At 37.0% G+C, this 118,807-nt stretch overlaps 1 protein-coding gene across 1 annotated transcript; it reads right to left on the bottom strand.

Annotated features, from left to right (window-relative positions):
- Positions 1-24,015: 24,015 nt before the first annotated feature.
- CD2AP (CD2 associated protein) lies at positions 24,016-108,531 on the bottom strand. The gene is made up of 18 exons (XM_065912128.1): positions 108,394-108,531; positions 78,664-78,824; positions 65,186-65,339; positions 59,206-59,306; positions 57,728-57,848; positions 54,543-54,733; positions 51,952-52,030; positions 51,464-51,558; positions 50,956-51,060; positions 49,498-49,534; positions 48,311-48,373; positions 42,781-42,952; positions 42,267-42,409; positions 35,322-35,434; positions 34,536-34,637; positions 33,256-33,425; positions 31,474-31,537; positions 24,016-27,002 (listed from the first exon to the last, which is right to left on the bottom strand). Exons 1-18 carry the CDS (start codon positions 108,395-108,397, stop codon positions 26,961-26,963), a joined length of 1,917 nt encoding a protein of 638 aa, XP_065768200.1. The 5' UTR covers positions 108,398-108,531; the 3' UTR covers positions 24,016-26,960.
- Positions 108,532-118,807: the final 10,276 nt, after the last annotated feature.

The following is a 118,807-nucleotide window of genomic DNA, read 5'->3' as shown; positions in this document are numbered from 1 at the left end:
ATGATTTCTTAGCATCTAGAACCATGTTGGACACATGATAAGAACATAGAAAACTCCATAACAAAGAGGAAAGGAAGAGGGGAGAGAAGGGAGATCGGAAGAACTGAGGATTTGCATCAGAGTCCATGCTCTATAGATATAAATTTTAATAACTTCAATATTTTTTATCCCTGAGTAAGATATTCTTTGAGTGGTGTTGACTGTTTGCTTTTAGATGGAAGGAGAAGATTTGGATGTCAACAAAGGCCAGGAGCTTTTGCAATGGTTGATACTGACTATTTGACCATTATTTGGTGAAAAAGAAATAGTCTCTATCCCAACCATGCATAATTCTATAGAAAACAATGCCATTATTTTAAAGACTAGGCAAATGGCATTTTAAAATCAAGTTTGCTGCATGGAAATAATTGCCTAGCTGAAATTCCACAGAAATCTAATGATTATTTAAAATATTTTGCACTGCCTGTTTCAGACCATCATTAACAGTTTTCTGAAAGTCCTATAGTGTTTTATTCTCCTTTAGTTAAAAAGAATTTTTTTAATTGAACTGTAGTTGGTTTACAATATTGTGTTAGTTTGAGATGTACAGCAAATTGAGTCAATTAAACACACACACACACACACACACACACACATATATATATATATATTCTTCTTTCAAATTATTTTCCTATTTAAGTTGCTACATAGTAGTTCCTTGTGCTATCCAACAGGTTCCTGTTGGTTATCCATTTTAAATTCAACAGTATGTACATGTCAATCCAAACTCCTTAAATATCCCTTCCCCCCACAACCCCTGCTTCCTCCTATATTTGTTCTCTAAGTCTGTGAGTCTATTGTTTTATAAACAAGTTCATTTGTAGCATTTTTTTTTTAGATTCCACATTAGTGATATCATACTATATCTGCCTTTCCCTGTCTGAGTCACTAAAAGTGGTATATTTTAATCTGGACTTAAGGAAAATCCTTTTTCTTCCAGATTTGTTGACATTTAGTCAAAGTCATGAGATCTTCCTCTAGTTCCGTGCAAGCAGAAAACTTAAATGTAACAGTATAGTGGCAAAACAGTAACAGGAATCCAATCTTTGACTACCCTCTCCTCCACCCAGCTTCCTTCCTTCCCCATTTTCATGCAAAAAGTCAAGGTTTCTGATGATCCAGACCTGCTTTCCCAGGCTTGCTCCACACTTTTCTGAAAGGCAGGGGTAGCTGGAGTGGGATGCTTCCCTCTCAAACAGATGTTTAAAAATGTCAGTTCCAGGGACTTCCCTGGTGGTCCAGTGGCTAAGACTCCACACTCGCGATGCTTGGGTCCCAGTTTTGATCCCTGGTCGGGGAGCTAGATCCCACCTGATGCAACTGAAGGTCCTGAGTGCTACAACAAAGGCCTGGCTCAGCCAAATTAATTAATTAATTTAAACAAGTGTTTATTCCATGCAGCTCAAGCCAAAAAAAATTTGTTAAAGACATTTATTTCAGAAAAGACTTATCTCTCCAGAATGTACAATATGAGAAAAGTCACTTCATGAGATTCTCACCAAAAAAAATTTCATGAAGCAATCACCTCAGCTCTGAAATTTCACACAGTGAAACATGCCAAATACAAAGTGCTGGAATGCTCTTTATTAAGAAACTGCTCCCCTTTCCTTTATCAAAAAAAAATCAACAAAACCAAAAAACTCCGCAACATGAATGATTACAATAGCTAGATCTGTACAGATGACATTTCAACGTAGAATGTTTTCTCATTCTCTGTTGACCACTTTCTAAATATGAAAAAAGTGTTTGTGATGTTCATTTATGTATTTTCTCAACAAACATAGAATGAACTTCCCGTCTTCAAGCAGCGCCCTAACAGAAATTAAACAATGGTGTCCTAAATAGAAATTAAACAATGACAGCAAGGATGACTACTTTCCGTGTCCCCTCAACAGCTTGGGAAGTCGCAGTCTAATGGCACTCTTGAAGCACCACCCATTGGGTGGCAACTTGGCTGGGGTTTGCTCCCTGGAGATCTCCGGACCCTTGAAGTCAAAGCAAGACAAGTAGACATGACAGAAAGTGTCCCCAAGTTCCAGATTCCACAAAGCAATTCCCAAATTTGTTAGCAATTCAATTCTGAAATATTTCTTCCTATTTTTATGTCAAATTCCTCCATCCCCAAATCCATAGGTTGAGTGGTAAAGGCAAAACAGGCAGAAAGAAAACATATGGGCTGCACACTGCATGTGTTTTGTGTATGGCTCCATCGGAAACAAACATTTGTTTAATTTAAACACGCTCACCCACACAAGTCAGAGACCAGAGCGGTTCTATAGAGTGATTTGAGGGGGGAAAATTCTACAACTTTAACCCTTAAATCTTGACTAGGAAAAAAGAAAATATTGGAATAGCAATCATGGCAAACACAAACAAGAGTCAAGAAAACTCCAGACATATTTTGATCAGACACCCAGGAGTATTTCAATCACCAGCCTGGTCAGCTGAGTCTGTGGCTCCTACTTGCATAATGAGGTTTCGACGTGAATTGCTGAGGCTTCTAGTGAGATCCACAAAACACTATGTAAGTTCCCAGACAGACTGTGGGAATAGACTTCAGATGATCTCAGGGGTGGAAGATTCCATAGCGTCTATCCTGTAGACATAGTACTCTTTCACCCCTAGTCAATGACCAATCCCTCCTCCTGCCTAAATGCAGACACTATGAAAGGCAAGAGATTGGTAAAACAAATAGACACTGCCTATTACTATGTGCCTGACACTATATTTACATTCACTCTTTGCGTAGTTCTAAGTAACTGAGTGATTGCCACAATTTTTTTTTTTAATTAAAGGGATAAAAGTTGACCCTGGCTAACTTCAAAGTTACTAAGTGGCATAGCTAAGATTTAAACCTAGATCTGCAATTTTTTTCAGTATGTCACATGTCTTTTCTGATATAAGAAAGAGCTGATCTTTGTATGGAGTTAATTCCTTCAGAACATTTCACATATTGACTTTCACCTTGACCTCATAAAATTTTATGCAGTAAACAAAAGTTACCATTTTCCCTTTTTTATCAAAAAGGATATTGTCCAGATATCAGGAGGCTTTTCCAAGATCATACCCCAAGTTACTGGAACCAGATTCTTTTGACTCTTGATCAAGGTCTTTTTAAACTACATCGATCTGTCCCTGTCCTCCTTCCTGTCCTCATTGGAGATGTAAAAGAACTGATCACTGTCTCTCTCAGTAAAAAAAATTATATACAAAGATATAGTTAGGAAGACAGATGGAAACAGTGATGTCAGAGATAGATAGATGATAGATAGAGAGATCTAGGTTTAAATAATCTTTTAGAAATATACAACCTAAGTAGAATTGCCTTCAGAACTCCTTCAGTCTTCATCCTGAGTCATGTCCATGCTGTGCCCAGATGCTCAGGGTCTCATTTTGACTCCAATCTAAAATCTCTGTCCTTGAACAAAGCTCCTTCCTTACTCTGAAGCAAACTTTGCCACATCAATGACCTCCTTTCTTGGGTCTTAGCCATTTGGAATTCTTCTGACTGCCAAGAAGGAACTAATCAGATTGGTTGACTACCAATAATGTGAAAGTGAATATTAATGGTTTGTGATTTGAACATCCCAGGTAAGTGTACATTCTAACAGGAATTTCCTAGAGGCAACCTCTCCAAATTTGGCCACCTAACATGAAGAACTGACTCATTGGAAAAGACCCTGATGTTGGGAAAGATTGAAGGCAGGAGGAAAAGGGGATGACAGAGGATGAGATGGTTGGATGGCATCACCAACTCAATGGACATGAGTTTGAGCAAGTTCCAGGCGTTGGTGATGGATAGGGAAGCCTGGAGTGCTGCAGTCCATGGGGTCGCAAAGAGTCAGACACAACTGAGCGAATGAACTGAACTAAACCTCTCCAACAGTAGGAAGTAAAGGCACTGACCCTGGTCAATGGGCCAAATTCTTGGGCGCAAGGATGACCCTCTATGATCCCAACCATACCCACAGAACTATCTCCTCTGATATGTTTATGTAAGTCCTCTGTGTTCTCCAGATGCCCAGTTTTTTAAACCTTCCATCAACTTCACTGGTTCCCCTGAGCCTTGGCAAGCTTCACTAACATGCTTTTGAATTGGATGTTTTTCTCTTTATGCATGCAGATTTTAAGCCATGATGAGCAATGAATTACTCATACCTGAAAGGTAAACAGCAAACGGGCAGGAACATGGGTTGATGGCGTCTCTGCAGGCACTTGGTAAAGTTGTACCCCAAGAACCACATGCCTCATGAGTCACCACAAAATCAGAGAGAGAATTTACTCTGACAGAGGCAGCCGAGATAAATTCAAGAGATCATAAACGTATACAAAATTTGGAAAGAAAGGCTAAGTAACTAGGTAAACCCAAACTATTGTGGCATTGAAGCACTTCTGGGATGCCATCACAAAGAAGTAACTTGAAGTACAGAAAAAAGCATGACTATGTAAGTTTGCTGATCACACTTGCATAACATATAGTAGGTGGCGCAAGTGGTAAAGAATCCGGCTGCCAATGCAGGAGACACAAGAGACCAGGGTCCCGTCCCTGGGTTGGGAGGATCCCCTGGAGTAAGAAGAGGCAACCCACTTCAGTATTCTTGCCTGGAAAATTCCATGGACAGAGGAGCCCAGCAGGCCACAGTCCCTGGGGTCACAAAGTCAGACACGACTGAGCGACTGCACACATAACTGTCAAATAATAATACAGTGCATAGTAAATTCTGATAAATCTAGATAAAGGAATATTACACAAATATTAAAACCATTTATGAAGAGCTTTGATAATATATTAGTATGAGGTAGCAGTGTTTTATATATATATATATACATACATAATTTTATAATAGCAAAGGGAACACCAGTCAATAGGATGCAACAGTCTCATGGGTTATCTTTGTGAACTTTAGCTCCATCTTATTTGACATTTGGTATTCTCTCATTTATATTATATATATGAAAATAACTGTTCACAACTCATACATATGGAAATCATGAATATTTTCTAATATAAATAGAGGAAAATGTCTCCAAATAGATCTTCAGAAATTAAAATATATATACATGGAGGGGCTTCCCTGGTAGCTCAGTGGTGAAGAATCCACCAGCCAATGCAGGAGACACGAGCTCGCTCCCTGATCTGGGAAGATGCCACATGCTGCAGAGCGACTAAGCCTGCGCGCCACAGCTATTGCACCTGTGCTCTCTACCGGGGGAGCTGCAACTACTGAGCCCATGAGCCACAACTACTGATGTCCTCTCGCCCTGGAATCGGCACTCCTCAACAAGAGAAACCATCACAGTGAGAAGCATGAGCACTGCGACAGAGAGTAGCCCTCACAGCAATGAAGATCCAGCACAGCCAAAAATTAAATTTAAAAAATTAAATTATTTTTTAAAATAGTGAGGAGTTTAAACAAACAAACAAACAAAAAAAAAAACAACTACCCAATATGGAAACAAGGCATCACCTAGCTCCTAAACCTGAAACAACAAGTCTGCCCTGTTCAGTTCTGAGTTTCAGAAAAGAGTCACTACTCCTCCTGGGGTCCCTTAGGTGTCACTTTCTTCCTTGTACTCTGCCTTTTCTCTATATTCACTTAGGTCTTGCTAGCATGTATCTTCTCAAACTTCTGTAATGAAGATCTTTGAGCGGTGAATCCTCTTAATCTTTCCTTCCTGAAGATTCCTGGGGTGAGGACTGGTCTACCCAGCTTGGGTCAGCTGCCTTCCCCTAATCCAATCAGCTGTGGCCAGGCCCATCTTTCAGCTCCATGTGCAGTAAACATGGGAGACGTAGGCAGTTTCTAGAAAAGTGTGGGTGGGGTGAGGGTTTATCTAGGCAAAATGATTAATAATGTAATAATAATAATAATAGGTGTCCAATGCATTCCTCCAACAGAAATGCAAATTGAGTCCTAAACTGCTGCATCTGAGAATATCTGTTGATAAGCCAAAGTCATTATTTCCTATTTTAGCTCTGTTTCAAATTACGTCATTGTTTTCAAAACACTCACTCTCTTCTAGAAAAGCTGAAAGAGACAGCAGCCCACACCAGTAATTTTCAGCTTTACACATTAGAATTCCCAGAAAAGTTTTATTTATTTATTTTTAATTGCCAATGTCTGGATCCTACCCCAGAATCACTGAATCAGAATTTCTGACAGTAAGGCTCAAACACTAATATTTTTCCCCAAACTTTTTATTTTGAATAATCTCATTACTACTGAAAAGTTGAAAGAATAGTACAGTGAAAACCTACATATCCTTCACCTAGATTGCACTAATTTTTAACATTTAGTGATGAGTGGGTTTTTTTTTAAACTCCCCAGCTGATGTTCGTGTGATGGGATTGAGAACACCCCTAACTGCAAAACAAAAAAGAGCACAAAATGAAGTAGATACACCAAGAAAGACAAAGATTAAAAATGGTGTCCTGGCAACACTCAAGATCCTGTATTTCATGCCTTGGTTTCTATGAGCCACCTTAGTATCATCATCATAAAATCACCTTCGGGCCTTAAAGTAGCATGACTTAGGAGTTTGTTTATTGCCATCGAAAGAGTCAGGAATAATATTCAGAGGCAATAAAATTCTATAACTTCATCCCTAAATTAGCAACAACAACAGAGGGTTTATTGACTTGAAAGATCAAGATTACAATAAGAGGAATATATTTTTTTCTTACCAACCCAAGAATTGAACCAGGGTCTCCTGCATGGTAGGTAGATTCTTTTACCTTTGGAGCCCCCAGGGAAGACCTTTTAAAAACCAGAAGCTGTGTATTCCCAAGAGAATGCGATGGGATTAAAGATAATTAGACCACAGGCTATGGTTTTGTGGAAGCAACAACCACTAAAGTAGCCAGTTGGTGAATTAAGTCAAGCCTTGCACAAGCCAGGCTCCATCTGAAAGAGGAGGTGTGGGGAGGAGAAGAGGGAGGGGAATGGTGTGTCCCCGAGGTGACAAGTGTTGTGTCATATCACTGATGTGGTTTAGAATCACCAAAACCCGATAATACAAGGTAGACTGAATCTAAGTTAGTTCTATTATTCTTTTCAGCCATATTTAGAAATATGATTGTCTATGGATACTACATTCCATTATTGGCTGGACCCAGGCAAACCACTTCTACTCCCAACCCATGTGCCTCTGCACCCATGTCCAATTTTAGAAAGATTAAGCAGCCACCAGGCTTGGAACTGTCCCCTGATCACCTCATATTTGAATGAAAGCCTTGGTTTCTGTTTACAAAATATCATTTATTTTGCAAAAAGACAATGATGCCATAACTCTATATCATGCAAATACTGTTGGAAAGGGGTTTGGGTTTTTATGATCTTAAGATAGCTCTAAAGACAGAAAATAGTTTTTGCTGTCTTTTAAGTTTTGCAGGGTTTTTTTTTGTCTTTTTTGAATTTGTTACAATATTACTTCTGTATGTTTTGGTGTTTTGGCCTCAGGCATGTGGGATCTTAGTTCCCTGACCAAGGATAACCTTCACCCCCTGTATTGGAAGGCAAAGTTTTAACCACTGGATCACCAGGGAAGTCCCAACTTTACAGTTTTTAAAGCTAAATATTTGCCCAGAAATGTACCTGAAATCATTCCTGTGAGCTACAAATAAACTGATTTTTCCAAACTGTAAAAATATGAATGAATTTTCTAGGAGAAAATTTAATAAACCCAAATAATGTGAGGCCCAGTCAAGCCTCATTCTTTAATAGGCAAGTTTACTTTAGAGGGGAAAACTCATTTTGTCAAAATTCAAAGGGAAAAAAGTTTCTAAGCAGAACTAAACTTTCAAAATTCACACTCAACAAATACAAAGAATCCTTCAGAAAAAAGAAAGACTCAAATTAAGCACCAATTTCAACAATATTTTAAGGAAGAACATGAAAAGCAATAGACATGGAGATGTTTGGATAGCTACCACCTCTCCTTGACCCGCCATGCAAAGAACAACACAAGTCAAGAGAAATGTACGCAAACTTTGTATTCCTCCTGAGAAAGTCTGATCTCAGGAAAACAGTGTTCAGGATCAGGAATTCTTAATGCCATAGGTGAGTCGTTAGAAGTGCAGAATTTTTGTGTGTGAGGGTGTAAAAAGATTCCTCTGTATTCAAGGAGACTTTAAGGCTAGTGATGACTTGATAATAAGCCAAAATTATAGACAAAACATTACAACGTGTGCTGAGGGAAAATCATGATTTTTAAAAAGTTGGTTAGCTTCTGCATCTGTACTTAATCACTGTCAAGTCATCAAAGAAAAATTTTTTGAAGATTCTAGTTTCCTGTACTCTATTTGCATGGAATCAGAGAAGCAGAGAGTAATAAACAAAAACAAAAATATTTTCCTACCAGATTAGTGCTCTTATTGAATTCTGCCAAGTGCCCCTAGGTTACCAAATTCCTTTTTAAGACTAACTCCCTGTATTCATTATTAATGAAAGCCCACACTACACAGCCTCATTGGCTACTCATCCCTGAAATTCTCCAAAGGAAGGCCTTGGACTGAGAAAGTCATGGGGCTACTCACTGTGGCTAGCCAACGACACTGGCGAATTTGTCACTGGCAAATTCGACCTACTCCCGGCAGCAGGAGACGCAGGTGTCAATGACTTCCCTTTGCCATATCTCACAGCAAACCAGCAAGCTGGGCTCCTGTATCTCTGAGCAGTCAATTTAGCCCCAAATGGAGGCGCCCCTGGCTGAGGCCGTCAGGCTGGACTCTGCCTGACACAGGCAGCCAGCCCCAGATGCCCTGCAGCCTGACAGGCAAGTCCTGCTTGGGAGTAGCCTCTGCCGTGGGAGGGGCAGCGTGCCGGAGAGTGGATGAGTCACACACTAGGTGAGCACATGCAGACTCACAAAAGGCCAAGGCTTCTCTTTCTGGCAAAGGATCCACAACTCTAGAGATGGCTCAAGATTCGTGGTACTTGGCCACAGCTACTAACATCCTCAGGCATCTGTCTAAGCCTGAAAATGGGACACGGGAAGCACAAGTGTCTGTGCTTGGAGCTCTGTCTTTGGCTGGCTTTCTGGTTGCGGAGATTATGGTTGTTTGGTTCTCTAATTGTCTCTGGATGTCCCTAGTTCAGGTACACGGTGACACTGCCATTCCCAACCTCGTTGTAGTTGGATGGGGTCATGCAAGTTGTTCTGCCATGGAGAGGAGCAATTCAAAATAGTAGCCACTCCGTCCTGACTTCCTGAGTAACAAGTATGGGGACCTGCTCAGCTGTGATGGGCATGAGCAAAATCGACGATTATTTTTAGTTGCTAAAATTTGTGGGTTATTTGTTACTTCAGCATAACTTACCTTCTACTGATAGATACAAGGACCAAGGCTCTTGGAAGATGACATGGACAGTTATACATCATTTTAACTTTGAAACCCTCACAAATCTTTTCCAAATTTTTAGCATTCATGGACTTTCTAGCCCTCGCAAGTCCGTGTTTCAAAAACCACACTCACATTTATCAGCTGTGGCATTTTTCAAACCCTGGATTAAAGGGTTCTTGTAACACAGAAAGAGGCCCTCACTTTTAATTCCAGAGATCCCTCATCCTCATTTTGTTTCCTGGATCTTCTTTTGCTCTGGATCTTCTAGGGAAAGAAAACTGAGAATCCCCTTTGGGGCTGAAATTTACTCAAGTTCCACCAGCAGATGGAAAAATTCAATATTCTCACTGTATATGTACCATACACCCAAGCGTCCCCTATATTAGTGGATATATGTAAATTATGTTAATTTCACTGCTGACCTCTCAGAGCTCACCATCTTGTTGGGAAAAAAAGAAACATAGATGTGAGACTTCTCTGGTCATCCAGTGACTAAGAATCCATTTGCCAATGCAGGGGACAGGGTTTTCAATCCCTCGTTGGGGAACTAGATCCCACATACCTTGGAGCAACTAAGACTGTTGCTTAGTTACTACTAAGCCCAAGTCCCCTAGAGCTGTGCTCCATGACAAGAGAAGCCACTGCAATGAGAAGCCAGCGTATCGCAACTAGAGAGAAGCACCTGCTCGCCACAACCAGAGAAAGCAAGTAAGCACAGCAACTAAGACCCAGCACAGCTAATCAATCAATCAATAAGAGAAACATAAACGTGGAAAATGAGTAAGACCAAAGCAAGGATGGGTTGACGAAGGCTGGTCCAGGGCCGCTTGATGCAGCCTGCAGGCTTGGAAGGGCACCTCCAGTTTATAGTGATGGCAAAGTTGTGGCAACAGGAGAAACTGAGGCTCATAGCTCATATGCTGGGTTAACTTTTCTTGAGTATCTACTAGAGACACAGAATATAAAAGATACAGGTGTTCTTGAGGATCATCCAAGCCCAACCTCACACTGCCCACAGGAGAAAACCAGTTCATTTATTTTTACCAGAGACTCTCATCTTTGGAAAAGGCACGTCTTGGCCTAAGTTATATAAAGCAGAGCTCGGCAGCAGGGCTTCAATCTCATCACCAGTTTCTCCCTGACTCACACATGGCGCACTGGTTGAAGCTTTTCATCCTGTTGTTCCAAGTCTCCAAAACTCCAAACCCACTGTCTGTTTCTTGAGGAAGTCTCTTCCACAGTTTGAAGTGAAACTGGGTGCCCTCCTTTTGCATACAATTACCTTATCACGACTTTTGTAATGTTGGGATCGGAATCGTCCCATCTGAAATCATCTTTACAAGGGTGGCGACCTAACCTGTCTTGTTCGTTTTGTTCTTGCTTACAAACTGGGTCACATTCCTTTTCCTTTCCATTGGCCTCTTCTGCCACCTGAAAGGCCTCCACCCATCTCCACCCATAGCTTCACCTGGTGACTCATTCCTGTCCTCAAGTGTCTACTCAGCTTTTGGACCATCCAACACCAATTAACCTGGCCCAGGTCCCCCTCTGCACCACCGAGATATGTGGTACACAAGATTGGCACCACTTTATCATTTAGGTTTCAGCTCAAATGTCATTTCAGAGAGGCATCCTCTGATTTGGTAGCCATTATTTACCTAGCCAAGGTCATTCTGTCTTCTTTCTTGCCAAAAAATCTAGACTTGGTGACTCATCATTATTTTGAACCAGTGGTGACAATACAAATCCTCTTACTGATCACTGAATTAGATGTCGATGGATGGCCATTTGTATTCAATGAGGTTTATTGGGAAGTCTGCTGGGGGATAAGGGAACTTCTAGGAAGGCTTTCTCCTGATAAAATGAGGGAGCTACACTAGGGGGAATAATTTTATCTTGCCCCTTTTTATCTATCCTTTTCTCCCTTCTGGCTTTGGCAGCTGTAAGAGGATGTAACATCTGCAGCTATAGCAGTCGTCTTGCAGCTGCAAGGAAAATGTCAATATGTTGAAGATGGGGAAACAGAAAGATTGAAAAAGTCTTGGTCCTTAACGATACCACTAACTTACTGAACCCACCCTGGGATCGATAACTTCTGGACTTTTTTGATAAATAATTAGTGCTCCTAGGATTGATGTGATCATAAAATTTTCTATTATATGTAGTCAGAGTAGCTTGACTGATAACTCTAGTACCCTCTCCAAAGTAGCGCCCTAGTCATTGTCTATGATATTCCATGTATTTTCTTCATACATAGCACCAGTGCAAATTATCACACCTATTGAAATATTATTGGTTGGTTTTCTTCCCCCACTAGAAATTAAACACCATGGAGGCACGAACCTGTCCAATTTTATCACGGCTGTATTTTCAACACATAGAACACGGGCTGGTGTCTTGAAGGAGCTCGATAAATGTGTGTTACACAAGTGATTGGATGAATAAACACCTCTGGTGATATCTCTTTGATACTTAACTATCTCTTATGGCAGACTGTGAGCTCCATTAGATCAGAGACCTAGATTTTAATTACTTTTATCCCCCACCCCCAAACTAACAGACTGCTTGGCATACAGTAGTAGGTAATTAATAAATATTTGAAGGATGGAGACATATGCTCTCTGGACCCTTCCTTCAATAACCATGCCTCCATTTAGGACACAGCTCTTGAGAATCTCATATTGGACACCTTGGTGAAGAAATTCCGAATTGTCATCTCAGGACAGTTTAGCTTATAGGAGAATTTTATGAGAGTCTTAACCTGGCAAAAGACCCTTGAGACTGGCCTCCTAGACTGAACTTCTGATGAACCTTCCAGTAATCAAGAGCTGATCCCCTCAGAAGACAGTGCTTACGGTCACATTGCAATTATATTATTCCCCGAGTGGACTCAAATAGGTCTCATTGTGACTGACAACTATTGTCTTGTTTTTGAAACCCTGAACATCTGCGTACAAGCAGCTGAACCTGGCAGGAACAAAATTACCATATTTCACTGACTCTAAGATGCTATTGATTGAAAGATGCGGTTATTTTATGGATAGCTCAGAAGCAACACAGGTAACTAAACTCTGAATCAGTGCCAGGAAACCATGGAACAATACCAGAGGGTATTTCAATTTCAGAAGTGCATCTTAGAATTGGTCAAATACAAAATGTATTTATCACTTTAAGGTAAAGTAGGCAGAATTCCACAGCCCCTCCATAGGTTGATCAATTTTTCTATGATTCCTCCTGAAACAATGATATATATTTGTTCTCTTCAAACCATGGAGGTAACTTCCCCCCAGTCCTGGCGTCCCAACCTCATCTCACATTTTTACAGAGAAAATAAAACCAGGAGATGAGACTCCATCCGCCTCTCACCTGCAAACCCACAAGCCCACCCTCACACACCCCCAGCTGCTCTTCCTTCCCTCCTGTCATGTTAGAGGAAGCCTGTCTCCCTGTCAACACTTGACTCTTCCCAGGAGCTCTTTCCTGCCTCTTCAGCTCTTCTCCAGGGTGACCTTCTGTTAGATTTCCTATTTCCTGCCTCATCAAGCTCTCCCTCTGTGATGGATCATCCCATTAACCTTCACATATAACAAGTCTCTTCTTTCCTGAAAAAACAAAACCTAGTTTCCCGTTCTCCTACTTACTCCGCGCCACCACTTCCTTCTTAGCCAAGCTTCTCCTGAAAACTTTCCACAATGACTGTGTCTCCTTCCTCACACTCAGGCCTCCTTCAGGCCACTGCAGCCGGCCATACACAGGCCACCAGTTCTTGCCCTCCACCTTCGTGAACCTACGTGTTAACTCTCTGCTCTCTTCTTGCTTTCTCTCTTGCTGCTGCTGCTGCTGCTAAGTCGCTTCAGTCGTGTCTGACTCTGTGCGACCCCATAGACGGCAGCCCACCAGGCTCCCCGGTCCCTGGGATTCTCCAGGCAAGAACACTGGAGTGGGTTGCCATTGCCTTCTCGAATGCATGAAAGTGAAAAGTGAAAGTGAAGTCACTCAGTCGTGTCCGACTCTCCACAACCCCATGAACTGCAGACTCCTCCGTCCATGGGATTTTCCAGGCAAGAGTACTGGAGTGGGTTGCCATTGCCTTCTCCTGCTTGCTCTCTTGGTAGCTCTCAACTCAGGGGACCACTTCTCCCTTGATAGAAACACCATTCTTTTTTTCTTCTTTGTTTTTTAGTTTTAAAATTTTGAAAGTATGTTAACGCATTTACGAGAGACTTGGAAAATACAGAACAAATTTACATATAGTTCTACTCTATTTTATGCTTTTTTAACTGAAGATTTTTAGTTGGAGTTTCAATATCAAACTCTCAAAAACCAATAGAATGAATATCAAAAAAGTAGAAGAATATGGTCGACCTGAACAGTATCATGAACCAATTCAACAAAATTAAGATTTACACAACTTTCACACAACAGTAGGATACAAATTCTATTCAAGTTCCCATAGACGGTAAGCTAGGAGACACTGGAAAATATCCAGGGACATAAAACAAGGTGCAAAAATTTCATGATCTAAAGGTATTGAAATCATATAGGGTCTGTTCTCTTATCACTGTAGAATTGGTTAGAAATCAGTATCAAAAGATATTTGAAAATAAGCCACGTATTTTTAAGTGCAATGAAACACCATTATTTTTGTTTTGTAGCTGATTTTTTATTTTATTTTATTTGAGTATAGTTGACATAATATTGTGTTAGCTTCTGGAGCACAGCAAAGTGATTCAGTTATTCAATTCTTTGACCATTCTCTCCAAATAAGTCCCTTCATCCTTCCACCTACCAGTCCTTAATCTTAAATTGTTGCACCTTTCTTCTTTCTCTTGGTTCATTTATTCCACTGTATAATTATCTGCATGCATGCTTGCTGTGTGCTCAGCTGTAAAAGGTTCTTCGTGACCCCATAGACTATAGCCTGCCAGGTTCCTCTGTCCGTGGAATTTTCCAGGCATGAATACCAGTCTAGGTAGCCATTTCCTACTCCAGGGCATCTTCCCGACTCAGGGGTTGAACTCACATCTCTTGCATCTCCTGGATTGGCAGGCGGATTCTTTACCTGCATCACCTAGGAAGTCACATAATTATCTACATATTTATTTATTTGGAAGTTGTCTGTCTTTCCCTCCTCCTCCAGGAAAACAAGAGCTGGGCTCACACAGTAAGTGTGTGGTTGTGAATACATTTGATAGCCACGGTTACTTCAACCATCCTTGAAAGTACAGGGCTTCACATTCATATCAATCCCTGGTCACCGTCTTCTCCCTTCTGGGGGTGGAAGGGGAGGGAAGAAGGAAGGGGGATAAGAGTTGTCACAGGACTGATACTTGAAGTAAAGCTTCTGAGATTTTTGAATTTTTCAAAATGAAAACAATTCAAGCATTACTAGATCAAGATAGAAATCTTGATAACTAATCCATGAAATGTAAATTGGTATGGAAAAGTGGCCTCATTTCTGACACGTTACAATAAAACTTTTGTTCCATAGCTTAGAACAACATTTCACTTTTGACAACTGCTCAAAACACCGCTAGAAAAATCCATTGATCAAGCAACTCTAAGTCCATTACACGTTTTATACATAGTAAAGAGTATACCACCGTGACGGCCTTCATAAGTTTCAAAAGGAAGAAGTCAGGGGAGACTATGGAAAGGGTTGTTAGGTCTTTAAAAACACTGGGGAACTGGTAGGGACTGGGCAGAGTTTGTGTCCGATGGTTTGGCTAGGTGTTTAAGACCAAGGTCTTTGGCAAGTCTCAAAGAGCAAGAGGTCACTACTGATAATAAGCTCTTTTACATAATCCAGAGCTTATCTTCCAGGAATTAACATTTCCTGGAGAGCAAGGTCTCAATGTATTTTTGCATGTTTTCTGAGTTATTTCACACTGGGACAGGAAAGAATTCTCAGTTCCAGTATTGTTTAACACCGGAAAATACACTGAATTCTCAGCCATCGTGAAATCTTACTTGTAAATTTCTAAAACCCACCCTCCCCGTTTTCACTTACAAGCCCTCTTCTTTGCCCACCCCTCATCTTTCCTCAACTCCATTATCTAAGTAGTCAATATTCTCATTTCCAATCTTAATCACTAAGTGGGCTTTTAGGCTCAAATTTGACTGGCAGGCGACCTTGTTATCTTGCTCTTCCAGCGTTATTCTCTGTCCCAGAGTTAGCCAGCTGGCTGACTCTAAGAGTCTCAGTACTGTAACAGACTGTGATGTTGAATGTCTCCCAGGGGCAAAGAGTTTCCTTTTCATTGTATTCATCTATTTATCTCAAGCCACTTCCCTGCTTTCTTTTTTGAAGGACTGCTCTTTTCAGCTGTGTTCCGGTCTTTGACGAAAATAACTAATAAACAATCTATAATAGGAATAGAAAAGAATTTTATTTGAACCAAACTGAAGACTATAGTCCAGGAGACAGATTCAAGAAGCACTTGAATTGTGTCCCACTTGAATTGTGTTCCAAAAAAGGTGGGGATGGGGAGAGGAGGTATACATAGACAAAAACCCCTCAAAGTTATATAAATAGTTTGTCAAGAATTAGGATTGGAGCCAGCTAGGTGCTTAAGTAAGGGTTGTTGGTGTCCGGAATGGTTGCATAGTTTCAAGAGAAGACCTTGATACCATGAGGATCCCCTGGGAACTCTATTGGTAGAGAATCTGCCTGCAATGCAGGAGACCCGGTTTGATTCCTGGGTTGGGAAGATCCACTGGGGAAGGGAAAGGCTACCCACTCCAGTATTCTGACCTGGAGAATTCCATGGACTGTATAGTCCATGAGGTGGTAAAGAGTCAGACACGACTGAGCGATTTTCACTTTCACTTCACCTTGAGACCACAAGTTTGCAGCTGACAGCTGCTAGCAGACATTGTTTTGAGAATAGCTTGTGGTGTCCTTGAGTCTGATACAGTTCAGAAGATTTAAGTTCTCGGTGATGCAGGAATGTGTCTGAAATCATATGCACAATGGCCATGCGGCTCCATTTTGCCTGAACCAGTTAGTCCATTTTGATTTTTCAATGTATTCTCTTCTTGACTGGTTAAAGTTGATGTACGATGCGTGTCTGACAGGCCGTGTGACAGGCTGTTCTACTTAAAATACAAGTCAAATCATGGCTGAGCCAGAATGACTTCCCCATACCTCAATATGTGAACATTTCTTTCATCACGTGTGGCTTAATATTTACTGGTCACTCCAATTCCATTTCACTTCCAGATGCAGACCCCAGCACCCTTATTCAGTGGGATGCTATTGTTCTGCTGGGGTCCTGTGGGTTTTGGTCTCAGGTGAAAACATCTAAACACACCTACTTCCCTGCTTTACAGGAGTTGGTGACCTTGCAGGTGGACACCCTTGACTGTGGAAGTCTTCTCCAAGCTTAGACAACAGTAACACTCTAAAGAGGAGAAGCCACCATCTGTTCATGTACGTAGCACCAAGGACAGGAAAGGATAACACTAAATACACATTAGAACAGCTCTTAAAATTCAAGTTCTTAATTTTTTTGTTAAAAAAAAATAGATCCAAAGATGTGATGACATCTACTCAAGTTCCTTGAGATGGAGAATGCAAACCCAGATTAGAATCCAAATTTCAACTCCTATCTCTTTGTTCAAGAGCAGGGTGACAAGGAAGAGCTAGGGAGGAACTACTCAGTAGTGAATAAAAACACTCAAATGCAACCTCTTCTTTGCCCTTTGCATTGCCTGTAGATACTTGCTGGCAAAACTTTATTTTACAAGAAAAAGAAGACAGTTCTTACTAAATTTTGTGCTATAGAAGCCCTCAGAGGGCTGTTTTTCTCATTCTCTGGGACCTTTGTTTCCATTAAGAATCATAATCACTAGTTCTTACTTGCTCAAAATAAGCCCTGAGCATTTCGCAGCTGATACCAGCCCATGTGGAAGGCTTTGCTTCTCCCCAAAGTGCACTGTGGGGCTTCTGCGCTGGAGGCTCAGTGGTAAGGAATCCACTTGCCAATTCGGAAGACGCAGGTTCGATCCCTGGGTGGGTAAGATCCCCTAGAGGAAGAAATGGAAACCCACTCCAGTATTCTTGCCTGGAAAATCCCATGGACAGAGGAACCTGGCGGGCTACAGTCTGTGGGATCACAAAGAGTTGGACACTACTGAGCTCACACACACACACACACACACACAAAGTGTACACACAAAAGTGCACTGCAGAGAGCCCACCGTTGTGTGACTGGTTGGTGGGAAGAGCTGTGTGATCTCCAATTCCCTCCTCCTACAATGCATGTCCCACAGCTTCAAGTCCCTCAGATGGTCGTATTCTTTCTGAAGTAGCATGGCTCTCTGCTTTTGTGACCCTGTAGCCATGTCGTCAATCACAAGATGGACATTTTAACCCCCATGTGGAGAGAAAAGTCATTTTTTGCTTAGAATTCGAACAGAGTCTGGATTTGTCTTTTCAGGCACGGTTATGGCACCAAGGACTCCCCACTGACCACCTGCTCTAGTGTCAGACCCCAACTCTATGTGAATTGTACAAGGCCCTTGCGGAGAAGACAGGTGGCAAAATGAGAGAGATTTATGAAGCCCACTGCATAAGCTCACTATTGTGTGAGCTTGTTATTGACGCAAGTGACATGGAAGGATTTGATCCGGTTGATACAGGTACACACTGCAGGGGAAAAAATGGAGAAATGGAGCAGTTGCCAGAGAACTGAGGGCAGGAAATGGCAAATCAGCTTTGAGGAAGGGCTGAGAACACTGCAGCCACCTGGGGTCAAAGGAACGACCAACAGACCAGATGGTTTTGTTGCTGCTGTTGGGATGTGATTATTCTGAGAGCAGTATATGTAAGTATGAAGCACTCAGGGCCCTTTTCCTTGCTCTTCTCTGAGTAAATGATCACAGGGAAAGTATTTCTTTTTTATTGAGAATTTTTGATTAGTTTCGGGTGTACAACATAGTTATTCAGTATTTTTATAGATTATACTCCACCTAAAGTTATAAAATATAGGCTATATGCCCTATGCTGTACCATAGCTCATAGCTATGTACCTCATAGCTCTTAAATTTCTTTTAAACTTATTTTTAAAATTTATTTATTTTAATTGAAGGATAATTGCTTTACAATATTGTGTTGGTTTCTGCCACGTGTCAACATGAATCAGCCAAATGCATACGTACATCCCCTCCTTCTTTATGTTTCTAAATATTTATTTACTTATCTACTTACTGCATCGGGTCTTAGTCATGGCATGTGGGATTTTTTTGTTGCAGCACCCAGACTCAGTTGCTCTGTGGCATGTGGGATCTTAATTGAACCCACATCCCCTGCATTGCAAAGCAAATTCTTAACCACTGGACCACCAGGGAAGTCCCAAGAGAAAGGCTTTAAACTGTAGCAATGATTGTTTTTTTCTCTAGATCCCTTTTGAATCAGGGAAGTGACAAGGTTTGAGCGACCTGCCAAGTTCACATGGCTACTACTTTTTAGAGCCAGTTTTCAAAGCCAGATCGATAGGATTCCAAAGCCTCAACTCTTTGCAGTTGTCTGTCATGTGGAACTCGGCAAGGAGGAGGGCAGGCTAGGAGACTGTAGTGGCTGTTTTCCTGTTCCGGGGTAATTCAGTTAGTTGGAGAAGTCTGTGATATTTACAGCTTCTAGCTGTTTTTGTGATTTTAAGCAAGGCGCCCTTGAGAAGCTGAGCTTTATTTGATTGCCATCTAGTGGTCATTTAATCTCTGTTGGGAAGCTAAGCACTGTAGTTTTTGTTTTCCACATCTTTGCTGAAAAGCCATGAAAATCATTTAAGTTTACAAAAATGTATATCTAGAAACAAAGAATATTCCCCCAAATCTTAACTTACGTGAGACCATGTTACACAGAGAAATCTAAACTAGGAATATGAGATCACTAAATATTAACTTTGTAAGCTATTTTATCTAACTCTCTTACTGATAGGAAAATTGGATACTCAAGAGAAATATAAAAGGTTACAAAGAATATTCTTCACAGGTTATGTAGAGCGAGCATATAATCAAGAGCACAGGCTTCAAAATTAGCTGGCCTAGTTTTCTATCCTTCTATGCCTTGGCCAAGTTGCTTAACCTCTCTGAGCCTGTTTCCTCAGATGTAAAAGTGTAAGAGAAAACAACCTCATATGTGAAAGTGTAACAGAAGAGGTGGCAAGAATGCACAGAAGAGCTATACAAAAAAGATCTTAATAACCTGGATAACCATGATGGTGTGATCACTCACCTAGAGCCAGACATCCTAGAGTACAAAGTCAACTAGGCCTTAGGAAACAACACTACGAACAAGGCTAGTGGAGGTGATGGAATTCCAGCTGAGCTATTTAAAATCCTAAAAAATGATGCTGTTAAAGTGCCACACTCAATATGCCAGCAAATTTGGAAAACTCAGCAGTGGCCACACAACTGGAAAAGGTCACTTTTCATTCCAATCCCAAAGGACAATGCCAAAGAACGTTCAAACTACTACACAGTTGCACTCATTTCACAAGCTAGCTAAGTAATGCTCAAAACCTCTCAAGCTACGTTTCAATAGTATGTGAACCGAGAACTTCCAGATGTACAAGCTGGATTTAGAAAAAGCAGAGGAACTGAAGATTAAACTGTCAACATCCGCTGGATCATAGAAAAAGCAAGAGAATTCCAGAAAAACATCTGCTTCACTGACTATGCTAAAGCCTTTGACTATGTGGATCACAACAAACTGTGGTAAATTCTTAAAGAAATGAGAATACCAGGCCACCTTACCTGCCTCGTGAGAAACCTGTATGCAGGTCAAGAAGCAACAGTTAGAAGCGGACGTGGAACAAGAGATCGGTTTCAAATTGGGAAAGGAGTATTTCAAGGCTGTATATTGTCACCCTGCTTATTTAACTTATATGCAGAGTACATCATGTGAAATGCCGGGCTGGATGAAGAAGCATAAACTGGAATCAAGATTGCCAGAAGTCACCACCCTAATGGCAGAAAGCAAAGGGGAACTAAAGAGCCTCTTGATGAAGGTGAAAGAGAAGAGTGAAAAAGCTGGATTAAAACCCAACATTCAAAAAACTAAGATCATGGCATCTGATCACATCACTTCATAGCAAATAAAGGTGGAAAAGTGGAAGTAGTGACAGACTTTCTTTTCTTGGACTCCAAAATCACTGCAGATAGTGACTGAAGCTGTGAAATTAAAAGACGCTATCTCCTTGGAACAAAAGCTTTGACAAACCTAGACAGCATATTAAAAAGCAGAGACATTATTTTGCTGACAAAGATTCATATAGTCGAAGCTATGATTTTTCCATATCACATCCAGCTACGTATGGATGTGAAAGTTGGACTATGAAGAAGGCTGAGCACTGAATTGATGTTGGAGAAGACTCCTTGGACTGCAAGATCAAACCAGTCAATCCTAAAGGAAATCAACCCTGAATATTCATTGGAAGGACTGATGCTGAAGCTGAACCTCCAATACTTTGGCCACCTGATGCAGAGAGCTGACTCATTGAAAAAGACCCTGATGCTGGGAAAGAGTGAAGGCAGAAGGGGACGACAGAGAAAGAGATGGTTCGATGGAATCGCTGGACTCAATGGACATAAGTGTGAGCAAACTCCAGGGGATGTCTGGTGTGTTGCAGTCCATGGGGTTGGAGAGTAAAAAACCCCTCTAGCTCTAACCTTTGAACTCTAATGTTGCCTGTGCTTAATCATGTTGGCTTTGCACCTTCTGTAACAGAATATTGCCTATGGCCTGAATATACAGGATAGCCTATTCTCAAGGGTCTGACCTTTATACTTTTCCATTAAAAATTGCAGAACAGAGAATAACACTTGTCTCAGAGGTTTATAGGTTGATTGCTCACCTTTGAATCGGCCCGATTAGCACAGAGAAGAGCAGCAGGAGATAACTGTACTTTTATACAATACGTTTTCTAAAACACTCCATCATCAAACATGTTCTTTTCTGGGGGCCCCTCGGTTTCCTGCCTTCAGTTAGTAGGGATTACAGCAGTTGGCTTCTTTTTCAGTTTCACACTCACTGCCATTTGGCAATAGAGGATTCACATCTAAGATGATCTGATGGACATGTCTTTATTTTGTTCCAAATCTCAAAGCACTTGGGAGATATTTTTACTATAAAATTGTTGTGGTTGTTTATTTGGGAAGGATGTTTTTGCTTTAAGTCTCTTTCAATCTATCAAGTCGATTTTTCATTCATTTATTGTTTTTGGTCGGTTTCAAGGGAGAGGGTAAGAGTGAAATGTTATTATTCTATCATGTCAGAAAGTATCTGCATCCTGTTAACATTTAGCAATATTTCTAAAAATACACATGAAATATTAACGTTATTTCCCTTATTAAAGAACTAAGTTACTCAGTGCACTTAAAATAGTTTTACTTTTCCTAACAGTATTCACACAATTTTCTAGGAATTGACATATAGCTATTAAAAACCACTTATAAGCTGATAGGAAAGAACACCACCCAACAGCTGCAAAATGAAAAACCACAACACCTGTGATAAAAAAATTATTGGCTCTATACAAAAAATACTGATATTTCTAAATTTATTTTCCTTTTATGTAAGCATATTCACAATAAAGCTGTAAGTGGTAAAAATAAAAACAATAATTGTTAGGGTTCAGAAAAAACTTTCCACACTCCACCACCACCTAGTCTCTTAAACCTTGAGCAGCAAATAAAGTTGAACAGACCCATGAGTTAAGCTGCTGTCAGCTTTTACTTCCTAAAATGGGGCTAAATTTGAAAACTTTTCCTTCAGACAACCATCTGCACAGGTGTTAGACAATGTAAATGTCCTTTCAAATATTGAAACTCTATCATCCAAAATCTTACCATCATTTGCACCTGCAAGGCTTAATTTACCCCATGTTTATAAAGCCCAACAAAAAGCAAAAATTATCAAACTAAAAATTTTAAAATGACCTGCTACACTTATTTTCCATATTGCTTCATAGTAGTGTCTTCGTCCTTTTCTGACTCAGACTTTCCGGATTTCCACGAAGTCTGGAGCTGCCTATGTGCTCAGCAAGAGTAAGTGGGCATCACGTCTTCTGGACAGTAGGGCTGCCTACCTGTGGGTTTGCTGTGTGCACTTCCAGTGACCTGCAGTCAACTGCAGTCCAAAAACCATGAAAATTTCCAAAAATAATTCATAACCTTTAAAGTGCACGTTGTTCGGAATAGCATGACAAACCCTGCACCATCCTGGTCTGGACATTAGTCACTTAGGAGACACAGGGATGCAGTGTTTACATTAACTAACTCTTTGCTTTATTTAATAATGCCCCCAGAGCGTAAGAGTAGTGATGCTGGCAATTTAGAAATGACAAACAGTGCTTCCTTTAAGCGAAATGATGACAGCTCTTGAGAACAAGAAAAAAAAAAAAAATCATCTGCTGCTGCTGCTAAGATCTATGGCAAAAAAAAAGAATCTTCTATCCGCAAAACTGTGAAGAAAACAAATTCCTGCTAGTTTTGCTGTTCCACTTCAAGCTGAAAAAGTTAGGCCCAGTCACGATATGTGGTTAAGTTCTTAGTTAAAATGAAAAAGGCATTATATTTGTAAAATATCTTGAGAGAGAAACCATACTCATGTAACTTCCATTAGAGTATATTATTGTAACTGTTCCATTACTAGTTGTTAATCTCTTAACTGTGCCTCATTTATAAACTAAATTTTACCACAAGTGCGTGTGTATAGGAGAAAACATGACATAATATAAGGTTCAATATTGTTTGTGGCTCTAGGCTTCCTCTGGGGGTCTTAGAATATACCTGCTGTGGATAAGGACACATGACTGTATTTTCTCTTATTTACCAGAACATCCAGTTGTGAGTTCAGAAACCCAAAAAGTTCAAGTTTATACTTAAGCAACCAAGCAATGTATGGGTAGTTGAGGCTTGGGAAAACTGTACTCAGTTTTAAAATCCTCCTGTATGCTATTCTCATATCTTTATACTCTACTTTGCTCTTTCAAATCAGCTTTTTCCAGATGACAGTAAATGCAACTGTGGAGAGCTTCCATGCTCAGACTAGCTCTTTGTTTCAAATGTTTAAAAATCTCAATCTCTGAGTCAATAAGAGACTTCAATTTGGGCAAAGCACTCTCAGATCCATTTTGGATAGAAGACAAATGAAAGGAACATTTACTCCAAAGAAAGGGACGCTGCATTCAAAAACAAGGGGAGAGGATGTACTGTGCCTTTTTCATCTGCCTAATTCACATCATCTCCATCACTGCAAGATGTTTTTGAGAAGAGCAAATTAACCTCTCCCATTTTAAAAATTCTACCCCATGGCAAAGACTCCATAAGGTACTTCATATAAATCATTTCAAATTCTCCCAGTACTATGAGGTAGGAATTATCTCACAGTTCCAACTGGAATAAAAGACTCAAAAAGGTTTAAGAAACATCATACAAGTCTAGAACTTTTAATGCCTTTATATCTTCCTGTTTGCACTGTTGTATTTGGATTGCAAAGAGCTGGACACAACTGAGCGACTAAAACTGTTTTAAAACTCAAAGTAATATAAAATAATCTTCGTCATACTCTACAGGGCATAAGCTGAAGTTAATGAAAAAATAATCAACAAAGACCGACACAACTGGCAATACTATTCTTTATTTTCTTTTTGAAGGAGAAGCATGCTTTTTACAGCACCTGTAAACAAGTCAGTGAAGTATACTGTTCTGTGTTTCCCCATAAATATATATTATTATTTTTTTTTTGGAATGTTAGAATACCACAACACCAACTGCATCACACAATAGTTACTGAAGGCAAGTTAGGCTATAACAAGGGTAAAATTTTATGGCTAAAAATATTCATAGCAGCAACTTTTAAAAAGATGATTTTATTAAATCAAGTCATTGCACTTGGTCATTTTATTGCTACAGCAATACAAGGCTATTACATTTTAACACTTCTCATTGCTGATTTGAACTGATTGTCTCATTCTGTTCATACATCTCAAGTTTAAATGCAAGCATAAAATGTTTACCAATACATCCAGAGAGCACTTGGGTTGTTGTTGTTTTTTCTGTGATCACAGTAAGAAGCATAAAAAGAGAATCCTCTGTTACACCAGGCCCATTCTCTCTTCCTATCTTCAGACTTAGATTTTATAGAGAGGTAACAGCTTTATAGTATGACCGAAGCCTAGTGGTCGCATACACACACACACAGTACATCTAATATTAAAATATAATTTTGAAAATTAGTAATATGATGTGTTTCAAAGAATAGCAAACCTGAACAACACATTCACTAACAGTCTGGCAATGACAGACGCCAAGCAGTTCACCTCTGCTCTGTCATTTATACTCACTCATTATTAAAAAAAAGAGAAAAAGATTTGTCCCCAAGTAAAAGCTATTATTATTACACGGCATCTTGTGATGTGAACTTTACAGGAATTAATAAAATTCCTATATCAAGAGCAAATACTGGTGAATTGCTAGATTAAAGTAATTGTTTTTCCCTTTGAATCTGTTGGGTTTTCTTTACTATTTAGTCAAGGGCAGGAAAACAGATATGGTACTTAATTACTTTTCAATTCTAACTGAGGCGAACCAACACTTTAAATTTAAATGTCTTTCTGCACTCATGACCATCTTGATCTTATGCACTGGTGAGAAAATAACCAACAAAAACTTTAAGAAGAGCCCTCAAATCCTCTGGAAACTTCCCCTGCCCTATTATTAGGGTGGGGAGGAGTCCCTTCATAAGACTTTACAGTCGTCAAACTGAAGGATGATCTCCAGAATACTCTGTTTTTATTTCTACCTAAGGACCTTCATATTAAAAGAAAATTAGATACAATTTATTTAAGAAGAAGGAAATCATTCATTTGACAAGTCATTTAAAAACATTAGACGAGGAATAAACAATTTTGTTCAGTAGTGACCTCATCAGAAGAGCCTAAGGACTTTAAAAAGTTAAAATGTACTCACTCAATACACAATCAGATTTCCCCCAAAGCACTAAAGTTGTGGATCTAACATCAAGTAATTATGTATTGGAGTTTCTATTATTTTCTATTTCATTTTTCTTTTATTGGAGACATGACAAAATTTCATTAACACAAGATTTCAGTATTTTAAGACTAAAACCTAAAGGAAAAATATTGGTTTGGGGGTTTGAACAATATAAAATAGAAGCATGATAGATGGTACTTAAAATCTGAAAGTCACTTGCTATACCAAAGCTTAAAGTCTAATCATTTTGCAAAAAAAAAAAATCAAATTTTTACTTTTAATATAAACTCACATATGTTGAGACATTTTATCTGTAGACAACATTTTAAAATGCTCAAGTGTTCATAAGTGACTCTGAAGAATCTGGTCTTCATCCATTTTGTGAAAATGCATTTTGAAAATGGCCAACTATATTTGGTTTTAAATAAGCTTTATGATCTACTAGACACTCTTTTTAAAGTTGGTACCTAAATGATAGCCCAAAACATCTCCACCAGTTAGCTTAGTCTAGTAGGTAAATTACACAATGCAAAACCTGAGTATATACATAATTATAGCGTGTCAAAGTATGAAACTGCACACTGAGGTTCTGAAAGTTCTGGAGTTTTGTTTTCTACATTTCGGTTATTAAAAATCAGAGGCAGGGGCATGAGGAATTAAATCACAAGATCATGAAATGAGTTAATATTTGAGCCCGTAAAATAAAAGAGAAGTACAGCAATAAGGCTGGTGTTTGCATATTATATGTGCTGTTGCTTATAGGCACAAGTTAAGGGTTAAACTGACATTTTTAGTTCCTTAGACCTCATATGAGCTTAGAATTTACAGCTCATATTTTCCCCAATCTATTTAACAATCTGATACATTTTAACTAAATTCCTTTTATGAATCCTATAGTGCAAGCAATATAAAATATTCCCAAAGTTGAAGAAGTTATTTTGATTATTTCATTAGTTATTACCATATGCATGGGTGAGTAATCTGGTTTGTAGCTAGGAAACTCCTGTTTCATCACCCAGAGTACAAACAGCACTGCAAACAAACAGGCACAACAGTGTAATCCTGGGTTAAGAAGCTAAACATAAAAAATATATATATACAAAGTTTATATCCCTTGTGTTTTATGGGAAAAGTAGTGGCTACAGTTACTATAAAGCTAAACTGTCCCTCTCAAATGACATATTTTACAGATTATTTGAAAAGATACCACCATATTTATAGCATAGATCTCTTTAAAAATAATACTACAATTTTGATAAAAAAAGAAACTATTGTGAACTTTCTTTCCTTTTTATACAGATTCAGTAGTATTTTCAAGCAAACTAAACAACAAAGTTTGCAATCCCAGCACATAAGAAATAAGGCCTCTTTTTTTTTTGTATTGGCAAAACAAAATATATAAAAAAATTCACCCTCCCACCTACAACTTTTCTATAGATATAATATACTATATTCATATAGTATATGAGTTCACATACTCATATTCTTTATCACAACATCAGCATTTGTCATTTCAGTTGAAGTTCATAGTGTTGCTTCTGAATCCCTGGAACATCGAGAACACTGGGTGCACGTCACCTCAGGAAGACAGGAATGCTTTTTTCAGCTTCTCTATTTCCACCTAAAATACAAGACATAAATTGAGCAACAGATAAAAATCTTTAGTAAGGTGTGTTTATTTTATCCTAAGTTGAGAAGATCTGATCATAATTTCAAGCCTCCAGATTTTGGTTTCCAATCTAAAATCCAATTTCCAATGGTGTGATAAATACTTAAAAGGTTTAACAGAAGAAAATGTCACAATGCAAGTTCCTTAGTGGTAGGTGACAACAACAAAAGAAGTATCTACAGCTGCTTTTGTAGAGAATAAGGTTAAAAAATTTGAGTATTTGAAGATCTCTAAGAAAATCTTTAGCCCTGCAAAGAACAAGAGCATCCTTGAAACCAAATTAAGAAATATACTCATACCTGTAATTACACAAAGTGGGCAATACAGAATTCCCCCCTCCCCAAAAAGCAGTACCAGTTTAGTTCTCTGTTTTTCGTTTACTGCTTAGATCATATTAGTAAATCACTTAACCTCACTTGGTCTCAACTTCCTCAACTGTAAACAAGTATGTTCTAGATTAAGTTGCCTTTGAAGCCCAGGAATATATATAAAATTCAGTCAATGGGTTATAAATATTTCCACCATTAGGTAGAAGACATTCTTCACTTAACAGAAATTCATGATTTAAGACACTGAGGAAAAAAGTTAGAAAATTTCACAAAATTTTCACAATAACTCTAGGGTTGTTTTTAATTTTGACATAATAGAAATAATGAAGTTGAGGCGAAAAGAGATTAAATACCACACTTGTGATTCTGTGTAGAACTTGTACTGGTAAAGTCTAAGGTTTTAAAAGCCACAGTTTTTGTACTCTCTTCCCAATTATATCCCCTTCATGGATCACAGCCTTGTGGAGAAGGGACTTGTATAACTCAATGAAGCTATGAGCCAGGCCACGCAGGGCCACCCAGGACAGATAGGTCACAGTGGAGATATTTTGATCATCTTTGACCATTCACTGCATGTAGAAACATTTAGGGCTTACCTTCTCCTTATAACATCATCTCTCTCTACCATCATCCCTTTCCTCGATAAGGCATACAAATAATGCATGTTATGGATAACTTCTGACAAATAGTTCATTACTAAATGATGAGCATTTTGCAACTTTCAGAAAGCGTAATTTCAGTAAGATCACCATCTCCTAAAGGATCCTAACCATTCAAGAAGAGTTTGCTTATTCCAGGATATTTCCTGGTATTATTCTTTGACTAAGACGATTATTAGCTAAACATGTTAGCAACATTGGATTGAGACAAAATACCCTCAATCTTCAGCCAGAGTTTCTCTTTTAGCATGTTTAAGTTCATCGTTCATCACTAGTTTTTTGTATGACTCCGCAGTATAATTTAATACTATTTGATGTTAATGTTAGGGCTTCCCTGGTAGCTCAGTGGTAAAGAATCTGCCTATCTATGCAGGAGATGTGGGTTCAATCCTTGGGTCTGGAAGAACCCCTGGAGAAGGAAATGGCAACCCACTCCAGTATTCTTGCCTGGGAAATCCCACCAAGAGAGGAGCCTGCCAGGCTACAGTCCATGGGGTCACAAAAGAATCGGACATAACTTGGCAACTGAACAACAACAACAAATGTTAATTAATGCTATAGTAACTCAAAGTATTATTTTTAATTTGGAGGAAAATATAGTTTCTCCTTTAAAACTATGATCCTAAAACTCTATTGCCTTTATTAAGTATACTTTTGCAAATACAAGGGTCAAATTTTTCCCATTAAAAAAAAATTTATAACACGGGTCAGTAAGAAGCTAAATAACAGCCGATTTTCCTGGGAAACAAAAATTAGATGAAATTCTTCAAAATAAGAAACAAATAATTCATTTGACTTCTCATAATTTTTATGACAAATTAAATCATATATACAAATTTAGCATTATTAGTTCCTCTTTCTAACATTTCCACATATTAATATTGCTATGTATAAAAATATAAGGAACAAAAGTCAAGAAACATTCAAAAAATTTTTTTCAATGTCTACCATGCTTTACACTGGGAATTTAACATACATTTAGAAGATAATATGTATCTCTTACCATTTATTAGTGTGACAAAAATTTGTCAGCAATCTAATATGTATACAGCACTGTACTAAAAAGCTATGGGCAAAGATGAAACAAAAAAAGATCCCACCTCCAATAGTACAGAAGTGGGCAAAATAAGTATATAACATAAACAGCAATAAGATAGAAAATTATTACTTATTCATCTCCTATAAAACTAAACATGAACTTGAAATAAGAAAAACTGTTTTTAATCAGAAGACTGGTGGCCAACTCAATGAATGTCATTGTTTGAGCAGGGCCTTGAGAATCTATAGAACTTGGGCATGAGAAGATGAGACAAAAGGGAAACCCATCCATACAGTAGGAGCAAAAGTTCAGACCAGGGACCTTCCTGGTAGTCCAGTGGTTAAGACTCTGCATTTCCACTGCACAGAAGTGAGGGTTCACTCCCTGGTCAGGGAACTAAGATCCCACACACCGCACAGCATGGCCAAAAATAACAATAATAATCCAGGCAAATCCTGTAAGGGACAATGGGGGATAAGAGGGAAGTGAGAAAGAGAAGCCAGGATTGGGACATAAAAGTCTTCATATACCAAGTCAATAAGCTTGAACTTCATTCAGCAAGTAATAGGAAGTTCTCAAAAACACCAAGTGAGGACAGCCAAGATAAGAATGAGAGAAACAAACTGAATGGAAGATGAGAGCATGAGAAATGGACAGAAAGAGCGGGGATGGAGAAAAAGGTTCGGGAGGAAAGCCAGGAGACCTGAAAAGTGAGTGGTATTAGAAAAGACAGGAATCCCACGTCTGCATGACTAGAAGGGAAACAAACTTTCAACACAAACAGAAAATCAGAATCTGAATAGAAGGTATTAACGGGTAACGGACATGCTAAGTGGAACATTCAGGAAGACGACTAGCTGGAAACACAAGAGAGAAGCTGGGAAAAGAACTTGACTTCAGTGGAAGATGCATCACAGCTAATGACCGTCTCCTGGGCACAGGTGAGCACCATGGATACACGGAGAGGAGGGCTGAGGACAGCACTGCAGGAGCACCTCACTTAGGTGAGGAGGGATGAGAAGTCGGACAGAAGAATGCAGGGTCACAGAAACCAGAACACACTTTGAAAAGGAGAAACGTGAAGTGCTGGAGAAACTGAAGAGACATAGGAGTTGTCATTAGAAAGCCAAAATGCAAGGGTTGAGGACTGAATTAAAAGTGAAGAATCCGTGACTGCAAATCTATGCTTTTCTTGTGCTTTTGCTGGTCTTGGAACAAATGAATCACGAGTGAAAAGAGAAAACTACAGATCAAGAGGGTAGCAAGACCTAAAGGGGGGCTTTTTATTTTTGAATAAAGAGGAAAATTGAGTATTTTCAGGCAAAGAAAGCAGAGTACCAATAAAGGGTACCTGTCAGATAAAAAGAATAAAAATGGAGTTTTGATAATCTGCCAAATACCTTCACGTATATATCTCAACAAGTAAAGCTAAACCAGGTAAGTGACTTCCTCATTCAAGCTGTGAAACTTAATACCTAAGAGCAAAGGTTCTGGAGTCTGACTGCTTCTGTTAAAAAATGTTAGCTCCACTGCTGACTTAATCATTCTAAACCCTAGTTTCCTCACTCTTAAAATAGGAACAATGATGCTTACAAGTTATTATGTGTCCAATGAGACAATGTTCAGGAAGTGCTAAGTCTGACATATGCACAGTTCTGAACTGAAAGTCACAAGGCTACGTCAGAAAAGGAGCTCAAGTTTTTTTTAACACGTTCCATGTTTGCTGTTCCACAGTGAGAACAAAAAGAAACAGGGTAAATAAGAAGGTAAGGTAAAATAGGGAGGAGTATGCAAGACTTAAATACAAACTGGGAAGAGCCTCTTAAGAAAAGGAGGAAACACCTGTTATGCAGAAAAAAAAAACTCAAACACAAAAAAACACAAATGAAGACAGAAGTCAGTGAGGATGGGAAAAAAGGAAGATAAATAAGTGAAACTGTCAGTCATCAGCAGAGTGAAGATGATGATACATTAGCTGTAAAGTAAAATTAATTCAGTGAGAAATCGAATTCATCAAATCTAAAGCCATTTCATTGCCATTACCACTACCCCTGCCCCCAAGCAAAAAAAGGAAAAACAAGTTTAACTGTGAAGAAAACTACAGGTCAAGAGAGAAACAGTGCAAAAGATCTAGAACTAGACACTTTTAAGAGACAAGAACGATGTCTGCTTTATTCAGGCCGACAAGAGTGAACACTCAAAAACATTTGCAGAATGAATGAATGGAATGCGGCAGGGAGTCAGCAAGAGATTAATTAAATGGTGACCCATGGTAGGGAGTGTCCAACCAAAGCAGGATAGCATAATTTGTGGTGGAACCAATCGCCCAGTTGGGTTGGAAGAAACATGTCTAGTTTATGCTGACTACAATCTCAATGCTGGAAGAGATGAATTACCTCTAGATTACTTCTCATTTCCTTCTCTTCTTCCAAATCTTTTCGTAGTTTATCCAGTTCTTTCCTAAAAACAAAGTTATTTATTGCTGTTAAGTCTTTCGATTAATAAATGTATTTGAGTAAGGCAAACAAATCTGTTGGCTGATATCCCAGAACATAAGAAAAATTTTGCAAAGGAAACAACCATGTTGATTAGAAAAACCTCAAATTCTCTAGATGAAACAATTCAAAGTGACAGTTAAAAACACAGCAAAAGGAGGGAAAACTTGAGAGAACAAATTATTAAGTGAATACAGGTAATTTTCCATATTCAGTTATCATCCATTTCCAAGACAGGACACACAGCTCAAATAAGGTGGTAAAATGAACGTCAAAATATGTGACGGGGCAAAACAAATTATAGTTTTTAATATAATAAACCTGAACTTAACATACATCTTTTTCTTTTTTAAACTTAACTTAAATATTACATTAAAATCCAAAATTCAAACCAATAACAAAAAGCTTCAGCCAGCAATTCCTCTCCTATAACTCATGTTTTCATTTTTCTAGGCTTTTGTCTTTTTATGAAGTCATTTTTCCTTCGATTTCATTTTCCAAGAGGAATTCAAGACTTTTAAAATAGTCTTTGGAAAGACTTTTAAAAGATCTGATATATACACTTTAAACTATAGGTCATTAGTATTTTTATTCATTCTACAGCTTATTTAAGAGCATCCACAGGCAATCTGTACATGTATTTCTTAGTTCTTAACAGCACACTTGGCATAACAAATGTAAGATGGCCCAACCTATTTATTTTATAAATACCCAACTCAACCCTAGCAAAAAGTGATCCAAGTCCTCTGAGAAGAAAACCAAATATACATGCAGACACATCCCAGATCCAAAATAAGATGAATCTTATTTGCTAATACTTTTAAGACTAATTAACCCCTGTGTTTGACATTTCTAGCCTCAAATTATATTTTTCAGGTTTAGCTATACTATAACATGTACTACTACTTCACTTCTTTTTATGGCTGCAGTCAGGTATCCCACTGAATGGCTGGACCACACACTGTTTCCTCATTCATCAACTGATGGACATTTAGGCTGTTTGCACTTTTTGGCTATTATGAATAACACTACATATGATTTTTGTACAAGTTTTTGTTTGAACACTTGTCTTCAATTCTCTTGGACAGCATTATACCTTGGAGAGGAATTGCTGGATCATATGGGAACATGACAGTTAACTTTCTGAGTAACTGGCAGGCTGTTTTCCAGAGTGGCTGTACCATTTTACATGCCCACTCGCAATGCATGAGGATTCCAATTTCCCACATCCTTGCAAACGCTTGTTATCACTCATAGTTTTTATTAGGCCATCTGAGTGGGCATGAAATGGTATCTCACTGTGGCTGTGATGTGTGTGTGCCGATGGCCAGTGGTGCTGAACATCTTGTCGTGTGCCCAGTGGCCACTTTTCTGTAATTAAACTGCTGGAACCTAGTCTAATCGAGCTACTCTTCCTGTTTCCACTGGTTTGCCTTTTTCATAATCAGGCTAGGTTTTCTTATTCAAGCTTTACAATTCTTAATTGGAATAACTAGAATTAGTAACTGAGTTTCTAATTATTCTGTTTTCTAATTCAAGCTTTTTGCCAAGAGGAGAGAGACACTATTAAATTTCTTTGAAAACAAACTTGCTCACACTAGAAACTTCTTTACCTGATATAATTTGGAAGGACTCTTTACACATGTGTTAAGTAGTACTCAAAAGAACACAAGGGCTACTTACCCATGGTCCTTTTTCAGTGCTTCCACAACACACAGCAATTCAACAATCTGAGCTTTAAGTTCATCCAAGGAATTTTCTGCTTCTACCTTAGCTTTGATTTCTAATGGAGTTAGAAAAGTAGCTGTATTTGGTTTAGAAGTACTTGAAGGTGTTGGAAGGTGCACAGGCGGCTGAAAACATAATAAACAGAAAATTTTTATTTTATCTGTATTTCTATTTAATAAGTTCAAAAGATTTTTTTTTTTACCACAAGGAGATAAATAACTGAAGTAATACTTCCAAGATAAATGATAAACTTGAAAATCCAAAAAAAAGCAGCCTGATGTTCACAACTGGAAAAAAACCACTAAATGACCAAAGAATAAGCCTGTAATTACTAAGGGTTTTTCTGAGAAATGTCAAAGGTTTCATTTAAGAAAAAAATCCATCAGATTTATCTTATGGTTGCCGAGTGGAGCATCTAGAAGCAAGAATATAAAGGCATTATTAAGGTACTACTTTGATCCTTCATATTAAACAGTTACTGTTTAGAATATCCAAAGAGCACAAAAGAAAAGCAACTACAAAGAATGCAAAAAAAAAAAAAAAAAAAAAAAAAAATGCAGTAAGCCCAAAGAGGCATTAAAATGAATCCATGGCCTGATACCCTTTTCCTATTTCACTTAGGTAACACCAGGTATTGATAAAATTTCGACAGACTGCTGTCAGCTGAGAGAATCAGATTAAGTGTTATCTGATAATCTGAATGGCAGTCAGATGCCCTGCAATGAATGTGAGGAACAGGAATAATCTTCTCAAACAAAAGATGTGTGCCAGTTGTTGTAATACTTTAAATTAAGTGGCAATGGTCTAGAAAGGGCCCTCAATACCATGTAACAGATGGAAGAATCCAAGTTATTCTACCATTCATTCCCGTGTGCATTCAGTGTTTATTATGATGTCAAGCTCACTATGTTGTAAGGAGTAAAGAACTGTTGGCTTCTGCCCAACAGGGCATGTTTTAATGGGAAATGAAACATATGTATAGATCTATGCCTTAAAAATTATGAAACATGTAGCATTTGTGCTACTCATTTAAAATAATGTAACCCTCCTAAAATGAGATCTACAGAGAATAATGCAACTTCAATTTAACAGTAATCATTTTATTTAGTTTTAGTAGGCATTATTTCTTGGCTTAAGAAATAATCCTTCCTGACAGACACTTTTAAACCCCATAATTCTGATGTTCACAAAGAACGCTACAAATTATACAAGTCTTGTGCCACAATGCAGCTCACCTTTGGAGAGTAGCAAGAATCCCTCTTGTGTTCAGGTGGCTTTAGGTTGGCACTGTCATCTTCTTTCGGTAACTTCAAGGTTTTTTCTGGGCTGTGAGTTGGCTAAAGGATTTTTTTTTTTTAATCAAGAAACAGAAAACACCAAAGAAAGAAAAGGTAGTAGGCATCTGGATAATAAAGTAAGCAACTTTTATCACTGTTTTCAGCAGCTACTGTTCCAGGTATCCCGTTGTTGTTAAGAGGATGTGACATAATTTCATGCTGAATAACATAGTTGCATAACGTAAGCATGGAAAAACAGCTTCTCTATTAACAACAAAAATTTTCTCTACTTACGTTAACTTAAAGAATGCTTAAGAGGGAATACATTAACACTTAAAGTACTACTAGTATCCCAGGCGATGTACAGAAAGAATAAAAAGAAGTTATAGGGGGTGGGGAATGCTCTCATTTTTTCCTGAAGTGAACATGTACCACGCAATTCTAATGACTGCTGTCGGACAAGTAGATTACACAGGTCCCCTGTCTCCTTTCGACACTGCTCTATGGTTATGGTCTTAGGACAACTCCATTTCTGATTCTGTAATCTTCCATTCCACATTCTGTGGAAATGAACAGGTCTCTTTCCCCGTATTTCTTAAAATATAACCCTTGGCCACTTACATATAGCTGTCTTTCTGATTTGTTAAACTTCAGTGGAACTATAAATTCCCTCTCTTTCTTATCTTCAGAAGGACTCTGGATTTGCTAAGTGGTCTGTGCTTCACAACAGTAAATGTAACTCACAGAATGTCCACCATTGAAGCGGCCAGGCAGTCTTCTTCCAGGCATCTTCGGTCTATTTGCAGTGAGATGTAGTAAGTTTTCTGAGGAAGCTATGTCATCAAAATTTACAAGATCTGGAGAATAAAAGTAAACATATCTATTAAGAGATAACGGCACATTTTAAAAATGTAAAAAAGAATGCCTCTGTATTTTCAACAAACTATAAAATCAGAAAAAGTACCACTAAGACTCACAAGTTGACCTGTGCTTTTCATATGCATTTGGAAAAGGACACTCACCCTCAAACACAAACATCCTCTTTACCTGATACATTTTATATATCAACAATATAAAGTTCATGTCTTCAATAGAGACTTAGACCTCAACAAAGTTCTTATTGAAAGGTATAAATCTGTACCATAAGCTGTGTGTGTGTTAGTTGCTCAGTCATGTCCGACTCTTTGTGATCCTGTGGACTGTAGCCTGGCAGGCTCCTCAGTCCACGGAATTTTCCAGGCAAGAATACTGAAGTGGATTGCCATTTCCTACTCCAGGGGATCTTCCTGACCCAAGGATTGAATCCAGGTCTCCCTGCATTGCCAGCAGATTCTTTACGGTCTGAGCCACCAGGGAAGCCAGTAGTATGAAAAAGCCAGTCTTCCTAAGTTCTTACTCAGAAAAAAAAATCTACTTCAACTCAGAATTAATTACAACATATCAAAAAATTAACTCATGGAATGTGTATTAAAGTTCAAGTAATATCCTAATATCAAAATTTTAAAAACTCAATTTTATCTGAAACCCTGCTGCTTTCCAACTACATTTCTTAAGGTAAAGATAAAGTGTAATTTAATATCTTTTTACACTTATGTGTACAGTATATTGTAGCTGGGCCTCGACCTGTTTATACTTCACTGCACTTCTGTTCAGATAGTATCCATGTGTAGGAATCAGACAACAGTCATAAATCTGAGGCAGATTCAGATAGCAAGGGAAGATGCTACATACATCATCCATGTACTTTCCCATCACCAAAGGCTGGTTGACCTTTCATTCAGTATCTTGAGTTTGACAAATTTAGGTTAATTTGCAATTCTGAAACAATGGTATATAATACCTTCCCTTTTGCTAGATGGTCCAGAAAACCTTGCTGAAGGAGCTGATCTTTAATTTTGAATCCCAGATATCTATAAGTGGTATAAGAACCCTAAGGTTAATTCCAGACATTTCCACTATTATTAAAATGTCTCTCTGGCCCAGATTCCAAACAAAGAATATTAATCGCAGCCAATATGCCATCACTCATTTCAGCAGCAGGCATCTTTTGCCTTGTCTTCCAAGTATGGAATCATTCTTCATGATGCCACTGCCTGGAAGTTTAAAATGCTTCCTGTCAAATATTTAGATGTACAAAGTCAGAGAACTGTTATTTCTTAAAAGAGGTCCAAAGATAGTTATTATTATTGCCCTTAAAACTTAATCAATTTTCATATTCTAAATAATTTAGAGAATTTTTTTTAAAGGGATGGAAGACACAGAGGTAAAACAGGAAGAGGTTACTACTACTTGGCAATATGCATTCTATAACAACTGTAAGTATTTATTGACCTCTGTTAATTCTTTTCCATCTTCATGTTCTGGGGTTGCTTTATGTGTTCTATCTTGGATCTAGTCACTAGGCTAATATATCACAACAGGCAATCTAATATGCTTGGTTTGATTTCTGTCTTTAATTGTTCAGTAAGTGTCCATAAATAATTATAATATACACCAAAGCAAAATAAGAAACACAGTGGCTTTAATGGAAAATGCATTATATAATGTGAGAGATCTTGAGTTTAAATATATAGCTAAATATCTCATTTGTTAATTACTGCATAAACGAAGGAAACAGTATTTTAAAAGGTGTTAAAAATATGCTATAGTTTGAAAGGTTAGAAATTGCTTTTTAAACTGATAAATACATATTGACAACCTACAAAAAAATCTTGAAAAGCACAATCCAGTAATTTTTGCCTATGGAGATTATTTTCAAATGCATATTTAAGCAACATGCAAAAAGAAAAAGAAATAAAAACACAAGATGAAGATAAATGAAATTAAAAAGGTAAATGAAAGTAGGATTTACAAAATTATATATCATGCTCATGTAAAATGCCTTCTATATGGTCCAATTTTGGGCCACAACACCAAGACAAGTAATTTTACTATTCTAATACTCTCTCAGGTCCTCCATTTAAGTCACTGGGTTAGTAAAATGAAATAGTGCACATTTCTGACTCATGATATGTTTGAATGCTTTTAATTTTATTTAAGAGTGGTATCAGTGAATCTATATTTTACACATGGCATAAAAGGCATGACAGTCACTTAACTCCTGCCATCACATGGCCCCTCTGCCTGCCATATACACTTTTACACATTGCCAAAGACACTGAATTTTTTTAAAATCAAAATGAAATATAAAATTTGGGAAGAAAATAAACTGACTTTCATGATCGTCAATTAAAAAAAAACTTTTATCAAAAGAATATTTTAAACTAACTAATCAAGAAAAAATTTCCAATATGAATTTTATTTTATTTTAAAATGGAAAACCAAAAGGGTTAGAATAGACAGACAAACATGTACACTTTAGTAAAATCACAAAGAAAACTCAATGTGCACCACCTATTTATACTGAGTATATTATTTTGATTTCTTTTATAAATTGTCATCTTACCAAAATGGAGAAAGGTAGGATAATTTCCTGACACGTAAGAAGGGAAACATGGCAAACAGGCTAGGAAACAAAATCTGGAAAGAAAGGTCAAGGGTAGGAGAGTGTCTAGGAAAAGACTAAACCAAAAAATTATTTTACAAAGCAGGAAAAAGGAACAGTCGTAAATGAACAGAACCACTTCATGTTTAGCAGATACTGCAGCTTATCTAAACTTACATTAAGATGTGTACTAGGTTTTAGATTTATTCTTTTGTGTTTCATAAGGAAAAACTATGATTAGTACTAATTTCAACATACATTAAACTAGAAAGAAGCCTTTTTAAAAGTCACTCACTTAACACCACAACAATTTCTAAAAGGATGTTTTAGTACTAAAACTAGAGGTCAGAGTAAATAAATCAACACATTAACAACTCATTGACATAATTGCAACTGAAATTAAACCACCTCTTGTCAAGTTTTAGTCCTCAGCACATGACAGCAGTTACAATAAGACAGGTAGTCTCAATTCTGGTGTAATAGGGAAAAAAAGCCGAGTATTATTTTTAAATCTCTCACCATAAAAATACAACTCAACGTAACACTTAAAATCGCCCACATAAACTAACGAAAATTCAATTGTGCCTTACGTGATACTCTCTATAATGATATTATCAAGGAAATTATTATTAGAAAATAAAAATTTGTAATTACTGCCCTTATTTCCCAGGTAGATTCTACATTTTGGGATACAGTGTTTTCTTTTTGGTTTGAATCCTAGCTTAGATGCAAGTTCACTTTTTAAAGCGTCTACCGCTCAACAGGCAGACATCATATTAGAAAAATCTCACCATAAGTTGAATAAATGTTGAGAAATTAATTTAAACAAAATAGATCAATTATTAAATAGAACTGAAGCGAAAGAACACCATTCTACTTAACAATGATGACTTTCAGATCAAATAATGTATGTATTTCTAATATTTCTTTTAATGCAAGAAGAATTTATCACAGAAAGATAATCAAACAGAATAAAATACTACACTCTAAGAATACTTCATCAATTGTCCTTTCTCAATGAAATAGCTGTTTCCACTAAATTTTCTATTTGGAAGTTTAAAATATTTATAAACCAATTATACTTTCTGGAAAACTTATTATTTTAGAAATATTTAGACTATGTGAACTTTATAATTAACCTGTAGTAGCAATAAGGTTATCCTAAACCAATTTTTGATGAAGTGTTGGAAAAAGAGAGGAAAAAAAAATTAAAACATGCTTTGACAGCTCTGCAATGTACAGTGCTACCTTTTTCATATGAGAATATTTATGAAGAAATTTTTTAACAAACTGAAACAAATTAAGTATTCTAGGAATGTTTTTCTTATGTGAACAAAAGTCAGACTCAATATTTATACACATGAATATATATGTTTATATATGGCTTTATATATAAGGAAATCAAATTGGAGAGTAGGGAAAAGAATTTACATCCTTAACAGACAAGAGTAGATACATCAGAGATATAAGGGATCATTTGATTGTTAGATAAGTGAGAAAACTGAGAAACATGCCAATTACCTACCAACTAGTAATTTAAAACCCACATTTTTTAACAGCAAATTCTACTATATCATTTCACCTCAAATTATTATTTTACAAAACAATTAAATTCTAAGGAGACTTTCATGTATGTTTCAGACTTTCTGGAACTTATGTTAAAGGGCTAGTTTCGTGTCATTTAAAAACTTAAAACTTCACACTGAGCCATGTATGTAAATTAAACCACATCTCAAGGCAAGGCCAAACGTGAGGCTGTATCTGGTAAAGAGCACAGTTCTGTTTTTCTTTAAGGTGCCAGCATCTCGAAGAAGAGGTAAAACAGTACCAGGTACATTTTATACTACAAGTACTAAGAACATGATATTTTAATTTAAATTAAAAAAAGGAAATAAGAAGCCTCTGATCTGAGGCTTGAAACATAAGCCACTTGCTGTCAGCAGCAATGCCTTTTACCTTAGCATACTACTTGTGCCCAAAACACTACTGCAAATACACACCTGCTCAGTAAATATTTGCTACTTAAAATGAACTCAATTTCCAAAGTTTATATTTTCTGAACTTCACAGTGCGATACACCAAAGGCAATGTGATAGTGGAAGATACAAAGACTGCAGCTTGGAAGTTAACTGTTTTTTGACCATTTATAAGTCTTAGCACCTCTAAATTACTTATTCATTTCAACAAAAAAGCTAACTAGAAATCAGAACATTTGAAACCCTGTTCCACAAAGCCTCTAATTTTTAATGAAGAATAAATAATGGTTATGGATATAAGACAAGAAATGGGACCAAAAAACAAAGGAAAAAAATAGAACTTTTCAACCACCAGTAGTCACACATGTCAAGGAAATAAAGCTTGGTATACTCATATACAGATAAGGTATAGGGGGAAAAGTGAAAAATTTGTTTTAATTCACATAAAATTTTTTTGGTAATTTCGAAGACTGAGGAAATGAAATAGAGCAAATGTTAAAGAATGATACAAAGTAACAAAAAATACAGGCAGGGGGGAAAAAAGCTCTAAATATTACACTTTCAGCTACCAAGTCAAAGTGAAATCACTCAGTCGTGTCCGACTCTGTGACCCCATGGCCTGTAACCTGAACCAGGCTTCTTCATCCACGGGATTCTCCAGGCAAGAATACTGGAGTGGGTTGCCATTTCAGCTACCAAAGAGACTTTTTATTAAAATCCAGAACTTCTGTGATAAAAGACTGCAGAAAATGGTGGAAATTCAAAAGATAATAACAATGGATTTTTGATATCCAGAGTTTGTGTTTAATTTTTTCTTTACTACTGAACCCATATTTCTAGCTACATTTAAAATCAAACAGAAAATAGTAAGAACTAATAGAATTAGATTTTTTACTACTAACTTCAATTTTTAAAAAATTAAAGGATTTCTTAAAAAACACAAAGATGATTTTTGTTTTTATTTAACTACCAATAAATAAGAATAATTTTTTACCAAAAACATACTGAATATATTTGAGTGAATGTCTCTAAAATACAATCAACATCTCAATCTCCAGAAATTATTTATAAATATGACTTCATCCAGATCAGGTAGGATCTAAATATATGATGAAAGATCTATAAAACATTCCAATTAAAAAACTATAGGAGGCTATGCTGAAGTCAGAGCTTTTTTACCTCCAAATTAAAGAGAAGGAAGAAAAATACAATCACCTTAAAAATAAGAAAGGAAGCACATTTTATAATACAGTGATAAAAAAATTTTAGTGTAACTGGCCTCAAGTTCAAATGTAAAGAAATGTTAACCTGAAGCTAAAAAATACATTAAGACATTAAAAAAAAAAAAAAAATTAAAGGAAATACCAGAGAACTTTAAGGGGATTTAAAGAATTCTCTTCTGGTTTATGTGATCTTGAACATTTGCTGTAACTGTAACTTACTTTGTTTAGATGCAAAATAGGGAGAAATGGCATCTGCCTCTTAAAGTCAGTGTTAACATAAGAATATATATGAGAAAATGTGTCTAAAATGTTAAAAAAAACCAAAGAACAAATGCAAACTGCTACAAAACAACCATTACCACAAAGTAATGACTGTGTAATGCTTTTTAACAGTGAGACCTTTATCTAGACTTTATCTAGACTTCTCTGATGCAAAAAGAAAAAGGAAAATGACCTCTCAGTATTTCATTTTATAACTGAGACGTATAAAAGACCAGGAGACAAAGAGGATTAATAGGCTTAAAAATGAGTCCTAAAACTGAAGGAATAATATTTAGCTAAAGAAGTAAATCTTGCTATATAGAGAGATAGAGTCATGAAAAGTCTATTTTTCAGAACTGGAAACAACAGTATTTGCAGATTTCAGTGGGAAAAGAAAAATATTCTTCTTAAATATAATCTAGCATGGCACTGAAAGTCTAGTTCATTCATATCTGCCCAAGTTAGGTGGTATGGTCATTCCACTATGAAGCGATAGAATGATAAACGGCTGATCTTTTAATATCCATCTCAGTTCTCTGACCAGTGAGAAAGCTTATGTGAACCATAAATATTTTGTCCATTTATATTCTTTGAGTTTCATTTTCTATTTTGGCTTGAAAGATTTTAAACCAATTTTAATTAATTTCTACTATGTCCACACACAAATCTTATTTTCAGTGGTTTCTGAAAACTGTATTTGCACTTTTTTATTTTTTATGCACCATCTTTCCACATGTTAACTTACCTGTTTCTTTAGAGCTTCTAACTGTAAATGAATCTAGGTCTACTGATTTTGGTCTAAGTGGTAACTGTTCAGAATCTAGCTTTGGTTTTGACACTGGCTCAGTTTCAGATTTTGATGAACTGGTAGAAACATCTCCATTAATCCTGAAATGAGAAGAATCAAACACATGCAAAAGTCATTTGTATCTGAAGCATGACCATCTTTTAACATTGTGATTTAATAGTGCAATACTGATTTTTCTTTTTCATCTATAAAACTATTTCCATAAACATAAACCTCTACCCTAAGACCAATCATAATAAAATTAGAAATATAAATAAAACAGTTTAACATAAGTGTATCTGCCTAGAGTGAACATTAAGATTAATAACATTTACGCAGATTACAGTCTATAAGAAAAAGATGAAAAGCAAGGACTTTAAAAATAACTTTGGGATTTAAAAAGACAGTAGAACCAAAATTATGTCAAAAGCAAGTAAATCAATAAACTAATTTAAAGTTAGATAAAACCTACTTGGTTACAGGAGGTGGTGGAGGAACCGGTTTTTCAGGTCGTTTTGGGTACAACGCTCCAGATCTCAATAAATTATTGGCTTTGGTAGGTGGCACAGGCTTCTTGGGTGGGACTTGTGGAGCAGCTGGTTTAGAAGGTTTCTGTTCCAACGTTGATTTTTCATCTGATTTTTCTATTATTTAAAAATATTTAGAAAGTTACTAACAATCAGAACTATTTTTAAAGCTGTCAGACTAGAAAGGTGTGAAACAAAAAGAAGACACTATTCGTGTATGTGTACACTGTTTTATCTGTTTTAAAGTTATAATATAACTTTAAACTATTTATGAAGTGTTAGTCGCTCAGTCATGTAGAACTCTTTGCGACCCCAGGGACTGTAGCCCTTCTATTCCATTCCCTTCTCCAGGGGATCTTCCCAATTCAAGGATTGAACCTGGGTAGCCTGCATTGCAGGCAGATTCTTTACTGTCTGAGCCACTTTAAACTTAACTGTCATTTTAAAAAACTCTACCCTGGTAGGAAGCGGGACCACTGATAATCTGATTAACAAAGAATGCCTGCTTCTGTCTTCCCACCATCCTTTGCTTTTAGGGTTGGTATTCTACTCCAATATAATCATGTAGAATTTACTCTAAGCAGAAAACAACATTACCTAGACTTAAATCCAGTCCACTTTCTAAAACTGAAGTATAGAGAACTAAAAATGAGTAGGAACTCTAGTGCCATTTAATTTATATTTATTTAAAAATAACCATGATTACGAAAAAAATTTTTTGAAAAACTGAGGCTAGACTGATTAGCTGCAGATAAGAAAATGACAAGCTTATATTTATAATTCTTATCATTATATTAGGAATTTTATTAGTACCATTTTACTTAATAATTTTACAAGATAGTTAAGAAAGTATGCTGGGGAATAAAATTAAGAACAATATCATGTCATGTTAATAAAAATTTTGTCACCAAAAAGACATAGTTATATACATAATGACATAAGTTCTTGTTCCATATTTTATCAGTGGTCACTTGGAAATGCTTTAGAGAAAAACACAGTACTCTGCAAAAAGCAGGAAGTATATCCTTAATTGATTCTACTTTCCTAACGTTTTAGAAAAGTTTAGGACAAAAAACATATATACCCATATTTATCTCACTGAAGTGACCTAAACTGGAATGTGATGTATTTTCAGAAGTCTAAGTACAAAGTTCAAGGAGCTATCATCACAGGAACACAGCTGAGTAACCACTGCTCCCGCCAAGAACTAAGCCTTAGCCACATTAAGTTCCTTCTCTTCGTTCCTCTTTCCAATCACCACCTCAATGCTCCGATCCAAAGGTGTCTTCTAACACGATAGATCACTTCCGAATATTTTAAGTTTACACCAATGAAATCATTATATGCTGCTGTGTGAAACTCTATTGTATTCATTTGTTGCTATGCTATCTATTCTTGCCTGAAGAATCCCATGGACAGAGGAGCCTGGCGGGCTACAGGCTTATGGGGTCACAGAGTCAGACACGACTGAACGACTAACACACACATGCGATACTGTATCCTGGCACATGAATGTACTTCAATTTATTTATCCATTCAACTACTGATAGACATTTTGTGATCTTTCCAATTGAGGGTCAATGCAAACGATGCTATGATAAACTTTGAGTCTTTTGGTGTACATATGGAACACACATTTCCTGTGAGTATATAATTAGAAATAAAAGTGCTGGGCAACAGGGTCAACTGTAGTTCTCAAGGGTAGACATAACGATTTACATTCCCACCTACAATGTATGAGTGTTCTGATAATCTGGATCCTCACCAATGTTTAGCATTGCTAGTCTTTTTTAAAAAGTTTCACTCATGTTGGTGAGAATCTTACTTTTGTTTAAATAAAATTACATTTCCTTCCTGAGTAATGAGTTTGAGTAACTTTTTCCTACTCTGGTAAGAATGAAGCAGGCTACTGAAAGGTATGTCCAGGAAAGTCTTCCCCCAAAGCAGGAGAAAAGCACGTGCTCCTAAGTGTTGGGATCATTACTACCCTGAGGGACAACATGTGTGATGAGCATAGCACCTCTGAGAAAACAGTGAGAATGACGCTGCAAAGCAGGTTTGAGACAACCCAGGCGGAGGCTTGGGCAGGGAGGATGTAAACTCCATTCTCATGATCTGCAAAAGTACCCCATGAAATAATGGGGAGTCACCTAAGAGTCAAAGGTCAGATGGTGATCTGTTTCATGTTTTCTAGTAGCTCCACTTTTATACTTATCAATAAGGCAGGGTTTTTCAAAGGACATGCTCTGTGAAATGGAAATCAAGAGAGAGATAAAAGTAAGGAACACACACTGGAGGAATATACTATATCTCCTGTCAGAAGGCTAAGGCTCCTCCAAGTGGCCCTAGCTATGGTTTGAAAAAGCTGTCTCTTGACTCTGGAACAAGAAAGAGAGATAAACTTATGTTTATTTTTTTAAAGAAATAATGTAATCTATGTCTATAATAGTCAGACCCTCTGAATTGATACTGGCTCTCCCTGAATGCTAGTTAGTAGGCTTTAAAGCACTGACCTTATTATTTCTTCCACCAGATTAAAGTCATGCCAGGTTAAGGAGAACATTTTCAAAATATTAAAAATTGCTTTCTTTGTTGTATTTGTATTTTCACTTATTTAAAAATTTCTTACATTTGTACACCTAAACTTTGAAATCAACACTTCATAGTAAGCTTTAAAATTTTTTCAATGAAGAGTTTTTGTGGTTTTGATAACATTAGAGATAAGGGGGGGGAGGTCTTTTTTATTCGTTCACATAATTACCACTTCTGGCATTCTTCATTACTCTGTGTACACCCAAATGCCAACACAGGATCATTTTCCTTCTGCCAAGAAGAACCTCTTTAAACTGTTCCTGTGTAGTACATACAATCTACTGGCAAAGCATTCTCTCAGATTTTATCTCCAAGTTTTAGTTTTGCCTCCACTGCCTGAAAAGTACTTTTGCTAGGTAGAGAATTCAAAGTTGACAGTTATTTTCTTTCAGACTTTATGTTTTTCTCTTTATCACTGCTTTTCACAGAACTTATTATGATGTGCCTTAAGGTGATTTCCTTTCTGTTTTTTCTGCTTGGAGTTCACTGAGCAACTTGGATTTGTGTGCTTCAAGTTTCTTCCAAATCTAAAGATTTTCAACCATTTCTTCACATGTTTTTTTTCTGTCCCTTCTCTCTCTCATTTCCTCAGGGACTCCATTCACACATAAGTAAAACCATTTTCTTTCTGCTGCCTGATAACTGCTTCTAGACAATAAGCTGGGTTAGGGTGTGGCTCATTGGTTTCAATGATAACTTCTCTCAGTGATAACAGCCCTATGTTATCTGTTGTCCAATGTCTAAAACCACTGTTAAATGTATTTTACCCAGCTTCCTAGTTGTCTAACTCAGGAGGGCAAATTCAGTCCCAGTCACTTCCTCATGACAAAGATTTTGAAAAAATAAATATAATAAAAATGTGTTACCTTCCATTTTGTTTATAAGATCAACTGATTGATTTCAGGAAATATAGGAAGCTACTACCTTATTTTAACAAAACCCTTACCTACTTGATAAAGGGGGCTACAAAACAAATAACATAATGAAAATATTTAGTAACAAACTTCTTACATTTGTGTGTGTGTGTGATGGTTCTATATATCTTTGTATGATGAACTTTTCATGTAGGACAGATATTATAACCAAGTACCAAAATAAACTGATCCAAGATGTGGACCTAACAATAGCTAGCTATATCACAAGACCAATCAAGAAATATCTTTGCATCTAAATTTAAAAATCTCAAATGCAAAAAAGAAAAGGAGGGAGTGGAAGATATAAAAACTTTCCATGGTGAGCCCAGATCGTGAGAAAGAGATAAAGCTATGAAGGTATACGACATTCAGAGTCAAGAGTGTGGTTGCTACATTTAGTGAATAAAGTAAAAGATAATACCAAAAATGTAATTTGGGATCATTCGGACCAGGATGTGGAGCAACAGGAACTCTCACTCACTGTTGGTGGGAATGCAAAATGGTGCAGACACTTTGGAAGACACTTTAACGATTTCTTACAAAACTAAACATGAACCATACGAACAAGTGATTACACCTCGTAGTATTCACCCAAGTGAACTGAAAACTTATGGACACACACAAAGGCTGCTCAAGCGTTACAGCAGCATTATTCTTAACTGCCAAAACCTGAAACCAACTTCAGTAGGTGAATGGAAAAACTGTGGTACATCCAGACACTGGAATATTAATCAACACTGAAAAGAAATGAGCTATTAAACCATGAAAGGACATCGATAAACCCTAAATGAATATTTCAAAGTGAAGACAATGTGTAAAAGCTACGTAGTGTATGATTCCAACTATATGACACTCTAAAACCACAAAACTAGGGAGAAAATTAAAAGATGGGGAGCTGTCAGGGGTTGGGGGAAGGGAGGGATGAAAAGCACAGAACACAGAGGAATTTTAAAGAGGCGCGGCTATTCTGTATGATAGCACAATTATACATCTGCCCAAAGTTATAAAATGTACAATGCCAGAGGTGACCCCCAATGTAAACTAAGGACTTTGGACGATGCTGGGTCAGCAGAGGCGCACTGATCATAACAAGTGAACCACTGCTGGGCACACCGATAGAAGGGAAGGCTGTGCATGCCCAGGGCAGGGAGGATACGGGAACTCTGTGCTTTCTGCTCAGTTCTGCTGTGCTTCTGAAACTTCTAAACAAATTAAAAAAAAAAAAAAAAACTAAAAAATTAATCTGGTAACAATGTGAAATAGAAGCCAGACTAGGGACTGAAATAAGAGAAATCATTAAGTTAAGAAAATACATTAACACTTTAAGCAAGTGACAAGAGCAGGAAGTAGAATCAACACTGGCAGTAGATACAAAAGTATTCTGCAACAGTGACAAGTTTTTTGCAAGTATATATAACCTTCTCTACTAGATACAACCACTGCAGATCTTGTGTACAAGGAGAGGCAGGTATTAACAGTAACAAAACATTTTTTTCCAACAAAATACATACGGTATCTTGAAATACCTTTCCAAGTTTACATGATAAATATACACAGTGAAAATCAAACAATAAATAATAAATCACTTCCACGTTTTAGGTAAGACCTCACTCTTACACCTAAGAAAAAAATTTTTAATAGATTTCAGCTGGGACACTATAAAAATAAGAGTATAACTGTCTAATGTTTAGTTTTCTTACACATTATTAGAAATAACTGATTAAATGCTACATCCTTACTGAAGTGATGGCATAACTTTTTCATGAATGTAAATTGGTATCAGTTTGAGTAAAATCTTAATTACCTATTGATCTGGCCAAACTCCCTCCCAGAAAACCCCAAGAATTTCATAATACATAATGAACACCTGTTAAAAATCAGTGTCAGTGACTCAATGTGGAAATACATTTTTCTCTACACTGATAATGAAAAGAATAATTAGTTTTTGTGATACTGGAAATCACCTCACCTTTTTCCTCAGGCTTTGTGGGAAAATACTTCTTCTCGGTACCTACCAGGTCAGGCTTTGAAACTAAAGGGGGGAATAAAGTTAATACTTTAAAAAAAAGATAGTTTTAGAGCACAAAAGTAATTATACTACTAAAAAGCAAAAAGTTGAAAAAATAAAGTATGATGAAAACATGGTTTAACAAAATGAACACTATACTGCAATCACTCTGTATCCAATCCTGAAGCTGCCACTATCACCACGAGTAAGTGACAGGACTGTGGTCTCAGTTCCTACTCTATCAAGCGAAGGAGTTCACACGCGCTACACCACCACTGCTCAGCAGAACTTTCTGTAATGATGGAAATACTGTTTTTGTATGGTCCAATACTGACCACTGAGACCTGAAATGCTGCTACTGCAACTATGGAATTAACTTTTAAATTTTATTTAATTTTAACTAATGTTAAAAGCCCAATATGACTAGGGGCTAAAAACTCTCCAATGCCAGCTTCTACAAACATTACCTTTAAAGTATCCTTGCTCGGAGATAAGGTTAGCAAACACAAAGCTGAAACTATGGAGGAGGGAAGGACTTGTGTTACTCAAAAAAAAAAAAAGCAAATCTTTCAAGGAAAAAAATTGAACTGCACATTTAAAAATCAGAAGTTATGGGTTAGAACTTAAAGAAATAAAGTCAGATTATAAAACATTAACTCTGGAAAACACTTCTAGGTACTCATCATTTATTCAAGTGTTTAAAAAGGAAAAACAAAAAAAAAAATAAAAATAAAAAGGAAAAACAAAACTCTTCCAGTTTGCTTAAGCATTATCACACTCTTTGAAGAGTATATAAATAAATCAGTACGTGGTTGTGACACTGAAAAATGGATTGCATCTGAAAACTTATCAGCCAGGTAAATATTTAAGATTTAAGCTTAGTCAATTTTCTTAACTCAAAATGTCATAAAATATCCAAATTATTTTCAAAATCCCAATTTTATACGGTTTATATACTTTTAAAAAATACTGATAGCTATTAATACACATGAACAGTCAATTTTCATATATTTTTAAAAATTATATATAGTGTTGTAGCATTTAATTTTTGCTAATTAAAAAAAATGATTTACAGAAGACCCAATTTAATCATTTTAGAACTTAAAAATATAAAAAACAGAAAACTGAATGATCTGTTTCTTACTTACTTGGACCCTTAGCAGGTGGTGGTGGTTTCTTTGGTTTCTATTAAAATAATAATTGTGAAAACAGTAAAACACTTACATATTAAATATTTACAGTTAAACTCTGATCATAAATAATCTAAGTTACATAAATACCTCTCCTTACCCCAAATCTGCTAGAAATTATAAAATGATAAGATCCAAACAACTCCACAAAAGATCACAGACAAAAAATTTATCCTATTAGAACAAATGCCTCCTTGATCAAAATTCAAGTATTTCAAAAATTATCATGGCCTTAGATAAACTTAAAAAATCTTAATGATGAGCAAAAACATTCTTTCCTATTTCCCCTATTTTAAGATTCCTATACACCATTTTACCTCTCTTTACCTGGCAGGGAAAGAAAGAGACTTTATTTTAAAATAAGAGGAATACCTAATAAATATATAGAGCTTTTACTTTTAGATTATTCAGGACTCTCAAAAAGAACATAAAGGCAAAGGTCTATTTTTCAATGTATTAAAATTATCTTGGGTTTACAAGCATTCACTCATTTTTGCCTTAAAAAACCTGAAACACTAAGAGTTCTAATCACACACACACAAAAAAAACCTGAAACGCATTTCTAAGTTTGTGAATTTGGTTTTTCCAAATTAAAAATAACTGATAACCAATACTCCATGAACATCTAATAAGAGCCAAAAAAAGAAAGTGGGTTCATTAACAAGAGTATAAATATGAAGTGTGCAAAAATAAAGCACACCTGAAGCCTGTTGAATTAATAATGAATGAAATTTAGCAAAGGAAGAATCTCAGACAGTGTAAGCCTTCACACATTATCCTTTTGTAATTTACTTTAATTAAAAACTGCAAAGGTTTAGAGATTTCTGCACTGGCTTAAATTAAATATGGCAGACTGCCTTGCTAGAGTTTGCCAGCTCTCTGTGTAAATCTTTTCCTCTTGTTTAAAAATTCATTAATCCCTCCATAGGTGAAAAAAAGGGATCAAATTGTAGAAAAGCAAAAGATCATTGACTCAATCTCACTTTATTCACTGTGAGAAGTGAGATCAATACATTAAATCCTGTAAGGAGGCTAAATAAAGCCTTCTCACTGTCCCAAAAATGCAGTGATAGAGTAACAGTAACCAACAGTACCTTAAAATAAAAATTTTCAACAAAATTAAACATGACTTAAGTCAAGTGCTAACTTGTCTAAATAGTACAGCCAGTCTTTTTTCTTTTAATCATAATAAAGTAATAAAGTCTAAGTTAATTTTTAGTCAAAGGAAAAGAAAAACAGGAACAAAACACAGAAGTGATACATTGTTTTGTTTCACATAATTCAAGTAACTTTTACCTGATTATATAAATCTTAAATTCCTGGAAAATTACTCAGTAACTATGTAAAAAACTTGTTTAAGAAATATTGGCAAAAGGTTTTTTAACTTATCATCATCAATGAAAAAGAAAAGCTTACAGGAAAGTCCTTATCCAGTTCATTTATCTGAACAGCAAAATTGTCTGGAAATACTCCTTCTTTACCATTCAGTTCACCCTTCCACCAGCCAGTTTCTCCAGTTTCCTAAACCGCAAAATGAAGAATAAAGACAATAGTGGTTATGTCTAGATAAGAAAAAAAGTTAGCAACAACATAAGAAAACACTGAATTCCATTAATTTTATAAGGAAAAAATAAAGACCTTAAGCAGACTTTGAGATCCTACTAAAAAAATATATTTCCCCACAACATGAGGGTTAAAAATAATTTCCAATACATCAATTATAACAATAATAGACAATAAACATTTGCTTAAAAAAAAACCTTTCTGATCACTTACTATATGCCAGGTTCTCAGGTCACAGAAATAAACATGATAAAGTCCCAGGTCTTTCATAGCTTACCTTCTAGTGTGAATGAAGACTACTGAAAAAATATTTCTATGAATAAATTAAGTTATTCACTGAAAAACTTGAGAAGTATCTTACCTTACTTATCAACTGTATTATCTCCCCCTCTTTAAAAGTCAGTTCGTCTTCATTAGTACCTTCATAGGCAAATAGCGTTCTACAGTATTCCTTAGCTAAAATGAAAAACATAAATAAAGTTTATATATAAATTACTTCTTTCAACAAATACTTATTAAGCCTCCATTTTGTCTAAAGAAATGAACACTAGAAGCTTTTAGATGATTTCAATAATTTTAGCCAATTTACTTCATGTTGAATTAAATAACAAGTTTCATTAATCATTCATTCAAATAGTTACTATGTGCCTACCTGTTCCAGGCACAGTTCTAACTGTACTGGATACATCAATGAACAAAGCATCCAAAACTCTTTGACCTCATGGTGTTCACATCTAGGAGGATTTAATACTCTGATGAAGTAGTACAATGTAACAAGTGTCTTCAACAAGTCTAATAATATATTTGAGCATGCTTCACTCAACATAAACATTTCATTCAAAAACTTACCTTTAATTTTACCTTCAGTGTCTGTTTTTGTTATCTCCACACACTGAGTTTTGGATCCTAGTGACTGTGTGATTAAAGGCTAGAATAGAAAGAACAGTATCACCTATTTTAAGTTATAACAAAGCTAATAATCTTAAACATCATTTCCATAAACAGTTATAGAGCTTTCCCTAACAGTACTTATAATCAGGTTAGTAATACGACTGAAAACTTTGCCATGAAACAGATAAATATCTGAAAAGCTATTTAAATGACAGCCCAGAACTTCCAGTTTTAAAACTCTCTGTCTTAAGGATAACAAACATACTCTGACACCCAAAATGCTGTGATTTATTTTAGAACCTCCAAAACAAATAAAAATAGCATTTGAAAATGTACCATGTACCAATCTCTGAGCTAATAAGCACTTTACATGCCTTGTAATTTAATCCTCGGGACAATCAGAATAAAGCAGGCACTATCAGTAACTCTTTTTATAAGTCAGAAAGCAGTTAAATAACTTGACCACAATAAAAATAAGTTAGCAGTGCAGCCCAGATTTGAATCTTGAAAATTCGACCCCAGAAGGTGGGCTCTTAAAAAACAGAACTGAACTTCCTTACAATGAGACAAAGAAAAGAAAGTCTTTATACTTACACTTCAATGCTGCTATCAGAATGAAAACATTTAGGTAATGTTACAATTGTAACTTTAACTTGTAACTAGTTACCTTGTAACTATACAGTCTAGTGGACAATTTTCCACTGTAATCAACTACAGTAAGCTTTTCATCATGTCTTAGTGTTTCCTTAAGTTCTCTCCTCAGAAGTAACACTACATTTGACCTTAAATTTCATTAGTTAAAAACCTGAGCATACTGCTAACTGGTAATATCATTGTGTATTCTATTTATCTTTTAAAACACTCACTTTAATTTCTCCTAACTTTTCTCCATTATATCTTCCAATCTGGGGTTGCCTACAAACACAGCAAATGTGCTCTCTACTTTATCAATTCCTAGGTCAGTGATCAAAGCAAGTCTTGGAAGGCCATCCTATATGGTAATCCTGAGAGTGCTCTCACTTCCAACAACTCTTTAGTGAACATTAACAATGGCAAAAGAGGGGCTTCCTTGGTGGCTCGGTGTTGAAGGATCCGCCTGCCAAGGCAGGGGATACGGGTTCAATCCCTGGCCCGGGAAGATCCAACATGCCATGCGGCAACTAAGCCTGTGTGCCGGAACTACTGAGCCCATGTGTTACAACTTCTGAAGCCTGCATTCCTCAAGCCTGTGCTCCACGACAAGAGAAGCCACGGCAATGAGAAGCCTGTGCACCACAACTAGAGAGCAGCCTCTGTTCACTGCAAGTAGGGAAAAGCCCACACATCAGAGAAGACCTAGCACAGCCAGAAATTTAAAAAAATAAAAATAAAAAAATTATTTTAAAAAATGGCAAAGGAATGCTTACCAGTGTAATCAATAATCAGATAAAGTTATTCAACATAACCATATGCTTTAGAGTTAGAAAGGGACCTCAGATCATCTAGCCTACTATCCCTCATAATGCAGACACTGCTTCTAGACACGCCTAGCTGTTACAGGACTATACAGCACCATCCCAACAAGAATTCTAATCGGCACCTTTAAAACCAAGAATGAATTAGGTCCATAATCCTAATGTCAGACAGTCACACAGCCAGGAAAAGGCAGAAGAGAAAGTGCAAGCTCTCTTTCCCGAACCTAACTTATTATTATACGAAAATATGTAACAGTCTGGGAAAGGAAGAAAAAAAAGTTGAAACTAACCATTTTAGGAGAAAATTTCAGAATATATTTCACCAACCAAAACAGTCTAAAACACTTTCAAATATTATGAGTTTAAATAAGACATAACAAAGGAGAACCAGAAGGGAAACAATACTTTAAAAGTCAAGGGACAAGCCTCCTGAAATAAGTACTCAAACTAATCTCCAAGGTGTTAACACCAGAAACAACAGACCTGAAATAAACATCCTAAAGACTGTAGCTATTTCCCCCCCCCAAAGTAAAAACTTAATGATTTTAAAATCTCTTATTAGATGGTACATTCTCTTTATTTCACAATGCCAGTGAAATGCTAGTAAGAAATAAAGTTCTCCATACATCTAGGGCTAGTGATTAGTAGATTTCATCACTACTAACAATCCAGAGAAAAATTAAGCAAGGCCTAATTTTAACTTAATATCTCACTGTGAATTCATTTTAAAATGGCCCATTTTAGGGCTACTTCAAACTGGAAGGCAAAACATATAATTTTAGCTTTAAAAGGAAAACAAAAATGTATTTTGCCTTTTATATTTTTATACTATAATAACTAAAAACTTTAAAATTTCCACTAAGAAAAGCTTGTTAAATTTACCCCCCCAATTCAATTTTATAAGAATCAAATGTAAACATTAAAGGAAGTCACTTAAGCTTAGAGAAAGTTTATCACACTCTTCTCATTCATAACCTATCACTAGCAATCTCAAAAAAGAAAAGGTAGCAGAGTTGCAAACTAATTGCTACATTTTAAAAAATGCTTAGAGAGAGAATGAAGGGGGCCAATCTAAGGAAAGCTCATCACTACTACCTTCTCTGGTTTTTTCTCCTCTGTTTCACTACTGGATGTTCTTGTTCTCAGTTTCACAGAGCCTTCTTTAAAAATATCTCCAAATCCAATTCCTCGAATTTTCTTTGGCTGGGTAACTGATCCAGGTGCAGTTTCAGTCCCATTCCCCAGAGAGTGGGGTAAAGGTGAGGTAGGCCCAGTCAAAACAGTTTCTGAAAGGATAATTGGTTTTTAAAGAATGACACCTAAAATCACAAAAACCTTGACATTCCACTTCCATAGTATTTATATCCTATACCTCCTAATTAAAAAAAAGATAGAATAAAAATAAAATTGCTGAGTAGTAAAATATCCTAAGCACTTTATACTGATTTTTTTTCGATATTTAAAAACAATTTTAGATATTTCTAGTTAGTAAAAGGCCAATCAGAAATGCAGAAAATCATAGTACACCAGCTTCTTAAGAAGAGCATGTCAAAATTTACCGCTCCTTTACAAAGATGACACAAGACAGACAGTAAACGTATACAGCATGCTCAGTGACATTCAATGTACTGAATGAACAGATATATACATGCTGGCTTAATCAATAATAATATTCATACTTAGAACTTCCCTTAACGCACTTCAACTTTTAAATTTCAGATTTGAGAATGCACTGGATCCATGGGAAATGCCATCAAACCCACATATCACTGCTCATATTTCTCACAGGGGTGAAAGTACATGAAAAGACAGTTTTACAGGCAAAACATAATGACACTCTAAACAACAAAGACTTAGAATATTTGACAAAATGAAAAGGCAGTCACTTTATTATAAAAACTGAAATATAACACTTCTCTAGAGAAGCAAAGTTTTTCCTGAAATTGACTACTAAAAAGATATTAATCTTGAGATTTTTATATAGAAACCACTAAGTAATAGAATAGATTATAAATTTACCATATTCCTATTAAAAAATATAAAAAGGGGCTTTCTTATAGCTTTTATTCCACAGTTCTTCAATGAAAACAGAGGGCATGAAAATAAATTACTCATAAAGGCTCAGGTAATACTGTCTACCTACTGTCTAGAGTCAGAATTATCTTCTTAGCAGTAATAGCCAGAGTTTAACTGGTCAAACCATGAACACATCCCATATACTTCATTCTATCTATTAAAAGAAGAAGGAGTGTAAGAAGAAACTATGTAAAATAAATGCAGTGGACATGGCATTCCAATACTATAAACAAAACAAAAAAAGAACACATTTTATAATGTACAGTTGGTAATTCCTGTAATTCATCTATCTGAAATAGATGCTATTTTACTGACTAAAGAAGACTGTCAAAACATCAGTTAACACAAAAGATGTTATATTTCATTAGGACACAGGAGTAGTGGACCAATCAATTCTCTAAGACCCAATGGGTAAGATTTCAAATGCTTAAATTAAAACTCAAAGGACACCACATCTTCACTAAAGTTTTAAAAACCTTATAAAGTGCTCACTTCTTGGCACTTACATCAATATGCAAAATCTCTCTGCCTGAAAATTCAAGTTTTTAAAAAAAGGGAAATTACAGTGTACTTAACCACTGACTTCCCACCCCATAATCACAAAGCTCCACATTTAGAATGCACTGTTATTGTAAAGGGGTTAAGCAAGCAAGGAAGTACATTTTTAACAGATACGATTCTGCAAGGTTACGAAAATTCGAATAAGGCTGAATAGTGCAAGGAAATGCCCAAAGTACTCATAATTATGAAGTAATGAACTACTTCCAAATTTAAATTCAATTTCTTTTGCTACTGATCCCTTATGGACTTTGAATTTCACACAATATTTTAAGGGCTCAGTTTATATGGCATCATAAAGACTATTTCACTATACACTTTAATTCACACTAAATTTTAATGTTAAAAATAAAAATAAATATCAATAGATACAATATCTATGACACTTCATGCCAACATGTGCCTGAAGTAATTCAGGGGACAGTTTGCAAAGTAGTAATTGTCCCTGCAACATTCCTAGGTTGAAACCCTAGCTCCCCAAGTGAAGAGGTGGGGCTTCAGAGAGGTGATTAGGTCATGAGGGCAGAGCCCTCAAGAATGGGATTAGTGCCTTACAGAGGCTCCAGACAGCTCCCCTGCCTCTTCCAACTTGTGAGGACAAAGTGAGAAGTCAGCAACTATGCACCAGAAAGGAGCCTTGCTCTTGGACTTCCCAGTTTCCAGAACTGTGAGAAATAAATCTCTTGTTTTTATGCTACCTAGACTGCGGTATTTTGTTACAGCAGCTCTAATGGACTAAAATAACAGCCTTCATATCTTGACACTATACTGTCTTTGAAATAAAAAAGCAATACCAACAACCTTAAGGCTGTATGTCTATACCTCATTATCTATGAATCTACGTAACCATTATAAAACTGCCAAATAACACGACTGCGCAAGTGTGAATCCCTCAACATTTTCACTATATACTGTTCCATAAAGAAAAATATCTACTTATCCCCATGCCAACACTTATGAATTTAATGTCTCTTAAAAAAAAATCTCTCCTAAATCCCTCAGCAGTTCACAGATGTAATTCCAAGTTTTGGGATAAAGCTTTTTCAATTATACTTTTGAATGAGGAGCAAATTTAAGAGTAATTTATAGGAGTGTCTCTAAATGACAGAGATCACAAAATTATTAAATGACATTCTGGCTGCACATGGAAAACAAAATCTACTATGTAAATACAGAAAATCAGAGGAAGATTATTTTAAACTTCTAATATTTCTTAAGTAGTCAGGCCTTTGCAAACTCTGATCACAACTGTATATAAGTAGACCTTAAGTGGGAAGAAATCAGGTAACTTAAGCAGTATCATTTCATAATAAGGGTACTATAAAGTTTACTTTGGGTTGAAGCAGACATCAGAGGGAAAAATAGTAAATTATTTACCTAGAAGGGAATGGCTACCCACTCCAGTATTCTTGCCTGGAGAACACCATAGACAGAGGAGCCTGGTGGGTACAGTCCATGGGGTTGCAGTCAGACACGACTGAGCGACTAACACTTTCATTTTAAGTCCTTGTCATAAGTTGCTTTTTAAAAAAATAGATAAACTAAAGCTCATAGTTCAAAAAGGTGAGAGATTAAAAATATACAAAATAAACACCAGTCATATACAAAATTTGTTTAAATCCATTCAAATTTTTAAAATAGTCTACCTGAATCTTCCTGGGCTTCATGAGTTTCAACATCATCTGTTACCTCTAATTCTTTCACAAAATTGGAGGGAAACAGTCCCAACTTGTTGTTCAGGGTTCCACTCCACCAGCCTTCTTCTACCTGAAAGAGTTCACAACTCAAAAATAATAATAGTTTCTCTTAGGTTTTCACTTCCCCCACAGAAAAATTGACCTAGAGAAATGAACAGGCACAAAGTTAGTGGTACAAAATAATCCCTTTAAATCTATAAGAAAAAACAAAGGGGAAAAAATTTTAAGTAGATTAAATCTATGTGGATTGAATTAATCAATAGCACTTTGCAACCCTTCCACAATGAGATCTTATAATAAACCACAGAATAGAAACAAGCCATCCAATCTGAATTCTGGACCCTTGTAACTGACAAACCTAACAAAACAGTGTTCTCTCCACAAAATTTGGAATGCTGCAACAGAAGATAAGCCATTCCCTTATCTGCTGTGATTCCATCTCTTGTTTATAAAATGGGGATAAAAATTCCTATCTCCTTAGGTTGTTCATAAACTTAAAGGAAATAATAAGCTCGAAACACTTAAAATGGTGCGTCAGGAATAATGTGAGCTTGAAGAACACTATTATTGCCACCTGGTAGAAATAAACCAGAACTGCCTTTTATATAAACACATGGAATTTAACAAAAACTAGTGATAAATTACATGTTATCAGACAAAATCAGTTGCAGTGGCAATACTTGATATCAAAATATATACTCTGAAAATGGCATCTTTAGCTGCTAAATAAAACTTTGATATTCCTTTAATGATAAAAGTAGATATATAAAAAGCTATTTTTGAAATATTTAAAAATCTTATTCTAAGATAGTAAAATGAGGCAAAGTGTTTTGGGGTTAATATTTGAATGTGATAATTCAAACAAAACAAAACTTTTACATTCTGCTTGCATACATCTCTGCTATGCAACAGATAATAATCCTTCTATTTTTATGGCTTGTGCCTAAAGTTGAATTAAGAATCAAAGAAAGGTTTATATGCTTAGCTACTTAGATTACATCAATTTTAGCTTTAAAAAGAGCTTATTTTATTTTTAAAGTCAAAGATACAAATTCAGTACACAAATATTAGGCATAGCAAGGATGAATAAAGCTTTATTTCTACAATTAAACAACCTTCCTTTAGGTCACTGAAGATCCACTTTAAAATCTGTATCTTGGGTGGAGAGGGAGGTGGGATGGGGGACCGGGATGGGGAATACGTGTAACTCTATGGCTGATTCATATCAATGTATGACAAAATCCACTGAAAAATAAAAAATAAAAAATAAAAAATAAATAAATAAATAAATAAAATCTGTATCTTAAAATTGAAAAAAAAACCCGGCAAAATAAATTTTAAAAATTAATATTCTTACAAAGCATTTTTCTAATACCCAGAGCATCAATTCTAATTGCTGCTTTATCTCTAATATGTGTTTTCCTTACCTCTTCACTAATATCAATAATATCTCCCACTTTAAGCTCCAGTTCATCCTCATTTTGTGGAATGTATTCAAAGAGAACTTTACACTGACGCTTCTTGGTCTCTAAAAGAAGTCACATAAAAAAAATTAAGAAAGATCTTTAAAACAAACAGTAGCACCTTTATTTACATACCGTGTTTACTGTCATAGGCTTTATATGTATGAATAAAAACAGAACATGGAAGCATTCTGAACAGCTAACTATAATCTGTGCCATCTGGCTTTCCACCTTGCCCCCCACACTAGAATCTCTTCCTTCATCCTAAAATAAATTCAAGCCAACTACATATAAGGTAGGCTCTCAGAAATGAAATCAGATCCAACTGACTATACAAAAGTAAACTTTCCACTGCCAATTTGAAAACTAGAAACACAGGCTTAAGACACTATTGGCATAAAAAATTTATCACAGACAAGTCCTTCAAACCAGTGATTTTCAGACTGCTTGATCAAAATCTACGAATACTTTAAAGACACTAAGTCAAGAGTATCTATGCTTTAAAAAAAAAAAAAAAAAAAGATAAAATGCACTAATCTAAAATGCATTTTATCTTATTTAATAATTCTATTTTCTGACAGATAAAAACACAAGTGAAGACAAAAATAATTTCACTTTAGCTTTTTAAACAAGCTTTACTTATTCAGAAAAGTAATGATCACATAATGTAGGACTTCAAAAGATGTAACTTGATTCTTTTTAATGAATATCAGTATCTTTTTAAATAATTTAAAGTTAATAGAGTATTAATTAGCACCTCTGCCCCTAAGCATATATGTCAATTAACTGTCAATTAACCTAGTGATATTTTAATCAAAAGCTTTGTTTTTGTCTTGTCTTTCACACTAGCATAATTCTCCAATTTTTTTTCCAAGACAGTATGCAAAATTATTTGCAAAGGAACTTCTCATTTTTAAAAGGAAAATCCACATTGGATAAAAATATCTAAATATCCCCTATCACTGCCACAAAATGTGAGTCATTTATTTAAAAAAGAAAATATTTTCGTATGATTCCGTATTTTTATACAGCTTACTCTTAAGTTAGAATGACTGCCTATACTGAACTTTTCTATTAGTTGGCAGCACAACTTCAGGAATTTGGACATTCTTCACATTTCAAGTGGCACATACAATGTCTACCCATACATATTGGTCAATAAATATTTACTGAATTTCTAAAATGTATCAGAACCTTTGCTAAGCACAAAAGAAAATGAAATTTAAGAGTAAAACTGTCAATAAAAGGATGTGTAGCATTCAATTTTTTAACTATAGTATTTTCTTAACCTAAGTAACCTCCATACAGCTTTTCAGAACTACAAAGAAATTAATGATTAAGTATTTCTTTAAATCAGTATTTTGTAAGTAAAGCTATTAATAAGAAAGCAAATAAAGAAGTGTAACAACAAAGGCAGTGACAAAGTTTTGTGTACCAGTATTACTCCAAGTCCTTCATAAATACTTCCCACACAAAAGAGTATAAAAACTTGCTATGACATATTTTATCAAGGAGAAACAGGAACTCCTTCCCACTGTATCAGGCTCCTTTCTTTACAGATTAGAGTGCTTTACCATAACTCATGTACTCTAGTCATGTTGGATTCTTATTCTCTGAAAATACCATGGACTTGTTTATCTTCATGGGTCTTTCAAAGGCTGCAATTCTAACTGCAACACCATACTCTCCAATTTTTATGTGAATGATATGTCCTATCTAAAGAAGAGCTTAATGACACTTTACTTGATGACTCTGGTATAGAACTGCCCTTTGAATCTGAACTGCACATTATGTATGTTTCTAGACATCAAGCAAAGAGCCAACTCATTGGAAAAGATCCTGATGCTGGGAAAGACTGAAAGCAAAAGGAGAAGAGAGCAGCAGAGGATGAGATGGTTAGACAGCAACACCAACTCAATGGACATGAATCTAAGCAAACTCTGGGAAGTGGCGAAAGACAGGGAAGCCTGGCGTGCTGCAGTTCATGGGGTGGCAGAGTCAGACATGACCTGGTGACCAACAACGAGAAGTATGGTTCTTAATAGTGTAAAACACTGCAATAACAAGCACAGCCATTTAGAGAGCATTTCTTATAATATTTACTTCACATGTTAATACTGTGAAAACCCTATAAGGTAATTGTTACTATCATCCTTGTGTTAGAGTAACTTGGTATTCTCCTCTGTTAAATTGTGAGTTTTGAATCATTATCCATATCCAGTTTTTATTTGGCAGATTTGACTGTCCACATTAACATTGCTCTTATGGTCTTCATACCCACAGGTATTACAGTATTCATCACATAAATGTCAAATAATTTCAGGAAAAGCTTTTAGAAATATTTGTATTTTCAAATGTAAGTAATCACAAATGGGAAGTATTTCATGGTTCTTAAAAAAAGATCTAAATATCCAGGTCAAACAGAGTTCTTAAGTACTTCTTATATTATTTCTCATTTAAGAACACTGCTTTAATTTTTCCCATCAAATGCTAAAATGAAGAGCATATCATACTTAGAAGTTGGGAGGCTGAATGCCAAAATTTCAGAGATAGCAACAAAAAGATTCCTGATCCACTTTTAGTTTCATTCAGTTCTGGAAAGTAAATCATCAAACGTTATTACAGCATTTTCTAATGTAAAAAAAATTTTATTATCAATTTCTTTCTCCAGTAAGCAAAGGTAATCATCAAAAGTAAAGAAACATCAAGACTGAGCCATTTGCTACATGGCTGAATCTTTAAAATTTTTTTCTTATCCTCAGCAATAAAAAAATCATATTAAGCCAATAAGTGAAAAATTTAAGCTATTCAAGATTCTACCTAAACTGCTGAGATACACACTTAAGATGATCAAAATCTTAAAAAACATTATCATCATCACTGTCACGAAGAAAAAAACTCATGTACTTAGGGATGAAGTATCATGTCTAACAACATATTTTCAACAGATATATAAAGCCAATATAACAAAGCAAGCTTAGGCGAAGAATATACCACGTTTATCAGAGAATTATTACTTCAACGTCTCTGTAAGACTAAATTTTTTAAAATAAAATAAAAAATCACAACACCTTACCCCATTCATTCGAGAGGTTGCAGCCAGGGAGCAGTCATTTGAATGAGGTTTTATTCCCCTTCTAAGTCACAATATTTCAACGTCAAATAGCAGAGCCTGACTACTAACATGCCCCTTCCTTTTGACAAGTATGCTGCAAAGATGTATAATCAGTGACCAAAACTTTGATGAGATTCAGAAATTTATCTTCTTCAGTACTGACTCAAAATTGGGAGGTATGTTACCAAACGTTATCTGAGAATGAAACACTATATGGATTATATTCTGGTCAACCAACTTTTAAAGTATCATCATTTCTTTCTGTACAACTACCAATGATTTATCAATATCAATCTCAATGCATCTTTTGCATTCAAAATAACTAGATGGAAAATCACTTCTGTAGCATGAATTCCCACTAATAAGGAATACAACACGCCATGAGTAGATTCATACCTGGTATCAAGGTTTTCCAAATATAAAGTGGAATATCCACTAATAAATCACACTGCACATTATATACAATTGTGATGCTGCAAGACATCAATTCTTTACTCCAAGTAAAAATATTCTACGCCATTATCTCTGTGCCCGATTTTACAAGAGTCTCAGCAGTGATGCGATTTGTACATGTTTTTGCTATGAAAGTGTAAATTGGTTCTTTTCTATAATTTTAGCAACTTTTCACAATCAACTTTGTCCTGGAAAATTTTCTGTGCTCAATCTAAAAAATAGCTGTCTTACTAAAGAAGATGCTTACTTTACATGCAATAGCAAAAGTTTCAATGGTATCACGACCAGACTTTGCAAAAAAAAAAAAAAAAAAAAAAAAGCCAACGCTTTTTGGCTTTGGAGAGAAAAATAGCTAACAATTCCAGTCTCCAGATATCTATCACATTAACTATGTGAACTTTTCCTTGTGGTTGCTTAAAGACAAAATTCACCACACATGCAGATTTGCTGGTCTTCGCAGAGATTTGAACTGAACCTTCACAATACAGTGTTTATCATTATCAACCTTCACAATGGTTTGGGTTTTTTTTATATTAACAGTATTGATTAAAAGTAGTAGTATATATAGTAGTATATAGTATTTAACATTACAATGAACCACTTTTGAATAACTGATCTATTTCATAAACCAAGGAAATGATGCAAACTAACAGTAACAAAAAAATCTGATTAAAAAAAAATTAGCTGCTTTTCCTGGAAAAGTAATCTGAAAGCAAAAACAACCTGCATCCTGTTTTAAATGTTACTTAGCACACCAAGTGACTAATTTAGCTTTGCAGCACATGCACTTAAAAACAAGTTATGGAGGAACCTGAGGGAAAAGCCTAAGCCTCTGGGCACCAACTGGATAACGGTTTCTCCTTCTTCCAAGAAAAATTATGAACAGTGTTCTCAAAGACGGTAAAGTTCAGTGTCCTTTCCTATTAGAAGACAAAATAAACTTGACATCCTTTGTCTAGCCTCTACTTAAGAAGAAGTGTGTTCCTTTGTAGCGCAGTAGAGCTAAAGAAAGCAGTACATATATCTTACAACAGACAGAGATCATAAGTAACTATTTCATGGGTCTAAAATTCTCCTTGTGCACAGAAATTCTACGTAGAGATTCAAGTATAGGATGCGGAAATAACTCTGTTATCTATTCCCCAATCTCCAAACAGTTTCAGAGTCCAGGACAATAAGAACTACTGAACAGTCCACCTTCGGGCAGAAGACTGAAGGCAGTGCTGGTAATATCTAAGTATTGTCTGTACACTGCATTTACAGGGAGGAAAGAACAGGTAGTACCTTTTAACTGGTCTGTCTCTGGGTCACGAAACCTGTTCATTTCATGAAAACCTGATTATTTTATGAAAATAATCGAGTGATATAATCTAGAAAGTAGGTTCTCCCCTGACTTCACAGACAGTAGCGCAGAAAGTAACAGGTTTAAGATATGAGACTATAAAAATAAAAAATAATCTTATATTTATGAAAAGTATATAAACAAAATCCCTTTATGTTATAGGCTACGTGGTACACAAGGCAGTAACCAACATCAAACAGAAGGGACCCCAACATCAGAGAGACTGATGCGGGGAGTGGCGAGGGGTGGGGTTTTAAACAAAGAACGATCAAAGATAACTGTGGATAAATACTCATTTATAACTTATTAAATCAAACTGAACATAGCATTCAATCTCTAAAGGGGCCTCAGGTTTACTATGTTAAAACACTATCTGCTCCCAGGCTTGAAGTACTTCTTTGAGTAACAGTCTTTCCAAAGACTAAGTTTTTGACAACAGCAATATTACTAGTCTTTCTATTTTTTTAAACCACTTTTTCACCAGCAGTAAAACAAAATTCAAGAGTCTAAATGATCTAAGGTCATAAGACAGATTCAAACTAATGTCTGATTTTAAACGTGGCACTCTCCCTCTATATTAAACCCTTCTCTTAACATATTTACACCACCTGCTAGGCCAACCACCTTGGAAAACTGAATATCCATGTTCAGATGGCTAACCACTAAAGAAAATGTATTATCAAATGTTTGCATCTATACTGCTTAAGGATGGCAGACATTTTACCATCCCATTTAATGTTTAATAAACAATATTCAAGTAAATTTAAGACAAAGGATTAACTATCCAACAGAGCCTGTAAGACTAACAAGAAAACAAAGCCTTCCATCTTAATTTACAACTCCTATAGACAGCCCATGCTGGATTACCATATGAAGACTGACATGGGCCCATAACTAGTAACTGAAGAATAAGTAGGAAGTTTCTGTAGTCTGCTACAAAAGGTTGATTTTCCTTAATACAACTTATGAACAGTTAATTATAAAACAAACTTCTATTTTGATTTAAATGAATTAGAAAAAAATTATTTACATACTCTTCTTAATGTTTTTGGTTTGTGGAAGTGGCTGAATTCCTCCAGGTAGAAGTCCATAGGTGCTTATTCGTTGTATGAGATTTGCTACAGCCCCATGCCTTTCCCGCCTGATGGGCAAACTGTCATCCTTGGATTCTGTCTCTCTCTTAATTTCCTACAAAAGGGGAAATCAGCAAATAGGCAAATTAAGCTGTATTTTATTAAATTAAATCCTCAAATGCAAAATACCAAAACCAGGTACATTGATCATTATATAAAACAAAGTATCAACAGTTTGCAACCTTTTTGTCTGCCCACACATATCTAAAGAATATTACACACTTTGGTTACAGCTCCAACAAAATTTTATTTATAGACACTAAAATTACAATTTCATATAATTTTCACATGTCATTAAATACTGCTCCTCATTTCATTTTTTCCAACTATTTATATAACTCTTAGCTGGCATTCTCAGTTCAGAGACACTATAAAAACAGGAGGTATTCAGATTTGGCCCATGGGCTGTTGTCTGATAAACCCTATTCTAAGTTACAGGTCTAAGAGAAGATAGGTAAATCTTCATGAAAAGAAGTATGAAGTTTTACTGGAAGACATTAAAGAAGATATAGGAAAGAGAAGTTATGCCATGTTCAGATGTTGAAAACTCATTATCATAAAGATAGCATTTTTCCCCTAAAATTGATGCAATGCATTTGAATAAATACGTCACAGATTTGGGAGAGCAATTAAATAAACTAGCTCTAAATTTGCAGAAAAGGACAAATGACCAAGAACAGCCAAAATACTTCAATGAAAAGAAAGTGAGGGGATTTTTTTTTAATTAAGAAATAAAGAAAAACCATATGATACTATGAATTAGTGTGTATTGGCACAAAAACAGATATAGTGATAAATGAAGCAAAATCCATAAACAGAAAAATGATTTACAACAGGAAAAAAGGGAGGGGAAAATATTGATCTTAAAATATATGGTGCATGCAGTGTTTCACATTTAGGCAGCAGGGAATGAAACTGGATTCCTGCCTCATACATTTAATATTAAAATTAACAGTTTCTATTCATTAAAAGTAGCCAACCACAAGAAAAAAGTAAATCACTAACCAGAAGGTAATTTTCACATATAAAGCTAACAAAGAATCTATATCTCCAGGTGTTTCTGTCTACTGTAATGTTAACTAGTTGTTTCTCTAGCTGGTAGGATTTCGGATTATTATGTTTGATGTTTGCTTTTTTGGCATATCATTTTGCAAACAGAAAATTTTTTCATTTTGGAATAACTGTTAAGTTGGTGAGAAAACTGTGGAAACTATTAAAGTATAAATCATAGAAGACACACAAAATATTTCACCCTGTAGTGACTGCTTCATTTTTACTGGTAATGTATGTAAGGAAAACTACTTCAATTTGCTACTAATAATAAATGACACACCACATGAAAACTTCAGTTTTCAGATCACACTAACTTTTTCAAACTAATAAAAATATGAAATCTATTTAATAACTAGTAGCTACAATCTCAACATGCCAAAGAGTATTAATTTTGGATTCTCCTGAAGGTCTCATGAGCCACCTACATTTTAAAAAGATAAACATCATATCTCTGAAAGCTACTGTTGCCTCTCTGGTACAAGAGAACAAGAACTTGGCTTAATATTAAAATCTTATTCCTCTAGGAAAATAATTCCAGTTTGACCCAATGTGAGACAGGAGACAGATTCAGGAGACAGATACCCTGGGAGTAAATCTTCATTCTATCCTGTTCATAGGCTAAATAGATATTTGTGTTATCTTTTAATAAAAATTAACCATATAAACAGGTACGATATACAAGACAATGACAATGTCTACCACTTCTAAAAATATAAATTTACAACATATTGCTCAAGATCTAGAAACATTTTGAGGACCTTCAATATTCACTGAGAAATCAAACCTATGAATATTAGATATAATACATCTTCTGAGAATAAAAGACACAAAAAGAGGAAGAAAGCAAACAAAAAAAATATACAATCTACAGTGCCTACGGAAAACTCAGGTTTACAGCCCTCCATATACACAGTGCCAACTAAGCCACTATCTAAAGTATGAAGTGACTTTAGGGTCTAAGTAAAATTACAAATAAGGTAAGGTCCACTTTAGGACCCAACCTGCTCCATCTCTGGAACCTCTTCCTGTTACAATTTACTACCACCAGATACACACACACACACTCTCTCTCTCTCCAATCTCTCTCCCCCTTTCTCTCCCCCTTCTCTCTCCCTCTCTCTCTCTACTCTAGTCCCTCATTCCTGGACACATAATGCCTCCAAACTATTCTCTGGCTATCATCTTAAATAGCAATTTTATTGAGCACCTATGAAGGGTTAGTAAGGCTTCTACTGTTTCTTCCTTCTGCCCTTTATTTTGATGTGAAAGTGCTGCACTCAACATGTCATTAAATTTGGAAAACTCAGCAGTGGCCACAAGACTGGAAAAGATCAGTTTTCATTCCAATCCCAAAGAAAGGCAATGCCAAAGAATGCCCAAACTACTGTACAACTGCACTCATCTCACACACTAGTAAAGTAACACTCAAAATTCTCCACGCCAGGCTTCAGCAGTACATGAACCGTGAACTTCCAGATATTCAAGCTAGATTTTTTTTTTTTTTTAGAAAAGGCAGAGGAACCAGAGATTAAATTGCCAACATCCGCTGGATCATCAAAAAAGCAAGACAGTTCCAGAAAAACATCTACTTCTGCTTCATTGACTACGCCAAAGCCTTTGACTGTGTGGATCACAACAAACTGTGGGAAATGCTTCAAGAGATGGGAATACCAGACCACCTTACCTGTCTTCTGAGAAATCTGTAGGTCAAGAAGCAACAGTTAGAACTGGACATGGAACAACAGACTGGTTCCAAATCAGGAAAGGAGTATGTCAAGGCTGCATATTGTCATCCTGCTTATTTAACGTATATGCAGAGTACATCGGAGAAATGCTGGACTGGATGAAGCACATGCTGGAATCAAGATTGCCGGGAGAAATATCAATAACCTCAGAAATGCAGATGGCACCATCCTTATGGCAGAAAGTGAAGAGCAGCTAAAGAGTCTCCTGATGAGCATGAAAGAGGAGAGTGAAAAAGCTAACCTAAAACTCAACATTCAGAAAACTAAGATCATGGCATCTGGGCCCATCACTTCATGGCAAATAGATAGGAAAACAGTCGAAACAGTGACAGACTTTATTTTGGGGGGCTCTAAAATCACTGCAGATGATGACTGCAGGCATGAAAGAAATTAAAAGACACTTGCTCCTTGAAAGAAAAGCTATGACAAACCTAGACAGCATATTAAAAACAGACATTACTTGCCAACAAAGGTCCGTCAAGTCAAAGTTATGGTTTTTCCAGTGGTCAAGCATGGACGTGAAGAGTTGGACTATATAGAAAGCTGAGGGCCGAAAAATTGATCCTTTTGTGGTGTTGGAGAAAGACTCTTGAGATTCCCTTGGACTGCAAGGAGATCCAACCAGTCAATCCTAATATTCAGTCCTGAATATTATCTGAATCCTAATATCCAGTCCTGAATATTCACTGAATCCTAATATCCAGTCCTGAATATTCACTGGAAGGACTGATGCTGAAGCTGAAACTCCAAAATACTTTGGCCACCTGATGCAAAGAACTGGCTCATTTCAAAAGACCCTGATGCTGGGAAAAATTGAAGGTGGGAGGATAAGGGGACAACAGAGGATGAGATGGTTGGATCACCGACTCAATGGACATGAGTTTTAATAAGCCCTGGAAGTTGGTGATGGACAGGGAGGCCTGGTGTGCTGCAGTTCACGGGGTCACAAAGAGTCGGACATGACTGAGCAACTGAACTGAGACTGAGAATCAGCCAGTAAATAAAATATTGACATGTTAACACTGTAACATCTCTTTCCTACAAATTTCACTTCCTTTACTGACTTTGAAAATGACTCCAGGAGATGCAGTGAAAGAATGAGCCCTCACTTAAAACAGTATCATGTACTGACAAAGAAAACTAAACCTCACTGTACAAATAAGGGAAGTCTCCTACACAACAGGTAATGTCAATACAAAACCAGTCAAGAAAAAAATACAGTGTGGATGACTGCCGTATAGATAAGAATGTACTACACACTGATTTGCTTGTTTTCATAAGGATAAGAAAGTAGAGTAAGGAGTAGGAAGTAGTAAATTAAAGGAAAAGATGAAAAACATAAGCAAGTAAGAAGCAGCTTTAAAAAGGTGGAAAGGATATACTTACTCTTGATCTGAAGTAAAGAAGAATACTTAATTTCAATCACATTAATCAAAAAAAGATAAAAGGTTCATCAACAAAATTCATGAACCACTCCACCATGTTGAAATATACCTATTTTACAGTTTGAATATCTAATCATGGCCAGTGAACGACCATGATCTGAAAATAGAAAGCAACTACCTTCTAGAACATAGAAGCAAAGGTCACAAAGGATAATAAAAACCAGATTAGATGGCAAGAGCTTTCTTTTACTTCTCAGATGAAGGAGACAGATAACTTAACCAACAAATTTCTAAACAGAGTTACAGCTCTGCTTATGCTAATTAAAATCTGAGGAATACAGTAGTCCCTCCTCATCCACAGAGTCCCAAGACCCCCAGTGGATGCTTGAAAATGCAGAGAACACTGAGTCTTACATATACTATGTTTTTTCCTATGTATACATACCTAAGATAAAGTTTAGTTTATAAATTCAACACAATAAGAGATTAACAACTGATAATAAAACGATTTTAACAATATACTCTAATAAAAAGTTACGTGAATGTGGTTTCTTTCAAAATAACTTACAGATATAATGCCTTTTGCATCTTAACTAAGCACTTATCACATACTGTGGCAGTAACTTTTCCAGTCTGAGGTAAGACAGCAAAACTAGTATGAATTCGTTTTTTCTCCTTCACAATTTCACAGACAGAAGATTCCTTCTTACCGTAGATCTTAGCAACCTCAGCATATGACTTTTTCTTGCTTATTAAGCTTTCATACCTTTTCACTCATAGGAAGCACTTTATGATTCCTATTGGCATATCTGAACGGTCAGCATCACTCCTCTTGCACTTTGGGGCCATTATTAAATAAAACAAGGGTTACTCGCCCACAAACACGGGGATACTGAGACAAATGATCTGATAATCAAGAGGGCTACTTCTAAGTGACTAATGGGTAGGAGACACTGGACAAAGGGATGATCCACATCCCAGGCACAATTTAAAACATGAATTATTTCTGGAATTTTCTGTTTAAGCATTTTCAGACCACACTTGACTGTGGATAACTGAGGCTTCAAAAAGCAAAACCAAGGATAAGGAGGGAACTTCACTTAATTACTTTTAACATTCAGGATTTCCAAGTGTTATACAAAACTAGTACCTTCAACTTTATAGAAGTATAAATCAGAAGATATGGAAGTGATATTACTAAAGAAAAGAAAAATAAGCAAGAATACATGTTTACTTGATACACATCCACTGTTAAGGGTCACATAAAATCAAACTGTCACTTATTTCATTCAAATAATAATTCTTCCTATGGAAATAGTGGAATAAGATTTTAAAACTAAATCAGAATGTGATACTTTAAAAACAAACAAACAAAAAAAATCACTGAAACTCTTTCAAAGTATCCATCTCATCATCATCTTATTTCCCATATTGCTACTTAACTCTTCTTTAAAAGCACTTTTAAAAAGATGTGAATAAAGATTTAATGTCTACTTAGCCATTTAACTTATCAAATCTAGAAATAAAATGAAAACAAACATTTCTGAAGGCAAGATAAGTTGTCACACTACATAATATTTAAGAAAAAAGCAGGTGCAATGATTTGAATTTTTTTTTCTAAACCAGAAAAAAAAAATGTGTTCAGAAATTTAGGTCCAGAGTAAACAGCTGAATGATTTTTACTTACTTACCAGCTAAAGTGTGAATAACTTGTTTCCTTGTTCCTTATTATACCAGAAAGACTAAAACATATTATTATCAAGCTCTGAGAACTCTTCAAAAGGGACCAAAATCCCACTTTAAATTAAAAAATATAAAGAACAGCAATTCACTTACCAGCTCTGAAACATCTTCTGTGGACATACTCATTTATTTTTTAAAGCACTAAAGTAAAACCAGTATTACTAACAGATCTTAGAATAACCCGTAGTACCTCCACGCTAAGTATAGTGGTCACAGGAAAGCTGCTTCAAAGCTCGAACATTAGCATCTCCTACCACAAATACTGTCCTGCTAATACTCTTCAGGTCCAACTAATAAAAATAATTTCTTTTCACCTCTTTTGTATCTTATTCCATTGGTATTTCTCTGCTTTCTCCGTGCTGCCCTGTGTATCAACACTGGTCACACTGTCAAGTGTACCTTGAATAGTAATGCTCCTCCCACTCTCCTGCCCAACTTCCTCTGACTCACTCTCAATGAATCAGACCATGGCCTCTGCCATGCCCGACACTCCTCAGGGAACAGAGTCCACTAACGCTTAGTAAATGCATACAACCAGTCAACTGCACTATTAGCTCCTGTCATGGTTATCTTAACCTTCAGAAAAAGTGAAAGTCGCCCAGTCATGTCCAACTCTTTGCGACCCCATGAACTATACAGTCCATGGAATTCTCCAGGTCAGAATCCTGGAGAGGGTAGCCACTGTTTCCTTCTCCAGGGGATCTTCCCAACCCAGGGATAGAACCCAGGTCTCTTGCATTGCAAGTAGATTCTTTACCAGCTGAGCCACCAGGAAATTCCTAACCTTCAAAAGCAAGGCATAACTTAAAGGGTATCAAATATGCTTATTACCTTTTTACTGAACACTAATCTATCCTTATGTTAAAGGTAATTAATATTACATTTTCTGAAAACTAGCTTTATAACCACAGCTTAAGGGAAAAACAGCTATTCCTACATCACTTCTAAAAGGAGAAACTTCTATATTGTGAGTTTTTAGACTGTTAAAAACATGCATTATAATCTATTAAAATGCGTCACCATCTAGATTATCTTGTGGAAAGATGGAATACATATACTTTTCCCTACTTCTCCCACTAAGCAGTTTAAACTCTGAACATTACATAGACACAGAATACAGAATAAAAAAGAAAATTTAATAGCATCAAATGTTAATGAGAACATTAAAGAAGAATACTCTTTACACCACTGGTCGGAGTTTAAATTAGCATATTTATTTAGTGAGAAACCTGACCGCTGATGCGGCACATTCTTAGCTACGCATGTAATCTACAAAGGGACGGTCACTGCAGCGCTGTTTTAATAGCTAAAAACTAGAAAATAGCTAAATATTCATAAAATATGCTAAAGACATAACATGGGACACTATATGGCTATTACAAATTGAATCCTAAAGGAAATAAGCCCTGAATAATCACTGGAAGGACTGATGCTAAAGCTGAAGTTTCAATACTTTGACCACATGATGTGAAGAGCCAAAAACCCTGATCCTGGGAAAGACTGAAGGCAAAAGGAGGCGACAGAGAATGAGGTGGTTAGACAGCATCACCAACCCAACGGACATGAATATGAGCAAACTCTAGGAGACAGTAACCGTGTGCTGTAATCCATGAAGTGGCAAAGGGTTGGACACAACTTAGGGACTGAAGAACAAAGGAACTTCTACTGTATGTGCACCATATGCTTACTCCTAAATACCTGACATTCGGGCGGGGGAGGAATCACACACTGAAAAACAATGATTCTGTGAAAACTTCTGAATCAAATACTAAAAGTACCAATGATTAGGCTAAAGGTAGAATTTGGGACAGACAACTCTAAACCTATGCAAGCTTTGGAAATTGACCACTAAAAATAAAAATAAATAACATAATCGGAACCTCAAAAGATGAGCAATAACCTAAGATTACCCAAGGAGTTATGGCGAATAGATTCTTCAGGAGTTATTAAAAATGCATAGAACAATAAAGTAGAAATGGTGGCTAGTGGATACTAAGATAATGCAGACAGAAGCAGAGGCAAGCACCAGAAATTAAAAGCCCTTATCATGTTAGGACTGTGTAACTTTGAGGAAAATATCCAGTTACAGAGGATCAAATTTAAAAAAAGGAAAAAAAAGGTTTTAAGAGCCAAAAGAACTCCTGTCTACACAAGCAGGTAGGTGAGTTTTAATTTTTTGCTGAAATTAAAATTCTACACTCTATCACAGCTTACCTTGTCTAGAAAATAAACAAATACAACTTTGTCCTGACTTCATTCCTCTATTTATCAATCACTGATAAGTGAATTAGCATTATAAAACACATTTTAGCAGATGTGACTATATTATGCATCCACATCAAAATCTAAGTATTTCAAAAGCTGCAATCTGACACAGTAATTATGTAAATGTATAAATCACACAAAATAGTCTTTATTTATGCACAGGTAAATACATATAAAACTATGTGTTAGAAGGATACACACAGCTTCAGAACACAGGCAATTGGGAAAAAGAGAAATGAGAAGAGGGTAATAACAAAAAACTCAATGTTATCTGTCATGTTCTCTTTACTATAAAGTTAACGCTCTGAAGCAAAAAATAACAAAGTGACAACATTCTTACATTAAGTTCACAGATCCCTGTCCTACGGTTTTTGTAAAATATTTTCTAAATCACATGTAAAGATGAACTAACATTGCAAAGAGACACTGAAAACAGTATGTTAGCCACACAAAAAAAACTCATAGTATCTATAATGTTTCATAATAGGCTGCAAAAACGATGTGATCTTTCCATCCATCTTCCAGCCCAATTTAAATGCTGCTCTTCAGTACAGTCATTCAGAACAATAACAGGAACGTGAGTTTTCTGCAGGAAGCTTCATTCTACCGTCGACACCACAGTTCTGTGTTTACAAAGGACCATGCCAGTGTCCAACTAGAAAGCTTACTTTCCAGTAGACAAAAAATTTACAATTTTTCCTTGAATCTTCTAATACGCATCTGAAATGATAAAGTCAACTACCTTACTAAACTGGGGACTATCCACTGTTGTTCATCATCTGTGGTAAATTTTATGATAAAAATTCTGCTTTTAGCCTCTTCAATAAATGGTGCTGGGAAAACTGGACAACTACATGTAACGAATGAAATTAGAACACTTCCTAACACCATACACAAAGATAAACAAAATGGATTAAAGACCTAAATCTAAGACCAGAAACTATAAAACTCTTAGAGGAAGACATAGGCAGAACAGTCGATGACATAAATCAAAGCAAGATCCTCTATGACCCACCTCCTAGAGTAACAGAAATAAAAACAAAAGTAAACATGTGGGACCTGATTAAACTTAAAACCTTCTGCACAGCAAAGAAACTATAAGCAAGGTGAAAAGACAGCCCTCAGAATGGGAGAGAATAATACCAAATGAAACAACTGACAAAGGACTAATTTCCAAAATACACAAGCAACTCATACAACTCAACCAGAGAAACAAACCACCCAACCAGAACATGGGAAGAAGACCTAAACAGACATTTCTCCAAAGAAGACATACAGATGGCTAACAAACACTTGAAAAGATGCTCTTTTTTGCTCATTATTAGAGAAACACAAATCAAAACTACAATGAGATATCACTTCACACCAGCCAGAATGGCCATCATCAAAAAGTCTACAAACAATAAATGCCGGAGAGGGTATGGAGAAAAGGGAACGCTCTTGCACTGTTAGTGGAAATGTAAACTGATACAGTCACTATGGAGGACGGTATAGAGATTCTTCAAAAAACTAGGAGTAAAACCACCATAAGACCCAGCAATTCCACTCCTAGGCATATGCCCTGAGGAAACCAAAACTGAAAAAGACACATGTATCCCACTGTTCACTGCAGCACTATTTACAATAGCTTGAACAAGGAAGCAACCTAGATGTCCATCGACAGATGAATGGATAAAGAAGTTTGGTACATATACACAATGGAATATTACTCAGCCGCAAAAAGGAACACATTTGAGTCAGTTCTAATGATGTGGATGAACCTAGAACCTATTATACAGAGTGAAGTGAGCCAGAAAGAGAAAGATAAATATTGTATTCTAACGCCTATATACAGAATCTAGAGAAATGGTTCTGAAGAATTTATTTACAGGGCAGCAATGGAGAAACAGACATAGAGAAAAGACTTATGGACATGGGGAGAGGGGAGGAGAGGGTGAGATGTATGGAAAGAGAAACATGGAAACTGACATTATCGTATGTAAAATAGATAGCCAAAGGGAATTTGCTGTATGGCTCGGGAAACAGGGGCTCTGTATCAGCCCAGAGGGGTGGGGCGGGGAGGGAGATGGGAGGGAGGTTTGAACAAGAAGGGCTATATGTATACCTATGGCTGATTCATGCTGAGGTTTGACAGAAAACAACAAAATTCTGTAAAGCAATTATCCTTTAATAAAAATAAATAAATAAAAGGCTAAAAGAAAATTTCTGCTTTGTAATGATTTTATGCTTATAGTAGAGTTGCCAAGGTACTGCCCAGAGTTCCCACATATCTTCCACTCAGTCCCCTCTAATATTGATACCTGGCATAACCATGTTACACTTGTCAAAACTAAGTAATTAACACTAGTACATTACTATTAACAGAACCACTGACTTTATATCTGTTTCATAGTTTTTCCACTAACATCCTTTTTCTATTCCAGAATCCAATCCAGGACATCACAAAGCATTCACCACTATGTCTCCTTAGTCTCTGCTCAACATCAGTTTCTTAGGCCTTCCTTGTTTTTGTTTTTTTTTTTTTCTTTTTTCTTTTCCTTGTTTTTTTTCATGACCTTGAAATTTTTGAAAAGTACTGATCAGATATTTGTAAAATGTTCCTTAATTTGGGCCAGTCTGATGTTTTTTTTCTCACAAATGGACTGCAATGATAGGTCTGGGGGAAGAATAAATACCAGAGGCTCAGCAGACACATGATATCAACATAATTTATTACTGACGATGTTAGCCTTGATCACTTGGTAAAGGCAGCATTTGCTGAGTTTCTCTACTGTCAAGTTGCTATTTTTCTCTTTCATCTATTCTTTAGTCCAACCCACACTTAAAGGATACTTGGGGGTAGGGACAGTATCTACAAATATTACTTGGAATAATTCTGTAAGATTTATCCTTTCTATTCCATTATTTACGTAACAATCTATTTATATCAGCATTTATTTATTTAGACTCATGAATATCTATCTGCTCTTCAAATACTAGGTTATTTTGCTGCTCAGCCAATTTTCCACTTGGCATCTATGTGGCCTTGACACGGGCCATCCTTTTGTTTTTTCCAAGTTCTCACTCCCAGCACTACCGGCTGCTCCAGGCTCGTCCTGTGAAGACCGTGCTGCAGCCACAGCATCAGCCACTCCTCCGAGGAGCCTCCTTCCACTGGAAAATGATGTTCTGAGACCAAGAAGTGAGCACTGGGTGTTCTCACTGGGACTGGTGCGTCACTGCTTCCAGGCCCGCAGTGGAAGAAGTGAGGAACATAGACATGCATGTGTACTGACCGGAGTATAGACACACACATATAAAATTACTTCTGTATGTATCTGTATATATTTTAAATTAAACATGAGTTCATGTTGATGTCTCCCAACTCTAGTCCACCCTGCGGTTCATTTTAATCCCAGATTAAGCTTCCCTCCACCTCCGAGCAAACACAAACAGCACCCTCTACCAGCAGGCAGCTCATTAAACTCAAGTTCTACCATGAGCTGTGCTGTTAAGAGGGCAGGAAAATATATTTTAAGAGGGGAGTCCCATGACAGGTCATCTCCATTACCAGGACCACAGGTCAGCACCGGGACTGCCTGTCAGCACACAATTAAAAAGAGAACCATATTAATACTTCTTACCAAGTTCTTTTTGTTTTTAACCACTGTTCTATTACTTCAATATATTTTTCCTGAAAAGCCAGTTTCCACCCTTACCTCCCAAAAAAGAGAGAGAGAATGTTGCAGCTTAGTACATACAGACTACAGACTAAAGACAGGCCATTTTAAAAGGAAAAAAACAAAGACATTATGTGACTTTCCTTATATCATTCTACCAACAAAGGCAAGCTTAATTTGACTGTGTTTAAATGCAGTTATTCTACTTCAATTTTGACAGCATCTGCTTTACACTCCACTTTAGATTAGAAAAAAGTCAATTTGTAAAGTAAAAAATAAACAAAAGAGCTCAATTCCTACTACAGCTTTTCTCAGGTCTTTCAAGGGGTAAAATACAGTTAGTTCACCTTCTCGAAAACCAATTAACAAAGTATGTGTTCATACTAAGTAAAACCACAGCTGAGCAAATATTTACTAAGAATTTACACTGCACAGACATTCTAACAACTACTCTGCAAGTTGGACAAACCAAATGGGAGATAGACTCGAGCCTTCCCAGAAGAGCTCACAGCCACAAATTCCTAAGAAGAGGGATGTGCCTGAATGCAAGAAAACTAATCGAGGAAATAAAGACAACTATAGTAGTATGGTGTTAGTTGCTCAGTCGTGTCTGACTCTTTGCAACCCCACGATCTATCCACGGAATTCTCCAGGCAAGAATACTGGCGTGGGTTGCCATTCCCTTCTCCAGGGGATCTTCCCAACCCAGGAATTGAACCAAAGTCTCCTGCATTGCAGGCAGCTTCTTTACTGTCTGAGATACCAGGGAAGCTCTGGGTTAAGACTATTATAAATGGCATGTAAATATACAGATATCTTTTACTTTTTTTTTTCCCTCCTCTAAACTTCTGAGAACTTTTTTAGTTTGTAATGTATTTAAAAATCTTGATTGTTTTCTGGCAGAAGTGACAAGAATATTATTTAAAAAGGAATGTTTGGTGGTAGTTGAAGAGTATCTGTTACTATGAAATATAACTGCTGCAATGCTGAAACTTAAAAATAAGAATACAAGATTCTCAAAGGGGCTAGAAAAGCAACAAAACCCAGTAAGTGTTTTTACTCATACTTGAGTAAAGAGACAACTATCTCAGATTTCAGTTCAGATTCTGTTTTACTAGCGATCCAACCTTGGGTAAACACCATTTAACCTCTCAACCTACATGTCATTGATTTACAATGGGGCTATCGTCAGACCTACTTCCTCCACAAGACTTTTAGGCTTAAATGGAAATGTAGATAGCAAAACTCTTTGCAAATTACAAAGCGCTACCTAAATTACAGGTAGACAGGTACACGTGTACACACACACACACACACACACACACACACACACACACATGAGTTTTATAATCCCCCAGGACACCAGGCAACAATAACATTCATTACAGTGATACCTGAGTCTCCAGTTTTTTAAATTCTTCAGACTAAAAGTTTATCTAAAATATTTTAGTGTTAAAAATATGCGTATGCACCTCTTCAAGATTAAATCCTATGAAGCAACAGCTAGGAATGTAACCGAGAGTGCTTACCTTAACAAAATTGTCAGGGAACATTCCTCTCCTCCCATTTAGTTCTCCTTCCAGCCATCCTTCCTCCTGTAGTTTTCTCACGTTCCTGATGATTTCCCCAACTCGAATAGTTAACTCATCATCATGTATAGCATCATAGTCATACTCCACAATATAGTCAACTAAGGAAAAAAAAAGGGAACAAACATCTAAAAAACTTAACTCATGAAATACTAATCATATTAATAAACTTAAAACCAAGTAACCTATTTAGCAATAATATAACAAAGATACCATCAAAGCTTACCTCAGTTTTTAATATTTGGTTACATCAGCAAATTTCAGCAAACTTCGTTTTTGCAAGTATAATGCACAGTACCAGTGTTAAGGAGAAACCTCAACACAACATACAATTTGACCTCATCGGTTATTCTGCCAGTCAGCTATACATCCTTTGTGACAAACTCTAAGGTGGTTCCCACGATACCCATCTCTTGATATTCATGTCTTTGTGTAATTCTCTCTCCTTCAGTGTGAACGTGACCTATGACTGACTTCTAATCAACAGAATATGACAAAGATGACGGATTGTACGTGATGACATAAGGCTGTAATATCCCCTTACTAGGAAACTCTGTCACTTCCTGGCTTTGAAGATGCAAGTTGTTTTGTTGAGCTGGCCCATGGAGAGGGCCACAGGCAAGTAACTGAGGAAGTCTCATCTCTGGATGAGAGCCCACAAACAACCGAGGCCCTCAGTCCAGCAGCCCACAGAGAACTGAGTGATGCCGACAGCCTCGGGAGCCTGGAAGCAGATCCTTCCCCAGCTGAGAAGTCAGCCATCATCAATACACTGATTGCTGCCCTGCAGAGGATGCAGCCATGCCTGGACCGAAGAGACCACAAAACCCTGAGAGAATAAATGTGATTATTTTTATCTGCTAAGTTTGTGGCAATATTTATAGAATCGTAGAAAAGGAATACACCCTGAAATGAAGGCTGTTAAGGATTCTAAGGTTATAGGCCAGCATATAAGCACACTATTAACATTTTAACTAGTCATACCTCCATTCATCTTCTCTTCCTCCCACAAGAATGATTAAGGAAAAAGAACACATATACACAACTACACCAAAAAAGGAAAAAGAAAAAGGAGAGGAGTATGGCAGACCCTGCTGGCTACCAAACAAACAGCCATCTCCACACCGACTCCTCCTCCTTCTTCCTTTCTCACTGAATCCTGATTTTGTTCAGGTATTTTGGGACCTAAGTGAAGCTCCTCTCAAGACTCAGAGGGTTAAACTATTCTAGACTAGTACTTTTCAAATCAGGTCATCCTGTTGACCTTGGGAATCTTTCTTAAGCGCAGACTGAGCAGGTCCCAGGACACCTAACACTTCTGGTCAAGGAGACAAAGGTCTAAAGAGAACTGATTTATAGTGGGGGCTTCCCAGGTGGTTCAGTGCTAAGGGATCCACCTGCAAATGCAGGATATGCAGGAGACACAGGGGATGCAGGTTCAGTCCCTGGGTCAGAAGATTCCCTGGAGAAGGAGGAAACAGCAACTCACTCCAGTATTCTTCCCTGGGAAATCCCCATGACAGAGGAGCCTGGTGGGCTAAAGTCCATGGGGCTGCAAAGTGTTGGACATGACTGAGCATGCACACAGATCACACACAGATCTATGGTAATCTCATTCATATTCTCTCTCTCTCTCACAAACACACACACACACACAGAGACTGGTTTTCAAATACAGGTGTGATGGATCGACTCAGACCAATACAATGTAAGTAGGGGTTCTTGAAAGGTTTTATTTGACCTTATAAACAAAACACAAGGAAAGAGTATCCTCCTACAGACTTTGGATATTCTTCATTGAGAATGTAATGGCCAAAACTGCTACAACTAGATGAGACAAGAAAAACAGCAGATATGCTTAGAATACAAGAAAATAAAGATGAAAGTGGCCTGGATCTTTACTAGATTGATCCAACTGCTAAGCGAACCAGCCCTGTAACTTTTAGATTTCTTGTTATGGAAGCTGTTTTTTCCTTAACTTTTAAGTAAATTCTAGATGAGATTTGTATTTGCAGCTGAAAACATACCAATCTGAGAAGGGAATTAGCAAGAAACTTAAAATTCCTGAAAATGAATCCATAACTGATAAAGCCAGAGCTCAGAAAACTTAAGGAAACTATAACTTAGACATCAAACTGCTCTGCAGAAACCCAGAAAGGCCAGAAATTAAGAGAAGGAGCACTCATGGGAAATACAGAACCGAAAATGGGGAAATTAACATCTCGTGGAAGAGCTGAGACCCATTATTAACCACAACAGTTCTGACAGAACAATGCTACATTGGCAGGTATTTTTCTTCAAAGGTAAAATACTTAAGGGTTAATCTCAGACACACACACACACACACACACACACACACACACACCACACACACACACACAGTAGTCTGGAGGAACTAATAAGCTACTATGGATGAGTGATGGTTTCCTAGAAAAACAACTTCTGATATCCAGAATTTAGAGGTCTCCAGAGCAATGGGCGGTTTCCAACCTACTAACCCTAAAATAAACTAAAAAAAAAAAATCATACCCATATAAAGAGTTCCCAATTGGCTTTTTGCTTATCATTTATTCATAAATATGAATAGTAGACAACAGTTAACTATGAAAGATGATGATAGACTGAAAAACTACTCCTGGATGAAGCACACCTCTCCCCTTCCAGAATAATTCAGGATTAAAGTCATTAGGTACAGAAAAGCATAGTAGGGGAAGGGAGACCAAGGAGTCCGAGATGGTGTGACACAGGGACCAAAACGATTAGAGAGAAGGTATCCAAAGCTAGGGTAGGGGTGGCAGTGATGCTATCAGAGCCAAAGCAGGGTGAAAAGGGTGTCCATCTATGGCGGTTCTCCGAGTGCAGCCTATCACAACTCAAAGGTAGGGTGAGGAAGGCATCCATGCAGAGGCGACATGATATGGTATGCCAGTACCCAATCACAGTGGTGAGGGCATCCAAGCTGATGAGCAGCTTGGTGAGGAATATCAGAAGCCACGCTGTATTGGGGGTAGGGCCAGATCACCATGCAGAGGAAAGGTAACCTAGAGGGAGGGTGGAGGTCACCTAGAACAAGGTCTAACAGCCCATGCAGGAGAAGAGGGTATCCATATAAGGGTGGGGAATTACTAGTTACATCTAGGAGAATTGATCAAATAAGAAAATAAGTTAAGGACAATGGAAGCCAAGTTTCTCTATGAAAGGAAGGGCGTTACAGACATAATGGGAAAAGACTTCACTTAATCCTATGATATTAAATGGGAATGAAAGTATCACCATGAACTCATGGTTTTCAATACACAGACATTCACATATACATAAAACACAAATGTACCACACACATACAAGCTCTATCCACTGAAAGGGCCTGAAACCACCACCTCTCAATGAGCAAACCTAATGCTGAGATCTTATAAAAACCACTTTCTACTGAAAGGAACCAGGAATCCTTGGGAAGATATGCAATTCCAGGGCTTAGGCAGGAAAAGTACAAGATAAACCTGGAACTGGTGTTGTGCTAGAAAGCAAGGAAGTTCTCAAAGAAATATAAGCTGATGTCCGAGGACACAGAGAAGTAATATTGGAACAGATCCTACTGGCCAAGTCAAGACAATCTGAGCATCAAAATCAATGATGAAAAAACTAAACTAAAATAAATGATAGTGTAACAATATGCCCCACTGAATAAAGCAAAAAAAACCATGAGTCCACACATATATAAATAAATGTTAATTTCTTACATTTTATAATTGAACTGTGATTAAGTAGAAGGTCCTGATCTGTAGAAAACACTAAAATTTTCAGGAGAAAAGCATCAGTCAGGAAAAAATTCTTTGTACTGTACTTTAAACATTTCTACAACTAAATGTCTAAAAATTTTAAAAGATTAAACATGTACAAATTTTTACCCTCAAGAGATGTAATAAAGTTCCTAAAATCAGAACAGAATGTCATGAAAAAAGAAACATGAAAATAAAAAGCATTTGGAAATGTATCTTCCAACAAGTTTTATTAATTTTTTTTTTGCAAAGGCAGAGACAAACAAACCCAAGAAAATTTTATCAAAACAGGTAAAGAGACATAAAGAAAATATAAAAGAACAGACAAGACACAGATGATCAATTCAACATCCAAATAACGGTTCTAGGGGAAAAAAGAGAAAAGACAATGAAATAATAGAAGAAAATATTCCAAAGCTATAGGAAACAAATCTTCAAGTAGAAAGAGGTCTATGAGAGTCCAGTACAATAAAAAAATTAAAAAGTGACTACTTGAGGGTGGCGGGGGTGAACTCAGAGATTGGAACTGACATACATACACTACTGATACTATATACAAACAGACAGCTAATGAAAACCTACTGTACAGCTCGGGAGACCCTACCCAACGCTCTGCTGTGTTGCGTTCAGTTGTTCAGTCGTGTCTGACTCTTTGCAAACCCATGGGCTGTAGCCCGCCAGGTTCCTCTGTCCATGGAATACTGGAGTGGGTTGCCATGCCCTCCTTCAGGGGATCTTCCTCACCCAGGGATCAATCCAATGCTCTATGGTAACATAAGTAAGAAGGAAATCCAAAAAAGAGAGGCTATGTATGCATACACACAGCTGATTCACTTTGTTGTATGGTAGAAACCAACACAACATTGTGAATAACTATATTACAATTAAAAATTTATGCAAAAAACATATCCTAGAAATTTCTCTGAGAAGAAATAAAAAGTTCATATACAAAAGAATGAAAATCATATTTATCAGGAGACTTCTCACTGGCAACACCAGATTCCAAAAGAAGAAAATAAAAAGGCAAAACCACTTAAGTACTGAAGAAAAATGTATCCCATACTCAATATATAACATTTTCAGACAGACAAGGACAAAGAAAATTAATTCCTACATATGCAATTTGGCCACCTGATGCAAAGAGCCGCCAACTCAATGGAAAAGACCAATGTTGGGAAAGACTGAAGGCAAAAGGAGAACAGGGCAGCGGAGGATGAGATGGTTAGATAGCATCACTGACTCAATGGACATGAATTTGAGCAAACTCCAGGAGACAGTGGAGGACAGAGGAGACTGGCAGGCTCTAGGCCACAGGGTCGAAAAGAGTCAGACACGACTCAGCAACTGAACAACAACAATACATAGGCAATTACATGACATTATCCAACAAAATAAAAACCAAAAGAGAGGATACAAAATTCAAGAAATAGTGAAGCCAGTCTTAGAGTAAGAAAAGTTCAAAGACAGTAATTGTGCAACAGATCTAAGGAACAGTCTAGATTAAGCAGGAGACAGAAAGTTCTAGGAAGTATTTGGGGGCAAAAAAGAAGTGAGTCAGACTGTGAAACTGTATACTATCCTTAAGAATCTGGAATTCAAAGAGACAATAAAACTATAAGGAGAAGAAAAACTAAAGAGACTAGAAACTTCTGAAACAGTGTTGAAAATATAATCATCATATACATTACTTGACTGAAAAATAAAAAGTATTTACATGGTCATAATAACAGAGACTAGTTATTAATTTTAACATTGAACACCAACCTATAACAAAACAAAAAGACTATATTACGGTTACAAATATAACAAAATGTAAATATTTACAAGCCTTCACATTATAGGAAAAAGTAAATATTGCGGAGGTTGATAAAGAGAAGGGTACATCTTCATCACACAAACTGCTAAGTCCAGAAATAATGAGTTAGTTGCTGAAAAAGAAATAAAGGTATAACTGTAAAACTCAGAATTCAGAAAGATATCCAAGAGAGAAATAAAACTGTATCGGGATAAACAGAGAAGAGACGTGAGATTACAAGTAAGCTAAATCTTTACCTATCATATCGGAACCTTAAAAAATGCAAGTATCCAATCAGAAACAGCTACATAAACTTGTTGCTTAGAAATACAAAAGCCAAAAACTCAAAACTGAAAGATTAGATAGTTCTAAGTTGTTTCCCTCTGGAGAAAGAGAACAGAAGAAGAGAACAGCAAGGCAAGGAAATACTGTTTTTTTCATTATTGTACAGTCGCTAAGTCATATCCAACTCTTGGTGACCCCGTAAACTGTAGCATGCCAGACTCCTCTGTTTTTATAGCATGTGCAGGTATTACTTGTATAAAATTTTTTTAAGAGCACTAAGTATTAAAAGTGGCTTGTCCAATATTATTGTAAAGATGTTTATAACTCATGACTCTATGTTTCATAATTTAGAAGTTTACTGAGTCAAAGATAATTTACTTCTCCTAAAGAAAACACCACACGGTAAATAAGGTTAAATTCTTGCCCTTTTATTTTAACGTCTGGCCACACCACGCAGCAGCATGTGGGATCTCAGTTCCCCAACTAGGGGCTGAACCCATGGGTTCATTGGGAGCACAGAGTCTTAACCACTGGACTGCCAGGAAGTCCCTCTTGCCCTTTTAAACATTTTTAATTAGGCTTGTATATCATTCTAGATAATAAAGGTTATAAAACAAAGGTACTGTAACAACTTATTTTTGTAAAAAGAGAAGAAACAAACATGCACAGAAAAATAAAAAGAGTTACTTTCCAAAATGTTAACAGATGCCTGAAAGGATCTAAGATGCCGTTTGTTATCTCTTTTTAATATAATATTTCACCTTTAGTAAAGAATTAAAAGAGTGGGGCAATAGATTGGGATTTGGGGCTTGACACATACTCACTGCTTTACTTAAAACAGATAATCAATGAGCACCTACTGTATAACAGCAGAAAAGTCTGCTTGGTATTCTGTAACAACTAAATGGGAAAAGAATCTGAAAAAGAATAGATACATGTAGATGTATAACTGAATCATTTTGCTGTTCATCTGAAACTAAAACAACATTGTTAATCAACTATATTCCAATTAAAAAAAAATTAATCTCACCCAAAAGAGAGGATAGGACTTGGCCTCATCCTGACCTCTAGGAAGAGACTTTTATTAATTGAGGGATTCTGAAGTTCCTCAGGCACCTTTGTTACCTGAAGACTTTACCAAACAATGTCATTATGTTGGGGCTTCAAACCCTGTTGCAGCTGTTCTACCTCTGGAAGGGCTAGACATTAAAAAGGTCAGTTACCTGGGCAGTCAACTATATCTTTTCAATAAAACTCTGGACACTAAGACTCAAGTGAGTTTCCCCAGTTGGCAACATTCTCCATGTTGTCATACATCCTCACCAGGACTTAATGGTTTCCATGACATTAGAGAGACTGACATCATATCTGGTGCCTTCCTGAAATCTGCCCCGGGCTTCTGTCCCCTTGGCCAACCTTCATCTGTGTCCTTGTACAATCCGCAAGAGTACCATCTCCAATACCATCCCCATACCACTGGGGATAGAATACCATCCCCAAGAGTTTAACAGCTTTCAGTGAGTTCTGCAAGCCCTTCCAACCAACTGTCAAATGTGAGGGCAGTTGTGGGAATCCCCGAAGTCTGCAGCTGTCATAAGAGAGCATTCTTAGAAACAGTAACCCATACTTCAGGAATTTTCTACAATAAACATAGACTAGTTGGGTAAAAACAAGTTACTAGAAACTGATGCTCACTAGACAGTGTGTAACAAAGATACTTGCAGAAAAGCTGAAACAGTTTAAATAAAATCTCATTTAATTCACAAGTCCCCTATACCAAGAATCAGCATCCTCCATATTGTGGAAACTCAAAAAATTCATTATTTTAAATTTCAAATTAAACAAAACTCTTTCACCACTTAAAACAATTCTATTTGACTGACTAATTTTATTTCTTCACTTTAAATGGTTGCTTAAAGTGAAGAAATACATGTTGACTAAAAACATTTGGAAGGAAAAAAATAAAAGGAAGAGAACACGCACATCCTGAAAAACACTCTAGGATTATAAAAGGTATACAGACCCTGTCTATCACGGATGGCTCTTCCCCTTGACCTACTCTCCTACAAAACCAATCATTTAAGATGACACTTTCTGGTTGTGGATTATTCACTGTTCCTTTCAAGTGTGACTGCCACTGAAAGAGAATGCAAAACTTAAATTACTTTGGCTATGTAACAGTTTCTTTTTAAAGTGTGAAAAAAGCTATCCAATTTAAGCAGATTTGACATTTTAGGATTTATCTGATCAGTAGAGTAATAAAGATTTTAAAACACAGCAACAAAAGACTCAAAATAAAAGAACACTAGATAATCTGCACTAAATCTCACAGGATGGAATATAAAAACTCTGGATGAAATATAAAAATCACCCTCTTAGGAAGATTAAACTACTAAAAATGTAGCAATTTTATCAGATGAAATTGAAGTGAGCACTAGAAATATACAGTTTGAGATAGGACCCTAAATAAATGCACCCAAGCACTGTACCCCAGTTCAACATTATGTTGATGACTCAGGAAACCTCACACCATTCAAATGGTTTAAAACAAAAGAGAAGAAACCAAAATCGTCTCTGGGAGATGCCCTATTATGTCAAGAAATACTTTTTTAATTTACAACATCCAGAGACAAGGAAATACAAGCTGGCATGTAAAGTGAAAAAAAAAAAAAAAAAGACTAAAATAAGTACCTAGGGAAACAAGAAATAATAGAAACATTTCAATGAATTCCAAACACCAAAGTCATCACATACAGACTTTAAAACTATGGCATTTACCATGTTCAGAGATAAAAATTACAGCTTGAAAACCTGACACAAAGCTGAATAGCACAGATGGTGAGAAAATAAACTTGGACCACAAAAGTACTCTAGAATTGAAAAAGACAATAACCAAAAGTAGGAACTCAATGGATAAGTTTTAAAGTATATTAGACAAGGCTGCAGAAAACTAGCTAAAAGGCACACAGGTAAATAGAAACTAACCAAAATTAAGCCAACAAGGACAAAATATAGAAAATAGAGATGAGAATGTAACAGAAACAGAAGATATAGTAAACCAATCTAACATATTTAACTGGCATCCCAGAGGAAGAAAATAAAAACTATCTGAAAAGTTAATAGCCATGAACTCACCAAACTGATAAAAGAGATCAAACCATAGAGTCAAGAAGTCTAAGCAATTCCAAATGGAATAAACAAAAAGAAACCGGCAACTCAACAAAGTAAATCTACCAAATAGCACAGAGGAAAAAGAAAAAAAATCTCAGAAAAGACAAATTGTTAAAAGGTTACCAAGGAAGCAACACTTAAAATGGGCTTCTCAAGAGCAACAATAGAAGCCAGAAAGCAGCAGTTTCATATTTCCAAAATGCAGAAAGAAAATAAAAGTGTGAACCAGAGGGAAAAAAATCCTTCAAAACACAAGAACAGACAAGCAAAAACGGAGTTTGCCACCCTGAAAGAAACCTTGAAGGTGTTCTCTGAGCACATCAGGAAAAGAGGAACACAGCCAACATCCAGAGATTCACTAAGTAAAGGAAAAGATTGGTAAACACATAGGCAGACAAACACCGAGTAAAATAAAAAACTGATTCAAAATGGACTGAAGACTTAAAACCTGAAACCATCAAACTCCTCACAGAAAATATAGGCTGTAAGCTCCTTGTCATCAGTCCTGGGGATGATTTTCTGGACATGACATCAAAAAGCAAAGGCAGCAAAAGGAGAACTAAACAAGTGGAACTACATCAAACTAAAAGCTTCTGCACAGAAAGGAACTCATCGATAAAGTGAAAAGACAACCTACAGAACGGGAGAAAATATTTGCAAGTTATGTGTATTAAAAGGGATTAATAAGAACTCATACAGCTTAAAAGCAAAAACACAAAAAGAAAAATCAAACAAAAAAAAAAATCTGATTTAAAAATGAACACAGAATCAGAACAAACATTCTTCCAAAGAAGCCATATATATAGTCAACAGATACCAGAGAAGGTACTCAACATCACTACTCATCAGAGGAATGAAAATAAAAACTTTCTGGGGATGTAATGCACAGCATAGTGACTTTATACTGCATATTTCAAAGTTGCTAAGAGGGTAAACCTTTTACAAGTTCTCATCACAAGAGAAAAAAATTTGTAACTATGTACGGTGACAGATCTTAGCTAGAACTTTTACAAGTTCTCATCACAAGAGAAAAAAATTTGTAACTATGTACGGTGACAGATCTTAGCTAGACTTACTTAGCTAGATCATTTTTCAAAACATATAAATATCAAATCATTATGTTGTACACCTAAAATACACTGTTATATGACAGTTATATCCCAACAAAAAGCCTAAATAAGCAGAAAAAGGAGGAAGGAGACTGATTAGGAAATTTAAAATATAGGAAGATTAAAATAATAACAGCTGTATAAATCAGGAGTTAAAGGAGCTTAAGACTCTTGCATGATATAAAAGGAGAGTAAAGGCAATAATTAACATTAGATATTTAAAAGATAAACATGCATGTGATAATCACTAAAATAATACAGTATAAAAATACCAGATCTCCACTCCCTCCCCCAAAAAAAGAAACAACTTGGCTCGCGATTTCAGTTCCAACTCGAAAGCAGCTCAAAACTGTCACACTCACCCTTATAACAAGAAAAAATTTAAACAAGCTGAACAATCAATGACTTTCCTTGGACCCATCAGAGAAGTGAGGACACGGGGCAAACCACCATCTCAAGATACAGAGACACGGGCATATCCAGAGTCACAGTTAAGATTACAAGATCATCCCAAGTAGAAACCACTGGAGTCATCATTGGTATGAACACTGTATCAGGTTCCCAGGGCTATCATAAAAGTGATCACAAACTAGATGACTTCAAACAATAAAGCTTTTAAAATTCTTTCAGGCTTACAGCTTTGATGGCCAGAATACAAAATCAAGGTATCATCAGGGTTGGATCTTTCCGAAGACTGATGAAGAACTGCTCCAAGCTTCTCTCTTGGCTTTTAGGGGCTGCCAGCAATCTCTGGCATTTCAATCTCCGTTTCCATGGCCCTTCCCTTCTGTGTCTCTGTCTCAAATCTCCTTCTCCTTACTCTTAACAAGGATACCAGTCACTGGATTTATGGCCAACCCTAAATCTAGGACATCATCTTAAGATTCATAGTTACATTTACAAAAATTATACTTCCAAATAGACATAACATTTCGGGGCCAAAAAGTCAATCTACTACAAAAATTTAAAACACAAACTTCAATGAATTTCTGGAGGCCGAGTGTGGATCAGCCTAGGAGCAGAAAACTCCTGGGGACCACAGTATCAACAGGCCCCCATCTTTTGTGGGTTTTACTTCCAGGAACCCCATCAGTGAAGAGTCTATAAAGATCTCCTTGTGGTTCTGGCAAGGAAGAAAGGAAAAGCAGTCACTGTGAAATAACCACTAACGTTAGCAAACAAAGACCTGCTCTCCAGGAAAAAGACTTCACCAGGTCCTGATTCCACCACTGGACACGGCTGTAAGGGCATTTCTCTGATTCCAGTCCCCTCTTACCTTTCGGTCTCACATGCAGAAGCGGGGAGAAAAGCAAGACATCACAGACCCGGGACAAAGACCCATTCAAAGTTTAAGGTTTGATTTTAAGGTTATAGGATGCTTCCTCTCCCAGCACCTTACAACTACACTGATGGGGCTCCATTATAACAAGAGTTAATCACCACTGAAAGAGTTTACATGATGCAGATTCAGATTCTACCTGAGAAGGAGTGTTAGGGAAATCCAAGAGGGAGACACAAACAAGGACACTAAAGGAGTCTGATGCCTCTTCCACCTACAGGTAGAAGGAATGTTAAAGAGCACACTCCTTGACAGATTACTATAAGACCTCACACAAAAGACCTATTAATCTCAGTTCCTTTTATCTAATACAGCATGTCCAACTTTCAACAAAAAATTACACATCACTCACTTAGAAGGCAAAAAATACACAAAGACAAAGACAGAGTCAAAGCCAGACTCAAGTATAACAAGTTTTTTGAAATCAGATAATTTTAAATAAGTTAAGGGTGATAATGGGGGAAAAAAAAGGGTAAGCAAAGATGAGTAAGGTAAGCAGATAAAGACCCTAAGATAAGCCATCAAAAGGAAACACTAGAAATCAAAAAACACTGTAATAGAAATAAAGGATGCCACTGGTGGGTTCATCTACCAACTAGACACCAACAAGAACAGAGTGTCAAGATGCTTGAAGACAGATCAACAGAAACTTCTTAAACTAAAATATAATATTCTTTTTAAAAACAGAACATCCAAGTTCTGTTTCATCCAACAATTTCAAAAGATATAACATATGCATAACTGGAATATAAGAAAAGGAAGAATGAAGAAACAAGACAAAAGAAATAAATGAAGTAATAATGGTGGAGAAGTTTCCAAAATTAGTAACCTATACCAATACCAAACCATACATCCAGGAAGCTCAAAGGACAAAAAGAAAGAGGAAAAGCCTACACTTAAGTATACCACATTCAAATCAAAGACAGCGAAAACCTTGAAACAAAGCCGTAAGAAAAAAACACCTTAACAACAGAAGAACAAGAAAAAGCATCACAGCAGGCTTCTCTCAGCAACACTCAAGCAAGAAAGGAGTGGAGCAAACTATTTAAAGTGTTGAAAGAAAAAAACTACCAACTTAGAATTCTATATTCAGTGAAATTATCCTTCAAAAGAAAAGGATAAAGACTTTCTCACACAAACAAAAATAACAGACCTGCCATGAAAATGTTAACAGAAGTTCTTCAAATAGAAGGAAATTATACAGGTCAAAAACTTGAATCTACAAAAAACAGTAAAGGCAAAGGAATAATTGAAGTAAACAAAATCTTTTACTTTTCTTATTCTTAATTTATCTAAAAGATTAGTTTAAATTGGTAACAGTAACAAGGTATTGGGTGATTTTTAGCATATAGATAAATGAATGATAGCAATATCATAAAGGACACAGGAGTGGGGAATACTCTGGTACCTGCAATTGACATGAAGTGGGACAGTGTTATTTAAAGGTGAACTTAGATTAGTAGTAAACACATACTGTAAACTCTAGGGCAACTACACTAAAAATTTTTTTAAGTACAAAAGGACATAAATTTGAATAATATAAAATGTTCAACTGAAACCAGAGAAACAGAAAAATAGGGAAAAAACAATGAAATCAAAATTGGTTATTTGAAAAGATCAATAAAATTGATAAATCTCTAAGAAGAATGATTAAAGGAAAAAAAGAGAAGACCTAGATTACCAATATTAAGAATTAAAAGGAGTATCACCAGAGACTTCACATTAATTTTTAAAATAATGAAAGAAAACTATAAACAAGACACACATGAAGGATACCGCAAAGATTTAGTAGTTTGAGAGAGTCTGAATAACTATTTTTAAACTGAATCTGTAGTTAAAAGCCTTCCAAAAAAAGAAATCCCAAGAGCCAGATGGCTTCCCTGGCAAATATTTAAAGAAGAAATCTCCCAATTCTACACCATGAGATACTGCTACACACCTATTAGAATGGCTAACATAAAAAAAAATACCACGAAGACATGACGCAATTGACACTCTAATATACTGTTGGTGCCAATACAAAAAAAAACCACAAGGTATACACACTTGGGAAGAATTTGGAAGTTTCACATAAATAGACACTTACCATATGACTCCAAACTATACCTACTCTGAAGAAGCAAAACTCATGTTGACATAAAAACCTATACACAAATGGTTATAACAGCTCTGTTCTTAACTGCCACACACTAGAAAAATCCCAAATGCCCTTCAATAGACAAATGGACTAAAAAAAACGGATACAGTCATCCAGTGAAATACCACTCATACAAAGTGCCTCTGCTGATGCTGGAAATGCTCCCAAGAAACACAGTAAAGTTGTGACGCCAAAAAAAGTTGAATTATTTGATATGCACCAGACTGAGATCTATAGCTACGACTGACCACCGTTTCAAGATAAACGAATCCAGGGTAAGGGCTATTATTAAATTAAAAAAAAAAAAAAAAGACAGGAAATCTGTGAAGCTGTCACTCACTGCAACTGTCCCCCCAGCTTAGTGAAATCTCTGCACTTTTTACTTATATTGAAAATGCAACTTTTAATTCAGGATTGCTATAAGAAAGGCATACCGACAGACTCTAGTACGATTCAAGAAAAACAGCAAAGTCATTACATGAACACTTAAAGAGGAAGGTGAAGAATGTGAAGCTGGGAGAATTTAATGCCAGCAAAGGATAGTTTGATAATTTCAGAAAGAGGTTTGGCTTTAAAAATGTCAAGATAATTGGAGAAACAGCTTCTGTTGACCAAGAGACATCAGCAGAGTTCTCAGATGCCATTAAGAAAATCACTAAGGAGGAAGGATATCTGTCTGAAAAGGTTTTTACTGCAGACAAAGGTGCCCTATTCTAGGAAGAAAAAAAGTCACAAAGGATATTTATTAGTTAAAAAAAAGAGAGAGAGGGAGGAAGAGAGAGAAGCGAACAGCAGGATTTAAGAGAGGAAGAGACTGGCTGACGCTACTGTTCTGTGCAAATGCAGCTGCGTTTATGGTCCCTCCTCTATAAAGCTACTAATTCCTGAGCCTTGAGGGAAAAGATCAACATCAGCTGCCAATCTTTTGGTTATAAAACAAGAAGGACTGGATGAGAATCCAATCCAGAAAAAGGACTGGTTCCACTGACACATTTCCTAAATCAGGAAGTATTTGGCCAGTGAAGAACTACTTTTTAAAGTTCATCTGTTATTGGACAATGTCCCCTGGCCATTGTTATTGAACAACGACCCCATGAGTTCAATAATGAAGGCATTAGTTACCTATTTGCCCTCACACACAATGTCTCTAATTCAGCCTCTAGATCAGGGGTCAAAGGACCTTTAAGGCTCATCGTACATTAGGCTACCGAATAGGCTGGCAATACTTATAGAAGAGGACCCTGACAGAGAGATCATGAAGGTCTGGAAGGATTACACCACTGAAGATGCCACTGTTGTAATTTTTTAAAAAGCCATGAAAGCCATCAATCCTGAAACAAAAAGTTCCCAGTGGAGAAAACTATGTCCAGATGTTGTACTTGACATAACAGCATTTACCACAGAGCCAGTCAAGGAAACCATGAAAGAGAACAGATACGGCACACACAAAAAGTGGAGGGTGAAGGGTTTCAAGACAGCGATCTTGGAGAAATTCAAGAGCTAACAGACAATATGCAACAGGAATTAATAGGAATGCTTCCAAAGCAGACAATGAAAAAGATGACATAGAAACAGCAGTGCCAGAAAACAAACTGACATGAGATAATCTCACAGAAGGGTGCTGATTATTCAAGACAGCTTTTGACTTCTTTTATGAGGTGGATCCTTCTATGATACAGGCACTGAAATGAAACCAAGATGTGAAAGAAGGATTGGTAACTACAGAAATGGTTTTAGAAAAATGAAAAAGCAAAAAGAGTCAGACAAAAATTTTATCTCCGTAATGTTATACCAAGCAGGCCTGCCTCTCAGTACAATGAATCCCTCATTAAATTACTCTTCATTTTTGTCATCTTGCAGAATAACACTGAGTTGCCTTTCATATATTTTAGTCACTTAAAACCTTTATTTGAAAGTCCAACTTTCAACAATCCATATTTTTTCCAGTAAAATTAACTTAATTCATTAAAAATCAGCTTGTTAGAGCTACTTTTATATACATGTTAAAGTAGCATTCTATTTTTAGTTTTTCTCAGACAATCAAACTATATTTTAAAAAAACACTAGTATCTCATTTATTAGAGCTAAGTGAACCAGATCTTTCTGAAGTCAGTAAACTCCAAAATAAAATCATTCTGGATATTTGGGTATATTTTTTTGCCAATATACGAATAGCCCTTCTAACATCTAATATTGAAAATTATGTATATTTAACTGATGGATTCCACCAAGTGATCTCAAATGGCACTAGCACATTTATGGTTAACCCATCCCACAATCCATTTCCAAAGCATCTCAAAAGACTGAATACCCCAAAGAAGCCTGTCAGGATGAGCAATGAAAAATAAACAGAGCCACAAGAGATTACAGAACACACAAAGAGACCTGCCAACTCAACACTCTAAAAAGAGATGCTGCAGAGTTGGGTCAGACTCAGCAGTCCAGTGGGATGTGAGGACTTACGAAACTAGGCTTGTTCTTCGATATGCTATAAAGTCCCAAGCCTAAAAATCTCAATGAAATGGATAAATTTCTATTTTAAAGAAAAACTAATTACTCAAGAAATTTTTATAAATCAACAGATCAAGAATCCAGGAATAAAATCAGAAAGTGGTCTTAAAAAATGACCTCAGAAAAAGTTACTTAAAATAAAAAAGTTTGTTTTAAAGGTTTTTTCAAAACTTCTATAGAACATAAATAAGTCTACAAACCTTCACTATTTAAAAATAATCAGTATTTGAAATAATTTGAATCTTATTCAGACCAAAGATTGCACCCAGTAATGTACTCTCTCAAACAGACATGGTTCTAAATAAAATATCAACAAAGGGAATTCAAATGCATAATTAGATAATTGGCTATTACAACTAAGCAAGGTCTACCATGGGATAGGTTTAATCTTGGCAAATCTAATTTGTCATATAAATAGATGTAATATGAAAAACCACATGATCCACAGATTCTAAAATAAGCATTCAATAAAAATTAGCCTTTGTGTATCAGTCTTTCTGAACCTGATCCCCCTGGCCTCGGTAAAAAGTCCACAGTGTGAGGTTTTAACCTCAAGCTTTGCCCCAGAAAACATAGGTTTGGGGCTAAAACAGCAATTCGGTGTCTCTCAGGACAACTAGATTTAGAATATATAAATTCAGAACTAATTTATATTAGGGTAATGGTTCTCAACCAAGATAATTCTGCCCCATAGGGGTCACTTTGGAATGTCTGGAGACATTTTTGGTGGTTAAAACTCAGGGAATTCGACTGGCATCTACTGGGTAGAGGCAAGGGATGCTGCTAAGCACCCATCAAAGCACAGGACAGCCTCTCAGCAAGTAGTTTCTGGCCCAAAATGTCAACACAAAACTGCCATAAAACTCTGTATAAGGGTAACACACTACATACAGATTTTCATCTCATACCATACCCCACAGTTCTAATTGAGTAAAAGAACTCCTCACACACACTCAAACACACACACACTCAAACAAAAAGAAGTGGACGGGCAGGAGAGAAGAAAATGGAAGCAAATATCAAAATTAGAGAAAAAGAAGAAATTTCTAAACTAAAGCAAACAAACTGAAAACTGGGAAGACTAATAATTGAAAGTATTTGTAAGAACCAAAAAGACAACTATGAAAACCTAGGATGAAAATGAAGTAAAAGAAAGTGAAGTATCTAAAAATTACACTAAACCATTCTAAGAATTTAATCCTCAAAAAAATTTTTTTATATAACAACTTGGTTGCAAGAAGAAATGGGGGGAGTAGTTCTGGTGGAATATGTTTTAAACACTTAATTTAAAAATATTAATCTTTTTAAAAAAAAAATCTCAAAACCAAGCTTAAAACTTTTAAAAAAATCCCTAATTTTTTTAAAAGACCATGCACAAAAATATTAAAGATAGTAACGATAGAAGTTTTGACTGTTCTGCACTAATAATTCCATATTTTTTTGATAATGAAATACCACCTAATGAAGAAATAACGTTAACAATTCACACAAATTCCAAATAGGTTTGAGTAGTACAAGCATTCACTAGGGAATGTTTACTTTGGTTTGGATAAATACAATACAGATAAATAGCACAATGGCATCATCTAATTGGGTATGTCAAATTAACCTTATTTACATTATAACACCTACATAATTATAGGACCTAACTTTATTTATACTATAGAAACTATTATAACTTTTATTATAGAAAAGTCAAAATATAGAAAGTTACACAAAAATAAACAGAAACATACTTCCCTATAAGCTTTATTGCCAAAGAAGTAGCTGTATGATAAAAAAAAAAAAAAAAAAAAAACACTTTAATGGTTCCACCTCTTATTTCCTATTTATTTTTAGTATTTTTAGTTATTTTCAGGGTTAAAAATTTTTTTTTTTAACCATAAACCAAACATCTTTACCAGAAATTTATTTCCAGGACTATCTTCACCATAAATGGAGAAATGAAAGAACTACTGTTCTACTCTATGTGACGTCATGAACTGCAGCATGACAGGCTTCCCTGTCCTTCACTATCTCCCGGAGTTTGTTCAAACTCACGTCCTTTGAATCAGTGATGCCATCCAACGTCTCATCCTCTGTCATCCCCTTCCCCTGTTGCCCTCAATCTTTCCCAGCAACAGAGTCTTATCCAATGAGTCAGCTCTTCGAATCAGGTGGCCAAAGTACTGGAGCTTCAGCTTCAGCATTAGTCCTTCCAATGAATATTCAGTGTTCATTTCCTTTAGGATTGATTGGTTTGATCTCCTTGCTATCCAACAGACTCTCAAGAGTCCTCTCAGCATCACAATTCAAAAGCATCAATTCCTCAGCACTCAGCCTTCTTTATGGTCCAATTCTCACATCTGTACATGACGACTGGAAAAACCATAGATTTGACTATATGGATATTTGTCAGCAAAGTGATGTCTCTGCTTTTTAATATGCTGTCTAGGTTTGTCTTAGGTTTTCTTCCAAGGAGCAAATGTCTTTTAATTTCATGGCTGCAATCACTGTCCACAGTGATTCTGGAGCCCAAGAAAGTAAAGTCTGTCACTGTTTCCATTGTTTCCCCATCTATTTGCCACGAAGTGATGGGATTGGATGCCATGTTCTTAGCTTTCTGAATGCTAAGTTTTAAGCCAGCTTTTTCACTCTCCTCTTTCACCCTCATCAAGAGGCTTTTAGTTCCTCTTCACTTTCCACCATCAGAGTGGTAACATCTGCATATCGGAAGTTGTTGATATTTCTCCTGGCAACCTTCATTCTACCTTGTGATTCATCTAGTCTGGCATTTTGCGACCTTTTAACTATATGCATAATATTAGAATTTCTATAATTTACTTCCTCAAGCTTGTTAAATAAAGAACTGATAATCAGCATTTCTTAGAGCAGAGATAAGTAAATGCAGCCGTTCTTAAGATACCATACACAAAACTTACCTCTCCTTTCCGTATTTCACATAGAGTGTGAAAACTATGCAAAGTACCATATACTTTTACCACACAGTAAAAGAGAAGAAAAGAAAATGTGGTATAAAGAAGCTTTTACATAGCATTACATTCCTTTCAGTTCAGTTCAGTTCAGTTGCTCAGTCGTGTCTGACTCTTTGCGACCCCACGAATCGCAGCACGCCAGGCCTCCCTGTCCATCACCAACTCCCGGAGTCCACCCAAACCCATGCCCATCAAGTCAGTGATAACATCCAGCCATCTCATCCTCTGTCGTCCCCTTCTCCTCCTGCCCCCAATCCCTCCCAGCATCAGGGTCTTTTTCCAATGAGTTAACTCTTCTCATAAGGTGGCCAAAGTACTGGAGTTTCAGCTTCAGCATTACTAAATCAGATTAATAGGTGACAGACACCCAAAAATCAACCTGAAGCAAAGTTTAAAAACAAAAAAGGATTTCAATCTCACAAAAATTAATTAAGAATTAGCCCAAAACACATTATCATGTGCATGTGATGTCTCCTCCCAAAATAATAAATCCTAAAAACAACAAATCTACAAAATCTACCTAAAAAGCAAGTAAGTTGGAAAATTCAATTAAATATTCCTCAGATTTTTAATCCGCTATTAACTCTGAAAAAACACTAGAAATTAATTTTAACCACATTTGAAGCCAGATTTTTTAAAATACCAATAAATTTTTATCAAGAAATTTTACAGAACTCACCCCCTCAAAAAAAAAATCCTACGAGTCCCCTATTATTGACAGATAAATGAATAAAAGACCAAGGTGTAACATGGTTAAAATGTAAGTCTTTTAAGAGAAAATAGTAACCCAAGTACATGAACAATGTGTAATATTAATCCACAATTTTTAGGTAATAAATATTTAAATTTGTTCATTTTAAAATCACATTGGGGGTTTCCATGAGAATATATACTTGTTATTTAATCACAATAAATTATCAGTTATTAAATATCTAATAAAAAACTAATTGGTAAAGGCCAAAAATGGTTTATTTACATTAACAAATGGAGAAGGAAATGGCAACCCACACCAGTACTCTTGCCTGGAAAATTCCATAGACTGAGGAGCCTGGTAGGCTACAGTCCACGGGGTCGCAAAGAGTTGGACACAACTAAGCAACTTCACTTTCACTTTCTAATAGTTCAATTCCTTACATAACTATTTATAATTGCATAATACTTATAAAATATTTTCATATATACTCTCACTAGATTCATAAAAGCCTTTAAGATCTACGTTCTAAAACTGCATCATCTAGCCAGTAACCACTAGCCACAGGTAATATGAAGCACTTGAATCACGGCTAGTCCAAACTGAGATAAATATGTAATACATACTAGATTCCAAAGACAGAAAAAGAAGTACACAAATTAATGACTTTATATTGAACATATTGAAAAACAACATATCCAAAACATTTTTAATTTCACCTTTCCTGTATTTTTTAACATAGCTACTAGAAAAATTTCAATTATATATGTAATTTATCAATTTAGTATGCCTCAAAGAATGTATATATATCTGCTTCATAATATCCATTTAAGATGATATAATTTTATAGTTCAACAACATTGTTCAAGTTATTTTAAACAAACTTTTCGAAGCAAATTAAGACTTTATACCTAAATATATTTAACAGGATAAATTGGAGAATCATAAAGACATGTCTTCCAACTGCAAAATAAGCAATTTCCCCTTTATTTAGTAGAAATATGTAACCTTATTCTAACATTCATGGAGTAAGCAAGCTGCAGACTCACCTGACAAAATGTTTAACATGCTAGATTACTGATTCTCTCCTAAAGGGACTTAAGAGTCTCAGTGAGTCATACAGGAAAGATAAAAAAGTTCACAGCTGACCCCTGAACAACACAGGGGTTGGGGGTGCCAATCTTCCTCACAGGTGAAAATTCAAATATAATTTATAGTCAGCTCTTTGGACCAGCAGTTCTGCATTCACAAATTCAACAACCGCAGTTCCTGTAGTACTGTGATATTTACTACTGAAAAAAATCTACATATAAGTGGACCTGGGAAGTTCTAACGAACGGTAAACTGTTTTTTAAAAAGAAAGTGAGACCTCATCCACTCCAATTACTCCAAATTAAAACACTATTGAATCACAAACTTGGTGAACACACAGCGAGCTCCCAATTTTCTGCAAGTTACTAAGAGTGTTAAATTTTTTTAATAGTATACAATAAGTTATGAGGTCTCTGGCATACATAAGCTCCAGGCAAGTAAGATTATTTATTACATATAAAAGACAGTAATAACACAGGAATTTTTATTTAGGCTTTAAACTGTGAGGTTCTAATCATAAGTTCAGTTGGGTTGCATAGAATATAAGAAATTTAGGCAATTTTTGTGGAAAAGAAGTTACCTAGAAATTTAAAATATAGCCTTTACATTTTCATGACATTTCATTCTGAAAATTCATCGACAGATCTGTTTTCATCATGTAAGGTAACTTTTCTAACTATTTCAAAAAAGTGTGTCTGAAAAAATGGTCTAATTAAGAGGTAAGAAAAAAATGGAGTCTTCATCTTAAATACCATGAAGACATGCACATGTGCACACACATGCACACTCCAAAGCAGCAAGGCAAAATACTTATCGGTACAATCTGCTGCAGCAGAGCAGGAGTTTTAAAGTCTAATTAAAAAAAAAACTTTGATAGTAAAACACATTCTATTAATTCTAACAACAATTAGAAAGAAAATGTAGAAGAGTATACATCTGAAAGTGTGTTAGTTGCTCAGTCATGACCGACTCTTTGTGAACCCATGGACTATGGTCTGCCAGGCTCCTCTGCCCATGGAATTCTCCAGCCAAGAATACTGGAGTGGGCTGCCACACCCTCCTCAAAGCGATCTTCCTGACCCAGGGATTGAATCTGGGTCTCCTGCATTGCAGGCAGATACTTTACCATCTGAGCCACAAGGGAAGCCCATACATTTGAAAGACCAACTTTAAATATGTTTCCTAAATCATTACACGCTGCTTCGGCCAAGACTGAAGTGAAGTGAAAGTAAAGTCGCTCAGTTGTGTCCGACTCTTCGCGACCCCGTGGACTGTAGCCCACCAGGCTCCTCTGTTTATGGGATTCTCCAGGCAAGAATACTGGAGTGAGTTACCAATTCCTTCTCCAGGGGATCCTCCTGACCCAGGGATCGAACCTGGGTCTCCCGCACTGGAGGCAGACGCTTTAACCTCTGAGCCAGATGATCTCAATTTTACAAATATATATTAAATTCTATACTTAAAAACGAAAGCAAACAACTTGGCACTTGATTATTATAATAATCATGATAAATACATATACTCTAAGAATAGAACTCTGATAATTAACAAAGTCAGCCTAGATGTTAAGTAAATTCTGACCTCCTTAGTATCAGGGGCACTGATAGACACTAAGAAGGTTAGTACAGTTTTAGTACTTCAGGTAAAAGGATCTTGAAGTAATCAGTTCAAATGAAGGTGTGCTTCACTCTAAAGGTTCGGTACCAGGAGGAGAGAAAAAATATCTTGGCTACTGTCAAGGACTCACAATGTCATTGGTCAAATGAACAGAAATGAACAAATCCTATTTGCCTTTCAATGCAGGAATCTATGGGCTTCCTGGTGGCTCAGACGGTAAAGCGTCTGTCTGCAATGCTGAAGACCCAGGTTCGATCCCTGTGTCGGGAAGATCCCCTGGAGAAGGAAATGGCAACCCACTCCAGTACTCTTGCCTGGAAAATCCCATGGACAGAGGAGCCTGGTAGGCTACAGTCCATGGGGTTGCAGGAATCTATATCCTGATCTTCCTTATACTTCTATTGTATTTTGACATTTCTGATACTTTCTTAATGTACTAAATTCCCTTTCTAAATGGATTTCTGATGATCCATGAGCTAAGTTTTATTCCTATTATTATAAGTCTTATTCCTTTCATAACACTCAGCCATCCCAACCCACTGATGACACTCATCCTATCACAACACTCAGCTATCCCAACCCACTGATGACACTCATCAACAACTGGAGGGAAGGAGACATGGAAGCATTTACATCAGAATCTCCTGTGTGAAATTTTTAAAATCCAAATGACTTTAATAATACACCCAACTTCTAACACTGTTGTAAACCACTAGATATGTATGTGTCCTAATATTCCCAGCACTGAACATGCCATTAATCACATTCCTCTCATTAAGACAAATACTTCTGGATTTATCTCTCATTGAAAGCTCTTTTCTTTGACAAAACGTGACCTTGGGACAGAACCTTTCTCTTAATGTTGGTGGTAACTGTTACTGTTACCATACTTAAAGTATTTTTCCACTGGGAACTCCTAGTGATTAGATGTCACAGTCACTCCCTAAGAATTACCTGGACACTGGATCATCAAAAAGAACCAGAGCTATGTGGCATTCAGGATCCTATGTTAGTCATCTCAGCTTTGAAACTTAGATGAGAAATAAAATGTGATCATGAAGGTAAATGGAGTAAGTAAACAGAATTTTAAAGATTAAAAACACAAGTCTGGACTTCCCTGGCAGTGCAGTGGTTAAGAATCCTCCTTGCAAGCAGGGGACACAAGTTCGATCCCTGGCCCGGGAAGATTCCACATGCCACGGGGCAACTAAGCCCATGTATCATAACTCCTGAGCTGGAGCTCTAGAGACCGTGCTCCACAACAAGAGAAGCCACTGCAATGAGAAGCCCACGCACCATAGCCAAGGAGCAACCCCTGCTTGCCGCAATTAGAGAAAGCCCCAGCACTGCAACCAAGACCCAGTGCAGCCATAAATAAGCAAATAAATAAAATTTTTTTAAAAATAAATAAATAAATAAAAATAAAAACACAAGTCTACTGAAGGCAATGGAAAGGAATGATGTAGTATAACGAGATTTCAGGAAAGAGTCCATAAAACTGCCATATCTGACACTAGATCAACATTTTAAGCTAGATATCATTTTAGAATAATGAATACTTAAACAGTAGAGTTACTTATAAGAGTAAAAGCTCCTTTAAATACAAACAACCAATAAACATGCTTTCAGTTGAAATAAAAGAATCAAAGAATAGAATATTCAGGCAACTTAGGTCTTAGAAACTATCAAACAAAACCCAAGAAACAGAAAAGACGTAATGTCATTTAGTCCAAAAGAAGAAACATTTAGACCCTAGAAAGAAAATACCTAACTCACCTGGGACTAAAACCAAGTGACTATAACTGAAAAATGAAAGTCTTGGGTCAGAGAAGCCTTAGTAGGATTATGAAGGGAATTCTATGCGCTTACTAGTAGTGATAAAAGACTGTGAACTAGTCTAAACATCTATCCAACATAAGCAAACCTAAAAGAAAGCTGTGGATAATATGGAGTAGGGGAGTATGAGGCAGGGCTGAAAAGGGCAGATATACTCTACTAAAAAACAAAGCAAAACCAAGAAAGGTCGTTCTAATAACTAGCCTAATACCACGTCAGTGAAATTATTCAGGAATAAACAATTAGTACTTTCAAGTTTCTTATGGTTTACTCTATCATTGGCAGCTAAAGCTATTTAACACTGTTAAGGATTGTGCACTTGTTTCTCAAACAGAAGGGTATGCTGAAATTCTGTAATCTGCTTTGTCTTGGGTGAGAAAGGAGAGGAACAGGTGAAAAAAGCAGCCAAAAAAAAAAAAGAGCAGATGTATCAAATCCCTGAGACCAAATAAACAGAGGAAGTGCTAAACTGTGAGCAAGAAACATCCTCAAGCACTGAGACAGAAAACCTCCTTTCAGCCCAGTTACCCAGGACAACCTAGAACACACACACAGACTCAGCTGCTCACGTAGTGCCAAGCAGAAAATAGGTAAGATCAACAGTTTAAGAGTTCAGTTACCTTCTCAATATTACTGCCTGTCATCCTAAACAATCCAATAACCAAGCTCACTTTTGTTCCCAGGGAACAAATACCTTACCTTGTATCTCTCAAGTAAGATCAACAGTTTAAGGGTTCAGTTACCTTCTCAATATTACTGCCTGTCATCCTAAACAATCCAATAACCAGGCTCACTTTTGTTCCCAGGAACAAATACCTTACCTTGTATCTCTCAAGTAAGATCAACAGTTTAAGAGTTCAGTTACCTTGTCAATACTACTGCCTGTCATCCTAAACAATCCAATAACCAAGCTCACTTTTGTTCCCAGAACAAATACCTTACCTTGCATCTCTCATAAGAAATCTGGACCTTGTCTGGTTTTGTTTCTCCCTTGCTAGGTCTCTAAAGCCTACTGCTAAAACCCATTTCCTCCCTTTTCCAAGATACCAGTCTGAACCTCTCCAAGGTGCCTGCTGCTCACCACCATGCCAAGCTGGCCAACTCCGCCTGTCTGTGCACGAGCTTTTGCTATACTGTATCCCTCATGCTGAGAGGCTAATTATAGGTGTACATGGACCTTCATCCAGACTTCCTAGGCTGGCCTCTCCATTGAGAAAGAACTAATTCCGCTTGAGGTAAACCTGCCTAATAGTTGGATATCAAATTTTACAATTAACGAAGTCACAGATCCATCATAAAGATTACCAATTTACCTAAATTTCAGTCACATCATATTAGGTTTTATTCCCCTTTCTTTTCTGAACACAAACTCCAAAAGCTTTCAGATCTTTCACAACTTGCACCAGTTTACACATCTGCAGCTGTCCTGGTCTCACCCAAATCAACAATCTTCACACCTCTTTCTTTGCCTATCTTCAACCTCTTAACATGACACCACTTTTAAAACACATTAGAAAATGGTATCATACTTAAAAAATATTTCATAGAGGATATTCCATGACATAGAAGAGGAGAAAAAAAAATCAGATTGGATTACTTACAAATAAAAATTTGAAGATATTTTTGATTCACAATATGGAACGAACCAAAAGCACTTCACGTTTTATCTTCCCAAAATTTAAATCATCTTATTAAGTTAATAAGACATCATCTTACTTGGCTAACCCCTCATTTAGAGAGATACATGGCAAACTTCAAGCTGGTTTTTATGGAAAAATATATTATGAATGTGTATTTTCACCCTAAATGTGATTTTATGGAATTATATCTATCCAAATTTGAAGCTCTTAAGACAAATCTGATTACAAGTACTTACAAGTACTTACTAATTAAAGAATACAACTGATTATTTACTAGGATTCAACTTTGAAACAAAATTCCCTAATATTCCACTTTCGTGTTCTGGATTAGTTTAACTGAAGTAAATCCTGAAATTAAAAGGTGAGCCACTAGCAGGCAATTTCTAGTTGCCCTTACTTACCTGGGTGAATCAAGATTTTCACCAAACACTGAGCCAAAGAAAGAAATCACTGTATTATAGAAATGCACATATTATCTCTAAACCAACTGTGTATTTCTGTCCATTAACTGCCTCATAATTTAAACATGCTGACTTGTTATATGTCATATGAGTTCATAACTTTATTTAAAATTAAGAAAAATAGAGTCCTTAAAATCGACTTTTTTCAAAAATAAGAAGTTACACATAGTAACACTTTGTGCCAATTACTTTCTGTCTTATTACACTCCAAAATGCAGATCTGTACTTTTGGAATAAGAAATATAAGTACTGTCTTTCCATCTCGCTAACACTCTCCCTAAATTCTTTCCCAAAGAATACCTCAAATTTCCTTATAAGCATTCTTCCACATTTAACCAAATGCAGAAACTAAAAACAGTGCTTACATTTAAGATAAAATTCAAGTAAGTCTCTATGAGCACTCATCCCACTTAGTTTTTTCTAATCTACTAACCTTACTACCAACACTGGACTTTCTCACAGTATACCGAAATGTTGAAAGTTACCTATTTCTGCATTGGTACAAAATCATTTCATCCCACTGGTCTTTAAAGATAATAATACACTTCAAATAAGGTCAAACATTTTGCATTATTTTTTCAAGCTGATGCAAGAATTGGGGAAATTTATTTGAAAATTTTTATTTTTTCATTTATTTATTTTATTCATTTCATTTATTTTATCTCATTATTTGAAAATGAAAATAACAGCAACCAACACTGGCACTGTTCTAAGTACTTTACAAGTATTAACTCATTCAATCCTCCTAATAACCTGAGGTTGATAGTTTTATCCCATTTATAGATTAAGAAACTGAAGCTCAATCACAACAGCTTGTAGACAGAAGAGCCAGGATTTGACTTTAAACTGTCCCAGTTCAGAACCCATGCTTTTAACTCTAGCTGTACCACTTAAATGTCAAGAACCATCACTTAATAGGTACCCAAGTTATTTCAAAGTGAAGAAATTAAAGATTTTTCATTTTGTGATAAATTAGATAAAATACCATATAAATATTTTAAGCTATCATCTTTTTTTTTTTTCCTGGCCATGCTGCAGGGCTTGTGGGATTTTCATTCCCTGACCAGGGATTGAAACCAGGGCCCTTGGCAGTAAGGCTCAGATTCCTAACCACTGGACCACCAGGGAATCCCTTAAGCTGTCATCTTAAGCCGTAAGAAGTAAAGACTTATGACAGCAAAATCAAGCACCTTAGATTTATATTAAAGAAGAAACTCCTTAAATGATTTTGATAGTTTTATTATGAATATATGACCAATAAATTTAAAGTATACATTTGTATGACAATATCTGACAAATACCTTTCAAAAACTAACTGCACATGCCCCCAAGTAACCATGCTTTAAAATACATTCTGGGCAGTCCAGTAGAGTATGCAAACATCACTTTATACTAAGATAATATGGCAGAACACAGCAAAGTCATTGAGTGAAGGCCTCTGGACAACCAAAATAGACACTCCAATGTGCAAGGATGGACATTCACTATTCTCAAAAGAAGATCTCACACACTAAATAAAGGTCAACTCATTTTTTCACTTCGCAGAATTACAAATTTGATTTCCGCAGGAAAAAAACGGTGTAGGAAAAACTGGCGATGAGAGGGTGAAGGGGGACACTGATTACAGTAACAAGCACATCCAACAGCAAAGCACGAAAAATATTTACTAACTTCAAAATGCAAAGAAATCTGATCAGGAGTCCTATATACAATCCAACAGATCCTCAAGGAACCACAGTAACAAGGTCACAAATGATGACCCTAGGTCATCAAAAGATTTAATTGTACTCTGCATCCTATTTAAAACAGAAAAGCATTACACATTTAATTTTAGTATGATCTGCATTCAAAGTGGTTTTATAAATTGAAGCTTAAAGGATAAACCCTCAATTACCCAGTAAGCTCAACTAATCAATTAGAAAGAAATTCATTGGAAAGTCCCAAGTAACAAAGGTTTTACTGTTTCTAAGTTTAAGAGCACTTTGTGCACAAAAGTTACCTGAAAGCAAAAGGGAGACAGATCATAAAAGTATAAAGTCTAGGAAAACACAGAAGAGCTACTGCGACTGTCTATAAACACCATGCTTAAAGCATTTCCCACAAAACAATGTGGGCAGTAGATGCCACATCAGCAGTACTGTGTGTTTGTCCTGCTTCTAAATCATTTGTTAGTCTCATGAATTATTAATTTCAGTTAATAGTTTGTTGAGATGAAGCAGTACCAACTCCTTCCTGAACTGCGAAAAGTGACAGCGTCCTGCTGATTACAGAAAAAACATTGGGATTGCTCTTACAGAGCATGCATATGCCTTATGGTGACACCGTTTGATTTTTTTAAAAAGTTCTCTTTTAAATTGCTTTTCATTTTCAAAGGATTGAGGGAGATAGCGCCTAGCCCACATCGAACTTTTGTTATCAAAAGAATTGTTACATTACTCAACAAAACTCCCTTTCACCAGTCTGCAACACATTCCTTCTCTAGCTCCAAACAAAACTTTAAAGCACACTGTAAATAACATATAAGGCCTTGTACTTTTCTCCCCTTCTAGCGAGGAAGTCTAACTCCAAACAGGAAACTGCTTCTCAAAGGGTTCAACGCAGAAATCCTACTAAACTCCAATCCAGTTCTCAGGAACAGATTTAATATTTAAGTGCCAACACACTTGCCTGGGTAGAAACGGAGCAAATACTCAAGCTTTCCTGCCCTTGAGATACCCCTTGAAAGTTTCAGCCTGGGGGGGTGGAAAATGTCTTTTCTAACAAACAAACAATGCTTTAAAAGGCCAACCTCTAAAAAGGTTCGCAGAAGATACAGAAGTTGAAAGTGCTACTCTGTCAAGTTTTTCGATCATCCTTCCCCCATCCCAGCAGGATCTGGGACGAAAGGGACTGGGTAAAGAGGGAAGTTCGGTGCTAAGTCGAGCTGGACTGGGGGCGAAGTGATCGGACCGCCCCCATTCCCATCCCCTCACCTTTCCCGAAACCAGGAAAAGAGGTGGAAAGAAAAGCGCCAGACGGGAAAAGCACCCTGGGGCCCCGCAACCAGCTTCTCCGCGAGATGAGCCAGGTGGAAGGCAGAGCGAGGAGGGGACAGAGGGAGCGGGCCGAGTGGCAGCGCAGGGACCGACCCCCACCCCCTCCCCCGCCCCCTCCCCGCCGAGATCGAGAAAGGGAACCGCCTCCCCGAATCCGGAAGATCGGAGCGGGTGGCGAGGAGCGCACTCGGGTCCCTTACCCATGCTGGGGGCTCCGGCGGGGAGCAGCCCGGCGCCCGCTGCTCCTCCTCCTCCCGCTGCTCGCGCGGCCGCTCCGGCGGCAGGAGGCGGGCCCTCCGCTCGGCTCTAGCCCGGCTGAGCTCAGGCGGGACGCGGAGCCTCCATCCGCCCGCGGCGCTCCCCGGCCAGTCCGGTCCCCCCGGCCCGCAAGGAACAGGCGGCGGCTGCGGCTCCTCACTCGCGGCGGCCGGAGGGCCCTCCCCCGCCCTCCCAGCCGGCGGTTTTCCCACCCCCGGTCGCTCCTGCCACGGGGCGGGACCTGCCGGTTCGTTCTGGCCGCCGGCTCCGACGCAGAGCGCCAGCCCAGCCCCGGAGCCCGCCCCTGGCAGCTCCGTAGGCGCCCGCCGTCCTCGAACGCGACGCCAAAGAGTGAGGTGGTGACCGGGACAGAGGCCGGGAAGGTGCCGGGAGCTGGGCCGTGAGGAGGAAAATCTCGCGAGAATCCCCAGGCCTCCCTGCCCCGCCCCCGTTGCGTTCCGGCTCACCGCCGCGCTGGGGCTGCTGCCAGGTGCGGTGACGTCGCGACTGGGGCTCTCACGCCGCCCGCGTCCAGGTGCGCGGAGCGGATGAGGGAGACGAGCGGCGTAACTGCGGTCACTTCTCTGCCTTGAGGTTCGAAGCAGCTGGGACGGGCGTTTTGTGTGGTTTGTCGCCTCCGATGGATTCAAAGAGTTTTTGCTGATAGGCAAAGTGAGCCTGGGCTGCCCCACTTTGCACTGTTGTTTTTTGCAGTACGGCAGGCTTTGGGGGACCTGAACGAGACCGCGAGAGAGACGTGCAAGAGTAGAGAAAGAGAGAACCCACTTTCTTTCGACCTTTAGAGACCCAGCTGCAAACAGGACCTGCGGTTTACCTTGCAAAGTTCTGTATGAATTAGAAGCATTTCTTCATCGAAAAAAAAAAATCATAGGCACAGAATAAATTCTTTTACAGGATTCAACTAGTGGATTCCTTTAGTTTCTGTCTGCTGAAGGCAACTTTCTAATCCCCTTTTCTCTTTTGAAAATATAAATTGCTACCTGATGGGGAGCAGAGCGGGATAGTCATAATTTGGAATATTGGCTGGTATTTATTTTTTCTAGCCTCAATATGAAGAAGAGCATAGGATTATTGTAATCAGACGTTAAAACGGAGCAGAACCGTATGGTCCTTGCCATCCACCCCCACCCCCGAAACCATGTCCTCGGTCTACCTTTTGTCTGGGGAAAACTTTAGTCAAAGAATAAGTTTAATAAGAGAAGTGAGAAACGCGGAAACAGAAGAAAACAGCCAAAGGAGACTAAATAATAATGTAGTCATTAGGCATAGTCAAGGACCTTTAATTCTTCCTCAAGGGCTATAGATAATATTCTGAGCTACATCCTGTGAGCCATGTTATAGATACTAGAACATCAGGCGGAGAAGTGAATTGCATGATAACCAGAATGTGTGCATATATATATATATATATACATTCAGCCAACTTTTTTCTACTGTTGAAGCAAACCCAATCCTCAGACAGCAACATTTGTTGAATGCCAACTCTTGTCTAGTGACTTTGGAAGCAGTTGTGTTATTTTAAGTCTCACAATCATCCCGGCAAACCTGGATTTCTGAAACTCAGCACAACCGAGCTTTTTATGGGACTTTGGATAAATTAACCTTGCTGGATTTCAGTTTCTTGAGTCTGTTGAAAGAAATCTTTACAGTGCGAAGCACAGTCTCTGGCTGATAGTGGCAACCTCATAAATATCCATTTCCACTTATCTCCTATAGGCCTGCATTTGACATCCTTTAATCTTTTACTTCTAAATCGACTGCATAGCATACCTTTAGAACAAAAAGTGTCAGTTACGGTCAGAGACCAATAGGGAAAAGGGAAAAAAAATTAATATGCACATCTAAAAAAGATGTACATATTGGTTGTGTTGTATTGAAACCATGAAACAGTGTGACTTTCTTCAATCAACAAATATTTATTGAGTATTGTGTTCACCCTCCCTTTGCAAGCAAACAAATAAACAAACCAAAAAACCTGAAGTCCAGCCCTTATCCTCAAAGATTTTGCAGTGTAACCAGGAAGAGAGACATGAACAGATAGTTGACAGTATGAGGTATGCATGTAGCTATGGGCAAGGCAAGCTTCCCAGATGGCTCAGGGGTAAACAATCTGCCTACAATGCAGGAGAGGAGGGTTCAGTCCCTGGGTGGGGAAGATCCCCTGGAGAAGGAAATGGTAACCCAATCCAGTATTCTTGCCTGGGAAATCCCATTGACAGAGGAGTCTAGCAGGTTACAGATCATGGGGTCTCAAGAGAATCTAACAGTTCTTAGTGACTAAACAACAACAGTAAAGGCAAGCTTCAGGAGGAGGTTATAAATGGAGCTAAGGCTTGGAGGATGGCAGTAATCACAACCTGAAGGAGTCCTAGAAGTAAGGGGTGAAAGTGGAAACACAAGGGAAATATCCTGAAATCTGTCTGACTCCTGCAAGGCATAAGAAGTTCAGTTCAGTTCAGTCGCTCAGTCATGTCCAGCTCTTTGCGACCACACAGACTGTAGCATGCTAGGCCTCCCTGTCCATCACCAACTCCTGGAGTTTACTCAGACTCATGTCCATTGAGTCAGTGATGCCATCCAACCATCTCATCCTCTGTCGTCCCCTTCTCCTCCTGTGCTCAGCATGAGGGGCTTTTCCATTGAGTCGGTTCTTCACATGAGGTGGCCAAAGTACTGGAGTTTCAGTTTCAGCATCGGTCCATCCAATGAATATTCAGGTCAGGACTGATTTCCTTTAAGATGGACTGATTGGATCTCCTTGCAGTCCAAGGGACTCTCTAGAGTCTTCTCCAACACACAGTTCAAAAGCATAAATTCTTCGGTGCTCAGCTGTCTTTATAGTCCAACTCTCACATCCATACATGACTACTGGAAAAACCGTAGCCTTGACTAGATGAACCTTTTTTGGCAAAGTAATGTCTCTGTTTCTTAATATGCTGTCTAGGTTGGTCATAACTTTTCTTCCAAGGAGTAAGCATCTTTTAATTTCATGGCTGCAGTCACCATCTGCAGTGATTTTGGAGCCCCCCAAAATATAGTCTGTCACTGTTTCCACTGTTTCCCCATCTATTTGCCATAAAGTGATGGGATTGGATGCCATGATCTTAATTTTCTGAATGTTGAGCTTTATGCAACCCATAAGAAAGCAAACCATTTAAACTTTGAATGAATGAGACTGATGAGAGTCAAAAGAGGATTCATAGAAGAAAACAAAGAAAAATATAGGAAGAAAACTGAATACCTTAGTCTCCAGGATCCTAGATATTTTAAGAAGAAAGACCAATGAATAGAAATGAAGAGAGGGTCAGGAAAACAAAACAGAAGGAGGGGAAAAAAGAACACTGGATTTGACATTAAGATTACCTTTGAAGCTGTAACTTAAGAATATACATAATAGAATACATAATATATATAGCTGCATATATTCAGCACATATAGAACAGAAAAGTTAGAAGTCAGTTAAAGGTTTCAGACTAAATATAAGTGAAAAAGAAGTGAGGCCATAAGATGAACATATTTTCTTAACCATAAGTCAGGTCTCATAATCTGATAAGGTAAAAAATCTACAATCAGTTCTACCCTAGAAATCTCAAGATCTGTATGATTTCCATCAGAAACCACATATTTTAGAAGTCAGTTCTACCCTAGAAATCTCAAGATTTTGTAGTATTTCCATCAGAAACCATAAATTTTAGAAGTTTGAAAATTGAAATAAGCAAAATCACTTTGTAAATTCAGAAGGCAAAATCTGTTTGAAGTGATGTTGACATACTGGATCATAAAAGAAATTAGAAGGATCAGGGAGTAGGACCATAAGGAAGGATGAGAAAATTGAAGTAAAGCTAAGAACCATCCCAGAATTAATGCTGTCTCTTTTCCTTTTTTAATAATATCTTGTTTTTCTTGGTTTGGCAGCTCTGGGTCTTTACTGTGGCATACAGGATCTTTAGCTGCAGCATTCAGACTCTTAGTTGCAGCATGTGGGATCTAGTTTCCTGACCACGGATTGAACCTGAAACCCCTGCATTGGGAGCTCAGGGTCTTAGCCACTGGGCCACCAGCGAAGTCCCAATGCTGTCTTCAAGAGGAGAAGCCAATGGAAATCCCAATAGAAGAGCAAAATCTAGAAATATATTTTTTTAAACTTACAAGATGGTATGTGAAACTACGTTCTCAAGTTGTGAGTGCTAATAAGCAAATGTTAGCTATTAATTACTACATGGAGCTCTTTTCATCTTATAAGTCTTATCAACACCCCCCCCCCCCAGGAGACCTTCAAAGTGTGGTACTTTATTTTATACATTTTTATATAGCTAGCACATTGCTCAGCTCAAAACAATGCTTTCCTCAACAGTAACTATTAGTTGGATGATAGAAAATGTGATGAGATGATAATCTCATCATATATTTAGATTTAACCTCAAATACCTTTTTTAAGCTAAGAACACATTACTTTTTCTTTTTGCCCTTTTTTCCTTTATCTTATAATGAGCTATGGAGAAGGAAATGGCAACCCACTCCAGTACACTTGCCTGGAAAATCCCATGGACGGAGGAGCCTGGTAGGCTTGCAGTCCATGGAGTCACGAAGAGTCAGACACGACTGAGCGACTTCACTTTCACTTTTCACTTTCATGCATTGGAGAAGGAAATGGCAACCCACTCCGGTGTTCTTGCCTGGAGGATCCCAGGGATGGGGGAGCCTGGTGGGCTGCCGTCTATGGGGTCGCACAGAGTCGGACACGACTGAAGCGACTTAGCAGCAGCAGCTGCATAGTGAGTTAAGTTTTATCTGACCTCACCCTTCTTCATATTCCTAGACAAATGAACTAATACCATTCTAGTTATTCCTTTTTTTTTTTTTTTCTGCTGAATATTGACCTGGTATGAAAGAGAATTTTACAATTTCTGTAAGAATGACAATTTCAACCAGTCTAATTCATGCCAAACTGCCATCATTTCTTCCCAGTGTTTTCTTAGGAATTTATCAGAAGATATCTGTATTGAAAAACCCATCTACCTCCTTTCTTTCTGCTGAAAACTATTCTAACCAGGAAGATTATTCTGAAGAAAATTACATTTTAATTCGATTGTGTTATGTTTAAAACACTTGTTTAGCTCACATCTTAAAGGCAACAAATTCTTTTTGTTTCTTTATTCTTAGTTCCAAAGTACTAGATTTCCTGGCCAGCTTTCTTATTGTTATCTTGTTTTGCCTTAGCTAGTTTGTTGTATACTTAAGCACAAATTGCATCAATGTATATCCTCAATTTTTAAAAATCATTCTTTAGAAAATAATTGTAGGAAATAATAATCTCAAACACAATGTCTATACTGTGAGGTCAGTGAAGATGAAAAATGTCCCTGCTCAAACTGGTGACCCACCAGCTTCTGGCAAATCCGGCTACTCTTTTGGCACTTTGGGGGATATACTCAAACATATGATGGCTCTAAGCACTTTTCATTATTGTACATTAAGAAAAAGTTTAATTAAAAATATGATAAACCCATTCAAATGAATTATCACTTTGCAAGCTGAAAGGACCTTTTTAGTAATGTTATTTGAACTTTATTCGGATGGTGAAAGTGAAAGTGTGAGAGTGTTCATCCCTCAGCCCTGTCCAACTCTTTGCAACCCCATGGACTATAGTCCACTAGGCTCCTCTGTCCATTGGATTTCCCAGGCAAAAATACTGGAGTGGGTTGCCATTCCCTTCTCCAGGGGATCTTCTTGACCCAGGGATCAAAGTTGGGTCTCTTGCATTGGGTCTCCCCCATTGTAGGCAGATTTTTCAACCACCGAGCCACAAGGAAAGAAACTCAAAATAGGTCCTTTTGTCTCCCTTTAGGGGATTTGAACCCCAGTCTCCTGTGTGACAGTCGAGGATACTCTCAACTATACTAATGAGGAGAGCCTTGTCATAGATCCCCAATAATAGTCTCTTTCAAGAAGCATTACTTTTTCAAAATGTTAAAGCCAGTCTCTTTTGAAGGATCAGATATTTTAAACAACCCCAAATGACAAATATTATGCATTTACCTTTTTCAAATATCTGGCAATTCAATTATACACACAATATCCCATGAAGAATTTCTGGCTATGAGTACAAATTCATTCAACTCAACAGACATTTAGGGACCACCCATTATAGATCAGCACCTGCTCTGTCTTAAATATAGAGGTAGAAAATATAGTCTCTGCTCTTAAAAGTGCAAATATTGGGGACCTTTGGTGGGGGGCGGTGCCATTGGAGTTGCCCAACAAGGACAGGACAAGAAGTAGGCATACTATTGAAAGTCCGGGATAGCTTTTAGAGGGAGCCAGGCTGGGGGAAGATATTAAGAAGAGGTGGTAAGAATACACAGAAGAACTGTACAAAACAGATCTTCACGACCCAGATAGCCAAGATGGTGTGATCACTCACCTAGAGCCAGACATCCTGGAATGTGAAGTCAAGTGGGCCTTAGGAAGCATCACTACAAACAAAGCTAGTGGAGGTGATGGAATTCCAGTTGAGCGCTTTCAAATCCTGAAAGATGATGCTGTGAAAGTGCTCCACTCAATATGTCAGCAAATTTGGAAAACTCAGCAGTGGCCACAGGAGTGGAAAATGTCAGTTTTCATTCCAATCCCAAAGAAAGGCAATCCCAAAGAATGCTCAAACTACCGCACAATTGCACTCATCTCACACGCTAGTAAACTAACGCTTAAAATTCTCCAAGCCAGACTTCAGCAATATGTGAACCACGAACTTCCAGATGTTAAAGCTGGTTTTAGAAAAGGCAGAGGAACCAGAGATCAAATTGCCAACATCCGCTGGATCATAAAAAATGCAAGAGAGTTCCAGAAAAACATCTATTTCTGCTTTATTGACTACGCCAAAGTCTTTGACTGTGGATCACAATAAACTGTGGAAAATTGTGAAAGAGATGGGAATACCAGACCACCTGACCTGCCTCTTGAGAAATCTGTATGCAGGTCAGGAAGCAACAGTTAGAACTGGACATGGAACAACAGACTGGTTCCAAATAGGAAAAGGAGTACATCAAGGCTGTATATTGTCACCCTGCTTGTTTAACTTATATGCAGAGTACATTATGTGAAATGCCAGGCTGGATGAAGCACAAACTGTAATCAAGATTGCTGGGAGAAATATCAATAATCTCAGATATGCAGATGACACCACCCTTATGGCAGAGAGTGAAGAAGAACTAAAGAGCCTCTTGTTGAAAGTGAAAGAGGAGAGTGAAAAAATTGGCTTAAAGCTCCACATTCAGAAAACTAAGGTCATGGCATCTGGTCCCATCACTTCATGGCAAATAGATGGGGAAACAGTGAAAACAGTGGCTGACTTTATTTTTCTGGGCTCCAAAATCACTGCAGATGGTGATTGCAGCCATGATATTAAAAGACGCTTACTCCTTGGAAGGAAAGTTATGTCAGGAAGCATTTAACAGGAGGCTTCCCGAGTGTTGTTAGGGAATCTGTCAGGAAACCTTTGACCCTTATTAATTCCTGAATATTCAGGAATTAAGAGGAGAGGCCCGCCTTTCCCAGGCTGAGGAATCCAGGCATTTCCTTTGTTAGTTTCTCATTATGGTGATAAGTACCTTCTTCTCCCTTTAATAGGGATCACCTTGTGTTTTGTAAGTCTGGAATTTTAATCTTTATCTTTGCTGAGAGTAACTACAGTATATATGCCCATGCCATGTTGATTAAAACACCTTTGCTCCATCAGAGCTTTGGTCTCTGTGTCTTTCTTTCTTTTTTCTCTCTCCCTATCTCTATCTATTTTTGGCTGATTCCCTGGAGCCCGGAAGCTGGCTGTGTAACCCAGGGAATGTTAGCCTCTTTTCTTCTTTAACTCTCTCATCGTCGACTCTGGACCACCAGGTTCCGGTCCATTAAAGGACCAGTGGCGCCCAGAAACAGGGACTCTGGTACACGTGGCAAGATTCGGACGGAGGGACCCCCCAAGGCCTGTTGAGGCCGGTAAGTACTAAGACACGGGTCAGTTGGCTGGAAAGCCCCCTCCCTTTTCTACTTTACATCAGCACTTATTTAAAGTTCAGGGATTTTCAGTTTCAGGCCAGAGAATAGAGGCTTGCCTTCAGACAGTGGTTGAATGCAACCCTTGGTTCCCTAATGAAGGTAGTTCTGATAGATTTCTGGCCCCTATGGGCTCTCATTGAAGCTGTGATTCTGCCATTACAAGGTAATTCTAGCCCTCATGATATTCGGCAACAGGCAGAACACTTATTACATGGGTATGAATTAGAAGATGATACCTTATAAAAGGCCCAATTAGAACAACAAAAGATACTTCAAGATTTTCCTACCAACCCTGCCCCGGTTGCTCCAAACGCTCCTCCCCTGCCAGAGGACGCAAATCCCAAAGTCTCTCCCTTGATAAAACCTAATGATCGTAACTCCCTTAAGACACATTTTAACATTAAAACTGACAACACCTTTCTGAATAACAATAATCTACCCCCTTCTCAACAGAGGCTCTCTGAATTGCTGGCTTTGAAATCACAAGTCTCTGAAGCTGATGGTTTTCCTGCCTTTCCAATTTTAAGAAATGCTGATACTCAAGGGCAGATAATACCTCAATATGAAGATATTAATTTTTTCACATGCAACAAATGAAAAAGGCTATAACTATGTATGGCCCACATTCGCTTTTTACTAGACTAATTCTAAATGCTATGGTGTCTTCTATTGGCACCTTTATTCCCTATGATTGGCGAATTTTAATAAAAGCTCTCCTTAAACCAGGAGAGTATCTTCAATGGACAACGTGGTTTCAAGATACAGCCAGAGATCATGCTAACAGAAATGCTCCAGCTGGCGCTCCCCAAAACCAAATTACTTTTGAAATGTTAACTGGCACCAGACAATTTGATGCTATAGAAGCTCAAATATGATGCCCTCCTTAATTGCATTATCAATTAAAAACAGTGGCCCTTGAAGCTTGGGATTGAATTCCTCCCCAAGGGGAGCCTACAGGTAGCTACATTAAAATATTGCGGGGACCTAATGAAACATATGCTGATTTCTTAGCTAGATTAGAAACTGCTATTTCCTGTACAGTAATTGGAGAAGAAGCTAAAAGGAAATTAGAGAAATTACTTGTTTATGAAAATGCAAATCAGGAATGTCAAAGGGCTATAGCCCCAATTCGTGATACAGGGACTATTTTTGATTATTTGAAGGCTCGTTGCAAAATAGGATCAGAAACTCAAAAGATGCAAATGCTAGCTAAAACAATGGTCGCTGCCTTAAGAAAAGGAAAATGAAGGATGCTTTACATGTGGAGATAAGTACCATTAAAAAAAAAAAGACTGCCCTAAGAAAGTGAATTAAAAAAAAAAAATCTGTCCTCGCATTTTTTGGAATGCATTGGGCCAAAGAGTGTAAATCTACGTTTGATATTGAAGGGAAACCTATTCCAGAAATCTCCAAGCAGGAGACCCCCCAGGTCCCCTTCAACAAAAACCAGGGGCAAATTCCACCTTTCCCCTCCAATCCTCAACATCCTGCAGTGCTGCCATTGATATACCAGCCCTAAATGACTTTCTCCTTTACCCTCAGGCAGTCCCCTCTAGAATACATACTGGACTTTTTGGGCCCCTGCCCCCACAAACCTTCGGTCTTTTACGTAGCCGATCTAGTTTGACTTAAAAGGCAGGAAGGCCAGGGGTCTCCAAATGGAGAAAATAGGCTGCAAGTGTCAGACATTTTTAATCTCTCTTAAGTGGCAGGAGGAAACAAACTAGTGATATTTCTTTTTTTTTTTTATCTTCTCTAAACAAATTTAAAAAGAAGTTTCTCTTAAAATTCTGTGTTGCCATAATGACACCTGGTTCCACCCGAACTTAACTTTTCTCAAACCTTGAGCTAATCAATGCATTTTTCTTATGGAAATGTTTGTCTTAAGCTATGTTAATGAACTATGTATTTACCCTAGATTCTTTCTTCAAGTCAGTTCTGTCTTAGACTAAGAACCAACTTGACAAACCAGTATGTTTTACTCATGCAAATGTTTTCTTAAGCTATGTTAAAGAAACTGTTTGCTTGGAAATCTGCCTTTCTTCAAGTTTCATGTCAATCATTTTGTGGCTCGGGACAACTCACCTGGTGCCAAGGTTATCTCAAAATGCTTGTTGTGGGTGAGGGGCCTGGTGCTATTCTCTTCGGTTTTGAGACATTTCCTTTCTCTAATTAAGCAGACTGCTGGTAGTTATATGACACCTGGCTAAAGACTAGCAGGGGAACACTCTTTCTGCCCCCTTCTGATGCCTATGTCAGAGGCTTTCTCTATCTCCTTTATAC

The sequence above is a fragment of the Muntiacus reevesi genome, chromosome 20 (assembly GCF_963930625.1).
Source record: "Muntiacus reevesi chromosome 20, mMunRee1.1, whole genome shotgun sequence".
Taxonomy (NCBI): Eukaryota; Metazoa; Chordata; class Mammalia; order Artiodactyla; family Cervidae; genus Muntiacus; species Muntiacus reevesi.
The sequence above is the reverse complement of the archived record's forward strand: the minus strand, read 5'-3'. Positions and strand labels throughout refer to the sequence as shown.

What these genes read in the sequence shown, in the direction of transcription:
- CD2AP (XM_065912128.1), bottom strand. An exon ending in TAATACAGTTGATAAGTAAG is followed by an intron (nt 51,061 to 51,463) that starts GTAAGATACTTC and finishes TTTGCGGTTTAG; the next exon opens with GAAACTGGAGAAACTGGCTG. An exon ending in GCTTCAATGGTGGACATTCT is followed by an intron (nt 34,638 to 35,321) that starts GTGAGTTACATT and finishes AAAATCCTTTAG; the next exon opens with CCAACTCACAGCCCAGAAAA.